The 144,179-nt window shown below is 40.1% G+C and overlaps 1 protein-coding gene across 12 annotated transcripts; it reads left to right on the top strand.

Annotated features, from left to right (window-relative positions):
• Nucleotides 1-5,906: 5,906 nt before the first annotated feature.
• Nucleotides 5,907-69,660, top strand: MED30 (mediator complex subunit 30). Of its 12 annotated transcripts, none has more exons than XM_082433264.1 (6): nucleotides 5,907-6,263; nucleotides 13,426-13,584; nucleotides 15,523-15,627; nucleotides 45,762-45,961; nucleotides 59,597-59,669; nucleotides 60,273-60,445. In XM_082433264.1, the coding sequence occupies exons 1-6, from the start codon at nucleotides 6,087-6,089 to the stop codon at nucleotides 60,285-60,287; spliced, it is 729 nt and encodes a 242-aa protein (XP_082289390.1). In that variant the 5' UTR covers nucleotides 5,907-6,086; the 3' UTR covers nucleotides 60,288-60,445. The 12 variants fall into 12 exon arrangements, 10 of the variants coding, with proteins under 10 accessions (XP_082289390.1, XP_082289385.1, XP_082289389.1 ...); XR_014255497.1 differs by lacking the exons at nucleotides 59,597-59,669; nucleotides 60,273-60,445 and adding exons at nucleotides 30,623-30,681; nucleotides 48,503-54,896 and having other exon boundaries at nucleotides 5,909-6,263; XM_082433259.1 differs by having other exon boundaries at nucleotides 59,597-69,660.
• The last annotated feature ends 74,519 nt before the right edge of the window (nucleotides 69,661-144,179 follow it).

A 144,179-nucleotide genomic window follows, 5' to 3' on the forward strand; every position in this document is an offset into this window, starting at 1 on the left:
GTGAGTGGGATGGGTTAAAGCAATCCACAGAGAGAGAAGAACTTGTATGAAAACTCAGAGGACAGAAAGTACTTGGTACCTTTGAAAAGCTTCAAGGACAATGTGACAATGCACAGTGCATGGGTGCAAGAGAGGCAAGAGCTGAGAAAAGGTAGAACATGGACAGAATATGCAGGACCCCACCAGACATGTCCAGGAGTCCAGATTTCATGCGCAAATTTGTGAGCAACTTGTGTAAAAAAAAAGCATGCCCTCTGAGGTCAAATAAAATACAGTAGAAAGATGGTACCTGAGGTTGTATGGTCCTGAAGCATAAGCTTCCTCCAATCACCCCTCCCAACACCACCAGTCTCTCAGTCTCTACCCGTCTTTGGGTTCACTTCTCCTCAAGCTCCCAACCATCCTGCTCCCTTTGACTATTGCCTGATTCACTCTTTCTTTCCCCTTCAAAGTCCTGAGAAACACTTTCTGATCATCCCACTTGATTACCTTCATCCTTGTTTGGGCAGAGCTTTGCATACAAAGCCAGCGATACATTGCTGGCTAGTTTATAAGTTGGTTGCCCTTGGGTCACATGCCCATCCCTAGTATTAGGATGGACGAGGAGGCATATGGTACAGAAATGGCTACCTAAGACTGCCACCTAAGTAGGAAGAGCAGTTTCCTTTAGAAAGGACCATGAGGATGGCAAGGTCCATGATTGATCTGCTCAAGACAGTGAGAAATAAGGTTGCTCAAGTAGAATAGAAGTAAACCAATGGGAGGCCTTGAGAAGTCAGAGAAACTGAGACTTTTTATGGAGATGATTGGCATCACAGGAAGGACATAAACAGAGACTAACACGATGAAAGAGGAGTTTCAGGAAGACAGAGGGTTTATCTTAATTCTCTACTTCTTTTGCAATTAGACCATACGTTGAGATTTAAAGGCCATAATATTGCCTTTCTTTTAACCTAGCAGATCAGATGTGATGAGAAATACGTACAGAAAAATCAAAGGGATGAAGGTAAAATATCAGCCTTATTCTTGGTAAAGCTAGATCATAGAATATGCTTTAGCTTTGCCTTTCTCTTGTATCATCTGCCAGTCCCAGGCAGGGTAGGGGCAGCGCCTGAGGGAGAGGAAGTGAGGACACTGCACTGTGGGAGGGTTAGCCTAAGGGAGAGAAAGAAGGTGGGGGGCAGGGGGGAGACTGATTGACTGATCCTAGACCCAGTCTCATCACACAATCACCTCTTTGACCTTGGGAAAGAGTGAATGAAAGTAGGAGCTGTTTCTCGTAATTGGTCCTTTCCGAAAATGTGGCCAGTGACAAGCAAGTACTTTCTTCCAACATTATTTCTATCCTGAAGATTTGTGATTTCTCACCCCTGATTTGTCTGTTTCATCCTCTGCCAATACACGAGATGCCTCCCTCCTCTGCTGCTGCACCATTACCTGTTACTCCTCTCTCAAAAATCTGCTCAAAATTCAGGCTGTACATGATGTCCCCCTAAGAGAAATGCCTTGACTTACCATACCTTTATTTTTTTGCCCCTCAGAATGTGTGTAAATATTTTTAAATGTAGGTATTTTTCACTTTACATCATCATCCTAACTAAACAAAATTGGTTGTAAGATGATTCTCGCTAAAGCAACTGACAAAGGGCTCTGTTGTTTAGATCAGAAGTTCTCAATAGGGTAAGGTGGGAGGTGGGGGAAAGAAATTATATCAAAATACAAATGGAAGTGAGAGGCCAAGGGAAGAAAGAGTAAGAGAGAGGGAAAAAAAGGTGTAATTTTAAATAGTTTTCCAGGCATCCCGTTAGATACTGAAGCACTAGATGTTATGCGTTTGGGGCAGGGTGAATGTAGTCAGTACTGGTATTTTTAAACAAGTATCCAATCTTCTAATGTATTAAGAAATCTGAAGACCATGCTTTAGACCATTAACAGCAATGCAGAAGGCTTTCCATCCAGTACTCTATGAAAAAGTTTGAAACAAAAAAACTTCAAGAGAAGTCGTAGTAGACAAGGGTACAGAAAATTCTGGCAGGTGAATTATTCACTTTATTCTGCCTCATTTACTACTCACCTTGAAGTATCAATGATCACAAAGCCCTTATAGCTAGTTTTTACTAATTTGTTCGATGACCATAAAACTTGAAAAGGAGGAGTAGAATATTTACTTCTAGCCCAAAAAAGGAACAACCAGCATCAGGACGTGTGGTTGTGAGACAATCAACCACAAACAATAGGCAAATTCATATACAGTTTGAGCCTTTTCATCCCAAAACATGTTTGTCTCTTTAAAGCCTCGTGCTCTCATTGACGGTGTTTACAAATATCTCCTGATCCTGGCTAAGTGTGCCTGAATAGCAGACTTTGGTTGGCGATAACTGTTACACTTAAGGAAAAAAGACATTAAGCGCTTAAATACCCAAAACAGTTGACCACGGCATACAAATTCTCTAAACCTGGGGGAGGAACCATTCTTTGGTGTGAAGTAGTGATTTAATTCATGCATTTCTTTTTTTTTTCCCCATACCCCCTCCCTCTTGAGTCTCCCTCCCACCCTCCCTATCCCACCCCTCTAGGTGATCACAAAGCACCGAGCTGATCTCCCTGTGCTATGTAGCTGCCTCCCACTAGCTATCTGTTTTACATTTGGGAGTGTATGTATGTCAATGCTACTCTCTCATTTCGTCCCAGCTTCCCCCCACACCCATGTCCTTAAGTCCATTCTCTACGCCTGCATCTTTATTCCTGTCTTGCCACTAGGTTCATCAGTACCATTTTTTTTTGTTTTTAGATTCCATATATATGTGTTAGCATACAGTATTTGTTTTTCTGTCTCTGACTTACTCTGTATGACAGACTCTAGGTCCATCCACCTCACTACAAATAACTCAATTTCATTTTTTTTTATGGCTAATATTCCATTGTATATATGTACCACATCTTGTTTATCCATTCGTATGTCGATGGGCATTTAGGTTGCTTCCATGACCTGGCTATTGTACATAGTGCTACAATGAACAATTGGGGTGCATGTGTCTTTTTGAATTATGGTTTTCTCTGGGTACATGCCTAGTAGTGGGATTGCTGGGTCATATGGTAATTCTATTTTTAGTTTTTTAAGGAACCTCCATACTGTGCTCCATAGCGTCTGTATCAATTTACATTCCCACCCACAGTGCAAGAGGGTTCCCTTTTCTCCACACCCTCTCCAGCATTTGTTGTTTGTAGATTTTCTGATGATGCCCATTCTAACTGGTGTGAGGTGATACCTCATTGTAGTTTTGATTTGCATTTCTCTAATTATTAGTGATGTTGAACAGTTTTTCATGTGCCTCTTGGCCATCTGTATGTCTTCTTTGGAGAAATGTCTATTTAGGTCTTCTGCCCATTTTTGGATTGGGTTGTTTCTTTTTTTTAATATTGAGCTGCATGAGCTGTTGATATATTTTGGAGCTTAATCCTTTGTCTGCTGATTCATTTGCAAATATTTTCTCCCATTCTGAGAGTTGTCTTTTCATCTTGTTTATAGTTTCCTTTGCTATGCAAAAGCTTTAAATTTCATTAGGTCCCATTTTTTTATTCCATTACTCTAGCAGATGGGTCAAAAAAGATCTTGCTGTGATTTATGTCAAAGAGTGTTCTTGCTATGTTTTCCTCTAAGAGTTTTACAGTGTCCAGTCTTACATTTAGGTCTTTAATCCATTTTGAGTTTATTTTTGTGTATGGTGTTAGGGAGTGTTCTAATTTCTTTCTTTTACATGTAGCTGTCCAGTTTTCCCAGCACCACTTATTGAAGAGACTGTCTTTTCTCCATTGTATATCCTTGCCTCCTTTGTCATAGATTAGTTGATCATAGGTGCATGGGTTTATCTCTGGGCTTTGTAACCTGTTCCATTGATCTATATTTCTGTTTTTGTGCCAGTACCATATTGTTTTGATTACTGTAGCTCTGTAGTACAGTCTGAAGTCTGGGAGCCTGATTCCTCCAGCTCCGTTTTTTTTCCCTCAAGATTGCTTTGGCTATTCAGAGTCTTTTGTGTCTCCATACAAATTTTAAGATTTTTTGTTCTAGTTCTGTAAAAAAAATGTCATTGGTAATTTCATAGGGATTGCACTGACTTGTGTTGTTTTAAGTCACTACGTTTGTGGTGATTTGTTAGAGCAGCAATAGGAAACTGATACCAGTCATAATTTCACTGAAACATGTTTTTCTTCAGTGTACCCTATCTTGGTAAATGGCATACACATCAGCTGTTTGTTCAAGGCAGAAACATGTGCCATCTTCTTCTTCTTCTCCTCACACTCCCAATCCAGTCAACATCAAGTTCTCCAGATTCTACTTACCAAGTACTTATTCAAAGTTACCCACTGTACTATTTCTCTAATACAGACCATCACCATCATTATCATCTTCCTTTGGGAGGGAACAAGGAGACAGTACATACTCACCATTCTCCATTTAGCAGCCACAATAAACCTTCTAAGCTGAATATTTCTGGCAATTATTCCTGTCTCCTGAAACTCTTCAATGCCTTGCTCTTTCACTCAGAATAAAGCCCAAACTGCTTGACATGTCTTAGAAGGTCCTCCAAGGTTTGCCTCTCTTCAGCCTTATTTCCTGACACACCCTGATGCTAAACTTCTGACCCTGGAAGCATCTGGAGGTACCCTTGCCCCATTATCCCCTCACAGAAGAGGCTCCAGTGTTCTGCACCCTCTGCCATTCACCATCAGGGCCCAACTTATTCCCTTCAGATTGTCCCTGATCCCCTAAATTGTTAGCACCTAGATATTAGGACCTTGAACTTTTGCTGCTAGACACTCATCACAATATTTAGTGGTCTGTCCCAGGAGAGCAGAGTTTTTGTCTGACTTGTCCACTACTCTATCTCCACTTCTAGCACCCATCACATAGTAGGTGCTCAGTAAATATTTGTCAAATGGCAATTGCTCACTAAACAGCTGTAAATCACTATGCTTAAAATCTCCAAAATGGCTCCTATGTCATTTTTAATAACATTTTCCTGTTAAGTCCTCACCAATGGAGTGTTCAGATACTATTTAAAACACAGTAATTTAGTGCCTATCACCAGTTTTCACATTCTGGACTTTCCCCCTCCTTTGGAAATGGACAGGAAGAGGTAGGAGAGAGAATAGCTTTATTCTAATTTTTCTTACATTTATAATGTCATAACATGTATTTATCGAGCACCTTCTATGTGCCAATCACTAAGCATTGAGAATACAGTAAGCGAATAAAACATAGTCTCTGTTTTTACAAAGTTTGCATTCTAGTGTGTGTGAATAAGGCGAGGAGAAGTCAGAATGTAAAGAAACTGAAAATTGTATACAACATAGTGCCGAAGTCAGAAAGGGGAAGGGGGTGGGGGGATAGTGTTATGTGAGACAGCAGTGTTAATTTTATACTTCCGGTGATCGGGAGAGCTTCCCGAATAAACCAACTTTTCAGCAGGGACCAACAACAAATGGGGAGTTGGTGTCAGGTCACAGTGAAGCATGAAGATCAAAAACTCAAATCGCAGGTTATCAGTTGCAAGCTGTATGCGACTAAACATGTCAAACTAGCCCCTCTGGGCCTGCCTTCTAGTTGTGAAAGGACAATACTACTACAAACTTCGTACGCTTGTTATAAAAAAAAAAAAATGATCAGCAAGGAAATTAAGACGACGTAAGCGTTCTATCAAGAATTCTAACTGGCTGAGACTGGGAAACGAAGTGGTGGGAAAGCCCACCGGCCTTCCACCACGCGCTCCGCCCCCTCTGGCTAGAGTACAGCCGGTGATTGGCTACTCAACCCGTCCGTCCCGCCCCGCCCGGGCGTCCAGTCCAATCCCGGCCGACCTTGCGCTGACACAGGTTCCCAGGGACCCCGCCGAGGGCGCAGTCCCCGTGACGTTTGATGACGTGTTACGTCACGGTGGCGGAAGTCGCGGCAGCTGTGTTTAAATCAGACCGCCCGAGTCTTAGAAGCTTCTGCTCGCGCCGAGGCCAGCGACCGCCGAGCGTCGGGCAGACGCCCTGACGCCTACTCTGCAGCCCTGCTGACCTGACGCCGCTGCCACGCCATGTCCACCCCTCCGTTGGCGGCGTCGGGGATGGCGCCCGGGCCCTTCGCCGGGCCCCAGGCCCAGCAGGCGGCCCGGGAGGTCAACACCGCATCGCTCTGCCGGATCGGGCAGGAGACGGTCCAGGACATCGTGTACCGCACCATGGAGATCTTCCAGCTCCTGAGGAACATGCAGGTGGGAAGGAAGGAGGGCTCCGCTCATGGCCGTGCGTGGAGAAAGCGGGATGTTTCTGCAAGGGAAGGGGCTGCTGGTTTGTTACGTGGGGCCCCTGGGCGTCGACGCGGCTGCCCTGGCCAAACCTCGAGTATGTGGTCGCCCCCATTTACATTCAGAAGCGTTCCCCAGTAATGTGTCTGTCCCCAAGATGTGGAGGTGATGTTTTCCATGGCGGATTTCTGGAAGATTGAAGCCACATTTTCTAGATTCGACCGGGTTTCTCAGGTTTCTAGGCGAACTCTTGTATCTTTCAAGGTAGAGGTGAGTCTCACTCCGCCATGCTCTTGGGATTATTTTAATCTCATATTTTCCCACAGAATACTTTTTGAGGGTCCAAGGTGTTGAATTCAGATTCTGCTAAGCATTTTGTTAAACTGCTTTATTTTGGTATAATTGACGTACAGTACAATGCATTTAAAGTTTTGACACATGTGTACTTGTGAAACCATCCATCACCCCACAAAGTTTCCTCGTGCCCATTTTAAATCTTTACTTCTGGCCTTCCATCCACAGCCAATCTCTGCTTTGCTTTCTGGCACCGTAAATTAGTTTGCATTTTATAGAGTTTCATATAACATACACTATGATTTTTGGTGCGGGCGGGTGGTGTGGCTCCTTTCACTCAGCATATATCAGTAGTTCCTTCCTCTTCATTGCTGAACAGTGTTCTACCGTATGAATATAACACAATTAGCATATCTGTTCATCTGTTGATGGACATTTGTGTTGTATCCACTTTGGAGCTATTATAAATAATACTGCTATGAGTGTTCAGCTACAAATGTTTGTGTGAACATGTGTTTCATTTCTCTTAAGTAGATAGATGCCTGGGAGTGGAATTGCTGGGTTATAAGGGAAATGTCTGTTTAACATTTTAAGAAACTTTTCCAAAGTGGCCTCACCATTTCACATTTTCATCAGCAGTGCTTGAGCCTTCTAGTTAGTCCTCATTCTTGCCAGCACTTGTTATTGTATGTCTTTTCTTTTTTTTCTGCATTGTATGTCTTTTTGTTTTGTCTCGCAGTCTGTGGCTTGTCTTTTCATTCTCTTCACATTGCCTTTTGAAGAACAGATATTTTAAATTTTGATGGAATCCAATTTATTTGTTCTTTTACAGATTTTTGCTTTTGGTGCCATATCTAAGAAATCTTTGTCTAACCCAAGGTGGCAAAGATTTCCTATGTTTTCTTCTGGAAGTTTTATAGTTCTAGGTTTTACATTGAGGTCTCTGATCCGCATGGAGTTAATTTTTTTATATAATGATAGATATGGATCTGAGTGGTTTTTTTTTTTTTTTGCATTTGGATATCCAATTATTCCAGCACCATTTTGCTAACCCATTTTTAATGCTTATCTTTACTACTATGTGATGTGGGTATCATTCTTGTTTTATGGATGAGGATTCTATGATTCTGAGAGGTGAAGTGACTTGTCCAAATCTAGTCAGTGTAGGGTAAATTTGAAACCAGGCCCTCAGACTCTTAGAACTTTAGAACTCTTATTTCAATTGGTGCACTAAAGAATGTTTTATTGCCTTTTTTTTTTTTTAATGGTTGAGTTTTTTTTTTTCCTCTTGATTCTAGAAGTAATACAGTTGTATGGAAATCTTTTAAGACCATGTCAGTAAAGCCAGTGTGAAATAAAATACAAAGGGAATCCAAGAGAAGATATGAAATCTTTGGCTATTGTTTTAAAATTAATAGATTAATATATAAGATGATTAAAGTATGGGTTAAATGATCTCAGAATTTAGCAAATATTTCTTTATTTTCAACCTGCTGTATTGGACTAGTAGAGCTAATAGCTTACATTTATGAAGTACTTTCCTTGGTCAGGTATACTGTTATAAGAACAGTTATAAGAAGTATTTTTATCCCGATTTTACAGTTAAGGAAACTGAGGCTTAAAATGAGAAGATTTTACCCAACATCACACATGACTGGTAGCTCGTCCTACTAACCTCTTTATGATACTAACTTGCTGTCAAACAATTTGTACTATTAACAGAGATATAATACACATCCATAACCAACAATGAAAGAACTGAACTCTTTCAAAAAAGTATTATTAATAACTAGATTACATGTGGACATATATTCAAAACCAATTTGTAAGGGACTACAATAGTTATTTCTTTGTGCTTCTTATATTGTGAATTCTGTGATTTAACTCCTCTAAGACCCTGTGGGCCATATCATAATTGGCTGGAAATGAAGCAACAATGTGCTCTTTCATTTATAAAAAGCTGAGAGAAGTGGTACAAACAAGACTACATATAAGCTATTTATTAATGCATTTTTTTAAGTATTCAAATTTTTAAAATTATCTTCTATATTATTAATCTAGAAGGATGAAGTGCCATAAATATCAACTGCTGAGGTTATATCTGAGCATTTGTTTTAGAGAAATGGTTCTTTATTAGTTGTCCTTTAGTCTCTTGAAAATCTAATGATAACTATAGACTCTCTTCTGAGAAAAATGCACATGTAAACATTTTGAATAAAATTTCAGGGGGTTAACAGATGTCTCCCCAAAGATCGCTAGATCCCAGATTAAGATTCCCTGCATAAGAATGTATTGCTTTGGTTCTATTTGTTATGCTTTAAATCTTAAAAGAAAATTGTTTTGAATATATAATACATTCAGAATTCAGAAATAAAAAAGGACATTACAGTGAACATTCCCCCTCCCATCACTATCTGCTAGCTAACTTCTCTCCACAGGTGATGATTATTATTGATTTTTATTACTATCCTAGTATATCCTTCCAGATAGTCTGTGCATATTTAAGCAAATGTATATGTATATTATTTCATTTCCTCCCTTTTTGCACAGATAATACTAGTATATTATACACATTTTGCACCTTGCTTTTTTCATTTGGTACCTTTTGGAGTTTATTCATATCTATATAGAAAATACTTCCTTTTCCTTTTAAGGTGTATAATATAGTAATCCACTGCATGGACATACGGTGCTTTATTTAGCCAGTCCTCTAGTGAAGGGCATTTAGATTGCTTTTAATCTCTGCTATACTGTAGTGAACACCTTCCTACATAAATGCTCAAGTATACCTGCAGGATAATTCTTAGACGTGGCTTTGTGCTTCTGTAATTAGATAAATTATGATGAATTGCACTCCATGGAAGTTGTACCAGCTTATGCTACCATTTCCTGACCAACAATCAGGCTGTGACTAACACAGCAAATTCTATTTCTGGATCTTTGATCATTTGATAGGTGAAAATCTACTTTACATTTCTCCTAGTCTTAATGAGTCCCAGCATCTCTTCATATTTTTATGAATCATTTCTGTTTCCTTTTCCATTAACTGCCTGTTCATATTAGTTGCCGATTTTTCTATCTTTTTTTTTTTTTTTTTGGTCTTTTTTACCCTCTCCCTCAACTTATAAGATTTGGCTATTTACATATTAGAAAAACCTGCTCTGTATGATATAACTTGCAAGTATTTTTTCCCCCAGTCTGTTGTTTACCTTTTGCCATACATATATTTTTTTTAAGGTAGCTGAATTTATCAGTCTTTTTAGGTTCAATGTCTAAGTTAGGAAGTCCTTCCCCACTCCAAAATCAGGAAAAATTCAGTTTTGTTTCAATTTTTATACCTCAACTTTGATCCATATGGAATTTATCCTAGTATGAAGTGTAAGGCATGGCCCCAACTTTACTTTTTCCAGAAGGTTGACTGAATAATTTGTTTTCCTCCCCCATTGATTTCAGATGCTACTTCATATAAACGAATCAATTTATGGATGCTCTATTCCACTTAGCTGCCTTCTTTTATGTAGTAATGGCAAACTTTCTTATATTTATTGAGGCTCTATAAAGTATTTACACTTATTTTTCAAAATTGCCCTGGCTATTCTTGCTTATCTTTCCACATGTACTTTAGAATCACCTTAATAGTTCTGAGAAAATCCTGTTAGTGCTTTTATTCGGTTGATTTAACCTAGAGAGACTTTATATTGGTATGATGTTGAGTCTTATTAACCAAGAACACAAAATATCCTTTTTTGTGTCTCTATGAAGTATTTTAAGTTTTCATATTTATCTTGACATTTTTTAAGTCAAATATTTTATCTGGATATTTTATCCTTATTGTTGCTGTTGTAAATGGGGTCTTTTTCCTTTCTCATTTTCTTTTGTTTTTATATATGAAAGCAGAGCTATGGTTTTCTGTGTATTAATTTTGTACCCATCTCTCTCTTGACTTCCTTTATTGATAGCAGCACTTTATATCATTTGTAAATAGTGACGATTATACCACAGCTTTTTAATATTTCAACATTTTTTTCTTCTCTGACTGCATTGGCCAGTACCTCCAGAACAGTGTTCACTGGTAGTATTAGTGGTCTTAGTAGACATCCTGTTCTGTTCCTGACTTTAGCGCAGATGCTTGTAATATTTCCACATTAATCATGGTGCTGACTTTTTCTTTTTTTTTCAAATTGAAGTTTAGGTTGCTTGTATTCTTTTTTTTTTATTATTTTTTTTATTTATGGCTGTGTTGGGTCTTCGTTTCTGTGCTAGGGCTCTCTCTAGCTGTGGCAAGCGGGGGCCACTCTTCATCGCGGTGCGCGGGCTTCTCACTATCGCGGCCTCTCTTGTTGCGGAGCACCGGCTCCAGACGCTCAGGCTCAGTAATTGTGGCTCATGGGCCTAGCCGTTCCGCGGCATGTGGGATCCTCCCAGACCGGGGCTCGAACCCGTGTCCCCTGCATTGGCAGGCAGATTCTCAACCACTGCACCACCAGGGAAGCCTGGTGCTGACTTTTTAACTGAGATAAATGTATTTTATCGTGTTGGGGAATTTTTATTAAGAGTTTTGTATTTGTTTTAAGAATGGATGTTGAATTTAGTTGAATGCCTTTTTAGTGTCTAGTGGTATGATCACATATTTATTTACAGATATTCAGTGTTCATTAGTGAGATGGTTATTGATGATCTTGTTAGCTAAACATCTACATTATATAGTATATCCCAAGAGCTCCTAGGCACTATTATAACTTATACTGTATAGTATAGGAAACTTGTCTCTCTCATGTTCACTGCTGTACCTCAGATTCTAGAACAGTGTCTGACACATGAAAAGTGTAAATTTTTTGAAGAATTAATTGCTTCCTTCTTTGAGAAGCTGATGCTCTATGTGAAAACTAATACCCAGACTTGCTAAGAGGGTGAATTTGAGGAGGGTGGTTCTTTGTATTTCGAAGGATTTTGTTTTCCTTTATGAAAGGATTTATCAAGAGTTCTTTTGCATAACACAGAATTCTTAGCGAATTTTAAGTGTCGATTTATGGAAAAAATAATTCATGAAAGTAAAATAATCCAGACTGTACTTTAAAACTTTCTGTGTGTGTGCACTATACTAAATACAGGGATATAAAGGTCAGTTGCTTCTAGTCTTTATTAAGTACAAAATATGGGCAAAGTACTCAACGTAGTCAGTACCATAATAAAGGTAGAGCCTGCTTCTGTATACAAGATGTAATCATTATACTTCTTATTACCACCCAAACAAGAAAGCAGTGACCCTTTGAAACTTTTCTCTTATTTGTTAATGTTTGTGAAAGTTCATAAATTGAAAGGTCATGAGAAATCCTACGTTGTATTGGGGGGTGAACTCTTAATGCTTTTCTCCTTTAAACTGTTTTCACTAATTCAGTCCTTGGTACTTTTATCACATTTCTTTGAGATATAATCCTCAGGATGTTTTAATTCTTGAGAATTTCCAAAAATCCTAATAAAACTCATTTCAAAGAATTTCAGAAGATCCATCTCCTTAACTTATAAACATAACATTACAGGAAATTTGGAAATGAGAGAAAAGAAGAAAATGAATTATTAAGCCTATCTTCCTATTACATCTTTTATCAACTGTTACACCTTTTAACAACTACGTATAGGCCTTTACAGTCTTTTTTTTTTTTTTTTTTTTTTTAGTGTTTATGGTTTTACCTACTTGTAATGATAGTGTGTCTTGTCTTTCTTCTCTGAACACTCTATCAGGCTTTTTTTTTTTTTTTTTTTTGCATTCCTGCCTCATCTGTTTAGAAAAGAAAAAAAGGATGAACTGAGGTTTAGAAAGACTGGACTGATCTTCTAGCTATTAGACAGTAGTCTGGGTCTTGGTTTTAAGTCACTTTATTCCCCAGGGTAAGTGTATGTATGAGTGCTTATAATGAAATTACCTCGTATACTAGAAAACATGGTACAAATTTTGTTAATTCTAATTTCAGGATGATTTCACAGCTCAAATTGTGGGAATAAAATACTGTAAAGGTGTACAGAGAAAGGAAGATTTTGTTTGTGAGTTTCAGCACTGCACAAAAGGTGCATTTAGTTCTAAATAAGTAGTAGTTTTTCCATTTATCTGTGATTTTTGTCATTTCAGTATATATTTTTGGCTTCTTTTGATAAAATTCCTGAATTAAAAATATATAAGCATCCAACACAGAGTTATGATCATAGCAGTTACTTGTAGTAATTTATTAATGATGTTCAAGTACAGATTGATTTGCACCTATCTCCTGCTATTGATTTCCTTTTAAAGTAAAACTTCTGGTGACAGCTTTATGTTTTAATGCATGCCTTGAGTATCTTAATTATCTTATCATATTTAAGGTATTTTGAGATTATTTTTGCAACAGTGGCAGCATACTCTTCTTCTGCTGCTGAAAAGTCCTGATCTTAATTTTTTTCTTTTCTTCTTCTTTTCCTTTAAATTGTATTTTGTTTTTAATTTCCTGGTTGAGTTCAGAAGCTTGCTGCCTTTATATAATAGTAAGTGATATTAAAATTGTGTATTCTTTTTAAAGTTATAATACAAAGCTGTGATATAATCAAAAGTTAGAGGTGGAAAGCATTTCAGCTGATCAGAGGGGCTTATCACAAAGTCTTTTCTAGAGCTGCTTTACAGTATGCCAAGGAGCTAATTAATAAATGAACATGTATTACTCTTAAATTCTTAAAATTGCACTTGATTAACTGTGAGGAACAGCTTGCTTTTATGCATTGCTTAAAGACTGTTTCTTTTTGCTAGCTTTACTGAAAGAAAATCTCGATTTTCATTACCTTATATTTTTGTCTTTTTGTTGAGAAGCTGCCAAACGGTGTCACTTACCATACTGGAACATATCAAGACCGGTTAGCAAAGCTACAGGATCATCTTCGCCAACTCTCTATTCTCTTCAGGAAGCTGAGATTGGTCTATGATAAATGCAATGAAAACTGCGGCGGGATGGATCCCATTCCAGTAGAGGCAAGTTTTAGTGGTAGAGGGAGGATGAGTCTAAGATAGTCTCAGGACATTTGTAATTTTTTTCCTTTCTCTCTTCTGTTTTCACCATATTTCCAGATTATGAAACACACTGGTTTTGCTTTTGACTAGAGAAGATGAAATTGTGATATATATATATGCATAGAATGATTACTGTCTTTTCATGTTAATAATTTCTAGTAGACTTTAACATCCAGGCTGATAGTAAATTTTTGTTGTTGGGAGGAGAGGGTTGTCTGTGGCAATTTTTATTATTGCTTCCAGTGTCTCATTTTAATTAAATCAGTGCATGATGTTTTAGTAGGCATATTAATAGTATTGTAGAATCCTTTTAAAGTGGTTTTCATGTAAATTCTTTATGGATAAAAGGTTATAACTATTTTTATCATTATTAAATTATCTTAGTGGAATCACTCTAGTTTTTAAATATTTTTTTAATTTAATCTTGGATCATAGATATATTTTAGTTAATTAGGTATATGATATTTTTATAGGTGCCCTTTTCCTGTTGACAAGTTATATCTCTGCCACCAAAGGTAGCTGGGAAGGTTTGGATGTTCTCTCATTACATATAAGGAACAGTTTCCTGTGATCAGTGCTTTCTTGTTTGAGTGATCAGCATGTAAAGAGTGAACAGTGAAAGAGTAAACTGCAATACAGCCTGAAAAGAAGTGGTCAGAGATGTGGAAGATGGGAAATGTGGTTGATATTGACAGATGCTGCAGAGAAGTCAAGGAAAATAAAGAATGAAAACTGTCCACCAGATTAATTGTTGGTATATTTGAGCAGAGCTTCTGTGAAAGGTAGCAACAAGAAGTCATATCACAGTGAGCTGAAGATTAATCAGGAAATAAGGAACTGAAGCCAGAAAGTGGATATCCATCTTTCAAGAAGCTTAGATTATTAAAAGCAAGGGAAGAAAGCAGTAGATGGAAGGAGGGATAGAGTTGAGGGTTTGGGATTTTTTCCTCCAAATGGGAGAACATGTTTAGATAAAAAAGGAAGAAAATGGTAGGGTGAGGTTGGGGGAAATAAATAATGAAGACAGGAGGGCAGAGGAATCAGGGCACAGGAATGGAGACTAAGTGTCTTCAGGAGGAAGGACCACTCTGCTTGCGTTAGGAGAGAGGAAAAGAAGAAAGTAGCTGTGAATGTGGGCAAGTTTATATTTGTCCCAAGAATTCATAGAAGTTTGGCCAGATTGACTCCTGATTGTACCAGTTATTTACCTCTGTCCTGTTCCTGCACTGGTAATAAAAGATGGAAGGACTAGATAATTCCTGAAGTCTCTGTTGCAAGAGGCTTCATCAAATAAACTTCATCACAAATCATACGTATTTAATTATAATCCTGCTAGAAGTTTCACTGCTATATAAATTTTCTTCTCTTACAAAAAAACTTTCTCCCAACTAAAAGACATCTAGAAATCTGCACAGATACTAGATAGCAAGTAAATCACATTTATATAATACACAACCATGAAGTTCCTTTCTTTTTAGTATAGATGAAGGAAAGCCTGTTCCATCTCAATGAACTATAAACTTCTTAAGGGTAGGACTTGTATCTTATTTGTCATTATTTTTGCAGTGTCTCCTCACCCACTATCTGCCAATTAAATATTTGCTGATTGACTGAGTAGGATATTACTTAATTAGGATATTACTTAATTATATGTGACAACTAATTTTGCTAAAAGAACTATTTTGCAAAAGAAACCTGAAAAGCTAATGTTAGAGTGCACTGAAATGACAGACTTCTAAGGCTTTTATTTTAGGCCGTCATTTGAATTAAAATGTATTTTTGTACTATTAAGAGAAAAGTATAAAAATTGATCTTAATCGGATGCATTATCTATACCAGTATAATTGGAAATTGTGTGTCATATGCTTGACTTTTTTAACTTTTGTCTGTCACTCCCAGCAACTTATTCCATACGTGGAAGAAGATGGCTCAAAGAATGATGACCGGGCCGGCCCACCTCGTTTTGCTAGTGAAGAGAGGCGAGAAATTGCTGAAGTCAATAAAGTGAGTTGCTAGTCTGTATGTTTTATATTTCCGAATTATTGATACAAATTACAAGGGAGTCTGTGTAACTCAAAAACATAATTTGAATTATAGAATTACCTGAAGTTGTTTTCTGTGACAAATTTAACCTACTTAGAGTACAACCCAGAACTAAAAGGTAAGCAGAAATGCCATTTGAATAGTCAGAAGAGAGATCACAGAATTCAGGCAATAAAGCTCTTAGAAAAGCCTCATAGGCACTCAGTCACAACCCATTTACTTTTTTCTTTTCTAGGCAGAATTGTAGCTCTCTAGCTTAGAGCATATTTGGAGCAGCAAATGATAAAAATTTACAAGTAGGAGAGGTGAATGTCTCAACAGCTGAATAAGAAATTGAGTTATCAAAGCACTACCCCATCCCACCCTCCACCCCCCAAAAGTTCCTAACTTGAATTTATTGCTGAGTACTTTTAGAAGTTCAGAAGATAATGTTCAGATAGTTCTCTAGAAACATAGGGAAAAAAAGAATGTTGTCAGTTCATTCTGTGGTGGAAACATGGCTTACCAAAACCTAACAAATAGCACAGTAAATAAAACTACCAATCTCGCTCCTTCACTTACAAATACACACTCCCACCTCCTGCCCCACTCCTGAAATTCTTAATGCTAGTTAATAGAATTCATCAGGGTATTAATTAATCCACCACAGCCACAGAGGGTTTTCTGAGGTAGAGGAGGATGACTCAGTTTACATATATAATATGTAATATCAGTAGATTAAATTGAAAAAAAAATTTATTTTTCTCAGATCTAAAAGACATTTGATAGACTTCAAATGCTGCTGATTCAACGAATGCTTAAAACTATTAACAAGATAGTCTTTTTAAAAAAAAAAACTTATTTCAGATAAATAGCCAACATTTTTCATAGAGATGAAATATAGGCATAAAATAGGGTGCCTTACACCACTGTGTTTAATACTATTTTAGAAGTTATAGCCAGTGAAACAGAAATAAACTTTAGGAAACAGGGGTTATAATATTATGTACAAATCTGTTAAGTTCCTTAAGCTTGTACATAACATTTTAACTCAAGCTTAAGCTCAAAGAAGCTCATTGATTAATGAGTCAATAAGTGTTTGAAAAAAGAGCTTAATACAAGATTGATACCATTTTTCTATAATGCCATAAAGAAATTAGAATATAAGATACTATTCACAATTGTAACAACTAATATTTAGTTAGGAATTATTTCCATGATATATGTAACTAAACTTATTAAGGTACATAAAAGAAGTTTTGAATAGTTGAAAGAACACATTAAGTTCTTATATGGGCAATAACTATTCTAAAAATGCCAGTCGTGATTATTTCATAGTTTAATACAGTAACAGTCCAAATCCAAATATGAATTCTCTTGAAACTGCACAAAAATAGTAAGATTTTAGTGCAATACCAATCAAAAAACAAATCCAAATAAAATCCAAATGGGAATTTTTTTCTTGAGAGTATACTAAAATACATACATAAAACAATTCCTATAAGAGTAATAAAATAAAGAACTCTTTGCTTCAAAAACTAGAACGTGATATGAAGCATACTGTAAAAACAATAATTAAGTGTGAAATACCAGCACAAAAATAGATTAGTAAAATAATAGCCAGAAAAAGTCTTCCTATTGTATATGAGAATTTAATATGACATAAGAGGGATTGTGTGGAAAATCAGTCTTTAAAAAGAGACACTTCTAGGGAAAATTAAGCTAGCTTTTACATTACACCATGTGTCAAAATGAATTTCAGAGTTGAAAATAAGACTTGCAAAACAAAATATTGGAAAATTAAAAGAAAAATTATATCAAAACTCAGGAAAAAAGAAAGATGGATAGATTTTTCTAAAATAACATTTAAAACAATTTTTAAGAGGTGAAATATAAATTAAGAAGAATAGTTCCAGCAAATTTGACAGTAATAAGTATAAACAATTTACAGTAGGAAATTAGGAGGGGATTAGGAGGGGATTGGGAACTTTTAATTTAGATCTTGAAGAATAAGTGGTGTTTGGTAGTACAGAGATATGAGACATTCATTTATTAAGTGTTACATGTTTCTGTTGATAATCTATATTAATTCACAATGGATGTGTTCTATTATTTTTCTCTGTAGTAAGGATATTATTTATAAAATACAATGAAATGTATATATAAATAAAACACAATTGTGATGGTAACTTTGATTTCAGAGTACCACATGTGACATACATATAGTTTGTTCTCTACCATAGAAGATATCATGATATTTGTGAGGGGATCAGCAGGAGGGTGGGGGGAAATTTGTGTAACTTCAGAAAGATGTAATTTTTCTAAAGGTAAGTTTCATTTCACTTTCCATTTCTCTAAGTTCCTCTTTTTTTCCTAATATGATGATTTAGTCATAAGCTATTCTTGATTTTTTTAAAGACCTATCATATAATCAGAGTATAGTAATACTTTGACAGTGTGTAATCAAAAAACTCTTACTAGCTATTGACGTAGAATTTTGTGGATTTTAAGTAAAGGATGTAATTGATACCAAGACTATGATGTATAAAAGTATTTCTTTCTCCACATGAGGATGTAGCTCTCTGTACAGTCTCTCTCTGTCCTGGACCCACCTACATACTTTGGACCCACCTACATACTTTCCTTCCCCCAGTCCTTTCAATGCCGTTGTCATAATTGGGGTTCAGTAAATATTCTGTGTTCATATTATTATGGCACATAAATACTGCTTATTGCTAAGCCACATAGTAAACTAGAATTACATTTCCTTGAATAATTATTTTGTTTTCCTAAAGTTAATAATTCTGTAATTTTGAAAAATTTTAGTTAGTTCTTTATACATCTGTGGCCGCACCTCAGTACTGTTTTCCGACTTTCCAGAATCAAATTATCAGACGACTTACAGGTTTATTCCACCCCCCCACCAGAGTCCTCCCATCTCGTCAGGTCTGGGTTGAATGCTCCCTAGGCCTGCTGTTCATCCATTGCCCTGGGGCTTTCCTTCACCTCTTCTGTTGGTTTCACTATTTCCTCAATCTCCTATCTTTCTCTTTCTTGGTTTATTTCTCCCTCAGTAAGGTCCATATGTCAGTGGCTTCTTCTAGGAGGAATGCAGGGACTTAAGTTTTTAGCCTTCACGTATCTGTCCAGTTGATCGTTTGGCTAGATATGAAATTCTATGTTGTAAATTAAGTTCCCTCAGAAATTGGAAGGTATTCTTCCATAATCTTCTCATACAGGGTTTGGCAAACTTTAAAGGACCAGATAGTAAATATTTTAGGCTTTGTGAGACATGTGGTCCTTGTTCTTTTTTTTTTTTTTTTTTAATTATTTCATTTATTTATTTTTGGCTGCGTTGGGTCTTCATTGCAAGCGGGGGCTACTCTTCCTTGCGGTGCACGGGCTTCTCATTGTGGTGGCTTCTCTTGTTGCGGAGCACGGGCTCTAGGCGCGTGGGCTCAGTAGTTGTGGCTCATGGACTCTAGAGCACAGGCTCAGTAGTTGTGGTGCACAGGCTTAGTTGCTCTGTGGCACATGGGATCTTTCCGGACCAGGGCTCGAACCCGTGTCCCCTGCGTTGGCAGGCGGATTCTTAACCACTGCATCACCAGGGAAGCCCATGGTCCTTGTTCTGATGTAAAAACCATCCTTAGCTCATGGGCCTTACAAAAACAGGTCACGTGCCATAGTTTGCCAACCCGTTATGCTTTGTTGTCTTTGCAGATGGAGGCTCTAAAAGATCTGGTGAGCATCTGATGCTTAAACATGAGCCATTTATATTTGGGAGGGAAGCACTAGAAAGCCTATCACAGGCTTTGTGAGTTGGCTTCATCATAGCGAGATTTGGAAGCAAGTTGGCTCTTCTCTTTGGGGGGACCCCCAACTATCATTTACTGAGGCTTTTTTTCTTGAGGGCTATTCCGTTTCTTCAGAGAAGAATCTTCCAGTGCCCTACATAGAGTATAGGCTCATGTCTTCTTGCCGTCTGCTGTGCTGGTGGCACTGAATCCCCAGCTGTTCTGGTTCAATTTCATAGGAAACAAACCTCTCGTTCCCTGAAACGTGGGACAGGACACGGGAGAGGGTACTCAGTCCCCTGTTGGTGAGGAGTGGAAGTGAGCACCTGGGGCTCTCGCTAGTCCCTGTAGCTGTTTCCCTCCCGTTTCTGTCCCCTGGGCCTCACGTGCTGACTTTGCGATGGCACCTGTCTCCAGTTCTCCGTGGAGGATCAGCCCATTCTCATTGGCATCCTTCCTGCATCCATCTGGGCTGTACAGTAGTTTCCTCCCATGTCATTTATTGCTCCCCTTCTACTTTTCATTCTTAAAATGTGCCACCTGACATCTACTGTTGTCTCCTTTCTGATCATTTTTCTCCACATGGAGTTATAGCTTTTTCATTCCTCTCCTGCCATTTTATTAGGGTTTGAGAAAAAAGAAAAGATAAACACATGTGTTTAGTCCGCAGTGTTTATCTGCAACAGGCTTATTTCAATGCACAAAGTAGTATTTCTGAACGTTCATCTATTTATGGAATAAAAGCCCATATTTTAAATTCTGTGTTCCCATTTATACTTCAGGCATTTGAGAACTCGTTTTGATTTTGAATAAACCATTTGAATCTGTTGAATTTGCTGTCGTACATACTTCTAACTTTGGGATAAAACTTGTTTTAGTTAACATGGTATTGAACTGAAGATTATTACAAAGAGGAAAGAATCCATTACATGTTTTAAATTAAACAGATTTAAAGCTTAGCCCTATATTTCCATGGGAATTTTTTTTTAAGAGAATTTAGAGAGAAAATATCTTCTCTTGAATGGCAGAGGAAGTATTCATTTGATTGGCCTCATGGCTCTTCCTGGGAATTGTTACTATAATTTGAGACAGTACTCAAGAATTAAGCAGTAAACAGAAACCAAAAAAAAAAAGAGGGAGAGGACTAAGATTTGGTTAACTCAAATTGAAATTCCCCTAAAAAAGGCAGAAGAGAATAAAGTTAACAGCTGAAAACCAAAGTGGTTTTGACCCAAAGAGGTTTTTGACTCATTCCTTAAATAAAATATTATAAATGTGAATTGACTATAATACATATTCTGACTGTTAACCAAGTTATCTTATGTATAATTAGTGGTACTAATGTATTTTATTTTTTCTTTTCCCCCACTTCTTCCAACTTTGTACCTCCCTTCTAGAATATAAGATTAAAATATAATTGAAAAATTTTAAAACACTGAGTAAACTCATGATCAATTGATATATATTTTTCTGCCTTAATGGCACACATACCTGAATGTTTCTGTGAAAAATATGTTTATTTTAAATAGCTACCTTCAGATGGTAAAATGTTGGCCTAATTACATAATCACACAGATGCTATTAAAAGTAGTTTAAATTAATTGAGTTAATTTTTCAACTACAGTTGACCCTGGAACAACACAGGTTTGAACTGTGCAGATCCACTCATATGCAGATTTTTTTCAATAAAATACTCCAGTACTACACAATATGCAGTTGACTGAATCTGCGGAAGCAGAACCATGGATACAGAGGGCAGACTGTGGGACTTGAGCATCCTCAGATTTTGGTACCACGGCAGGTCCTGGAACCAGTCCCCCACATTGTTTAATGGTCAGCTGAATATCACTGTGTACTTGAAATTGTACAGAACATATTGATGGTCAGTCTGGTTTCTAACAACATATATATCACTAATGTCTACCATAGTGGCATGAAACTTTGGGGCATGAAATTTGTAATCAGTATTTGATATAAATCATCAGATGCAGAATGGCCTAATTTTAATAGTCAAATTTTTAGCTTTTTAAAATACTTCATTTTCTTTTCATATGTCCTTGAATCCATAAGCCTTAATACCCAAGTAAAGGATGAACACTTGTTTGAGACTATATTTTAAGGATATCAGAATGAGTTCTATTTTGCTTAAAAGTATTCTGTTAATGGTAAAATGAAACTGAAAGAGATATGTGGGTAGTTTTTACAGAGTTGACATATAATTGAGTTCAAGCAGTTAGAAGTTAAAGCATTTTTGACCAATTGTCACAGCCTTTGTATGAATAGTAAATTACATGGTATGACTTAGCATAAACATATTTTTTTAAGTATCTACTCTACTTACACATTCACCTGTTAATGTAACAAATTAGGCACAGATGATGGATTTTGATAACAGCAGCTGTCAACCTCTGTTAAAATCAATCAGTGGCAAGACTGTATATATTAAATCCTGTATCATGTCATGAAAATTTATTTACAGTTTAACCACTAATAAGCATAACTGTCAGCTTTGCTGTTGATATTTTCATGATGTGTTTTGGCTCTAGGTATTTTACTTGTATACTAATTCTTTTAATTTAAAACTTTGTGGCCTCTTTGAGACAAACTGTCCAAATGCCTTATGACATATCATACTTTAAAAAAGTTTTACTATTCCCTAGAGTTGAATATTACCTTGAAAATATCCCACATTTTTTAGTTCTCTTACTTTATTTAAGAGTTAATGACGCTAAATTTTTTAAATGAGTACATCAGAATTTATATTTCCAAATGAGTATTCTTGAAAGTAGCATTTATTCCAGTGATGTAACCATTGTGGGAGCCATCTGTAACCTCTGTTTTGATATTGATTTGAAAGTCTGTTTTTAACCACTCAAGAATATAATTTCATTACTTCTAGTTACTCCTTAATTTATACTGAAATGTGATCACTAAGCTTCTTTCACCAGACTTGGCCTTTGAATGGTCTTCAGCTGTTTCAAAAACTTAAATACCTCCTCTTTCTCCTTTTCCATGGATACAGATTTGTCACTATTGAAGTTATTTAGGAGAACCTGTCACACACATTTGCATAGTTAACCTTTTTCACTGCAGTTTAAATCATATTTCTTCTTCTTCAAGAATTTTAATGGATCCCCATTATCTACTAACAAGACCAAATTTATCCTTCCTTCCACTTTTTGCTCACCACCAACTTTTCTAGACCCCAAACAAAAATATTTTCCTTGTTTGCTGACCCTACCAGTTGGGGTTCTACAGCACCTGATATTTTTCCCCTGCCATCTGCCTTAACCAGGTTATGGTCTAGTCGTTTGGGCAGTATATCTTCTTCCTACTTCATGCTGAGTTTCTTCAAGGCAACAGACCGTTTCTTACTCATTTTTCTTCCCTTACAATGCCTAACCCAGAGCCGGGCACATAATATACCCTCAGTAAATATTTATGGAACAAAATGTGTTACAGGCTAAGAATTCCATTCCAAAGAGAAGTTCTGAAATTTTTTAAAGTGACCATATTCAAGATATGTCAGAAGGTACCAATTCAAATAATTTTTTAAAAATCAACTCATATTCTTTCTCTTCCTTTTATTCTTATTAAGTTGCTCTTCTCTACTTTCCACCTGAAAAATGAGAATTGAGCAGGGAATCATGGTAGCTGAAGTCTCTCACAGCTTAGAGGAATGATGGCTTGGTGGAAAAGGGCAGCTGACTGAATCATTTTGAAGCCTTGAATTAGTTCCCTGAACTAAGCTTACTGGTTTTCATTACATGTGTCTGTGTAACTGATTTTCATCTTATGTATGGGTATAAAGAAATTAGAACTGGCAAGGGCCTAATAGATTATATAATCCAATTTCTTACAGAAGAAAACTGAGGATAAGGAATTTGTCTAAGATCAAATAGCAAGTTAGAGGCAAAGTCAGAACTGGAACTAAGGTTTTCGACCTCCCAATATACACCTTTATTCGTATATTCCTGTTTTGCTGCCACCCTTGATTGCTGGCAGAAGTTTCTTGGTCTCTAGGATGACAGAGACTTAACAGGCAGCTACCACATACTTACGACAACAGAACTTAGAAGATCGGGCGTGTGAAAACTGAACAAGGAGACTGAGTACCTGAAGTACTAATAGTATCTTTTTCCCCAAAACTATGTTAAAGTGAGCTTTATGGTACTGAATACTGTATGCTTACCCTGTGTACTCTACGGTCATATGTTTTAATCTGACTGTGTTGTGTTAATTCTCTTTTCAAATATGAATTAAATTTAATTAATATTGAAGTCTCTTTAAATTGCTTTTCTGTTTTCCGATAAGAATTTCTTCCTCCCTTTTAGCTTCTTACCTCCTGTTACCTCTCTAACTCTAGATAGAATATGAGCGATTTATTTAATCTTAGTTTGCTCTTTAATGAAATCAAAATTAAGATTTTTAGGTCTCTTTATAATGAACATGTACTACTTGATCTGGAGGTATTTTAATACAGTATCTTTAAAATTATCTAACTAAATATATTACTTTCAAATGTAATGTTTCCAAGAGGTTACTTAAAAGTAATGATTATTATAATAACTAGTAAAACACTTTGAAATTCTTTATGTTTATCTTGTTTTATCTACACAGACATTTACTACATAGGATTTGAAGAAAGGATGCTTAAAAAGAAGTTTACAAACTGTGGTCTAGTAGAAACCCAGATCTAGAGAGACAGAGACACCTGCCATGTGCATTCAGGGCATCCAGCAAATCTTAGTTATGAAGAAGATTATATCAGGGCTGTACCATCTTGTCTTCAGTTTTCAGCATTAGATTGCACTTCATGCTGAGAGCAAACAGTGACTTCTGCCACATGTTTGGAAGACCAATTACATCAGGCATTGCATTTTTATTATACTTTATATTCTATATTGACGGTTTATGTTCTGTGCCTACCAGTAACATTTGTTGAATGCTTACTTGTATGCCAGGCACAGTTCTAACACTTGACATGAATCAAATCTTTTGATCCTCATAAAAACTCTTATGAGGTAGGTTCAGTTATTTTCCCCATTTTTCTGTTGTGGAAACTGAGGGACAGAGAGCTTAAGTAATTTGGCCAACATCATATATTTAGTTAGTGCAGGAGCTGAGTATAAACCCAGAGAGTCTGGCTCTAGAGATTGTGCTCTTAACCATTATGCTACGCTGCCTCTTGGAAAATCTATGTACTTAGGTTTTATAACAAGTAAATATTTAGCTTATTTTCTTTGGTGGTAGAAGTGGAGGAGTAAAGGGAGGTGGGGGATGGAGCTGTAGGCCTCTGGGGGCTGAATTAGAATTCATCATGCCTTGCAGTGAATGTTTGTGACCAGAAAAGGATTGAGACCTTCTGCCTTTAAGGAAATTAGCTTAATTTCTGTCTGGATCATTAGAGTTCTAACTTATGACATTTTAGTCTTCTACCTTCATGGTATATATTTCATTAAACATTTTTGATAAATTCTTTTGTTTGTACAGAAACTCAAACAGAAGAATCAACAGCTGAAGCAAATTATGGATCAATTACGAAATCTCATCTGGGATATAAATGCCATGTTAGCAATGAGGAACTAAACTGATATTTAAATGTCCAGCATTACACATGTTATACCATTTTTTTCCCCTCAAGTATTTTTTCCCTTTAAAGAAGATTATTTATCTGCTTTTATTCTAGTCACTAGAATGAAAGGTTCTATTTTTTACACTGTGGTTTTACATGAAAGCATTCATTGGTGGTTTTTCTTTAAGCTTTTGATCCTGCGAAAGATTATGGTAGTAAACTTTGATGGGGTTTGTTTTTGGTTAATCTTCATGAATTAAATAATTGTTTTTTAAAAGCAAAGTAATTAAGTTTTGTAAATAAATTTCTAAATTTGATCAATGGTTGTTTTGTTCATTTCATTACCCTTTTAGGAGAAAATGAAAGGTTTAAACATTTTTGCAGATGAAAATATCAAGTTCAGTCCATCTGTGGTACAAATTAAACATATAAGTTACCATTTCAGCTCAATTTTTAAAATTTAGTTTGAGTCCCAAGGAAGTTAGAATGAGAAAACAGTTAACTTCTCTATTGTTGTAAGCAGATGAAAACTGAAATTGTTTTTATTGTGGTTCTTCAAGTGTTTGGCCTTAATTGGAATGATCTGTCCCTAAAAGGAGAGAAAAATGTGTTGAAATCCCAACTATGCGCTTATTTGCTACCTGCTTTAGGCCAAGAAGCAACCCCCTATCTGATTTTTCAGATATATCCTAAAGTAATCTTAAGCATGTTTTAGAAACAGTGAATTTTTAAGAGTTTAAATGAGATAGTTCTGTATGACCAGTGCTTCTGTAGACTGGTAGTTGGTCTACAGTAATAAGTCCTTTACAGGTCTGCCTACAGGAGCTGGTTTCTCAGATTATAAATAATGTATCCCCAAATAAGAGAGTTGGATCCTTCTCAGGAAAGATTTCTCCCAGCCTGATCCAGAAGCCCCTACCTACTGGCCTTGGTTCGAACTCAGTAAATACTGCTATTTGACTTTGTAGTATATGGATTCTCTGGAGGGTACCAGCTTCCTCTGGGGAGGGAACCTGGGTGGTTGAGGATAAGGGTACAGAAGATGCTTACTATTCATTGTATACCCTTTGGTACCTGTGGAATTTTCCAGCATGTGCAAATACTGCCTATTCATTTTAAGTTATACAGATTCCCACCTCTAACAAGTGGCAGAAGCACGACAAGACAAGCCAAACCACGGGGACATCTTTAGACTCTCTAACTGCACATTCATCAGAGCAAGTTCCCCTGAGCAAGCCCAGTGTTAGTCAAATGGGGAAATGACCCCGTGGTGGGAAGCACAGCAGTTATAAGGCAGAAGGTAATGGTATATGAAGCTATGACAAGAAGAATTAGGACCAATAATTCAATCTACCCCAGAAGTCTGCAGTATCTATTTTATTTAGCCTATCACCAGTTGGACATGGAGGGTTTTTTTTTTTTTTTTTTTTGTTTTGTTTTTTTTTTTTTTACAGGTTTTCACTGTATGTTCTTTGCATGGTAGATTGCTGATGACTACTGGGAATTTAGTGTTTTGGTACTGACAACTTGTAAAGCAGTTATAAAAAAATGTTTTAACCAAATGGAGTTTTTTGGTTTTGTTTTGTTTTAATCACACTCAACTCCTTAGATCATTCAAGGTGTCACAAACTCAACTCTTGAAAGGAATGTGGAAATTGTATCTTTGGGGGCTTGGTTCTATAGGGAATCTCAATGTGGAGAAATAATCGAGGCAGCTACTCTCATAGAGCAGTAGCCCCAAATTCTGGGAACCTCAAATTCTGTGTGTTCTTGAAGTCCTCAAAACTGATGCCGGTTTATACAGTCACTCACTAGTCTACTTGAGGCTTGTTATGAATGTGTTGGGGTTATAAAAACATAGACTCCACTAACAAAGTTTCAGCTTTTTGAGGGAGAGCATGCCGGGAGACTGAAGAGCCAGAAAGGCAATTCAATCACCATGTGTGGCCTTGGGCAAGTAAATCTCAGTTTTCTTGTCTGTAAAATGATTAGTTGATCTTATATTCTTTGTTAGAATTGTAGTTGCAAATGTTAGAAACCCAATTCCAAATGGCTTAAGCCAAAAAGGGAATTTATTAATTCATGTCCCAAGAAAGGATGCTTGAGAAGAGCTCACAGAAGCAGAGAAAAGCTGCAGAAACCAAGACTTCAAGAATTAGAACCAAGATTCAATACCCCAGGATTCTCTTTGCCCACCCCTAATTTCCGCTCTCTCTCTGCTCCATTCTCTCCTACTGTAGACCGGCTTTCTCCAAATGGTGGGAAAGATGGCCTCCCACCAGCTTACCTTTACATCTTTTCCACGCCCTGACTCCAGAGACTGGGCCCCTTCTCCTCCCACTCTGCGTTGAGAACTGGAGTGGACCCTGATCAGCACAGCTTGGGTCACGTAACCAACCTTTGAACCAACTGTGTGTACGTGTGGGTTCTATAATTAGATCAGCCAGGTTATAAGCCCATCTCTGTGGCTAGGAATTGGGTGTGAGAGTCATGGAAAAGTTACTGAGCAGGGAACAAATACTAGGGAAAAAAATACCAATCAGAAAAATTTGGAAGAAAAACGTACAACAATGGCAACCACAGTCCACTGATGTTCTTCCTTGGTTCTAATACTGTCTCAGATAACATCAGTTATTCAACTCTCAAACCCCAAGAAAAGTTTTAGAGAAAACTAAATGCATCATTGACTATCATGAGAAAATTGTTAATTTTAATTTTTTTCTCAATTTGTGGACTTCTGTGTTGACATTTTTCTTTGCAGCCTTTGTTTTTTTTTCTTTGAAGCTTTTTCAATTAATTGCAATGTGATCTTATCAGGTCTTGGTTAGCCTTACATGGGTTAAAGCAGAGATACGAAAGAGCTAAGAAAAAAATAAAATGAAAACTTCAGCATCCTGGTAATGAAATTATCTTTAAAATGATTTGGAAACCGAAGGCCCTCATCATTCAGACATTAGATCCCTTGGCACCATTACAAGACAAAATGTGTTAACTTGACATTTTGATGTAGTTCCAGTTTGAGTAATTCATTTTCTTACCTTAAATTCCCAAGGAAGTTTAAGCTAGAGAGAGCAGTCTTTCAGCCTTAAACTAAAATGTGTGCTTTGTCCTAAAGCTCAAAGACTTTGTTATCAAATTTGTCCAACATAACTGGATGCCTTAAAATTTTTTCTATTCCTTTAAAACATTTGTGGACCAAGGACTGATTTTTTTAAGCCTAAACTGAAAGATATTCCAGATGTATATATATTTTTAACATGGTAGCAGTCGTGAATTCTCTCATATCTTTTTTTTAACTTAAAGAAGTAGAGTTAATATATTTACGTTAATATCTTTAAGTTTATATTTTTACATAGGGTTGAATTGTACACTAATGCATTTACATCAGTAAATGTATGAATGCACTGATGATTCATGCATTTTTTTTTGAAAATTCTAGCTTGTTGTCAATATGTAATTTGCATTCCCAAAACTTACAAAGAAAATGTAAACCTGTATTTTCTCTGTACTTTGAGATCTTATTCTATGACACAGGATTACAAGATCACCAAGTGGCATGTCCTTGTTAGAACTACCTTAACCTGTTTTAACTTAATTCAGATGTCTTTTTGAGGCAGTACCTCTTCAAGGTTAGCGAGCACGGGAATCAACTTGGGTGCACTTTTAAAAATACAGATTTTGGACTTAGCACAAGTTTACTGAATCAGAATCTCTAAAGTAGGGTCTAAGAGTTTGCATATTTAAAAACAAGTTTTCCAGGTGATCTGTCACCAACACTGGAAAAATATTTTTCTATGCAGTTTAGTGATAGTCATGAGTATTTTAACATGAAAAACTGTATAAAAAGTAGCAGTATTGATACAAAATGAAAAGTTTTGTGCCATATTTAAAGTTCTAGCCTTTTAAGAATTTAAAAATAATACTTTATAGGAGCAGTTCTCAACCTTGGCTGAACATGAGAATCAACTGGGAAAATGTCAAAATCCCCTGTGAAGCCATGCCCCAGGCCAATTCAGTCAGAATGGCTGGGGTGGGATCCAGGCAGCAATGTGTTTTAAAGCTCCCCAGGTGATTCCAACGGTCGGCCAAGGTAAGAGCCACTGCTGTATGCAGATTTAAAAGCATGGAAAGAATCCTGAAGGACTGATTTTTCCAGTAATAGTTAAATATTCGGAGCAAAGAACTTCAAGAGGAGAAAGTCCTAAAACTCACCTACACACTAATGTAGTTTCGAAGGATAGCTGGCTGACTGTACGCTCTTGGGTGTCAGGGGTGTGGGTGTCATCAACCACAATCACACCGCTCAGGAGAAAACTGAAGCGAGAATGCCACCCGGTCAACAACTTTGAGAGGCAAAGGGGATTGATGCATTATCTTCCATCCTTAGAGATCATAATAATTTCAAGACATTTGAGAGGTTGAGTGAAGACAAAAGGAAGATGACATTTCTCCTTGTTCCCTGTTTCATGCTGTACATGGCCACATCTTGTTTTATTTATTTTTTTAATAAATTTATTTATTTATTTATCTTTTTATTTTTGGCTGCATTGGGGCTTCGTTGCTGCACACGGGCTTTCTCTAGTTGTGGCAGCTTCTCTTGATGCGGAGCACGGGCTCTAGGCACGCGGACTTCAGTAGTTGTGGCTCACAGGCTCTGGAGCACAGGCTCAGCAGTTGTGGCGCACGGGCTTAGTTGCTCCGCGGCACGTGGGATCTTCCCGGACCAGGGCTCGAACCCGTGTCCCCTGCATTGGCAGGCGGATTCTTAACCACTGTGCCACCAGGGAAGTTCCAGCCACGTCTTGTTTTAGACTGATAAAATAACTAAGCTGGATTTATGATTTACTCATCTAACAGCCATCTGTTGATCACCTACAGACTCTGGGCACCAGGCTAGGAGGTGGATATACCAAGTTGGAAAGGACCTTTTGCTCAAAGGTTATGGAATATAAGCTAGAAGACAGCTGTCCCTATACACAAACTCTAGGCTTCTCGAAAGGGGACTTCTTCACATTTACAAATTGGATGCTCACCAACCAACCCAAAGAACCAATGGCCTGCTTTTATTCCATGGGGACTTAGATTATCTTGGTGCCTGTAGAGCAGATTACAGAGCTCAAGCTAGAGGCCTCCTTCCCAGAGGTTCCACACAAAAAAATTATCTCTGTGGTTAGAAAGTTACTGCTACGTATGCCCAGACCTGTAACAATCTAAAGACACAAAAAGGCAATGCTATAAAAATGTTCAAGTCCAGAAATGAGAATGTAGCACAGCTTTAATTGCAATAAGGTGAGGGAAATAGTTTTCAAAACAGCTTTGGGAGGGGGAAGAAAAGTCATTTGTGAAAGCTCAGTACCCAAAATCTACAGATGGCATCACTAACAAATAAATCAATTAAAGAATGCAAGGTGTGAATGGAAACATAAATGTGAATTAAAACCATACAAACTTGAAGTTATGTATGAAGTATTTTAACCACTGACACTAAAATTTTAAATTGAATTCTCTGATGAAACAGAAAACTGGTATAATTGCCTGAGTAAAGGGTGGTTTGAGAATTACAGCTGGTGGGGAAAAAATAAATGTGTTTCTGTGTTTTGAATAGACAGTAAAAGCAAGACGGATGAACGAAAAGGGCTTGCCAAGGTGCCAGCAATGGTCCAGGTGAGAAATAACTAAAGCATGAAACAGAGTTGTAGCGAGTGTATTTCCTTGCTCGTCTTGATGGATTCCTACATGTTGCTTGTTCTTGCCAATCCATGCAAGGTTGTAGCAATGCAGTTTGTTGGCCTAGTGAGGTCAGAGAGTTTGGGGCATTTCCTGGAGCTGCTAGCTTCTGTTTTGAGGATGTATTTTCTCCTGAGCCTTTGAAGGATTTTTGTATAAGTACTGGGTTATTTACTTGTTTACAAGACTCTGTATTTGTGGGGGAGGAGGATGGGCATAGATAGGAAAGGGTCTTCTGCTTCTCGATGGTGAGAGAAATATCTCGGCTCTTAGAGAATTCTCACTCTATGAGACTGAGTCCTGAATAGTGGGCGAGGGTGTGAACCCTAAAGACAAACTCCCTACGTCCCAGCTCTGCTGCTTACCAGCTGTTCCCTTGGGCAAATTTTTCAGCTTGCTTATGACTTGGTTTTCCCCTCTGTAAAAGGGACACATAGTATGTTATGTGGATTATATTTTTAGATAGCTCTGAAAACTGAAAAGTTTATATTTACAAAAGCTATATACTGGACTTCCCTGGTGGCACAGTGGTTAAGAATCCGCCTGCCCTGGTCTGGGAAGATCCCACATGCCACGAAGCAACTAAGCCCGTACACCACAGCTACTGAGCCTGCGCTCTAGAGCCCACGAGCCACAACTACTGAAGCCCATGCGCCACAACTACTGAAGCCCATGCGTCTAGACCCTGTGCTCCGCAACAAGAGAAGCCACCACAATGAGAAGCCCTCGTACCGCAAAGAAGAGTAGCCCCTGCTCGCCGCAACTAGAGAAAACCCTGCATGCAGCAACAAAGACCCAATGCAGCCAAAAATAAAAATAAAATAAATAAAATTTTTTAAAAAACTGGTGCTGAGATTTGCAGCAACATGTATGCAACTAGCAATTATCATACTAAGTGAAATAAGTCAGAAAGAGAAAGACAAATACCATTAAAAAAAAAAGCTATATACTTAAAATCTACCACTGCCTCACCTAACAATCAACTTGGTCGTTTACAAGGATGGAGAAGGTAAAGAAATACATAGATGTCAGATGCCATTATCTCTACTTGGAATTCAGTCTAAAATCAAGCGTGAAGAATAAACTCATCACCACTTGTTAGCCCCTCTCTACAGCCAATGCTTACTCCAGCCTCCAATAAGCGGCACTCAAGTTTCCTCACACTCACAGCGGAAACTCAAAACTCAACTAGATGCACTGCCATTTCCATTTCTCTGTCTGCAAAGCCCTAACTCCTCACCCTACCCCGAGCTTTTTTTGATCCCATCTTCTTGCTTCTATCAAGTCTGTCCTGTCAGTCTCCAACTTCTGGCTATGTTTTATTCTAAACGCTAACCTGCCTGAGACAGACCCGGGTAGCTGATGGCCGCCCTTCAGAAGGCTCTGCTCCCAGCCTTTCCATGTCACACGCTGGCGAATCCAGCACTGGCTTAGCCTCTTCCTCAACCTGGATGCCCTGTCCTCCCTTCCTTCTGTCTGGTTAAATCCTTAACAATCCTTCAAGCCTCCTGTGAACCCACGGCTGGCCCTCACATCTTTCCACACTGATTTCCACCATCTCTGAACTCTGCAGACTCCTGGGTCAATCACACCCTACCTTCTGCTCTTATGTTCCAGCTTCATGTGTGTGCTTTGTCTGCCCAGGTAGATGGAAAGCTCCCTGGGATTCAGATTAATTTTCCCTCTTCCTCCACCCAGCACAATGCTATAACCATCACAGATATTCAATTAATAGTGTTCAAGCTTGTTTGAATCAAAATTCATTTTAGTTCGTAAATTTCTACTGATTAGGAAATGGATCTTTTTACTTTGTACGTTACCTTAAGCAGTTATTTCTTTTTTTTTTCACTATACTTGATGCAAGAAACAATACTTTTGAGGTCAAAATATTTACATATTAATGATTAAGTTTATACATTAATGAATGCATTATTAATAATGATTGGCACCCATAAAATTAAAGATAAACCAAAAATCTTAGAATAAGCTTCTATACTACAATATCAAGAGAAGTTCAAACTCATTTATGGAGTGCCATCTATGAACAGACAGTACAGAGGGTGATACTTTCTATACATTAAGTCACTAAGTCATTAAAACAATCATATGAATCATTCCCTTTTTACAGGGGCTAGAAAGGGGGTGAGGACTGAAAGCAAAGAATATATTTTCCTTGGAGAATTAATCATAGAGGATGAACAAAAATGACAGATTTTGTGTGCAAGGCCCTGTTCTACATGTAATAACTCATTTAACCTGCACAAACTTCGTGAAATAGGAACTATTAATTCTCCCGCTTTACAGATCAGGAAATGGAAGCCCAGGGAAGTTAAAACACTTGCCCCAGGCCACACAGCTAGAAAGTAGCTGAAATGGATTCAAATCTCAGTCTGGCTCCAATGTCCTCATTCTTAACCAGTACACAGACTAGAAGATTCAAAAACATGGGTAGAACATAGACAGATGTGCATGGCATGAAAATCTGAATGCCCCTGGAAGATCTAGACCTTGAGCTCCTCTTAGCAATCAGTTGACCCCTCACAGACACACACACACACAATGTGATAATATTGGTACAGCCCTTAGCGTGGGCCTGGTCCATACAAGCGCTTGGTAAATGTCAGGCACTCCTGCCATGGCCACCACTGTTTTCCCTTCAGGTGCCGTGGAAGGACCAGCACCACTTCAGAACTATGACTCCCTAGAACGTGAGACTGGAATCTTGCTTGCTTTCACAGAAGAAGATGCGGTACCCTTTATCTTATTTTCTCATTCTGCAGTGTTATAAAGGACTATTTGAACAGGCAGGTCATGGAAAGGAAAAAGAAAGTAATATTTGAAAAAACAGAGCTAACGTCGTCTTCCTTTTTTATTTCCTGCCCCTAGATATCTTTTGCACTTTCTTTCATCTATTTTCCTTGTCTCTAGTTACATACTTGTTCAGAAGCCACCAGGCATTTCACCATAAGGAGAATCCAAATGCATCCAGCAAATCAGAGCAATACTTCGGCTGAGCACAGCACTCCACTCTATGAGGCCTGTTAGCTAAAATTCAGTAAGACCTGTGCTCCAAGGGCTCTTGGCAGAGTCCGAAATGCTCTTACAAGCCACAGTTGGTTACAGAGCACAAAAGCTGGGCGAGAGGGGGTTTTACTTCTGGGGTGGGGGGCGGGGCGGATTGCCTTCTTCAGCCAGGGCAGTGCTTTCTGGAGGAAACTCCTGAAGAAATAGCAGCATCTCAGAGGATATGAACAACTGACCTGTGATGGGGCTTGTCGGCCACACGTCATTCAAGATGAATGCATCATTTTGAACATCAACAAGAAGGGACTCTTCCTGGCACATAATAGGCACCCAATAAGTATTTCTTGAATAAATGACTCATAAGGTTATAAAGAATTTATGAAAATAATACACAACAGTTATTAACTTCTGTGCCCTGTGGTTTATAACCACTGCCTCACCTAATCCTTATAGACACTACTATGAGGTAGGTTTTATTAAAACCCTCATTTTACAAATGAGGAAACTAAGGTGAAATAGCTTGCCCGGGAGACATTCAGATAATCTTAGATTGAAACATATGCTCCTGGGACTTCCCTGGTGGCGCAGTGGTTAAGAATCCACCTGCCAGTGCAGGGGACATGGGTTCGAGCCCTGGTCCGGGAAGATTCCCACATGCTGCGGAGCAACTAAGCCCGTGGGCCACAACTACTGAGCCTGCGCTCTAGAGCCCGTGAGCCACGACTACTGAGCCTGCGTGCCACAACTACTGAAGCCTGCGCACCTAGAGCCCGTGCTCCGCAACAAGAGAAGCCACCACAATGAGAAGCCTGTGCACTGCAACGAAGAGTAGCCCCCGCTCACTGCAACTAGAGAAAGCCTGTGTGCAGCAATGAAGATCCAACGCAGCCAAAAATAAATAAATAAAATAAATTAATTTTTTAAAAAAACAACATATGCTCCTAAGAATCATGCTTCATTGCCACTCTTGAAGGAGCAGCTTTGCCTGACTATGTTCCAGAATGTTCTGGAATGTAAATACAGAACTTTCTCAACTTCTGTTGGGGTTATGTCCCAGATAAGCCCATCACAAGTTGAAAATATTGTAAGTCAAAAAGGCACTTAATACACCTAACCTTCCGAACATCATAGCTTAGCTCAGCCTACCTTAAACTTGCTCGGAACCGTTCCATTAGCCTAAAGTTAGACAAAACAGGCTAATACAAAGCCTATTTTATAGCAAAGTGTTGAATATCTCATGTGATTTACTGAATACTGTACTAAAAGTGACAGAATGGTTGTAAGTGTATCGGTTGTTTACCTCGTGACTGCGCGGTTGACTAGGAGCTGGGGCTCACCGCCACTGCCCAGCATCACAAGAGAGTATCGTACCACATATCCCTGGCCTGGGGAAGAGATCAAAATTCAAAGTACAGTTTCTCCTGAATGCCTATCACGTTCCATCATAAAGTCGAAAAGTTGTAAGTCAGGGACCGTCTGTACTGAGCATCTGCCTCCAGTTCACACTACTCATGAAAGCTGCATCCTGACCAATGTTTCGGTTCTGAATCTGGTGAGATGTCACAACCATATGACCTCAGTCTGCAAGGCAAATGTGGGTATGGGGACCAGGGCTGCCTTCCTTGGCAGCTGGTCCAATTCAGCACCAGCCTATGCCAGATCAGCCTGCAAACACTTTTACCAAAGACATGGGTCTCTGCATCTTGCAGTACAGTGTACTGCAAAAAAGTAGGTAAGAGGAGCATAAAAGAAGCTGTCCACTCCAGCACTCTTGAAAATTTCCAGGGAGGAAGGGCCATTTTGCACACTTCCTTGAGAAGGAAGGAAGACACAGGGGTACTTTAGTCAGGCAGTTCAAGAGCCGAGCCTTGGGCGCTTTCTGGCCCTTTGGAATTGGAAGAGACCAATGCCTTTTGAATTCCACTTGAAGATACAGAGGAGGCTGCAAGAGCCATTGTTGGCCTGACAATGGAAGATGATTTTCATAGACAAGTTGATTGCTTTCTAAGAAGCAGACAAATAAAGCCAATTTCAGCAACCACCAAAGAGTCTGTGAGAGCAGCCACTTCTCATATGACAAAGAGACGAGAAACAAAAGAGAGGAAGCTTTACCAGCGAACGCATTTCCTCCATCTGGGAGGAAGATGGGTTTCACAGTGTTTTCATAGTAGATCAATGAGCATCCTGTCCAAGGTTCTGGTAAAGTCTGTAGCCTGCTGAAGCTTATACAAACTTGGAAAATGTTACCAGGAAAATCTGATATGATGAGGCTTAAACCAGTCTAGCCAGTTGTAGAAAGAGTTCTTAAATGGAGAGCTATTGTTAAGTACCCAGACTGTTTTCTGAGCCTTTGAACTCTACTGTGATAATCTCCCTTCCTTCCCAGAGAAGGGAGAAATAGTCCGCTCCCCAACTAAGCAGTAAAAAAGATGTTAGGAGAAAAAAAATCACGTAAGTGTGGATATGCATATTTATACATAAATGATATTTACAAAGTAATAATATAAAGGAATGTAAAGCAAAAAAAATCATTGTACTGTTCACTCTATACCTTAGAAGGTTCATAAAATAGCTGTAGCAATATTCATATTCAGCCAAAAGCAGTGCATCACACTTCCAATTTTTCTTTACACTTAACTAAAATGTGCTGAGTATCTATTCTGAGATGGCATTTTGTCAGGTGACTTATGTAGATCAAATTATTTAGTTACCCCCAATTCTCTTAGGTGGTGCTGACCTCACTTTTTAGATGAGAAAGTTTAGGTTCAGAGAGATCACATAACTTGTGTATCACTTCGGATGCTTTGAACCGCAAGCAACAGAATACCTAACAACGGCTTAAACAAAAACACTTCAAGTTATCCCCGAGAACAAGGAGTCTGGAAGTCTGGGTCCCAGGGTCGGATCATTAAATTAACAATGATATCAAGGACCCTGGCTCTATCCATCCTTCCTCTCCTCCATCTTTGACCTGTTGGCTTACAGTCTTTAGGCCTGTGATAGCTGTTGTAGTTCCAGACACCACATGTTTACACCACCAGACCACAAGCAAGATAGAGGGGAGCTGGGACTTCTTTGGCTACAGCACCCTTTTTCATCAGGGAAGAACATTTTACCCTGAACTCCCTAACACACTTCTCCTTAAATCTAATTTGGCAGGAATGAATGGCATGACCACCTGTAGCCATAAGGGATACTGGGCAAGTGGGTATATAGCATTTTAGTCATTGGCATTGGATACTGGCTTTGCCAGGAAGGAAGCAGAGAAGAAGAATAATTGGGCCAACATACACAGTGTCTGCACACTTATAAAGATTAGAGGTTGATAGAGCTGACTCTCACTTCAAGAAGCATGTACCGTTTACCCCACAGTATGCAGAAGCATAAGGAAGGAAAACCCTTCCTCAGATGGGAGCAGCCCACAACTTTTAATACCAGTGCTCTATTCTTAAAGGAAAAAATGAAAGGCTACCAAGAAGACTGATGGTGCTGTGGAACTGAGATTCCTTCTCCAGAGCATGGCTGATCCGACTCCCTGTCCTGAGTGTCACTTGAGTTTGAAGTCTGTAGGGAGCCAAGCAGACCTCTGCTTGAGAAGGCCTTGCCAGAGTTGAACCCACACTCCTGGGGTCTGAGAACGGGTGGGGATCTGAGAAGGGCATCTCATAGCTGGCTTGATTCAGACTTTTCACTAGGTCAAGGCACTTGCCAGGCTTTTATTTTTACTATTATTTTTAAATTTTTATTTATTTGATATGTTATTGCTACCTCAACTTTCTTTCTGATTCCATTTGCATGCACTATCTTTCTCCATTCCTTCACTTTCAGTCTGTGTGCGTCTTTAGATCTGAAGTAACCTGTGGACAGTATATAGATGGGTCTTGCATCCACTCGGTCACCCTATATCTCTTCATTGAAACATTTAATCCATTTACATTTAAAGTAATTGATAGGTATGTACTTACTGCCATTATGTTAACTGTTTTCTGGTTGTTTTTGTGGTTCTTCTCTGTTCTTTTCTTCTTCTCTTGTTCTCTTCCCTTGTGATTTGATGACTTTCTTAAGTGTTATGTTTGTATTCCTTTCTCTCTTATTTTTTGTGCATCTGTTACAGGTATTGGTTTGTGTTACCATGATTCGTATATAACAACCTATATATAGCAGTCTATTTTAAGTTGATGGTCACTTCAACTCAAGCACATTCTAAAAGCATTACATTTTAATCCCTCTCCAATGTGTTGTGGTTTTGGTGTCATATTTTACGTATTTTTATTTTTTGTATCAATTATTTTAGATATAGATCATTACTTTTGTTTTTTAAATTTCATACTAGCTTTATAGCTGGTTGATCCACTACCTTTACTATATGTTTGCCTCTACCAGTGAGATTTTTTTCATTCATAATTATCTTGTTTCCAGTAATGGCCTTTTCTGTTTAAAAAAGGCCCTTTAAGATTTCCTGTGAGGGGCTTCCCTGGTGGCGCAGTGGTTGAGAACCTGCCTGCCAATGCAGGGGACACGGGTTCGAGCCCTGGTCTGGGAAGATCCCACATGCCGCGGAGCAACTAGGCCCGTGAGCCACAATTACTGAGCCTGCGCATCTGGAGCCTGTGCTCCGCAACAAGAGAGGCCACGATAGTGAGAGGCCCGCGCACCGCGATGAAGAGTGGCCCCCGCTTGCCACAACTAGAGAAAGCCCTCGCACAGAAACGAAGACCCAACACAGCCATAAATAAATAAATAAATAAATAAATAAATAAATAAATAAATAATAAATAAATAAATAAATAAATATTAAAAAAAAAAAAGATTTCCTGTGAGGCCAACTTAGTGTTGATGAACTCATTTAGCTTTTGCTTCTCTGGGAAATACTTTATATCTCCTTCAATTCTGAATGATATCCTTGCTGGGTAGAATATTCTTGGCTGTAAGTTTTTTCCATTCATTACCTTCAATATATCATACCACTACCTTCTAGCCTGCAAACTTTGCAGAAAAATTAGCTGATAGTCTTATGGGAGTTTCCTTTCATGTACCTATTTGTTTTCCTCTTGGTGCTTTTAAGATTCTCTCTTTATCTTTAATTTTTTCCATTTTAATTACAATATGCCTTGGTTTGGGTCTCTTTGGGTTCATCTTGTTTGGGAATCTATGCTTCCTGGACTTGGATATGTTTTCTTTGCCAGGTTAGGGAAGTTTTCAGCCATTATTTCTTCAAATAGGCTTTCTGTCCTTTTCTCTCTTTCTCCTCATTCTGGAACCCTTATAATGTGAGTGTTAGTATGCTTGATGTTGTCATTAGAGGTCCCTTCAATTATTCTTTTTAAATTTTTTTTTTTGCTATCCCAATTGGGTAATTTCTACTACTCTGTCTTCCAGATCACTAATCCATTCTTCTGCATCCCCTAATCTGCTGCTGATTCCCTCTAGTGCATTTTTCATTTGTTACTGTATTCTTCAATTTTTTTAAAAAATATTTTCTATCTCTTTGCTGAAGTTTTCACTAAGTTCATTCATTCTTCTCCCAAGTTTGGTGAACATGTTTATGATTATTACTTTGAATTCTTTATCTGGTATTGCTTATCTCCATTTAGTTTAGTTCTTTTTCTGAGGTTTTGACTTGCTTTTTCTTTAGAGGGTATTCCTGTCTCCTCATTTTGCCTAACTCTCTGTGTTTGTTTCTATGCATTAGTTATTTCAGCTAAGTCTCCCAGTCTTGAAAGAATGGCCTCATGTAGAAGGTGTCCTGTGGGGCCCAGTAGTGCAATCTCCCCTGGTCAACAGAGCCAGGGGCTCTAGGGGTATCCCCTGTGTGGGCTGCATGAATGCTTTCATTGTGGTTGGGCCACAACTGCTGCAGACACTCTGGTGGGCAGGGCTGGTCCCTGGCCCAGCTGTCCGTGAGGTCTGGCTATGGCTGCTGTGGGCGGCACTGGTGAGCAGCGCTGAACCCCCTAGAGTGGGAGCTGCTTTGGAGGGGTGCCAGTGCTGTCTAAGGCTGCCCACCAGTTGTGATGTGGCAGGGGGACACTTTGGAGGAATGCCAGCTGGGGCAAGTCCCCAGGTGAGCGACAGGATAGGGCAAGCAGTGCTAGCAAGGTAGATGGGGAGAGTCAGAAATGATATCCACCAGCACTGGGCCAGCTAGGTAGAAGGAGAGCAAAAGAAATGTGACCTGCCAGTGTCTCCATACCCAGAGAAAGTTCCAATAGATCCTGGTCCCTCTAGCACATGTCCTAAAATTAGTCAATGACTCTCCTTCTTGTATGAGCCAAGTGCTTTTCAAGCTGCTGCCTCTGCACTGGGACTCAGGGAGAGTAAGTTTGTGTGCAACCCCCTTAAAAACAGAGTCTCAGTTTCCCACACCCCTCCAGCTCTCCCAGACATAAGCCCCACTGGTTTTCAAACCCAGATATTATGAGTGTTCATCTTCCCAGTGCAGGTTTCCCAAGCTGGGGAGCCTGACGTGGAGCTCAGACCCCTTGCCCCTCAGTGGGGACCTCTGTGGTTGTGATATCTCTCCTGCTTGTGGGTTGCCAAACCGGGGGTGTGGGTTCTGATTAGACCACATCTCTGCCCCTCCTACCCATCTCAATGGGGCCTTTTCTTTATATCCTTAGGTATAGAAAATCTGTTCTGCTAGTCTTCAGGTTGTTCTCAGAGACAGTTGTTCTATATGTAGTTGTAGTTTTGGTTGTGTCTGCAGGAGGAGGTGAGCTCAGGATTTTCCTACTCCATCATCTTGATCTGACCTTGTCAGGCTTTTAAATGTCTTTCTCTCGTGTGCCCACTGTGATGTACAGAGCTTCTCCAGCTCCATTCTGCTACTGGGTTTGTTGACTTCTCCCTGAGTGGTCCATATGTGTGCTCATACCATACCACATACACATTTTCTTGTACATTATTAGCGAATTCTATCAGTTGCATATTGAAAATTATATACAATAATTATTGAATAGTTTGGAGTTATTTGTAACACACTGACTGTGTGAACCCCCAAGAGCTCCAAGAAACAAAGCATTGTGTATAGACTTTTTGTGTATATAAACAACAGACACACACAGACACAATCCTACCTGGGTACTCAATGCAGAAATAAAGAGAGAAGGCATAATCCTTATTCACAAAAGTTTACAGATAAGAAGCAAAAAGGAGAAATATACACAGCAAATGCAGAAACAGATTTGGGTTTAAATTCTGGCTCTACCACTTACTTGCCCTTTGACATCAGGCACATTGAATCATCTCACTGTGCCTCAATTTCTCACTTGAGAACTAGGACAGTAATACCTTCCCTGTATAATTGGTGGGGGATTTGGAAAAAAAAAAAAAAAAAGCAGGTGAAACACTAGCACAATGCTTAACACCCATAAACACTCAAAACACTCTATTCTTGTTCAATCGGAAGAGAGATTTATTGTCTCACTATCAAGCTTGGTTTTCTTGGCCCCAAAAGCCAGTTCCAATCCTTAAAAGACTGTTTAGGAACCCTGAAGTGGTACATATAAAAGAGCGACATCAGGCAGAACCCCTCATTACAGTGGATGTCCCTGGTCCTCCCAAGTCCAATGTGACCTCTATAGGCAATCGATTTATCATGTCTGCAGTCATCTTTAGTAAAGCAGATTTCAGAGTCAGCTTTTGTTTATGATCCCTACTTTCAGGCACACAGACAGGCAGGGAACTGCCCTTTGGGTTTGGTCCCTAGGCAAAAGAACTCTCTCTACCCATTCCAATTACTCCCTTCCTGAGGAAGAACACTGTGGAACTGGTTAACCAAACACCAGGACAATTTTTCTCATGTTTGGAACTCTCCATCTCCATTTGCGCTGGTGCTAACTAGGGTATGACTTTTCAACCCCTTGGAATGTAAGTTTTGAGGCTTTGATTTGTGTTCAAGGGAAAGGGGCAAAAGGAGTCAACTTGCTTTGACCCTCGGCTGACATTCTCAAAGTGGTCCATGGACCAGCATGACTGCCTCACCTGGAAGCTTGTTAGAAACACAGACTCTCCGGCCTCGCCCCACAGCCTGTGGAACCAGAATCTGCATTTTAACAAGATCCAAAGGTGATTCACATGGACATTTTGGGAAGCACAGCCCCAGGTGTGTAAACTGGCTTCATTAAGGTAAAGAAACCTTGCACCTAGTCCAACCTAGCTATCTGGAACACTACAGTGGGAGTTCATATAAATTTCTATGTGGTTAAACTATATTAATTATATATATATATATATATATATATATATATATATTTTACATTTATATATATATATTTTACATTTATATATATATATTTTACATTTATATATATAATTATATATTTAGATATATAGTTACATTTATATCTAATTCCTGTACGTATTGATAGCATTAACTGTTCCGTGCACTTACATTTTCCTCTGGGACTGCTTTGTGAAGGGCTGCCTGTGGTCAGCTAGAGCCAGCTGGCACAGGCTCATGAGAGCCAATTCTTCATGTCCCTTCCCAACTTCCCATTCAGTGATGACATGTTGGTAGCAAGAAACTGGCCATGATGGGAGTATTTGCACCACAGAAATAGGGAGACACTACAAGTCATAGTATTTTTTCCTCCCAGAGAACTGGCTTACAGGACAACATATGGACCTGGTCTAAATCAGGGATGCTCTCTCACTGGCATGATACTGTCACATTCAAGCATCTCAATCCTATTGTCCTTTCCAACACGGTCTCATTCTTTTTGCAGCAGATTAAGTGCATTTCTTTTTACTCTATCTTCAGTAGAAATGGAGAATAATCAGTTACCACCTAGCATTCTCTCATTGAAATGCTATTGCCCTACAATTTTAATTTTTATAAAAATGATCTGGAGTATCTGTTAAAATTTTTTCATGGCTTCATTCCCTGGATTTTTATTTAGCAGATTCGCAATCACACCTGGGATTCTGAATTTCAAAATACACTCCAAGGGCTTCCCTGGTGGCGCAGTGGTTGAGAGTCTGCCTGCCAACGCAGGAGACACGGGTTCGAGCCCTGGTCTGGGAAGATCCCACATGCCGCGGAGCGGCTAGGCCCGTGAGCCACGACTACTGAGCCTGCGCGTCTGGAGCCCGTGCTCCGCAACAAGAGAGGCCGCGACAGTGAGAGGCCTGCGCACCGCGATGAAGAGTGGACCCCGCTCGCTGGAACTGGAGAAAGCCCTCGCACAGAAACGAAGACCCAACACACCAAAAAATAAATTAATTAATTAATTAAAAGGAAAGGAGTGGTGAAATTGATAAATGAAGATTAGTGTTACTATACGTATACAAATACATATTATATACATGTATCAAAAAGACCGAACATATAGCAAGGGAGGTCTACGGAACACTGTAATATTTAAAAAAAAAAAAAAAAAAAAACACTCCAAGCGATTTTAATGGAGGTGATCTTTAGACAAAGCCTTGAAAATGATCAATTCTGAGGCACATCCCCAGGGAAGCAGCTCACTGCATTCACCTGGGGGTTTCGAGCTCTCCCACCCTCTACCACTGCTCACTCCCAATGCCTGGTGTCTCCCTAGAGAAAGAAAACTCTATCAATCAAACACCTCAACTCTGAACTCAGTTACATAACACCAAATTGCAAAGCTTATAGTAGCCACCTGTTCACATAGCAACGGATGGTTAGCGTGTTTTCCAAACCCTTGGATTCACCATCAGAAAATTGAGACCCCGTAAGAAAACTGCAGGTTTCCGGCTTTCCAAGGGATATCATCTCCAACTGAAACCAGAGATGTATTCTCAGAGCCTTTGGCTCAGGTCTCCCAAGCACGTCATTATTATCCTAATGGATTTGGGAAATTACATGTTCTCTAATAATAACCCATGAAAGGAATGCACAAATAGATATAGAGAGAAGTGACTTGCCACGGCCCTTTTAAGCAGTTAGTGACTGTGTAAGCTCAGCTGTTATTAGCTGATAGAATCAGATTTAGTCTACTGGGCCTCACTGAATAAAAATCAGAGAATTTCCCATTAAAATGTATATTCCAGGCTCTTGAAAAAGTCAGAAGGTCTGACAATGCTGGGCCCACATTTCTGTGCGGCCACCGTCCAGAGCGGGGCAGTGATGGCTGTGTTTGAAAGCGGCACAAATTCTCCAGGTCGCAGTATAGTTCCTATCACGCCTGCTTTCCTTGTTTCCCATACTGGCCTTGTCCATGGAAGCATGTGAGTTTGCAACCTCTACTAAGCTTTACTTCTGTCCCTGCTTCTCTTTCCCTCTTCCTTCCCAGCTCCTCTCAGCATAAAATCCTTGGAAATTCTCCTTCTTTCTGTTGCAAACTGGCCTAAACCAATCTCATGCTTCACAATTATTGGATTCTTTTTGGTATCAACAACTAAAGGTCAGAGGTAGGTGAAGTCTGTAACAGAATGTGCATGAATCGACTGGGATCCCATTAAAATACTGATTTTGATTCAGTAGGTCTGGGGTGGGCCCGATTCTGTATTTCTAACAAACTCCTAGGTGATAACCATGCTGCTGGTTGCACTCACTATTTTGAGTGGCAAACATGTAAGTTTCTGCCCCCAAGACTTTGCTCCCAGGTTCTATCAGAAACAGGCCTCAAACAAAAGTCTGCAAAGGAACAAAAGAGGCGTACAACCTGCTCTATAAACTGGATGAACTCCCAAAACTTTGCCCTCTTAATTGTTCTGACCATGCCCTTGCATAAACCAAAGTGACAGTGTTCTGGAAGCAGAGATTCTGTTAATTTTAGAGGATGAATCAGGCAATCGCAGAATCAACTGCCAGATAAAGGGCAGTTTCAGAATCAAGCTTCAGGCACCACTGGGAAGAGTACAGACTGCTGAGTTCCCTGGATTGCAGTGCTCTATGCAAATACAAGAGGGGTTTTTATAATAAGAGATTTCTAGAATCCACATATTTTGAACACCAGTAATCTCAACGTTAACCTATTATAACAATATGCTAACATCTGAAGCTCTGCAGCCAATTGGAGATAAAAAAAGCTGAGCATTTACAGCAACCATCGCTGCAGGGAACCAGCCCTGCGATGTGTATCCCAATTAGGGCAATTAGCAGCACCTATTTTCATCATACTGTCTTTGGTAATATATCTTAAATTACAGACCACATAGCACACTCTTAGTAAGAAATAGGTGCTCTAAAGTAGGAGGAATTAATTCTGCATTTGAGAGAGACCACTGTGAGGGGGGTAGGGGAGAATGACCCCTTCCAGCGAGACGCAGACCCTTCCTCTGCCTCCTCCTAAGCAAGCCCTGGGGGTTCCCTCAGCCAAAGCCCTGGTACCCTCCACACACCCATTTTTCCGATTTACTTCTCTCTGGGCCTTTTTCCCACCGTGTGTTCAGCACAAGGTACTCTCATGTCACCTCATGAAAAACAGAAACGGAAAATAAGAGGCAGAAGCAAACCTAGAGATGGCCGACGCCAGTGGGTTTTCAATCTTAGCCTTGAAAAGCCCTTTGCAGACCTAATATTGCCCTGCAGTGCAAACACATAGTTCATGCAAGAAAAAGCTGTTCTCCACGGTGGCGGCGGGGCAGGAGATGAATGTGGATGTAAGGAAAACTGAAACACAACCTTTTCCCATTCTCCCTGTCCCCTGAGACCTTCGTCCTTGAAGGGCTTCCAAAGGACACCGTTTAATAACACTAACCTGATCTGAAGGCACTCTTCCATCGCCCGTTTTGCAGATTAGGAGGCTGAGTTGTTGAAGGCGTAAGCAATTTGCCCAAGTTCACAGGGTGAGATGGGGCAGAACCTTACCTCTCCTTCGGCCGCAGGTCAGGTTCCGGGACCAGGACGTAAGCAAGCGCGAAGCTGCACGCTCCGGTCAGGAGGTGGGTGAGGCACACTGGCGCTCAGTGGGATGACGTGAGGCGAGTCCTGGCCTGCTTGTCCATCTCCCTACCCCTCTCCCAGCCAGGGAGTTCATCCCTTTATCTCTAGGTAATGGCTCAGTTTTTTTTCTGGGTTTCAGGTCCATCTCCCCAGTTCCGGAAGAAAACGTCTCTCTCTGCAGTCCCTGGTGTCACCTGAAAACCAAAATAAGGATTCTTCACTCTCACCGATGCCATCCAGCACTGTAAAACGTACTGCCAGCAAGACATACTGCAGCTTGTCATGGCCAAGACGACACGGCTGCTCCCCAAAGATGGAGCGTTTTCTGACTTTCCTCCTGTGAGTCAGTGCTCTTCTTATCTGCCTCAGATGCACCCCATTAGCTGATATTGTATCAACCTGTTCATCCATTTCCCTAAAGCTTCCATTGTTCTCTTGGTCTCCACCTCCCACTCCATCTTTACATCTTCCCAACCTTTATGGTGGCCCATAAGGGCCTCATTCGTACCAAAGCAGGTTTTCCTGATGCACATATTTATATTGAAGTGTTAACTGCAGTAGTGCTTATAATCAAGGATAAGTTATCCCCATGATAAGATGGTAAAGCACTTCAGGAAATAATTCATGTTTATATTCTGTACATTGTGGGTATTGTCCCCCTCAGGATTTTCTGTGGCTCTTCTTCACTCTATTCTCTTTCCATCCTCCCCCTCCTTCCTCCCCTTTCACGCCTCCCCTCCCTTGCCCCTTCCTCCACCCACTTTCCTTCTGGGCCAGGGGTTGTAAGAAGGTGTGTTTATTAGCCTTTGTATCATCTGTAAAGTACTAGCATTGACTCCGCCTACATTCCACTCACCATCATGCCGCCATATTATTTGCCAAAATCAAGTGTGTCTACAGCCTATTCTTGGGATACAATAACAATAATGACAGGATGAAGATTAATGATGGTAATAAGGGAAAAGAAGAAACAAACAACAAGAGAGAAATCTTAAAAGAAGAAGAAAAGAAAAAAGGGAAGGAAGGAATTAAAGAAAGAAAAATAACTAAACTATAAGCTGATATCACTAATAATATGAATAACTGGCATTAAGGAACTCTTTTTATCACACACTACTCTGTGTGTGTGTGTGTATTTACACTGAGCTCTTACAAGTACTCTATTATTTTCCCTTATTTTATGCATGGGGAAATCTAGGTACATCCAAGCCCAACCAGTAAATACAGAGCCAGGGTTCAGTGCCAAGGTCTAAATATGGGCAGTTCGATTCCAGAGTCTGGGCTCTGTAGACCCAGTGCCTGTGTTTCAGGACTGAGAATGATGATAGTATAAGAGTCCAGGTATCAGGACTGTACACGTTGGTGGCTCGGAGATTCAAAGGTCCAAAGGTGTCATAATACGAAGTGTTTCTCCATATCAAGGCCACAGTATTGGGAGGATTCTGAACTGTTAAAAGCAAAGCTATTCCTAATCAACAATCCAGAGACCACGGTTTTACAAGTAGAGCAACAAGAAGGAAAAGGCCAGAGCAAAGCTTGTGTTAACCTCCCGAGATCATTATATCAATAGTTTGCTACATACCTGCCTATTTTAGGAGGAGGCTCAAGCCAATTTGTTTTCTTTTGAAAATCACTTAATAAGCTTTGGAGGTTGTTTCATCAAAACTGCTGTCTTAACTGTTGTATTTCAGTCACTTGTTACTCACCTGTGGATTATCCACTTTGTGGGCCATTTCTGGGAAGTTTTTAATACTGGTGTGACTTTCCCAGGCCAACCACTGGGCTACTGCCTCCTTTATCTATTGCCCTGCCATCGACACTAGTTAATTTTTATATGACTTTTTCAGACATTAGTCAAACAAACCCCTGCTTATTTTGCATTTTTTATGTACAATTTCTCCTCCTTTTCTATCCCCACAGCAGAGAGGGGTTGATGGACAGCTATCCTATCGTGCTTGAAAGCAGACCTCTATTGTGTAGGAATTATATTCACTTAAAATTTGAAGGAATGTAAACACACCTCTCCTACAGGGTACCCTCCTCTTTATTGTCTCCTTTTCTGCACTAATGAACTGTTCCTTTTGGAATGTTTAGGAACCAAACATTCTGGCCTTCATCTTGGATGAAATGATACTATTAAAACATAAATGAGAAGTGAGACTTTTTCTCTCAGAAAACAAGTCAAGCTTCCCCTCCATCAAAGTCCTGCCTGCTCTGCTTCCTGCATCTGTCTGATCTTATCTCCTGCATTTTCCTTCTTGCTCTCTCTGCTCTGACTACCCCAGCCCCTGTCCACATCCCTCACGTGTCTGCCCCAGGGCTTTTGCACTTGCCTTTCCATCTCCTGGAATTCTCTTTCCCCAGATACCTGCTTGCTCATTCCCATCATTCTCTGATCAAAGATCATCCATCAGAAAGCCCTTCCCTGCCAGCCCAATTTATGACAGCTATCTCCAAACATTTCCTATGTCTTACCCTGCTTACTTTTTCTCTACACCATAGCCTGGTATTTTATTATGTATTTCTTTACTTGTTTGTTGTCTGTCTTCTCTAGAATATAAGACCCATGAGCTTTGTCCACATTAAAACAAAAGAAAACAACAACGAAACACTATCATTTCCTTAGCACCTAGAACTCCACTTGGCATGTAGCAGTATTTGTTGCATGAATGAATGCTGAGCTATGGTAGGGGAGGGGCACATGCATTTGTGGGAAAGACACCAAATCTCCAGAAATATATATTAGAAGTTTCTGGATCCAGCCCTTTTCCAAGGAGGCAAACTGTTTAATTGCACATAAGAGTTTCTTTTCACCTCTTCAGCACACCAGTTCTGCAGCTCCTGATATTAAGAGTCCTGATTTCCCCTTCTATTCTTCAGCTGCCATCTTTTTCCAGAGGGATTGTTCCCATTTATCCTTGACAAAAGAAGACTTTTGCTGAATGCACTGTGGTTCTCACAAGCTAAGTGACTGCCTGGGGCATCGCCCCTGAAGATCAGGAACCAGTTCCCACTTTCTACCTCCCAACACGCCTGGGCCAATCTCCCTCACTTGGGGCTTCTCCCTTGGGCTCCCTGTGCATTGAACAGGATACTGGCAATTCAGACTAGTCCAGAATGGATACAAAAGCAATATATTTAGCGTCTCATTGCAACCACAGTGCCAACTTAAGAATTTAATTTACTCTCTTAAGTTTGGAATCTAATGTGAGCATTTGAGCAGTACTTGGGACACAGAGCTACAACTTTTTCACATCTCTCTCTCTGCTTTAATTCTGCTTTGCACCACAGTTGCCTACGTTATAGTCGAGTTTGGGAGCAGGCTTTGGAGTCTGACAGTACTGTGTGCAAATTTCAATTCTGACAATACTATTTGCATTCCACAGAAACTACTATGAACCCCTCTCAGGAAGGGGATAAATCAACATTTATTGATCAGTTACCTGGTTCTGGGTCAAGCACCTTTGACTCCTCACAATTCTAAGAGGTAGGTAGCATACTTGACCAAGTTTTACATGTGTAACGAAATCACCTGCTCTACCTTTGTTTAAAGGAGCCAGACCATGTCCCACTTGTATCACTGTCAAGCCTCAAAACTGGCTACAAACTGAGGAAGAGTGGGCCTTCCATCCTGCAACCTTTTTTTCATAGGAGGACACTGTGGAATGAAGGACAAAGGCTTTCTGAGGGTCTCCTACCTTCTTGGGGGGCATGTCCTTAGGAAAAGTTGATCTAACCTGACCCCTCAATGTTCTCAACTGTTCAAGAAGGCTTTGGACCAAAGTCTCCAAAATATTCATAAATGAATAAATTAGTAACACTTATTCTCCTACATTCAATGGTTCTGTAATCAACAGCCAACTTCCCATGGGTTCAGTTTCTGTAACCTCTCTAGGCTTCGTTTGCAGGGCTCTGTTGACCCATTTCCTCCAACACAGAAGTCCTCATTCAAAGCTGTGACACTTCACTTCAAGCAGATAATATCCAGTCATCTGGTCACCCAACTGCCTCCTTAGATAAAGTGTAATTTCATCTCTCACGTTCTTGCTGATCTTTTGAATACTACCACAACTACTATGACTAAAGACGGCTAACACTCTTTGGGTCACACATCCTTCTAATCATCTACCACTTAATTAATAACTCCTTTAATCCTCACAACAACCCCATGAAGCAGTGACTATTATTAATACCCAGCAGACGAAGGAGAAGGAATCGTCATCCCAAATCATTCGAGCTCTTCTCTTGCTGAAGTTTCTCAGCAAGCTTTGGCTGCTGGCCTCGGCATCTGTGAGGGCCTTTGAAATTAGCAAGGGAAGGGGTGGGGGGAGGAGGGGCTGCCCAGGTTCACAGGGAAAATATGTGGGAAGGCCTCTTCCTAGGTTCCCTGCAAAAAGAGGCTGCCCAGCTGCTGCTCAGGGCTCATACGTCCTTTCGGCACTGACAGAGCCAGCGGCTGTTTCTCCCTGGCCCTGTGTAAATATAAATCTGCCGCAGAACACTGCCGGCCTCCTTTCTGCTACACTGGAATCTTCTCTCCCTGGTGAGATGCCTTAAAGACTCTGAAATGTCCTTCTGTTCTGGAATGGCAACAAAAGAGGCTGTTGCTTCGATTTTCTTGTTCTCCTTTTCCCCAAACACTCTGGGGGAACTGGATGCATCGGCCCACCTGGGGGTGGGGACGGGGATGCCTCGAGTAGACATTAGGATGTGCTGGAGATACTGATGGCAGAGGCGGTAGCTTTCTAGAAGTCAACAAAGGTGAGAAGATGCACCGAGAGGGAGCTGTTCTCAGCCTTGCTCTTTAACCAGCTCTGTCAGCTTATCACTTGCGGATGAATTTTCAGGCTCAGGTGACAGAAAAGGGGCTGGCTGTCGCCATCCATTCACAGAGCCCTGGGGACCTAGTCTTAAGCGAGCTTTGCCTAATGAGGCTTCAAGACAACCTACCCTTTATGCTTACTTCCTCAGGACAGTACAGGTTGCTACTTTCCTGCCAGTGAAGGCAACTCTCACCGTTACATTATTTTTGCAAAAAGAAGGGCCAGAAATTTTTCGACAGTGATGTAAATTTCACCTTTAGCTCTGTTCAAGGGGATTGATTTTTCTTTCTTTAACAAATGTTTTCAGTGGTTTGGAAGTTTCTTAATCTCAGCAGTTTCCAAGTCAAGCTGAGAAGAGTTCCCATGTTTGGTCACTGCACTCAACGATTGTAAATATGCACCCTGCTTAATAAAGCCGTGGGTCTGCTCCTCACAAGCGGCACAGATGTCAAACTTGGGCGAAGAAAGTCTTTTCCTGCTAACTCACACTGCGGTGCCAGAGCTGCTTTATCTTATCTCCTGAGAAATCAAGGAACAGCAGCAACTCCTAGCTCTTTAGATTTAAGTACCTCTTCTTTTGATCTTCCCTAGATTCTTGCTAGAGGTTGATATCTACTAAAACTTCAGTGTACCAGAGGAGGCTGCTATTTAAAGGAATTCTCACAAACACTTCAAAAAACAAAGGAATTCTCCCTAATGCCAAAAAATCTCTTCATAATTTATCTGCTTTGTTAGTTTGGATTTAGTTCAATGAATCTTTGACATTCATAGGGATATAATCAGAGATCTTCAAGAATTTCCAAATGCAAAAAGGTCATTATAACATATTCTTTGCTTCCTGCCCCAATAAAATTCAGCAAAGTATGACTGAACAGTTTGACATCTTCAGATGCTTGTTTTTTAAAAATACAGCATATTCCACTTTTTAATTTATCCTGGACTTCTTTGCTGTGGATAAGAACCAGTCATCAGTTGCATAGATCTATTCAATACCTTTTTAAAAACTTTTATCCATGCTCTTTATTTTTAATGAACTTTGATTTTTATCAAAGCAATACATAAACACCGTTAAAAGCCAAATAGTAAAAAAGGGCTTATAAGAGAAAGTATCTATTCTGTTTCCCAAGAGCAACTACTTTTGACTCGCTTAGCTGTTTTTTCTAGAATATACCTCCTTAATTTCATAACGCACAGATTTTATTTTTTCATGTTATCAATTTGACGCACTGACTACTTATATTCCAGCAGATAAAGGTTACCACCCCTCCTCACAGACACTAACACACAAAGTCTCACTCATACGCCTGTCCTTTAAAAATATTTCTATCCACATATTTTGGTTAAGTCAGACTGTGTGTTTATATTTTATGACTATGTGAATATTGTTCTCTGCTCAGCAAATTTTCCTTTCTTTTTATTTTTCCTGGAGTTTATGTTGTCTTTTTTTTTTACTTGATTAATTTTCTTATGTGCCAATCAGTACCTCTTCCCTACAGCTCTGACAGATTACTCTACCACCCCTTCCCCAACACACACACACACACACACACACACACACACACACACACACAATTCTCCACGTTGTCAAATGCATCTGATAATCTATCAGCTCCAACTCTTTCCTGGAGCCCTCATCTTCCTGCCCAAATCTGAGCAGTTGCCTTCTAGGCCAGGTCTCTCACTGTTCTGGGACTTCTCTTCATCTCATTTTATACTCAATGGCCTGTTTCTTGGTTTCATGTCTTGAGCTTTCTTGGTTTACTACCTTGTTTAGCAAGAGCACATCTTCCAGTACTTTTCTAAGTAATAGGGCCTAGGAGGTAAGATTTTTGAGTCCTTGCATATCTGAAAACATTTTTAATGCTACTCTCTCACTTGATCAAGACCTGGGAGGATGGGACTTCCCTGGCGGTCCAGGGGTTAAGACTTCACCTTCCAATGCAGGGGGTGTGGGTTCAATCCCTGGTTGGGGAGCTAAGATCCCACATGCCTCGAGGCCAAAAAACCAAAACATAAAACAGAAGCAATACTGTAACAAATTCAATAGACTTTAAAAATGGTCCACATCAAAAAAAAAAAAAAAAAGACATCTTTTAAAAAAAAAGACCTGGGAGGATTTGGAATTTGAAGGTGAAGACAAGCTTCCTTGGAATGTTTGGAATGTCCCTTTGTTGTCTTCTGAGCCCACTTCATTCTGATTTTAGGATCTTCTCTGTATATCTGGTATCTGAAATTTTATCATACTGTATTTGGTGTGGGTTTTCTTTTATTCACTGCGTTGGGCATTGCCCATGAGCCATTTCAATCTGGAAACTGATGTTACTCAGTTCTGGGCAATTTTTTTGTATTACTTCTTCATTTACTCGCTTTTCTTCTGGAATTTCTATGTGTTGAATTTTTTAAATGTAATATTGGATTTCTAATTTTCTTATATTTTTTTCTTGAATTTTCTTCTCATTGTCCTTTTATTCTGTCTTCTAGACTATTTTCTCAACTTTATTTTCAAAACTTTGAATTGAATTTTTAATTTTAGAAATCATTTTTTTTTTAATTGATTGTTCCTGTTCGCAGGGCAGGGAGGCAATATATCCTTGTATCTCCCTGAGGTAAATGTGTGTGTGTATTTGTGTGTATTTTCTTCAGCATTTCTTTTTCCACTCATGATGTGGCATCACTCTCATCCCAGTTCCTTTCTTCCGTTTGTTATTTTGGCCTCAGTCTTTCATGTTGAAGATTTTCCTCAAATGTTAGGCAATATTTGGAGGAGGCACTAAAATTTCAATTTTGTGTAAGTAGGTGGGGCTTGTTGACTGGCAGTCTTTACCATAGGGTGATTGAGCAGTGAATTGAGTGAAAACATTTCAGGGTCTTTGTGTACCAATTATCTGTAAGTCTTTTCTCTGTAGCTGTTCAGTTTCTTTACTGGCAAATCCTTGCATCTCTTACTTGGCTGTATGCTTGTCTGTGGAGATCTAGGACTGGGTCTCTCAGTTCTGCAGGCTTTCACTTAGCTCCCCTGCCCCAATTTCAGCCTCACCTACATTCACTTTTTCTGCTATGCTTGGTTCCACTTTGTGGTTCAGTTCTGTTTTGCTTCGTTCTGTTCCTATGGTTAAGTTTTTCCAAGGAATAAACTTCTGTTTGTGGGTGTGTGTGTGTGTGTGTGCACGCGTATGCTGGGGCAGGTGGAGGAGAAAACACCTGGTTTTAAGGACTGGGAAAGAAACCTAGGAATCCAGATGCATAGTAAAACATTTTCTATCAACCCACCTGCTTTCAGTCCTATGCCTCTCTCCTGCTTCCCAGGATACTGGGTGTCTAACTCATGCAGTTAGACATCTGCGGGCGCACACCACATAACTTCCTCTGCTTTGCTCAGTCAGTCACTCCTCCTTAAGCCACTCCCATTTTTCAAAAATCTGTTACCATCTTTTGCCTCCTATTGTCTCTTCTTTTGTTCTCTTGGTTCTTATTAGTTTCCACTTTGTAAATTCCCTTCCTCGGTTTCAGTGACATTTAAAACAGGAAAGAAGATACACACTTATATGTAATCTTCCACATTTAACTTGAAGTCCTCTTGACTTTCTCTACGTTGCCATTTTCAATCCAGCAAATGGATACATTTCAGGACTTCTTGTTTCCAACAAAGAAATCAAGTCATGATTCTATCTTAAGAGCTGCTGTTCTTCTACAACAAAACTTCACCGTGATGTGCTTGCTGCTCTGCCAGTTAAGTTCACTCAGCAGGTAATTCAAACTTTGCAGGAAAACATTTAAATGTGTGCTTCAGCAAAAGGGCAGATCATCATCTCAGGAATCTTTCGGGGTTTTGTGAGTGGTGAACACCTCCATGGTGAAGCCCCAGATACAAGTCTATAGGCCCAATTCAGATGTGGAGGAGCACAAACACTATAATACTTGTTTTCTCTAACAAGCGAGACAGCATTTGATGACGTGTGTGAAATACACTGAGCCTCTGACACACCAGTGTGTGTGGAGGCGAGGCAAGCTTGTTAAGGGCTTATAATACACACACACACACACACAAACACACACATTTGTCCTAGGACCTAATAAGTAAAAGGTACACAGAAATCTGGTTTTGGTTCCCAAAACTTCTGAGAGGGAGGTTCCCTTTAAAAGACAAGGCACTTGGGCTTCCCTGGTGGCACAGTGCTTGAGAGTCTGCCTGCCAATGCAGGGGACATGGGTTCGAGCCCTGGTCTGGGAAGATCCCACATGCCGCGGAGCAACTAGGCCCGTGAGCCACAATTACTGAGCCTGCGCGTCTGGAGCCTGTGCTCCGCAACAAGAGAGGCCGCGATAGTGAGAGGCCCACGCACCACGATGAAGATTGGCCCCCGCTCGCCGCAACTAGAGAAAGCCCTTGCACAAAAACGAAGACCCAACACAGCCATAAATAAACAAATAAATAAATAAAAATTAAATAATGTATTTAAAAAAAGAAAAAAAAAAGGCAAGGCACTTATTATCTACCCTGGGCCTGTCAGTTCTGTCTCTGTGGCTCATAACCTTGCCTCTAGACATCTTTCCTGATTGCTGTTCACCTGGAAGGTGTCCTTGCCAAATGGGACCACATTGGCTTTCTACACCCTTCTTCCTAGGCCAAATCAGGATGCAGCTGCAATCAATGACAGGCTGCTTCCAACTTCTGATGCGGTGCAGGCTTCCAGACGATGGGGCGCTTCAAAAACCAAGTGCCACGAAGAATATTTAGAGCCCTTAGGGGAGGATAAAGCCCTCAACACCGCTCCACCATCAGAGCACTCCCACCCCTTCCAGCTCTTTCTCCGGCTGCATTCCAGGACCATGGAGACACCTGGAGCCAAGGGCAGCTGGGGAGCGGTGGCAGAGGACTGCGAACAGGAGCCTATGGCTGTCAACGGGGTTCCCAGAGAAGGCACCTTGACGGCTGCTTCAGAGGGTCATATTCCTCCTGCAACGACTCTTGTCTGTTTATTCTAATGCACATTCTTCCGTCTTTCAGAAAGGAATTGGGATCACTCTTTTTATTTGCAGTTACCAAAGTGGGAGACAATGGATGGACATGGTCCAGTGTTGAAGTTGAGAAGAACTTTCAACTGGGCACCAAGAGTTGAGACAGAATCTCCTGGAAGCCAGGAGCTGGGGAAGAAAGACAGGGAGGGACCTTGTCATCCGCTCAAATGGCCAAAATCAGGTGTGTTTTATAGAAAACCATCATAACATGCTTTACTGATGAGGTGTTTTTCTCTGTCTGCAGTCTTGGTGACAGAGGTCTTTTTTTTTTTTTTTTTTTTTACAATCGTTTTAGTTGCCAGCCATTTAAATGGGATGATACATTATTTCACCACTGCATTACCGATTCAGACTGGGTCAACAACAGCTTGATGAGGCACCTGAGTTTACATGCAGACCACAGCACCCTGAACTCTCTGTGCTTTGAACGTGATGAGGAACCTGCTCCTTTGTTTATCGACATTAGGTGAAGCACCAAGGGTTCCATTTCAAACCATGTTTAGTAGCTCCTGAGACAGACTGGAAATTAACTGGTCAATTAGACATACAGCCTGGATGTACGTCCAATGGACAATGAATACATTTTGATACTATATCTGCTTAGCAGATTATCTACAAATTGCTTTATGCATTGGATGGCTCCAAATTGTTATACGGACATCTGTTTTTCTTGGCCACAAACATGCCATTTACAATGACAATTTTATCATTAACTGAAATCATGGCTTCACCTACCTTATTATTCTGTAAATTTCTAACTTTCTCATAAATATCTGGCACACAGTGTGTGTGTGTGAGTGAGAGAGAGAGACAGAGAGAGAGAGAGAGATTTCTGGGGTGAAGGATTTCTGATGAAATGTGTCCCATTCGTTCACCCAAAAGAATGCAGTTGTCCTTGCTGTACGTATGTATACTTTGCCTAAATTCCTGTCCTCATCTGCGTGCCTAGGTTCTGACAATTTAAAGCTAATTCAAGAAGTTCTCCTGGTGAAGCTATCATGTGTTTGTGTAACAGTCTTGAGATACCAGAGAAGATCATCAGATAAACCCATATTAACAGATAATTCTGGGGCTTCCCTGGTGGCGCAGTGGTTGAAAATCTGCCTGCTAATGCAGGGGACACGGGTTCAAGCCCTGGTCTGGGAAGATTCCACATGCCACGGAGCAAGTAGGCCCGTGACCCACAACTACTGAGCCTGCGCGTCTAGAGCCTGTGCTCCGCAACAAGAGAGGCCACGATAGTGAGAGGTCCGCGCACCGCGATGAAGAGCGGCCCCCACTTGCCGCAACTGGAGAAAGCCCTCGCACAGAAAGGAAGACCCAACACAGCCAAAAATAAATAAATAAATAAATAAAATTTAAAAAAAAAATAGATAATTCTGCAAAATATCTGCTCACTACTCCTCAAAACTGTCAAGGTCATCAAAAACACAGTCTGAGAAGCTGTCAAAGTCTAAAAGAGCCTAAGGAGACATGATAACTAAATGAAATGTGTTATTCTGGATGGGATGCTGAGAAAGAAAAAGGGTATCAGGCAAAAACTCAAGAAATACAAATAAATTATGGAGATTTAGTGAATAATAATACGGCCATATTGGTTCATTAGCTATGAAAAGTGTATCATACTATGTAAATGTATCAAACCAATGTAAGATGTTAACAGCAGGGGAAACTGGGGTCAGGGTATAAAGGAACTCTCCGGTCTTATCCTTGCAACTTTTCTTTAAAAGTATTCTAAAATAAACACTTATTTAAAAACAAATTTTTAAAGAGAGCTCATAAAGAGGGATTTCCCAATTCCTTCTGAGAGAGACACTCATCTCTAGGTGAAAACTGTAACTCTCTAATTTAATTTTTGTGCTGTTGTTGAGAGTACACACCTGGCCTTAAATCACTTTGAAGAAGTTAATTGCCCTGAAGCTCTTCCTCCTTATCTGTAGAATGGGAGGAACGATGTCTACCTCACAGACACCTCCAGAGAATCTATGAGACAAGGTTTAAAAATGCTACCACAGTGCCTGCAAATAGAAAGTGTTCACAAAAATGTCACAGGACCCTATGGGGCCTTCCCGGGACAGACCCCTCCCCTATATCCTCTGCTGTAGCTCCTGTCTGAAGTACCCAGGTAACAGCATCTGATGCACATATCCTGGGTTGGTTTACAGATGCTAAAACCACCACCAGTGGAAGAAATTAACTACTTGATGATCATGAGCAATAGCCCCCAGACCTACTGGCGCCTAAGGATAGATAATGTTAACCCCATGACACGGCCCTGTTACCTCACCATCAACCAGCCAGAGAATTGCGCACGAGCTGATCACGTACCCTGTGACCCCGTTCCCTCACCTGGCCTTTATAAATGCTTTGCTGAAACCCATCAGAGATTGGGGGCTTTTTGAGCACTAGCCATCCTGGACTCCTTGCTTGGCGCCCTGCACTTTCCTTCACCACGTCCCTGTGTCAGTAGATTGGCTGTACTGCATGGGCAAGCGGACCCAAGTTTGGTTCCATAACAGAAACAGTAGCCGTTATTACAAATAATAATAAAAGAAGGTTGGATTTTCCTATTGTGCAGCCACAAGCTTCCAGTTGAAGATCTTAAAAAATAGCACTCAGTTTTCTTGCCAACAGAGCTTCAGGGTTACAAGAAGCTGTTGCAAGGATGAGCCCATATGTAAATGAGGATGGCAGGAGGGATTCTGTGAAGGGAGGGCAGTTGTTGAAGGCAGACGCCTCTGCTAACTGAAATAGAGGAAATGGCTTAGAAGCTGCGTACAGATTAGTCACAGGTTATTACTTGACTTAAATTCACTGACACATTTCAGTGGCAGGTCAGGGTGGTAGAAGCAGAAGGCAAAGGTAAGAAGTGGGTAAATAAAGCCGCCCTTGTCTGTTCTTCCTCAAGCATGTCCCTCTCTGCAATGGTCTACTCACCATGCCATGGCCATCTACATGCTTGTAACTGTGATGGGTCATTGATTTTCACATTCAGTTTGATGCTTGCCTGATGGTTTGTAATTTGGAAATCTATTCTACTCAGAAGGAAGCTACAAATGACTGTCAAACATAACAAATCTTGAACTCTACCCAGAAAACAACAGCCTCTGAAATGGATGACCTGATGGTCAAAGGCATTTTGTCTTCTGTTTCCAAAGCTCCAAGAAACATCAACTCTTTTAAAGGAAGAGTGGATATATCTTTCATTTTCCTAATCCACTGACAAACATAAGTTCTTCTTGAAAACCTCTGTCTGCCTTTTCTAAAAGTCTTAGGAAGGACAAAATTATTTTAATGTATCTATCACAAAATGATTACTCATCTGGGTTAGTACCTCACATCTGATGGCTGGCTTACTGCACATCCAAATGGTCTGCTGTATCAATAACATACAAAAACAAGTTGTTAGAATCAATATTTCAAAGAGTAAGTCAAAGCCAGTGGGCATCTAACAATCTACTGCCCCCCATTTTTCTATCGTTAACTAGTTGAGAGGCTCAGTAATTGGCCACTTCAAGATGATGCTGTCACCTGGGTTCACAAAACCTAGTCAGGAATAGCATCACATTGATTGATCTTTAGTTCAAGTTCATTCTAGTAAAAGCATCCCAGGAATACAAGTGACCTTTACAGATAGGCTAGGAAGAAACTGGTATGTTTCCTAGCTGAGGAAAAAGATACTAAAAATCCACAAAACTGGTGCAAATCAATACTATTCCTTTTGAGTAAATTAGAGGGTGGCCAATTCTATAAGAACACAAGCACAGTAGTCATAAAAGACAGAGTCAACTTATCAGTTAGGGTGAGCTAGATGGCTCATAGGTGAGAACCCATTCTTAACCAGCACCCATTCTAACAGAAACCACCATCTCATAAAAAGACTCCCAAGCTCCAAACAGTGTCCAATTATTTCAAGTCATCATCCATTCAAGAAAATTCCATTAAAGGGAAAGAGTCTATGATACTCATCGGGTGTTTTATCAAAAACTATAAAGGGAAAAGAGGAATTGATTTGTAGAAGGGAGATTTTCAAAGACATTTTAGAAACATACCCATCACATGAGGTGAAATACACCTCATGCGGTTGCTGCCTAGAAAGGATGACCCTCTTTTTCCCTTGAACTCTCTCTAGGTCACCTTCTCCTCTTGCTATGGGAAAGGAATCAGATGGGAGGAAAGGAGTAATAACTGCCAGGTTATCCTCAGTAAGTACCAGACTCACAGTTCCCTATAGCCTGGGCACCACAGCTACATTCTCTACCTCTCTGTACCTCCATTTATTCCACCTTAAATGGACATCATAAAGAGTATGTAAATTCTGGTTTGTGGCAAGGATTACCTGTGTTAATGTATGCAAAGCCATTCAATAAACATTTACTATCATTATCATTACTTCCTAAACTGGAGTAGATAATGAGGTTGCCCCATGCAGTTCTAGCCTTATGATGAAGACAGAAAGTATCATTTAGATAGTGAGACACTGGGGACAAGGGAGAGCTCTCCTCCAAAATATCAGCTTTGCAGCAGGAGTCATTCAAGATTAACCTGGCTAGATAGCATATCCCAATGCCCTGAACAAAGCAACGGACTCAGGGATACACACTCCATCTAAGTTCCTCCAGTGAGGGGCCAACCAGCAAGCTCAGAGGCTTCACCTGTCTTGCCCACTGCTGTGTCTCCTACCACTTATTTGAGGAATGTTAAATGAATCTTGGGACTGAGGAAGAAAGAAGCACTCCCTTTCCATTGGGGTTGCTAAACTGGAATATAAGTATTGAGCTACTGGTGGCCATTTTCTTGCCATGAAGGGAGAACCTGCTTGAAAATAAATCCAAACCAGAGGACAAAAGAGCCATATGAAAACGTTGTTGAAGCCATATTAGCACCTGGATACAGCTGTGCCTGAAGGAAACTTACTCTTTGTACTTTTTAGTTACAAGTGACAATAAAATCAATCTCTTTCTCTCTCTATTGCTCTTGTTATGATTGTTCTTTTAAAATCAGTTTGAGTAGAGTTTCTGAACTTGAAACTCAGAGTCCTAACTTTTACTGTCTCTGTGCTTGGGTCCACTCAAACACTGTGGATTAGATTGAACTGAGAAGCTAAGCAGAGTTCATAATCACAGTGGAGATGGGATAGGTGGTAGAAGAGGCGGGTGAGGTCTTTAGAGCCCTGCTTCAGCTAGAGTCGCGAATGTCTACTTCCTCTGGTCTCAACAGGAGCCACAAATAGAGGGAAGCTCACTCCCTACAGCTTCTGTCACAGAGTCCCTGTGGCCAGGATACCTTCTAGACAGTCAAATCCTACTCCCAATTTTTACAGAGAAAGAAGGACCCCAAGTAACCTTGCTCAACTTTACCTGGCCAGACAGTCTTTGCACCACACATTTTTATTCTAATCCCTGCAAGGTGGCCATATTTGGAAACACATAGGTCTGTTTCAAAATGACACCTTGTTGAAAACCTTTATTATTTTTTGTTTGTTTCTTAAGCCGAGGTGCTGCTTTAGAACTGGCCTCAGTCCCTTCCACTTTAGAGGAAAACCTCTCTGGAATTGCTAAAGCTAAGGACAACATCTTGCTTGCATTTTAATTCCTGTTTGGCAGAGTACCAGGAAGCAAGCAAGAGCCTCCTTTAATCAATTCCTGCAGTGGCCAAGCCAGACATATTTCATCTTCTGATTGGGCCCTTAGGGCTGAATTTACAAAGAATGCACCCTAAGCCATTAAGCCAATAAATGAACCTATTTTCAAAAGGACCATTTAAGTAGTTAGTTCAGTTACTCACAGGGAATTGAAAGGTGTGAAATCACTAGTTTAGGAATGGAGGAGCTGCAGACCAGAGCTCATCTGGCATTCGTACTGAGCTGTCACAGCTCCAGCAGCCTCTCAGAACAGTCACCCTGAGCAGTCGCAACTAAAGACACAAAAAGATGCCCATAAGGCATCTGTCTCAATAGCAATGTATCTAAGTAGACGCTGAAGCTGAAGATCCTGCAGCTGTCATCACATGGAATTTCAATGGAAAGTGAGTGGTAGTTAATTTCTGCAAGAAAGATGAGAATTAAAAGGTTTGGTTCCACCCTGCTAATGTAAAAACAGATTACAGTCTTCTATTCTTCATGAGAAAATCTTTCTGACCTTACGCTTATTATAATTAAATCCATATTAATTATGAGTCAATTAATAAACTGAACTCGATGTCCTGTCTTCTCTCTTGCATTGTTAGGAAAGTCAGGATGTCTTCACTTGGCTTTCTCTTGGCTCACATTTCAAATCTGCCTCCTAAGGATCTTGGGTGCCTGGAGTTTTCTTTCATGGATGTCCCCTTGCCCTATACAAGAGTCGTGTTTAATGTTCATATTTCTCATGCAGAAATCATTCACATTAATTTATACTTCTCACCAGTATTCTCCAAAATGTATTCCATAGAAACTAGTCTTACAGATGCCCTGAAAAAAAAGAGTGGGGATTCCATGGTCAAGTAACTTTGAGAAACATTACATGCTACATTCTCCCCTCCATGCCTGGCATAGCATGCTAATGACTCAGAGAAGTTTAGCAGAAAAAAAAAAAACCCTGTTTAACTGAGTCTCACCCAGTATTTCAAAAATCAACTTTGTCAATAGATACTTTCCTTCATGGACCTTTATTAAGAGTCCACAAAGATCACGGTCTGAAGATCCAGGTTTGGTTGGATCTAGTTTGAGAGACAGGTGCTAAAGCTTCCTTTATGCCCAGAGCTGAGGAAAAACAATTTAAAAGTGTATTAATGGTATGTCAGCATTTGTGCTTCAGGCAAGACTACTTTGGTTTCATTAAGACCTTCAACTTGATTCAGAGGTGTGTCAGGATTGAAAATGACTGGCCTTCGTGGTTTCCTGGCCTAAAGTATAAGACCTTGGCCGAGACATTTGTAAATGTGTATTTTGATTTACTAGAAAATACAGTTTTAGAAAATAGTGCTGGCTATACAAATAATAATGCAGTTCATAAAAGTTCTTATCATTGATTTCATAGTTCCTCTAGGCAGGGTCTGTGGTGGGCTTCTTGGGAAGCCGAAGTCTAACCGTGCTCCCCACCTTCCAGCTCAGCCAGCGTCCCCATCCTTATCCTCCGCAGTCACCAGTCTGTGGTTTGGGTTCTGAGGGAGAAGCAAGGAGGCAACAGGCAAAAGATGGGAGGGCAAGAAAAGGAAGGCACTGAAGGAGAAGTGAGAACAATGCAGGAGTAGATTAAAGTGACAGGAAATTAAATTAAACAATTAATCAGTTAATTAATTAATTAATGATGCCAAGTAATACCTCACAGGGGGAAGAACTACATTTGGCTCCTTACGGTATTTTTGATGCTAAAAACTTAAGGTCTTTGCATATATGTTATATACATACATACATATATATATATATATATATATATATATATATATACATATATAATTTATTTTATTTTAAAATATCTTTTATGTCTAAAAGATGCCTGTCCCATTTGGGTGTGAATGTTAGTGTCCTCATCTGGTCACTGAGATCACAAAGCTTACTCAGTGAGTCAACAGTCCAAGGTGACAAAGGGAGCCACCAGAAAGGGTGAGTCTCCCAAGTCCTCCTTCTGACCCAATATGCTAAAATTCTATTGTTACATGCAAAATAAAGTTACACATATGGCTTTAAAGTGCATTCTTATTTATGAGTGTGTGAAATATTTGATGTGTATCTGTTTCCAATACGCCCTCCCTTCCTCCTGCTTCTCATTCTCCACCCCACACTCTTAAGCGATTATGTGTTTCTGAAAGAAATAACAGGTGCGTACCTGTACAATACCTTCAACGTCGGAGGGCATTTTATATAACAGCAAAAACTGTCATACAGAGCAGAGGAAATTCAATCTACTACTTGTTGTTCTGTCTACAAATGTCAAACAACTGAACACCTGGCTTGACTGATTTTCTAGACTGTGCTGATTAAGAGGATTGGCGGTTTCTGTGTAATCAACGAGCCACCTAGTTCTTCTCTTGCCTAAATGTAGCTTTGTGTTCAGCAACAAACTCTATTTTCATGGATTAGGACATCCATGTTTGAAAATACTCCCCACTCAGAATATGTTACTCCATCGTGGCAAGAGGCGTCTGTGTGTTTGGTAAACAGATTTTGGGGCTTGAGAGTCTTCGCACAACATCGTGGAAAAGACAAAGGTCAAACAGATGTGCCCTCTGCGTTAAGAACTGTAGAAAGAAGAAGATCCTGACACGCAACTACCTTGAACAAGCGAACGATCATCAGAGGGCTTCGCGGGGATGTGGCATTTGACTTGAGCCTAGATGTGTGCAAAGGATTTGAATCAGGTGAGAGGAAGGGAACAGTGTAAGCAAAATCAGAGAAGAGGCAACACCATGGTCTGTTTGGCTGAAACGTGCGGCAGATAAGACAATGTGTTCAGAAAGTTAGGTTGGGGCCGGCTCGAGGAGTCTTGGCTGTTTGGCTCTGGAGGCTGAACCTCGTGAGGTGCCCATGGAGGATTTCAATTTCTCACACGTCTCTGAGGGGCATGGAGGAGAGTGGCTAAGAGCGGGGGGCTCAAACCCCAGTGCCACTGCTTGCGGGGATGATTCCTTAACCTCTCAAAGTCTAAGTTGTTTCATCCGAGAAACTAAGGAAAACAATAGTCCCTTGCCCCTAGGGCTGATGTGAGAATTAGGTGAGTTTATTCATTATGCACAAATACTTATTGAGCACCTATACTATATGCCAGACACTCTTCCAAGTGCTGGTGATACCACTGTGACAAAGAGAGACAAAGCCCCTCAGGGACTTACATTCTAATGGGGGAAAACAGACAGTACACCAGATAAATTAAGCATGTAAATCATGTTAAGTGCTATGAAAAAAGTCAATCAATCAAGAAAGGAAGATTTGAGTAACAGATTGGTAAAATGTCCAGAGAAGACTTCATTGAGAAGGTCACTTTTGAGTACAGACCAGAAGGAAGTAGGTCTGTAGCCAGAGATATCTGTTGTCAAAACATTCTAGGTGGAGGGGAGGGAGCACATGTAAAGGTCCTGAGGCAAAAGTGTGCCTGAGATGTCTGAGGAAAGATGAGGGGGTCCAGTATGTCCAGAGCAGAGTGAGGGATGAGTTCATGCAGGTTACAGTAGGGTAGGTAGGAGCCTGGGTGGGAGAACCATGTAGGACCTTTGAAGTTCATAAGAAGGATTCTGGCTTTTATTCTAAGTGATATGGAAAGCTTTTGAAAAGTTTCATAAGCAGGTGACACAATCTCATGACTTAAAGGATCCTTTGGCTGCTGGATAATGCATATAAAGTGGTTAGACAGGTCTTGGATAGGGTATGGCCTCAATAAATGTTAGCTTTATTCTTATTATTTTTCGTAGTTCTGGTGTTATAGGGTCTAGGGAATACCAGGATCCACAGGACAAATCCTTTTCTCGGCCCTATTTTATGAGAAGGGCTGGCATGACTGACAAATGGGTTGCCCACATCAATAACAGAATCCGACAGACCTGGCTGCTGGGCACAGCTTCCTTGGTGATGGTAGTCCCTGGATTTGCAGGGCGAGGTGATCATACATGTAAATATCAGGCTATTGTCAAGCTGCCATGTGCAGACCCAGTTAAAGTGTGTAGGTGGGAATTGGCCAGGAAAACACTTTTCTAGAAGTGCCAGAAGCTCTTGGATGCTACACTGGGTTACTCCCAAGCCAGCTGATGGCAGCCTGCCATCACCAAGTAACCATCACCAAGCAGCCATCAACAGCTGAAAGCCCAAGAGTTACCTAGGGGTTGGGAGGGGGCAGCCTCTAGAATATGCTGGGAGCCTATTTTTCCTCCCTGTTCTCAGAAACTAATGATCGTATAATGAGTTAATAATAATAACAACTTTAAGGTACGTCCTGTCCACCAAGACAGTCACTTCCATACACAGCCAAGTGTGTAAACTGGAAGTGAAAATTGGTAAAACTTTTCTGAAAGGTAATTTGGGTAATAGGTATCAAAAGTCTTCACAAAATTCATACCCCTTTACCCAGTAATTGCAAGTATGGACAGAAATGTAGTGAAGTGATCTACGCATGTAAAAAGTAACCTAAAATATCTACTCTGGTTCTCCACCACTTAAAACAAAAGGGCTAGATTTTGTGTTTTTCAAGACGGTTTCAAATGCTTATTCATCATGAATATAACATTCAGTGTCGTCAAGTAGCCAATGAGTGGTATGAACAGGAAGGAGATGTGGCTCTGGGATGGGGTCACCAGAGAAGCCATCATGGGCAGGGAGGATCTGAGCTGGGGCCTGCAGATAAGTGCCCAGCCGCTAAATCACCAGCTGTCCTCTCACTTGCTTGCAAGGCTCCTGGCCTGCCTTTTCCAGGAGAGTCCCACATCTTTCTTTTCCTCTCGTTCCATAATTAGAGTTGCTGGGTCATATTTGGGAAACCAGGTTTAGGGAATGAAAGCCTTTTTCCTATATGAGTACTTTCCAAAATGCATCCTACACAATGTCAACAGATGTTAAAGGATACAATAGATGCTACTGGAAAGAATTCCACAGTCAATTACTTGGGGTCATGTGGTTGAAGTTACACAAGCATCCTGGCTGCAGAGCAGCTCAGAACTTTTATTATGCACCAAGAAACTCCAAGAATCAGGCATCGTGGGCCTCCCGTGTTCCAGACGCATTTGACTGCAGAGTTCTTTCCTGGCACCCATTAACATTCTGCAAACCACGTGTCCTGAGGAATGCAATGTTAGAAACGTCTAGATTAGCCAGAATATTGGACCTTGCCAAAGTAGAAAAAAACCTCTCCAGACCATCCTTTGTTACTATGATTTCAGGAATTGGTGCCCTTTCATCAGCTCTGGTCAGAGAGGATTCATTGGTCAATGAAGAACCCAAACCTACAAAGAACTGTGATGGTACAAGGAACCAACAGATATGAAGAGCCCTCACACTCGAGATCTTAAACCCTGTCTATAAACAACACATGTGCCAGTTGCCAGAAGACTTACATGTTTAGATGACAAGACTTCCGTGCTGTCAGTCAAGAGAAGCCTGGAGAATTCTCAAGAGAGTTTTTAAAAAAATACCCAGGCAGATGGGCACCTGGAACAAAATCCCACATTCTATTCTCACCCTGAACGATGTCTTGAGGCAAAGGGCCACATATGTAAGAGGACTGCAGGGTTCACCTTGTATTGTCAACAGTAAATATGTCAATCACAATGAGAAAGTGCCTGACAAACTGTGATTCACATTTGCATCAAATCCAAAATAGCTGCCTACAGCTTGCCTTTGGATTAGTGTCAGTCTCAGGGACCACAAGGAGAAGCATCTCCCAATCACGTAGTCACTTTCCCTTGATTTAACATCTTGGGGATAGTGCATTTGGCAGTCATGACATTGGAAACTTGAGCCTCGGGTTCGGCTTCCCATATCAGGGCATCACATGGCAGGACACTCCACCCAAGGAAAATGACAAGACAAAATGAGAATAGTGTAAGCCAGCCCAGCCAGCCCCTTCCCCAACTATGAACAAGCAAAGCTGCACAGACAGGCCCTGCCTACTGGCACACTATCAGATTTCTGCAGAGTTAGTACCCATAAGCCTTGCTGACTACCCAAGGCCAACTGAGAGGATCTGAATTTGCAGCTAGAGTGACAGCAGTCTTTCAAGTAAAACTTAAACTTCCATAAGAAGGTAAGCCCAGTCGACACTGTCAGGTACACAATAAGCTCTCAACACGTTGTTAGTCATTATCACAACTCAGTGGAGAATGTATATTTTTTTTCCTATTTGGAAGACTGTAAAGTCAGGACACCTGATACTTTCTCCAAAACAGAAATTCTATTTCTGAGCCAAGAGTCAAATGGAAGATTTTTCTTTCCAAATATTTTCTCTGCTTCTCTGCTTCTCTGCTTCTCCCTCTTCCCCCAAGTACAATCTTCACAAACAGATACGATTCTCATGGATTTATGAATATGGCCAAAATCATCAAAATATATACATTAAAAATGTGAAGTTTTTTGCATATCAATAAAAAATAAAATAAAATAAAATAAAATTTGACTCATCTCTCATACAAAAATGATTCTCTGTGGACAAAACAACTATGCTGGCATATTCCTTTTTCTGTCCAAAATGCATTTATAAACCATATGAAGTAGATAAGAAAGGGGTTATACATATGGAAAGTTTCATGCTATTGCTGCATTTGGCCTTCCTGGTCCTCTGATTCCTGTCAACCTTTTACAAAGAGTCATTTCAAGGACTTTCATAAGCATCTCCGATGAAGTATTTGCTTCAGTAGGGTTTTCTTGGGGGTCCTTTTCCAGAAAGCTAGTTCATTCCATCCCAAAGAAAAAGTCCATCCCATTAAGATAAAGGGATACAGTAAACAGAAGTCATCCATGGCCAGAGGGGCTTGGTCATCCAGGGTGGGATCTGGCAGCGAAGCCTTGTCCCTGGGGCAAGTGGAGACTGAAGAGACAGCCCCTGTGCCAAGGAGGACCCCAGAGAAGGCTGGAAAATAAATGCTGTGTCATGGGGATCGAGTCCAGCATCACAAAGAGAACCAGAAGAAAATGAGGAGGCACATGGAATCCAAAACAGGAAGACAAAGCTAAGTCATATAAGGTAATACACGGTGAGTGCAGTGGCTGGAGAGTTGGAAGGCTGGGGGAGGCCAATGCTGAAGAAGAAAGAAACAGCACAGGCAAAAGGAGAGTGCAAATCTGTCTCAGGACAGATTATGAGAGCAAAACCTGTGTACTGGCTAGATCCGGGTGGAAGTGGGAAGTATTCTGTAACACTTCTCCACAATGTGGAGAAAAGAGAAAAGCCACTCAAGATCAAGAGGTCACAGAAACTGGGCTGAGACCCTGACCTAGAAAGGAGAGACTGGCCGCCCAAATCAGGATTACACTCAGGTCCTAAGCTTGCAACCAGTCATAATGCTTGACTTAACTATTTAGTAAGACGGGTAATGTTTAATTTATAGCATACAATCCATTATTCACAAAGAAATAACTCTTACTTGAGAGTAGGTTTTCAGTCCCTTTTGGGAATTTCCAGTTCAAGAGACTGAAATAGGGCAAATGAGCTTGGGCTCTGCCCACTTGTGGAGGCTGGAACATGGTCCACAATGAGGCCACCTGAGGCCTCTCTGCACTTCTTAGCCAGATGGCTTCGAAAAGTCACTTTTATCTCTTAGGTCTCTGTGTTTTTAAATCTGAAATGCATAAACAATCATTAATCAAATGAGATAATGTATGTGAATGCTTTGGAAATATCTAATGAAGTAGAACCACATAAAGAATGTAGGGAGACTTTGCTGGGGAACTTTAAATTCTTATCCATTGTATGGATTAAACTGTGTTCCCTGCTCAAATTCATACGTTGAAGGCCCAACCCTGAAGGTGACTGTGTTTGGAGATGGGGCTGTTAGGAGGTAAATAAAGTTAAATGCTGTCATAAGAGCAGGGTCCTAATCCAAAGGGATTGGTGGCCTTATAAAAAGAAAGACAGTAATCTTTTTCTCTCCCTCTTCTTACAAGAAGGAGAACATATACATGCATTGAGAAAAAGCCATGGGAGGGCAGAGCAAGAAGTAACCCAGGAAGAGAGTCCTTATCAGAACCCAGACATGCTGGTACCCTGATCTTGGGCTTTCAGCCTCAGGAACTGTGAGAAAATAAATGTCCGTTGTTTAAGCCCCCCAGTCTATGGTATTTTATGTCAGCCTGAGCTAAGACATCCATGTATGTTAATACCATTATCCATGCTTCTATTTATATATTTCCAGTTGAGATAGGGCATTCAGAAATGAAAGCTGGCAGAAACATGAGAATAAAACTACCCTTGTCATAAAAATCCTCGGTGGGAACAAAACTGGATTTTTGAGACGTGAGAAAGAAGATGAAATGCATAGAAAAAAATTTTTTTAAAGAAAAGGTCTCCAGTGACACAGTGACCCCTGGATAGAACCCAGTGTAAGACTTCTAAGATGCAAAGTGAGGCTGGAAAGAAGGCAAGTGCCATCAGGAAGAAACTGTGTGTAAAGCTATAGAGTTTAGTGAACAACCTCTTTTATATCAGTGCCAATTCAAGAAAAATTAAAATTGATATGCTTTATATTTTCTCATTCAAAATAAAAATAACTCTTTAGAGACTCATGTTAAAAAACTATATTCCTGGGCTTCCCTGGTGGCGCAGTGGTTGGGAGTCTGCCTGCTAATGCAGGGGACACGGGTTCGCGCCCTGGTCTGGGAGGATCCCACATGCCACGGAGCAGGTAGGCTCGTGAGCCACAACTGCTGAGCCTGCGCGTCTGGAGCCTGTGCTCCGCAACAAGAGAGGCCACAATAGTGAGAGGCCCGCGCACCGCGATGAAGAGTGGCCCCCGCTTGCCGCAACTACAGGAAGACTTGGAACAGAAACGAAGACCCAACATAGTAATCAATCAATCAATAAATAAATCTTAAAAAAAAAAAAAAACTATATTCCTAAATCTAAGACTATTTTACTGAGTATAAAATTATAAGTGAAAATATTGGTCAGCGTGTTTAACTCATTCTTTGAGAAATAGGCCAAGAGCTCTGAAACTACAGAAAATTTCTTATAATGATAGTCTGCATTTTTCTTTTCTTAATTCTCCCCTAAAATTATAGGTTACCTTCATCTCCACATATACAATAGCATGAGACAACTACTGTTTTCATGGACCATTTTTGCTAGGAAAGATTCTGGGGGGCACTTATTATTATTATTATTATTATTATTTACTGAGGTAAAACATATATAACATATAATTAACCATTTTAAAGTGTATGATTTGACAATAAATACTGGAGAGGGTGTGGAGAAAAGGGAACCCTCCTTCACTGTCGGTGGGAATGTAAATTGATACAGCCACTATGGAGAACAGTATGAAGGTTCCTTAAAAAACTAAAAATAGAACTACCATATGACCCAGCAATCCCACTACTGGGCATATATCCTGAGAAAACCATAATTCAAAAAGAGTCATGTACCACAATGTTCACTGCAGCTCTATTTACAATAGCCAGGACATGGAAGCAACCTAAGTGTCCATCAACAGATGAATGGATAAAGAAGATTTATGGCACATATATACAATGGAATATTACTCAGCCATAAAAAGAAACGAAATTGAGTTATTTGTAGTGAGGTGGATGGACCTAGAGTCTGTCATACAGAGTGAAGTAAGTCAGAAAGAGAAAAACAAATATCGTATGCTAACACATATACATGGAATCTAAAAAAAAAAATGGTTCTGATGAACCTAGGGGCAGGACAGGAATAAAGACAGAGATGTAGAGAATGGACTTGAGGACACAGGGAGGGGGAAGGGTAAGCTGGGACAAAGTGAGGAAGTGGCATGGACATATATACACTACCAAATGTAAAATAGATAGCAAGTGGGAAGCAGCCGCATAGCACAGGGAGATCAGCTCGGTGCTTTGTGACCTCCTAGAGGGGTGGGATAGGGAGGGTGGGAGGGAGGGAGACACAAGAGGGAGGGGATATGGGGATATACATATACGTATAGCTGATTCACTTTGTTATACAGCAGCAACTAACACAAAAATGTAAAGCAATTATACTCCAATAAAGATGGTAAAAAAAAATAAAGTGTATGATTTGATAAATAAATAAATTTTTAAAAAATTATAAGGGCTTCCCTGGTGGCACAGTGGTTAAGAATCCACCTGCCAATGCAGGGGACACGGGTTTGATCCCTGGTCCAAGAAGATCCCACGTACCACGGAGCAACTAAGCCCGTGCACCACAACTACTGAGCCTGCGCTCTATAGAGCCCACGAGCCACAACTACTTAGGGCTCAGGGGAATCCTCCTTCCCCCGAGCCTCTGGGGCAAACACCAATCAGCTTTTTTTAATTATGACAATTTTTTGGAGCAGTTTTAGGTTCACAGCAAAACTGCGGGAAAGGTATAGCAATTTCCCATCTATCCCCTGCTCCCACAGGTGCTTAGCTTCCTCCACTATCAACATCCCCCACCAGAGGGGTACCTTTGTTACAAGGTGAACCTACATGGACACATCATAATCACCCAGAGTCCACAGTTTACAGGTCACTCTTGGTGTCACACATTCTATGGATCTGGACAAACATAATGACATGGATCCGCCACTATGGCATCATACAGAGTATCTGCACTGGCCTAAAAATCCCCTGTGCTCTACCTATTCACCCCTCCCCCTTCTCCACCCCCCGGCCGCCACTGATCTTTTTACTGTCTCCATAGTTTCGCCTTTTCCAGAATATCACATAATTGGAATCATAGAGTAAATAGCCTTTTCGGATTGGCTTCTTTCACTTGGTAATACCCATTTCAGTTTCTTCCATCTTTTCAGGGCTTGATAACTCATTTCTTTTTAGTGTTGAGTAATACGTCACTGTCTGGATGTACCAGACAATTTATTTATGCATTCACTGTTTATTTGTGCATTCACTGGGGAAGTATTTTAACTTCTCTATAGGTAGCTGACTCAGTAGCTTAAGAGGATAAGTGAAACATCACTTTGGAGGTCATTACCCACTTCCACCCTCTTTTTTATTTATTTATTTATTTATTTATTTATTTATTTTTGGCTGTGTTGGGTCTTCGTTTCTGTGCGAGGGCTTTCTCTAGTTGCGACAAGCGGGGGCAACTCTTCATCGCGGTGCGCGGGCCTCTCACTATCGTGGCCTCTCTTGTTGCGGAGCATGGACTCCAGACACGCAGGCTCAGTAGTTGTGGCTCACGGGCTTAGTTGCTCCACGGCATGTGGGATCTTCCCAGACCAGGGCTCGAACCTGTGTCCCCTGCATTAGCAGGCAGATTCTCAACCACTGCGCCACCAGGGAAACCCCCACCCTCTTTCTTAATCCATGATACTAATTCACTGGTTCATTCACTGATCCATTTTTTCAGTAAATACTTATTGTTCACATTAGTTCCACAGAACTACATGGAACTCATAGTATAAAGGAGAAGGGAGATGACCAACAGCTAATTATATAATTAATTTTGTTTAAATACTATTATGATAATGGCTACAAAAGAAGTATCAATTATTCTGAGAGTGCAAAATAGGATAAGCTCATCTAGCCTAAGATGGCTCAGAAAAGTCTTTCCTGAAAACATACTGTTGTAGCTGGGAATGTGAGGTCTTAGAAGGTGGTAGGAGGAGAAGGAAAAGACAGCAGGGCATCCCAGGGAAAGGGCTCAGATGTGGGAGGGGACAGGGGAATGTGGGAAGCCAGGAAAAAACCGATGTGTCCAGTGTATGGAAAACAACTGGGAGTTTGACACAGGAAAAACCTGGTGCTGGAGGCAAAGACCAGATAACTTATGACCTTGTGAGCTTTGGCAAGAAACTTACACCTTAAGAACAAAGGGAAGCCACTAAGAGTTTTAAGCTGGGAGTAGGATAATCATGGGGTAATCTTCCCCTGCTTCCTATAGCATCTCCTAAGCTATCAAAGCTTTGCTCTTCAAAGCATCATAATCTTGGTTAGAGAAAAATGGAAAGTGTTATCTGGCATTTGATGATGTCATGTGATTGCCAATTTGGGGCTTTGGTTGTTCTTTTCTGAACACAGTTAAATATTTAAAGGCAACGCACTGAACAGCTATCAACTCTGATCAGAGAAGAGTAATTAGTTAATGGCTGCAAAGTGTTTTGCGGATGGAAAGCAAAATGGAAAATATTATTAAAATGACCCTGCATGAGTAGTGGCAGGTGATGGAGCCTCAAGGCAAGCTTTTCTTCTGTGGTGTTCTCCCCATATCAGGTCATTTAGTCCTGCTTGTTGCTATAGATAAACACAGACCATTCTGGGGGAAGAGAACAACAGCATGAGTAAGGGTTTATTTGCTTCACTTTAATTTCAGATGAATGTTGTCCCATGGAGGAGTCAGCATGGGTACTCATACACAGTCATTAGATACCATGTAACTGACCTGCCTTCCTAATGCAGTCATTTTCTGGACAGTACAGAGCAGTAGGGCCAGGAAACCCTCAAACCACCACTAACTATGTGAACTTAGGCAAGTGGCCTTAACATATTTTAGTTAACTGGACTTAATTAATTAAGCCAAGCCCTAGATTCCCCAAAAAGGGAGATTCACTCGCTCATTCATTCATTCATTCATTAAAGTACACATTCAATAATTTGATAGCTATTTGCTGAATGCCAGGTTCTACCTGGAGATACAGCAGTAAGCAAGATAGGGTTGGTCCTCAAGAGGGAAAGATACACAAACAGTAGGTTAAGTCATACTGAAGAAGTAATGTAGTTCCTATAAGAGCACACAGATAATACTAATACATTTTTTAAAATATTTTTCATTTTGAATTAATTATAGTCTCCCAGTAAGTTTCAAAAATAGTACATGAGAAGTCTGGTGCACCCTTCATCCAGCTCCCACCAATGGTAGCATCCTATATGAATATGGTACAATATCAAAGTGACGACACTGACACTAGTACCATCCATGGAATTTATTCAGATCGCACCAATTTTTGCATGCTTTCATTTGTATATGTGTGTGTATGTATAGTTTTATGCAATTTTATCACATGTACACATTGTGTAACAACCACCACAATCAAGATACAGAATTGTTCTATCACTACAAAAGAACGTTCTCATGCTATCCTTTAGAATAATACAACTTCAAAAAAAAAATTATATGTGAAGCCAACTCCAAAGACACATAGAAGAAAAATAAAAGTCTTTGCCTTCAAAGAACCCACAGTTGAGTTGTCTGAATGACTGGGCATTTTAAAACTTTTAATTAGTTATATTGGTACTAAAGTTGATGTTCCTGAGTCTCAGATGAGGCCACTACAAGAAACATTTGCTCATGTTTATCCAGCAAATCTCTTCCATCTCTATGGCCCTGCCCATTACTGAACTCAGGAATGGACTCAGCCAGTTCTCAGTGTGAGGCATTTTGTTCTCTAGACAATCAGATTCTTAGTGAAGGTCATGGAAAAGTCACTGAGGAGAGATGGGACATTGAACTCTTTAGCCAGAGGTTCACGTTCTCAGTCTCACTCCTAAGCACCACCAAATTATAAATTCTTCTCTGGCAGGGACTGCACCATAGACATATTCATACCCTCAATGACCAATAAACACAGTGTACGCCAATAGGGAGACAGCCCATGTAGCTTTGCTGCTCTCTCTTACCCTGGCAGTGATTCTCAACCAGAACTGTAGAGTCAACCTTTTACATGCAGCCAAAGGGGTCATACGGGATGGGGTGATACAGGAAGGAACTTTGCTATAAATCTACTTTTTGCCAGGAGCAGCAAAGAATCCATTATATTACCTTCTTGGGTTTTACGTTGTCTTAAAGTATATATTATTATTCCTATTTTATTGATGAAGGTATAGGTGGCTCAGGTCAAGTAAATTCCCAAAGCGTACGCATCTCCTGAGCAGTTCAGTTCCATCAGAACCCATATCTCAGACAGCAGAGCCCTGCTCTTCCACAGGAAGGCAATTCCAGGAGAAGGACACTTCCTGCCCAGCAGCAACTCATTGTCCAGTGCCTGAAATTCTACACCTGGCACTCCATTCCTTTTGGTTCACTCCATGAAAAGGCATAGTGAGACTCAATGCATTTTGCCTTTAGCAGTCATTTTTACCCCCATTTTTACAAGCTTCTTTGCTAAACACTGCTAAAGAGCAGATCTGGAAAGTGAAAAATAACTAACAGATAGATCAAAGACAGATGAGCAGAGTACAGAAACTCTGCCTATGTCCGAGAGTGACCACTCTACAAATTCAGATCAGGAAGAACTGACACAGAAGTATTGATCCCTCTTACAAAGGTCTACTCTGATTTTGACTGGCTTATCATGGACCACTTAGTAATCAATTATCCTTTCACCTGGAACTTTTATGCACAACTGAGTATGATAAGTTGACTGCAAAAATGGCTCCAATTCTCCATCCCTTTGTGATTCCATGCCCTTTACAGGTGGTCTTGAAGCTCTTCCCATCCCCTTGAATGTGGGTTGCCCTTGTGATACGCTTCAGCCAAGAGAACACACAAAAGATAAACACCTGCCAGTTCCAAGCCTATGCCTCTACAGGCTGTGAGCGCTTCCCTTTGCTCCCTTAGACCTTGCCTCCCCTGGCAAACAATCGTGGATTAGTCTGGGGGAGGATGAGAGGCCACATGGAGCAAAGCCAAGGCTACCTCAGACATCTAGCCCCAGACACCTTGCCAGCTGACCACAAGCACTGAGTGAGCCCAGCTGAGCTCAGCCAAGCTTGACCCAGATTTGCACTGCCACCACACTAACCCGTAGATGCGTGAGCAAAACGAAATGTTTATTAATACATGCCGCCGAGGTTTGTAGTTGTTTTTAATGCAGCATTACTACGGCAATAGATAACTGATATAGCAAGAACGGTAATCCCTTTCCTATGTTGGGACTCTAATTTTCTCTGCCTAGATACAGAGTCTAGAGCTTTATCTGAGTAATACTAGATTTTCACCTTGTGAGAGCGAGCAACGCCCCTCTGGTAGAAAGACAGTGATGTGTTTTGCTCCTGTGTACAATACAGCCCACAAATCTCTTGCAGGCTGCTCTTTGGCAGGGCTAGAAGCAGGTTGTTGGCATCATCCATCAACCTGAAAGAAGTTAAATCGAAAACTAGCTCCTGGGCCCGACAACTTCCCAGCCAATTCCCGGCAAGAGTAAGAGCTGACTAGGGAACTTCGGCACTAGGTTTCTAGTTTCATAGGCCAGAGCCACAATATTTCCACATGCAGATATCTGTTACAAATATTTACGGGTGGGGGAGATAATCTCTCAGCACAGACTGAATTGTGATACTCCCCACCATCAGTAGATGTCATGTAACTCCATAGTTTCTCTGACCCTGATAGATTTTTTTTTTTTTGTAAAAACATGCTTCATACAGAATATTGATCTTTCTAAATTCCTTTTCAAGGGCTGAAATTTTCTCCAAGAGACAAGGAAAGAATGCATTAGGATGATCTATTAACAAGCATTTCACCAACTAATTCTCATTCATACTTTATGGCTAAATGTAGCAAATCAACCAGCCCTGTGTACTCTAGTTACTGATTCCAAACACAGAGCCATCAGTAACTTCGATGACTACTTGCTTTCATTACCCATCCTCACAATAATCCAATAAAAAGCTTTCATTTCAAGGCAAGCCACAAATACAACTCAACAACTCAATACTGCCACTGCTGCACATCAGCTGACTCAAACTCGCCTTTAACCAATCAATATAAAGACTGAGCTCTCTCCCTCCAGTGAAAACAGAGGCCAAGGACTCAGAATCAGCAAATCAGTCCGGGCTTGAACAAAGCTAAGAGGGCTTATTTGTACGTGGGCTCTTAAAGAAGCCAGCATTCCCGCCACCCAAAGTCTGCCCACTCCAGGGCTCAAATTGCTCCACATAGGCTGCACTTAAAGAAAAATGCAGATCAATGGGCCTGGTTGGCATCTATGAAAATTTGGTACACTAGATTATAGACACCTAGATCCAGCTTAAATTTTACATCCAGCTACATGCATTAGACCTACTCAGAAGAGTCCAGAAACGGGGACCCCTGCACTCATAATCTGTGTTCTCATTTTTTAGAAACAGTAGTTGTAATGTGCTAATCTTAAAAATTAAACTGAAAAAATTTTTAATTAATTTCAATAGAATAATATTCAACACAGCAGTTAGGTTCTGTTTAGGCTAAGTTGTGATCGAGAAAACAGCTATGTCACACCTCCCATCTCCTACTAAGCTCAGGGAACGCATTCGCTGAGTTGTTGTTGGGCAAAACAGCCCACCCTATCTGAATTGTGAAATCTTTTTTGTTCCGAGTGCATATAGTTTGTCTGGTGTTGCGTAATGCACACACAGTGCAACTCCACTGAGATGGTGGGGCAGTGATTTCCCCTACCAGGCTATGAGCCCCTTAAGGTCAGGGACCACATCTTCCTATTTCACTGCTGTATATTCAGTGCAGCGAGGGGCAGTGTCTGCCATATAACAGGCATGCAATGTGGACTTGCTGAATAAACACGTAAGTGAATATGTGAATGAATTAATGCAACACCAGACTAACTAGCCCATCAAGGATCATGGTCATAATACTCACTCTTCTCGGGCACAGAGCTTGAGGCTCTCCATATTTATGGCAGCTTCTTTGACCATTCAGCCTGCAGAGACCTCTCTCACTACAACAGATTCATTGGCACCTTGCCCAGATCTCTTTACAAGGCTGGTGCACCCGTCCTCCAGCTTCTGCAAGTGTCAGTCTCTAAGGGCACATAGCTGCACCGTCCTATAGAAAATTGTCCTTGGCTGACAAGAGCTGCCTCACCTGTAGACGTCTGGGAGGTTACATAACTCCTCCCTGGGAGAGGCAGACAGCCAATGACAGAATGATTCAAGGATACAAAAGTCTGGTCCCCTTGCCTCAAGGTGGAGCAATTCTGTGCTGTCATTCAGTCACCACAGCTCCCTGTGGGAACAGGATTAGACTCAATCTTAGCTGAACCCTCATCTTTGCTTGGCTTCGTCCCTTGTCCTATCCTGCATCCTCACTTCTCTATAGGTTTCTCCTGAGAGCACTTCTTTAATAAATTAATTACACAAGAATCCCATTTTCAGCTCTGGATGGTAATAAAAGCCCCATCCTCAGAGGTAGATAGATTACTGAGAGCCTTGGCATCTGCAGCTGTGTACTATCATTTTTCACCTAGAATGAATTGGGCTGTGATATGGGTAGAAGGGCATGCACAGGTTTCTGGGTAATATCCCTGGCATCTTAGAGGTACTGAGGAAGTAGTAATCATAAGGACTATAGAATTGGGCAGCTGTGTTGTAAAGAGAGAAAATGCAGATTTAGGTGGATTAATCATCTGTTTAAAGCAAGGTGTGAATGTCAGAAAGCTTCTTTGGTGGTGTTTAAAAAGACCCCCATTTCCTGTCTCTGGAGGGCCAATTATGCCGGAAATTGAGCCCAGAACCTAATTGTAAGAGTTGGAAAACTTCAGAGGAGACTGAGTATCAGCCTTGACAAGGTGTCCTAAACCAAAGTCAGGACACTGACGGGGAAAATGTGAGACCTTGATCCTGAGAGTAAGCCTGGGAGGTGAAATACACAGCTGGATAGGGATAACTTGTCAATAGAGGGACACCTCCCATGACACAAGACTTAACATCTTGCTAAGAGCCTGAGCACTGTTTCTGATATAGGGCAGGGATGGCCCTCAGAACCTTGGGAAAAGTAATGTATATATTAAATGCAGAAGAGATGCCAGAATTTCAGTGGCAAAGTATAAAGGAAAGGATCAAAAAGCTCAGAGAAGTGAGCATGCAAGAATGTATCTACTCTATATGACCAGGACTCCATCAGCTGACTATGTTCCTCTGGAGGGCTCAGAGAATAATTCGTTTTTTTCCAAGGCTCTGATGATGGGGAGAGCAGCATTGTTGAGAAGCTCATTAGTGTCTGTCTTCTGTAGATCAGGACTGACAGCAGGACATGCTGTTAGAGAACTGGGCTCCCTCGAAGCAATGGGGATGATAACGGTACAGAATGACAGAGGCCAGGTGGCAGCACTTAACCATCAGAAGGAAGATGGGCATAACTGCCTTAATTGGTACGCAGGTTGATTCCTGCCAGGAGGTTCACAGGAACGCAGGGATCTAGAGATATGGCTAAAAGAACATGTGTTATTAAGGGCAAAATAGATGGACAACCAGCAAGGATGTTGCTTTATATAGATAATCAAACTAAATCAAGGATGGATAAGCAGAAGGCTGAGGTCGGCTGCCTCAAAGAAAAATCACAATCCTTTGCCCAGTTTCCAGAGCAGAGCCAGTTCTCAAACCTAGACTGCAGCAATTGAAGGAGAAGGACCCTATAACACCACACCAAGAGTATACAGTCCTTCCCAATGTGATCTAGAGTTATTTCCTTGAGTAATAATATACTGTGGAAAGGAAAATATCCGTATCTTTTGAGGGTTGTTGGTCTGAGTTCAAGTTGATACTGATACCTGGAGACCCAGAGCACTATCGTGGTCCACATAACAGTGCAGGGTTTCCCAGGGAACCGAGAATAAGTGAACTCTTGGCACAGGGCAGTTTCACAATGTGTCCACTGGAAACCTGGAACCACATAGTGCTATTTACCTGGTTCTCAAATGTATAATCAGAATAGACATATTGAGCAGTTGGCAGAAACCTCTCAGCCAAGATAGCAGTTAAAAAACAATATCAAATCCCAGGGCAAGGGCAGAAAGAGCTACAATGCTTTGTGTCCAACCAGTCGAATATACCTGGTCCAGGAACCAAGGAATGTAGCATGAATGGTCTTGTTCTCCATCACTCCCAATGATCTAGTTAGGAATTTGTGCTTCTCATCCCTGTAACTTTAGTTTGTGTGGTTATAGAGGTCCCACTTCCCAGAGAGGGGATGTTTTCCATCAGGGAAACATCAAGAATCTCACTAAACTTAAAACTATTGCTCCTGCCCACTTTGGGCTCCTCGTTCCAATAGACCAACAGAAACAGAAAGGATTTGCTATGTGACAGAAAGAGCTGACCCTGATTATCATGAAGAGACAGAGCTGCAGCTACATAATAAGAGCAGGTAAGAATATGTTTATCACTCAGAGGATAAACTGGGCACCTCTTGGTACTACCATGCTCAATTTTAGTTGTAAATAGGCAAGGACAGCAACCATAGCTAGATAAGGGTCTGAGAACCCAAGGCTTAGAACCCCCAAGCACGTATATCTAGGTCACCCTACCAGGCGCCATCTTGACCAGCAGAGATGCTAGGTGAGAGGGAGGGGAATCTAGAAAGGGCAGTGGAGGAGAGATGATGTGTGCCAGTTATGATCTTGGGATATTACCTTCACTAACTCTCAGTCTTATAAGTTTCCCTAGAAACTATGATCAGTCAGAAACCTAGAGGAGCTTTGCATGAGTGGCATAAACATAACGTGAGAATCAAGTGGATCTGAACAATGCAAGCAGGGGACTGGTGAAGACGATGGGGGTCCCACTTACATCCCTTTCATAGGGGCAGTGCACTCATCTCCCAGAAACTGTGAATGATGGCTATTGATAATTCCTAGCTATATCCTTCTCTGGAGAACTGCCATTGGTCAATGGGAGCCACCTTGCACAGGAATGTCTGGAAAGTTATACACCTCACCTTGGGTGATGGTCCACCGTAAATGACTGACTGATGCCTCAAGGTGGAATAATTCTGGGGTACCATTCATGCTTCAGAGCTCTCCATGAGATCAGATGGGGCTAGACTTCCCCTGAAACCATATCTTTCCTTAGCTTCTTCCTCTGCTTTATCTCGCTTCTCCCACTTCCTTACAGGTTTCTTTAAGAGAATAGCCTCAATAACGCACGTACACAAGAATCCCCAGCTCAGACATGGCCTCCAGGGAATTGGACCTAGGCTACTCACTTCTCTATTCCTGTAGTTCTTATTACCACTCGTCATGAACATCCATTGCTAAGACTTTTTGTACAGTTGCCCTGCCCTCCTATACAAAATGAGCTAAGTCTTTGCTCCAGTGCCCTTAGTGTCTGAATTTCCCTCTACCTTAACACTGTTCCTTTTACACTGAAATGAGAGGCTTGTTTATTACCAGTATTCCTACTACACCTGAATTTTAGATTCAAGACAACTTTGTATTTTTCATATAAGCAAGGGTATGAAATGATGAAAGGACATTTTGAGGAGAACAATGTCTCTCACACTAAATATTATGACTGACCCGCCTGTAACCAAATACTGTGAAATGCCTACATTTTAATCAAACCAGTATTTTGGCATCACACGAGTACAGACACACACACACACACACAATTGAAACCATGGGTTACTTGATAGTGTTCAAGTATAAACAGACTCATTTTACTCTCTTATGTTAAACCGTCTTCTGTTTGCAAATAGAAGCTGGGGGACATCCTGCAGTGTGTTCTTGTATTCAAGCAATAAAGCACGACCTTGGAACCATCAGATATGTTAGAAAAATATTTGATTTTAGACCCTGTCTTGTGGAACAATGGCTGTATTAGTCAGGGAAGGCTAACTGCTGTCACAAATATCCTCAAATCATAATAACTGTTTGTTTCCCATTCACATCACAGGCGGAGGATCGTGTGTGGAAGATTTTTATGGGCCATTGAGGGAAACAGCATCCCTCCCTTCTGCCCACACTATGGCACGTGGCTCCACCTAAATGAGAAGGGTCTGGGAAATGTCATTTAATACTGGGGTCAGAAGGAAAGGGAGAAACAAAGATGCTGGTGAGTGCCACTGCCTCTGCCAGTGTGAGATTTCCACTCAACCATCATGCTCCTTAGTGCCTCCAGGACATTCACATGGGCAGCTGTAGCAAGGAAGCTGATTCTCCCTTCTTCTCCAAAATACACACTGTCTTTACCAGTGGCAGTGCTAAGCAGCGGAGACAAACAGGTCTCAGCAACAGGTGTTTCTAACACTCACCATTCTGGAATCAAAATAGTACCAGTTAACTGTTTAGACTCTCAAACTTTGGCAGTACATTACTTTTTATGGTGCTTTGATCATAATACAGGCATACCTCGCTTTATTGCCCTTCACTTTTTTGCGCTTCACAAATAGAGTTTTTTACAAATTGAAGATGTGAGGCAACCCTGCGCTATCAGATGATGGTTAGCATTTTTTAGTAATAAAGCACTTTTTAATTAAGGTATGTATATTGTTTTTAGACATACCACTATTGCACACTTCATCACAGACTACAGCAGAGTATAAACATAACTTTTATATGTACTGGGAAGCCAAAAAAATTCATGTAACTCACTTTATTGTGATGTTCACTTCATTGCCGGGGTCTGGAACCAGACCCACAAAATCTCCGAGGTGTGCCTGTCGTTGTTCATAGTGATAAACACAATTCACAACTGTCACACTGAAAATACCTCTGCTATTCTCAACACCTCTGGCTCAACACAGTTTGATACGAAATAAGTTTCTTTTGCTTGAGAACAGTCTGATTTAACTAAACTGTCATTTCTTTTTCTCTGGCCAGGCCTTTACATACACCCTTCATAACCATGTCTGCCATCACCAGAAGGTAAGGCTGACACGCTGCATTTAGCTCAGGAAATACCCTGACAATGCATGCCCCGCCTCCTCCTTCACTGGATCCCCTCTGTCTGTCTCTAATTTGGTTCTATACCTTCTACCCATCTCATTGCCTGTCCACACTAGGATGGACAGCTCAGTCGTCAATTATGTACCTGGCCCGGACCCTTCAGCCTTTGTGTGTTAACAGAATGGAAACTGTGTGTGAAACTCTCAAGAATATATTCAGCTTATTTACTGAATGTCTAACATATGCCAAAATATAATGATAAACAAAAGGGTCATAGTCCTACCATCACAGAATTCACAGCCTATGAGGGAAGAAACACCGCTGCCTCAAAAATGTAAGCACACAAGTGAAAGCTTTGTAAGTTATGATAAAGACTATAAGAGAAACGCACAATGGAACATCATTTGGAAATGCCCAGAGGCTAGGAAAAGCTTGGCATGTCTGAGGAACCAAACCCAGAGGAGTATGGTTGGAGCATAATGTGCAAGGGTGAGGGGAAAGGGGTATTTCATGTGGGTGGAGGGATAAGCAGGGGCCAGTTCTCACATGGCATTTCCAGACATAGTTGGGAGTCTATAACCACTAAGTGTCTAGTTACATCCCAACTATTACCACCTGGGAGCGTGGAAAATGGCTGACATGGGGCGTGCATGTCACACACACACACTCACACACACACACACACTCACACACACACACACTCAAACATCCATTTGTCATCATTACCACCATGACTCTGGCTCCCCTGGCCAGCAAGTCCCTTCCACCACTGCATTCAGCACCTACTGACTGAAGACAAGACTCACTCAAGGGCCCCACTGAGATCACTGTAGTATATCCAATACTTCTGGCAACACTAGAGAAAATTCTGGAGAAAATTCACGAGCTGTTCGTCAATGCTCAATACTCCAGAGCAGGCTGTTCAGAATTCAGTTAGCTAACAGTTAGGTGAGGCTGCCATGCTGTTGATCGAGCATCTTGGGGATAAAGAGTTGGACAAAGCCTTTCCCATGGAGTCGATACAGTGAAAGTCTGGGGACAAGTTTTGGGGACGAGCCCAAATACTCTATCAGCAGCCCATGAGTACAGCACATAACTACCAGGGGCCCACCTAGCCTATCAGTGACAGGACAGCCCTATGCCAATTCTCAGCCCAAGTTCAATTCTGATCACAGCAAACGGTGGTTTATGTCTCGGTGGGACCTAGAGGGGACAATCTTGCCTGTAAGACTGTAAGGCTTTACAAGTCTCTCATCTGATTGAAGCAGACAACTGGCCTGCCCTCTGCTGCAGAGACCAGTTCCCATGAGAACAACTGCAGCAAATTAAGCATGGGGATACACTCCTTTCTGGTTATCCTCACCCTTGTTCTGGCCTCCCCAACCTGCAAAGCATATCTTGAAATAAATATCCATAATATTTACTCTTCATATCAGGGCCTTCACTACTATTTGCAAGAAATTTTTGACATTTGCTTATGAATTTGCGTATGTGTTTACTGATGTCCCTCCCAGTAGAGCCTTTGACATTGTTATTGCTGTAGAGGCTTGCTTCTTCAAATAGACTGAAAAATCCCAGTTGACTGCCTCAGTTATTAACCTCAGAATGGCTACTCGGGGCTAGAGCCGTATCATTCTTCCTCTAACACGATCACTGTGTGTATTCTATCATTTCTCCATACTGTGTCAAAAAGAAAAATACTTTAAAATGCCTTTGTGATAGACACCTCTAGAGCGGGTCCCAATGATCCCCACCCCCTGAAGTTCGTGCCCTTGTGTAATGCCCTCCCTTTAAGTGTTGCCTGGGCTTTTTGTCTCACTTCTAATGAAGAGAATATGAGTTTAGATTCTAAAAAGTTTAATTTCTTAAAAGACTGTGGCTACCATCTGGGTGTTCATCTACTCTCTCTCACTTGCTTTAAGAAAAGCTGGCTGCCACGTAGTGAGCGGATTTATGGAGAGGCCCAAGTGGTAAAGAACAGACGGGGAATTCCAGCCAACAACCAGTGAGAAGCTGAGGTCCTCAGTCCAACAACCCGTGAGGCACTGAATCCTGCCAAGAGCCACATGAATGAGCTTAGAAGCAGATTATCCTCCAATCCAGGCTGCGGGTGATTCTTCAGCTCCAGCCCACAGTTTCCCTGAAAACTCACGAGAGACCCTGAGCCAGACATACCCACCATTCTACTTCTGACCAATGGGGACTATGAGACAACAACTGTTTATGGGGTTTTTTTAACTTTTTATTTTGAAATAATTATATATTCATAGGAAATTGCAGGAATAGTACAGAGAGGTCTCCTGTACACTTCACCCAGTTTCCCCCAATGGTTATATCTTACATAACTATAGCACAACATCAAAACCGAAAACAAAACCAGGTACCATACTGTGTAGAGTTCTATGCCATCTTACCCACTGTGTATGTGGTATCACCACCACAGCAATCAAGATGCAGAACTGCTCTATCACCACAAAGATATACCTCATGCCACCACTTTACAGTCACATCCAGCTTGCACACCATCCCTAACCCCTGGCAACCACTAATCTGTTCTCCATCTCTATAATTTTGTTATTTCAAAAATGTTGTATGATTCAAATCATATACTATATGATCTTTTCAAGTTGGATTTTTCATTCCTCACAGTGTCCTTCATATCCATATGTTTTCTGTTAAGCCATTAAATTTTGTAATTTGTTACACAGCAATAGGTAACTAATACAATCACTCTTGTGGGAAAAATTAAATCCTGATTAGGGTACGAGCTGAAAACAGATTTCCCATTTGGGTATAGGAACATGAACACTTACTAAATGGCTCTTATAAATGTCCATCATACCTCAGAAAAGAAATTTACAATAACCTCAAACTCCTATTTCTATTCACACAATGGATGAGTCAGAGGAGTTTGTAACTGCATAAGTATAAACCAGCTATTCTCAAAATGTGTTTCACTAAACAACAGTGCCATGAGAGATATCTCCTCAGAGAACACCCCCATTAAGTTAAGCACAGAGAACAAATTAAGACACATTGGTGGTTATGGTTGGTTCCTAAAAGTGCATAAGAATATCTTTAGGTTCTTGGGGGGAAATGAATACCCTAATATCCTGGAGCCCCACATCTAGAACTTCTATTTCTGTAGTTGAAAGTAGTAAGACCTGGGATTTTTCATTTTTAACAAACTTTTGAGGTGATTCTGAGGCGACCATACTTGGAGAAATAACCACTGTATAGGATTTTTCCCTCCCCTTGTTTTTTTCCAGTCTCAGAACACTTCCCCATTTCATTCCAGCCTTGATAGCTTAACTTGCTCTCTCAGTAGTGTTCACTGATTAATAGAGAACAAATGGGATTAAGAGTCACACAGATATAAGACATACTCTCGGCTCTGCCACTCCTACCTGTGCAACCTGGAGATGGTTACTTAAGCTATCGCAGCCTCAGCTGCACATTCATCTCACGCAGTTGGTGTGAGGCTTTCAAAATACTGTATGAATTACGCTGGTACGTGGTAGGAGCACTATAAATCCTAGTTGTTTTTGGTCCCATTCCCTCTTTCCTCCTGTTTAAATACAGATCTTCCTGAATTTACAATGGGGTGACATCCAGATAAACCCATCGCTAGTTGAAAGTACCGTAAGTCGAAAGCGCAACCAAACGTCATAGCTTCGCCTCACCTACCTTAGACCTGCTCAGAACACTTACATTAGCCTACAGTTGGGCAAAATCATCTAACACAAAGCCCATTTTATGATAAAGTGTTGAATATCTCATGTAACTTATTGAATACTGTACCGAAAGTGAAAAAACAGAGTGGTTGTGTGGGTACAGAACGGTTGCCAGTGTACTGGTTGTGATCGTGACGCTGCCCGGCATCATGAGAGGGTATCGTGCTGCATGTTGCTAGCCCGGGAAAAGATCAAAATTCAAAACTGGAAGTATGGTTTCTACTGAATGCATATCACTTTCACACCATCATAACATTGGGAAACCATTAAGTCGAAACGTCGTTAAGTTGGGGACCATCCGTATTTGGAAGCCTAGCTGCTCCAGCTTACGGTTCCCCAGCAAACTTGTCTCTTTTTTCAGCTGCCGGCAGCCTCTTGCTCTGCCATTGTGTCTGGGACGTTGATGAGCAGAATGGATTTTGTTATTGCTTTTACCAGTGTTCACGCAGTAGCTCCATGGCATGACATTCCTCCACATAAATCATTATTTGTGGGCCAACTGCCAATAAAAATAACCACAAAGTATCTAGAGCCTGATTTTGTTTTCTAATATATTCTTCCCCTTTGTAAAACATTATTAAAACATTTTAACAATTTTGGGGACCAGTTACCTCTTTACAAGAGTCTCTGTTTGGCAATGAAAGAATGAACATTAAATGTTTTTACATAAGTGGCTGGGGGAAAAATAGCAATAGCTATGTTAAGAAAAACAGTTATTTAATTATGAGCATTTTATGGTGTTGTTAAGGTATCAGAACCCCGCAGCTTGCTTCACTAACACTGCTTTTCTAAATGTAGCTTGTGCTGGTTTCCTTCCATTTTCGACATTTCGTTTCCTGGGCAATTTAAAAACAGCAGGCCAGTTTGGGGATAAACATTAAAATACAAATACTTAAGCTCTAGTGATTTTGCAAAGCGGCCACACAAAAGCACTTGCAGTTTTAAGCATATTTTTAAAAACACATATTGTTTGGGGACTGCTGTGCCATAATATCTTACCCTGAATAGGCTGTTGATTCCCGGCAACACATTTAATGTCAATGCCTTTATTACTGTGCATGAAATTCGGGCAACGGACCTGGCCCAGATTCAGAGGAAGGGAAAGCTGACAAGCTCCTGTCTTGCTGATGAGCTGATTCCCTTTAATGGAGAACCTGGGTTTGTAAAACAGAGACTTGCCACTTGCTGGGGCTTCCATGAGACCTCCTCCTCTGATGAAAGGCAGTTGTTAAGAGCTGTGTGTTAAAGCAATTATACTCCAATAAAGATGTTTTAAAAAAAAAAAAAAAAGAGCTGCTCGTGTCACTGTGGTTATTCCTTTTGCCAGTACAGTTATGGCCAAGTGTACTAATAAGCAGGTCTCATATATGCTTGCAGTTTACAAAAGGTTTCCCCTTCATGGACCAGCTCAAACCCCACAACAGCTCCGTGGGGATGAATGTTGCTACTTCATGTAGATGTGGAAGCTGAGGCTCAGATGAGTGCAGTTACATGTGCAGAGCTCCTGACTGGCAGAAGTAGAACTTGAACTCAGAGGCCTGACCCCGTTGTAGCAGTCTGCTTATTTTGCCTAGTAAATATTTCTCCAAAATGTCAAAATGATTACACAATTCAGGCAAACAAGGGCTCATGTGGTAGCAACAAGTCAGACAGTTTAGTTTTTTGGGAGCATGCAGTTGGTTTTAAAGGTTCATATACGTGTTTCCTCCACTGAATCTCTCTGTACCTTCAAACCCAGTGCCTCACCTGTGGACCTTTCCCCAGTACTACTAGGTAGGACCTTCCTCTTTTATGCTATGAACAAATAGTTACAAAGTACTTTGGTGCTTGGCATTGTGCTAAGCACTGAAGACTAAGTAGTAAGAAAGGAAGACATGGTCTTGAGTTTTAGGAGGATACTGTCAAGTGGGATGGGACAGGTATTAAATTGTAAACTGCAAAAATATATTTTTAAATTACAATGATGATAAAGGCTACAAAAGATAAAAACATGGGGTTAGGGGATGTACAATAAAGATTCCTAAACTAGGTGGAGAAAGAGAAGGGAGGAAAAGCACGGGAGTTAAAAAGCCAAAAATGGGTTTCTCTGAGAAAATAATATTGTTCTTATTCTTTGGATTATAGGCAGTGGTTTATGTGTTCTTTCCCTCATTATTTTATATGGGACCTTGATGACAGGAACCATATTTGATCTATATTTCTTCCATCTCTGAGCTTATAGCAGAGGTTTAATGATATCTGTAGCGATACTGTTGTGCCCACTGAACCAGTGAGTCAACTACCTTCTGCCTAAACCTCAAGGTAAAAGCTAGATAATGCCAAGTTTCCAGCTAATTGTTACCTGATGTGCTAAGGAGATTAAATAACCCAAAAGATTTCTTGCAAGTATTTCTTCAATCACTGCCTCTAGTAATATTACTATTACCATTAACAATCTTATGTCATATTTATGTATCATTGAATATGTGTTAAAGCATATAGCATGTTCATCCATCATTTCCTTATGTCAACAGGGTTTTCTACATTTACATAATATTAACTAGTATTAATCATTAGCATTAATTAATAGTTAATATTTATAGAGCACTTATTTTGTGCTACACCCTCTTTTGAGCCCTTCATAAATATTTCCTAATTTTATCCTTACAGTATTCTGATGAGAGGGGAATTATTATTCCTATATTTTACAGAGAAGGAAACTGGCACAACAAAAGGTTAAATAACTAGTTCAAAGACCCAGTAAAGGATGATGCCACAATTTAAACTAGTCCATCTATGTGTGAAGCCTGCAACCTTAGGCACTACTCTAAAGCACATTTTCTCATGATTTGTCTAGTCTGGAGCCTACCTAGTTCAGTGGTCTTCCTTATTCAATACTGATTACTGCCAAATTTTACCACTTCATCTAAAAAAGTCACTCTGTAGATGTACCACATGAGTCAGCACATCTCAACATCATAACCTAAGAGGACTAGCAGGGGAAGTTGGCATTGCCCAGAACCTACAAATGAGGAAACACAACGACTATATTCATCATATCCCACCAGTTAACCATTTGGACTGAATTGACCATTAACAGAATGGTTGACTAGTTGGCTGGCTGACTGAATAGGCTTCATGGACAACCAGAGGGCTTGAGATGTTTCCACTGGTCAGCCTATCCCAGGGAATTCAAAGCTATTCTCATATGACTCAAACCTTCAGCAATTATTGATAAGCACAAGGAGAAATTTCCATTATCTTTTCAGTTCCATTGATTTTTTTTTTTTCTTCACATTAGAGAAACCCTATGCAGACAGACTCAAATCTTTGGATCCAGCTCAGCTGCTCCCCATAATGGTACATGTGTCTGATCTCTAATGGATTTAAGCCCATGAGGATCACACAGACGTTCACTACCCTCCCTCTCTTTTATATACCTCACCTAGCTCAGTACCAGATTTTCCAAGACAAGAAATATCAAAACAAAGAAATCTTTGGTCCATTCATTCATCTCCTTTGAGGACCATCAGTGTTCACTCCTTTTAATATCATTTAAACATTAACAGACTCCTTTAATTTTTACTTTATGCACATGCATATCAAATTCTTTTTATTTCTTAAAACTGTACTCAGTCTGCAAAAATATATCTTGCTCAGACTTTAACTTTCTAGGCTTTTCCTAGTTTCCTTCATTCCTGCTGCTCAACTCTACATCTTTGGAGCAGCCTGCTTCTCAAGCTATGAATGCTAGAAAATACTTTGGCCAGGATGTCAAGAGTCTGGGGCTCTAGTTTGGTTCTGATCATAAGCAAGCTACGTGATTACATCCCTCCCAAGTCCTCATCTTTTTCATCTGTAAAATGAGGTATGAGTAGGTAACTAGATCATCATAATGGACCTTGCTAGCTGTAACATTTTTTTTTCTGTTTCTATCTTTCTGATTTTAGTTAAGTGCTGGGGTAACTTAAGGTCAGAGTAGGTGGAGGAAGACCTGGGGACAAGGTGGATGGATATTTCCTTGTGTGACTGGACCAAATTGTATTAAAGGGTCAAGAGAGAGAAACTGTCATCCTAGCTCACAGAGTCTGAGAAAACAGATCTCCCATCCCTCTAGGATCCTTTAAATGACAGAAAACTGGTAGCAAGGATAAACTGGAATTCAGCTTTTGCCATGGCCACACTTGACCTGGTTGGCCTATTCTATTCAAGCAGCTGTGTCTTTTTTTTTTTTTTTTAACATCTTTATTGGAGTATAATTGCTTTACAATGTTGTGTTTCTCCTGTATAACAAAGTGAATCAGCTATACGTATACATATATCCCCATATCCCCTCCCTCTTGCATCTCCCTCCCACCCTCCCTATCCCACCCCTCTAGGTGGTCACTAAGTACTGAGCTGATCTCCCTGTGCTATGAGGCTGCTTCCCACTAGCTATCTATTTTACATTTGGTAGTGTATATATGTCCATGCCACTTCCTCACTTCGTCGCAGCTTACCCTTCCCCCTCCCCGTGTCCTCAGGTCCATACTCTATGTCTGCGTTTTTATTCCTGTCCTGCCCCTAGGTTCATCAGAACCATTTATTTTAAGATTCCATATATATGTGTTAGCATACGGTATTTGTTTTTCTCTCTCTGACTTACTTTACTCTGTATGATGGACTCTAGGTCCATTCACCTCACTACAAATAACTCAATTTTGTTTCTTTTTATGGCTGAGTAATATTCCATTGTATATATGTGCCACACCTTCTTTATCCATTCATCTGTTGATGGACACTTAGGTTGCTTCCATGTCCTGGCTATTGTAAATAGCACTGCAATGAACACTGTGGTACATGTCTCTTTTTGTTTTTTTTTGTTTTTTTTTTTTTTTTAACATCTTTATTGAAGTATAATTGCCTTACAATGGTGTGTTAGCTTCTGCTTTATAACAAAGTGAATCAGTTATACATATACAATATGTTCCCATTTCTCTTCCCTCTTGCATCTCCCTCCCTCCCACCCTCCCCATCCCATCCCTCTAGATGGTCACAAAGCACCGAGCTGATCTCCCTGTGCTATGCGGCTGCTTCCCACTAGTTATCTATTTTACATTTGGTAGTGTATATATGTCCATGACACTCTCTTACCCTGTCACATCTCACCCCACCCCCTCCCCATATCCTCAAGTCCATTCTCTAGTAGGTCTGTGTCTTTATTCCCGTCTTGCCACTAGGTTCTTCATGGCCTTTTTTTTTTTTTTTTTTTTTTTTTCCCCTTAGATTCCGTATATATGTGTTAGCATACTGTATTTGTTTTTCTCTTTCTGACTTACTTCACTCTGTATGACAGACTCTAACTCCATCCACCTCATTACAAATACCTCCATTTCATTTCTTTTTATGGCTGAGTAATATTCCATTGTATATATGTGCCACATCTTCTTTATCCATTCATCTGTCGATGGACATTTAGATTGCTTCCATGTCCTGGCTATTGTAAATAGAGCTGCAATGAACATTTTGGTACATGACTCTTTTTGACCTATGGTTTTCTCAGGGTATATGCCCAGTAGTGGGATTGCTGGGTCATACGACAGTTCTATTTTTAGTTTTTTAAGGAAACTCCATAGTGTTCTCCATAGTGCCTGTATCAATTTGCATTCCCATCAACAGTGCAAGAGGGTTCCCTTTTCTCCACACCCTCTCCAGCATTTATTGTTTATAGATTTCTGATGATGGTCATTCTGATTGGTGTGAGGTGATACCTCACTGTGGTTTTCATTTGCATTTCTCTAATGATTAGTGATGTTGAGCATCTTTTCATGTGTCTGTTGGCCATCTGTATATTTTCTTTGCAGAAATGTCTATTTAGGACTTCCACCCATTTTTGGATTGGGTTGTTTCTTTTTTTGATATTGAACTGCATGAGCTACTTGTATATTCTGGAGATTAATCCTCTGTCAGTTGCTTTGTTTGCAAATATTTTCTCCCATTCTGAGGGTTGTCTTTTCGTTTTGTTTATGGTTTCCTTTGCTGTGCAAAAGCTTTTAAGTTTCATTAGGTCCCATTTGTTTATTTTTATTTCCATTTCTCTAGGAGGTGGGTTAAAAAGGATCTTGCTATGATTTATGTCACAGAGTGTTCTACCTATGTTTTCCTCTAAGAGTATTATAGTGTCTTGCCTTACATTTAGGTTTTTAATCCATTTTGAATTTTTGTTTTTTTTAACATTTTATTGGAGTATAATTGCTTTACAATGGTGTGTTAGTTTCTGCTTTATAACAAAGTGAATCAGCTATACATATATATATATCCCCATATCTCCTCCCTCTTGCATCTCCCTCCCACCCTCCCTATCCCACCCTTCTAGGTGGTCACAAAGCACCAAGCTGCTCTCCCAGTGCTATGCAGCTGCTTCCCACTAGCTATTTTACACTTGGTAGTATATATAAAAGTCCATGCCACCCTCTCACTTCGTCCCAACTTACCCTTCCCCTTGCCCGTGTCCTCAAGTCCATTCTCTACGTCTGCATCTTTATTCCTGTCCAGCCCTAGGTTCTTCATAACCATTTTTGGTTTTTTTTTTAGATTCCATATATATGTGTTAGCATATGGTATCTGTTTTTCTCTTTCTGACTTACTTCACTCTATATGACAGACTCTAGGTCCATCCACCTCACTACAAATAAATCAATTTCATTTCTTTTTATGGCTGAGTAATATTCCATTGTATATATGTGCCACATCTTCTTTATCCATTCATCTGTTGATGGACACTTCGGTTGCTTCCATGTCCTGGCTATTGTAAATAGAGTTGCAATGAACACTGTGGTACATGACTCTTTCTGAATCATTGTTTTCTCGGGGTATATGCCCAGTAGTGGGATTGCTGGGTTGTATGGTAGTTCTATTTTTAGTTTTTTAAGGACCCTCCATAGTGTTCTCCATAGTGGCTGTTATCAATTTACATTCCCACCAACAGTGCAAGAGAGTTCCCTTTTCTCCACAACCTCTCCAGCAATTATTGCTTGTAGATTTTTTGATGATGGCCATTCTGACTGATGTGATGTGATACCTCATGGTAGTTTTGATTTGCATTTCTCTAATGATTAGTGATGTTGAGCATCCTTTCATGTGTTTGTTGGCAATCTGTATATCTTCTTTGGAGAAATGTTTATTTAGGTCTTCTGCCCATTTTTGGATTGGGTTGTTTGTTTTTTTGATATTGAGCTGCTTGTATATTTTGAAGATTAATCCTTTGTCAGTTGCTTCGTTTGCAAATATTTTCTCCCATTCTGAGGGTTGTCTTTTCGTCTTGTTTATGGTTTCCTTTGCTGTGCAAAAGCTTTTAAGTTTCATTAGGTCCCATTTGCTTATTTTTGTTTTTATTTCCATTTCTCTAGGAGGTAGGTCAAAAAGGATCTTTCTGTGATTTATGTCATAGAGTGTTCTGCCTATGTTTTCCTCTAAGAGTTTTATAGTGTCTGGCCTTACATTTAGGTCTTTAATCCATTTTGAGTTTATTTTTGTGTATGGTGTTAGGGAGTGTTCTAATTTCATTCTTTTACATGTAGCTGTCCAGTTTTCCCAGAACCACTTATTGAAGAGGCTGTCTTCTCCACTGTATATTCTTGCCTCCTTTATCAAAGATAAGGTGACCATATGTGCGTGGGTTTATCTCTGGGCTTTCTATCCTGTTCCATTGATCTATATTTCTGTTCTTGTGCCAGTACCATATTGTCTTGATTACTGTAGCTTTGTAGCACAGTATAGTGAAGTCAGGGAGCCTGACTCCTCCAGTTCCATTTTCTTTCTCAAGATTGCTTTGGCTATTCAGGGTCTTTTGTGTGTCCATAAAAATTGTAAAATTTTTGTTCTGTGAAAAATGCCATTGGCAGATTGATAGGGATTGCACTGAATCTATAGATTGCTTTGGGTAGTATAGTCATTTTCACAATGTTGATTCTTCCAACCCAAGAACATGGTATATCTCTCCATCTCTTTGTATCGTCTTTAATTTCTTTCATCAGTGTCTTATAGTTTTCTGCATACAGGTCTTTTGTCTCCTTAGGAAGGTTTATTCCTAGGTATTTTATTCTTTTTGTTGAAATGGTAAATGGGAGTGTTTCCTTAATTTCTCTTTCAGATTTTTCGTCGTTAGTGTATAGGAATGCAAGAGATTTCTGTGCATTAATTTTGTATCCTGCTACTTTACCAAATTCGTTGATTAGCTCTAGCACTTTTCTGGTAGCATCTTTAGGATTCTCTATGTGTAGTATCATGTTATCTGCAAACAGTGACAGTTTTACTTCTTCTTTTCCGATTTGGATTCCTTTTATTTCCTTTACTTCTCTGATTGCAGTGGCTAAAACTTCCAAAACTATGTTGAATAACAGTGGTGAGAGTGGGCAACCTTTTCTTGTTTCTGATCTTAGAGGAAATGGTTTCAGTTTTTCACCGTTGAGAACAATGTTGGCTGTGGGTATGTCATACACGGCCTTTATTATCTTGAGGTAGATTCCCTCTCTGCCCACTTTCTGGAGAGTTTTTATCATAAATGGGTGTTGAATTTTGTTGCAAGCTTTTTCTACATCTAGTGATATGATCATATGGTTTTTATCCTTCAGTTTGTTAATATGGTGTATCACACTGATTGATTTGCATATATTGAAGAATCCTTGCATTCCTGGGATTAATCCCACTTGATCCTGGTGTATGATCCTTTTAATGTGCTGTTGGATTCTCTTTGCTAGTATTTTGTTGAGGATTTTTGCATTTATGGTTATCAGTGATATTGACCTGTAGTTTTCTTTCTTTGTGACATCTTTGGTTTTGGTATCAGGGTGATGGTGGCCTTGTGGAATGAGTTTGGGAGTGTTCCTCCCTCTGCTAAATTTTGGAAGAGTTTGAGAAGGACAGGTGTTAGCTCTTCTCTAAATGTTTGATAGAATTCACCTGTGAGGCCATCTGGTCCTGGGCTTTTGTTTGTTGCAAGAGTTTTAATCACAGTTTCAATTTCAGTGCTTGTGATTGGTCTGTTTATATTTTCTATTTCTTTCTGGTTCAGTCTTGGAAGGCTGTACTTCTCTAAGAATGTGTCCATTTCTTACAGGTTGTCCATTTTATTGGCATATAGTTGCTTGTAGTAGTCTCTCATGATCCTTTATATTTCTTCAGTGTCAGTTGTTACTTCTTTTTCATTTCTAATTCTGTTGATTTGAGTCTTCTCCCTTTTTTCTCTTGATGAGTCTAATGGTTTATCAATTTTATCTTCTCAAAGAACCAGCTTTTAGTTTTACTGATCTTTGCTACTGTTTCCTTCATTTCTTTTTCATTTATTTCTGATCTGATCTTTATGATTTCTTTCCTTCTGCTAACTTTGGGGGGTTTTTTTGTTCTTCTTTCTCTAACTGCTTCAGGTGTAAGGTTAGGTTGTTTGAGATTTTTCTTGTTTGTTGCGGTAGGACTGTATTGCTATAAATTTCCCTCTTAGAACTGCTTTTGCTGCATCCCAAAGGTTTTGGGTCGTCGTGTTTCATTGGTGGGTGGGGCTGGATCTTGTCCTTTTGGTGGGCAGGGCTATGTCCAGTGGCGTGTTTTGGAGTGTCTGTGAACTTAGTATTACTCTAGGCAGCCCCTCCGCTAAAGGGTGGGGTTGTGTTCCTGTCTTGCTAGTTGTTTGGCATGGGGCATCCAGCACTGGAGCTTGCTGGCTGTTGGGTGGGGCTGGGCCTTAGTGTTGAGAAGAAGATCTCTGGGAGAGGTTTCGCTGATTGATATTACGTGGGGCTGGGAGGTTTCTGGTGGTCCAATGTCCTGGACTGGGCCCTCCCACCTTGGAGGCTCAGGCTCGACACCCGGCCGGAGCACCAAGACCCTGCCAGCCACACAGCTCAGAAGAAAAGGAAGAAAAAAAAAGAAAAAAAAAAAACAGACAGAGCCCTAGTACAAATGGTAAAAGCAAACCTAAACAGACCAAATCACACAAAGAAGCATACACATACACACTCATGAAAAGAGAAAAAGGAAAAAAAAAAAAAAAATCAAGTGACTGTGTCTTACCCAATTGACTGTCGACTAAGAACAGACGGAGGCAGAATTATGCATGTCTCTGGATTTGGGTGGTTCCCCCTGATATTAATGACTTGTCAGTGGATTTGTCCCTGAGCCCAGAGCTGGCACTGTGTATAGTATAAGAAACTAAAAGGACTGGTTTCATTTATTTAATATTTTTTAAACTTTACATATCTCCTGGCACAGCTGTAACCCTTGCAGGATTGAAGGCAACCCTTGATACGACCCCTAGAGACTCCTTGGCTGTTAGCTGTGACACGCTTCTCACTTCCTTCCATTACTGACTCTCCAAAAAACCCTATTCTGGAACTCAGGGACAGCACATCAAAACAGGCACTGATATTTACACTTCCTGCTGTAACCATAAGCATGTATTACAGCAGCTGGATCCATTCTTTCCAAGTCTTCCCAGTAATCTGAACCAGGGGAGAAAGTACGGCTTTGGAGCTGACAGCCAAAGTCCTCTGACCACTAGTCTATACCCTCAATTAATTTCTTGACACTTCTTGAATTTTAAGTTGTTGGAGTTTTTAATTAAATATTGAAGAATTTTTGTGGCATGACATAATTTACATTATCACGTTACATTATTTTTAAGCACTTTCCCTAGTATGCAAAATCCTCTGAGACATGCCACCAAACAAAAGAACTAGGATTTTCCATAAATTAAATTTTAAGAAAAGATACTTGTAATTTTAGTTAGCATTTCTCCTTCTGAAAGATTCCAGAGAAAAATCTTTCCTTAGCATTTTTATTAACATTTAACAGTTCAACATATTTGAGGAATTTCTTTCTTTATATAAACATGTACTAAGCTACTGAACACATTTTAATACACTATCTTATTTAATCTTTATAAAAATTCTGTAGCACAGTAATTCCCCTTGAAGAGCTGAGAAAACTGAGACCCAGTTAGTATAACAATTTGTGTAAGGTCACAGACAGAGAAATTGGCAAAGCTAGGAATCAAATTGACTTCAATTCAGAACTCTTTCTCAAACTCTAGCCCTTTGCTTCTTTCTATTAGACTGATTAACACCTTTAAATGTCACTTCTACGAGGCTTTCTCTTTGATTGGTTGGTTAGATTTGCTCTATACTCAGACTTTTTCTGAGTTTAAGAGAAGGACCAATGACTTCACAAATTTCCTTCCAGTCTTATGATCCTATGCTATTAACCCCCATCCTCCCTCCTTTCCTTCCTTCCTTCCACTACATTTATTGAATACCTATTATGTGCTACACGCCAAGTATAAAAATATGAAAATACACTGCACCCACCTTGGAGTACCTTAAATATACTCTTTCAGTTCTATGATTTTCTCTGGCATTTATCCATGTATCCACTCATTCATTAAATGAGCAAATATTTTTTGAGCATCTATTAATGTATTATTCTAAGCCCTAGAGATTCAGCAAATAATTCGAGCTTTGTCCCTGAACTCATGGAGCTTATGCTCTGGTGTCTCCATCTAGGTCTCTATTTTCTCTTTCCTCTCTACATGCTTATTCTATAAGCGTTTTGTTCAGTCATAAGAGATCTATCTGTAGGCTCATGAGTTTAAGGTGCATATTTTTAAGTGGGAATTGAGTTTATGAGATGTTCTGTCAGCCACTCATTACCACTTATTTGACAGTAGCTATAGAAAACATGTTACCTAAAGATATTTTCACTTGTTTTATTTCTTTTCATCTTCGTTTACTTTTATTTAACCTTTTATATGCGCAGCTCACACCTCCTCAACCTGTCTGTAAGGTCCCTGAGTCACTCCATGGTGACTCTACATACAGTATAGGCTATAAAAATATTTATGGAATAAATTCCCAGTCCATTTCTTTGTTCATTGTTGTTGCTATGTGTCTATAAACATGAAATAGCAACCTTAAAGCCTTGTTAGAACAGGTTAGCCACGTTAGTCTAGTAACCATGAATAATACACACATCCCAAGCAAGTTCTCCACCCTAGGCAGCAGACACTACCAGTGACTACAACTTCTTGATAAATACATCAAGTGCGCCACCAGAAATCATACAACTCCCCAAAGTGGATTTTAGACTTTTCTTCCTTCTCAATAAAAACACTGTAGAGCTACATATAGAGAAGGGGCAGTAGAACAAAAGTTGCCACACTTGTATTCACCTGTGCCTTGGTTTCCTTATTTTGGATACATTCTTAATAGTAAAAGATGCTCTACCTGCATCTCTTGGGATAATTTTAACTATCCAATGAGATAACATGTTAAAGTGTTTCATAAACAATAAACAGTATTTATATTGAGAACAAAGTTTAAATCATATATTATGCTACAGACAAAAATTAATTTTTATTCCTTTATTTTTCATTTTGGGCCTTCAGTTTACCAGGTTTGTGATCCATCCTCTCATCTCTGATAACTGTATTACATCCAGATGTTCGTGCTTAATAACAGTTTAATTATCAACTATCTTCAGATACTAGTAATGTTTAATCACTGGGTATCAAGACTTTCCCAAGTAGGGGAAATACTGTAGAACAGAATAGGTGACACTATCCTTCTTGCAACATATAGAGAGGTGCCTGATTCACCTAATTACTCCTAAGGCCAACCTTGTTAGAAGATCAAACTTTGGAATGCTGCAGAACATTCATTCAATTTACTGATGTTTGAAAGGGAATGCACAAAACAGTTCATGGGTTTTGTTTTGTTTGTTTGTTTGTTTGTTTTTGCACTCTGATACCTATGCTAGATATTGATACAATTCTAAACATCTTACGTGGATGAATTAAATCTTCACTACAATCCTGGGAAAGAGACATCCTCATTTTATGGATGAGAAAACTGATGCACAGGGAAGCCAGGTGCACTGTCCAGTGGCACTCTACCAGCAAGAATAGGGAACCTAGGCAGTCTGACCTCTAAGCCTACCCAGTTAGCTACCATGCCATACTGAGAACCACTGCCATGGTGGCTATAGAGGTGATTCAAAAGCTCTGAATTCCCCATGAGGAAAACCAAGATCCCTTACTGTGTAGACTAAAGGGAACCTGACCAGTCACATTTGGTTTCAATTTTTTTCTTCCAGCTCCACCTCTTCAAGCCTCTTATGTCCTCTCGTGCCTTCCTTCTGTGTGCACTGTGTACCCTCTGCAATTATACTCTCACCTTCACCTAAAGCTTATTCATTTTTCAGGAGTTAGTTTAAGGCTCACTTCCTATAGACAAATGTAGATGCTTCCCATCACAACCCTACAGGTACATTTATCTTCACATACTGTAATCATCCCTCTTTCTGTCTGTCCATCAGTCCTTCAGGTTGGGATGAGCCTTTTCATCTCCATTTCACCAGTGTCTAGCATGCTGTCTGGCCCATGTGGAAAGACTCGTATGAGCCCATCAACTCTGAGTGGAGACAGAAGAAACAGAGTTTCTATTAATGAAAACTACATCCAGAATCAGATTCACTGACAAATTTATTTCCACCATTTGAAGCAGAATTCTGAAAAAAAAGAATTCTGGAAAGCATTAAACTTTTTTTTTTCTTTTGTGGTTTTCCAAATCAGAAAACTATCTGGGAGGCATATTAAATGATTTTAAAGTTAAGAAATGAGAAACATTACTCATTTCTTGTAATCAACACTCTGCCATGTGCAACCACAACAAGCTTTAGGAGTGCGTGTTTCCTGTTTTCCCCCCTATTCCACCTCTCCCACTCACAAAGGGTGTCTTTTTCCAGCCCAGGTACTAGAACATTTGTGATGCAGAATCTGGGCTTTGGCTGAAGAGGGGCAGGCTCAGAAAGAGAAGGCAGGAGGAAGGATTAAGCCAAAGCAACTAAATTGATCCGCACAATAAAGAGCAAGGCTAAAGGGAGAAGGCCACAAAGAGGAAACTACGTAGCCTGGACTGGGATAGAGAATATGGAGAGCTGCCCTGGGAAGGAACAGCTGTGGGATGAAGGAATTGGAAGCTATGAGGAATAAGATATGACATGGATATTCTTTCATTTTTATGAGACATATGAGTAAAAACATTTTTTTTTTCTCATTTGTGATTACTCAGCTGGAGTTCTTAACTCTGACTCCTGGAAGAAACAGCCACTTAGGTCTCCAGGATATTTAGCATTCTGAACATCATTTAATTCCAGAATTTTGGCTATGACTGCATGGGTGTTTGCAAAAATGCTCAGAAGACAAATTTAAAAAGTTTCCGTTTTTAATTTCACTTAAGGTCAATGTCTAGGAGTGAGATAAATTCACATTTTTTCAACTTAATTCAGTAATGTCTTAGTATTCCTTGTAGAGGGCACTCCAGGAAGTTGACTCTGTTCTACCCTTTAACCTAGCTTTGCTTAGGGCTAGAGACATTACAGATTGAGAGAGATTTGTGCCATTCACTATGGGGCAGTATATTCAAAATTTTCCATATCCTGTATCCCTTTGAGAATCCAATAGAAAGTACGGACATTCCTCAGAAAAAAATAAATGCAATAAGGAAATACAAATAAAATTTTGCTTATGCTTGAAATAGACTCAGGAATATCCTGAAGTCTTTCCATGGACCTTCCAGGTATCTATCCATAGACCCAAGTTACCATGGGCCACTACATGAACCCAAATGGGAACAGTTATAACCTGCTGCCCCAGATGAGTTCATTTGCCCACCAAGTTTAACCATGTTAGGACATTTCATCTTACTTCCTGTCTCAAATAAGCAACAACTAGAACCCAATTAACTCTGGGAAAATCTGGACATTTGCTTAACCCTAGTGTGATTCTGCTATCTAGAAATCCTAAATGTGATCCTTTCACTTGTGACTAGAGACCACCAAACCACTCAGTGATTTAACAAAGACTAATGTTGGTCTCGATCATTTCCAAAACTAGTGAAAGTCAGTGTCCTGCACTGGACATTGTTTAATAATTGATATACAGTTTGGAGTTGTAGTTCTGTGAGAAACAGGTGAGGTCTATAGGTAAGAAGGGTCACCCGTGAAAGAAGAGGTGATTTGAGGAGGTCAGAGATAACAGGCTTCTTCAAATTTCCTGGACAAAAGCCCTCAAGGGTATCCATGCTACTATGCCAGGTACCATCTGTAATTGATGAGTGGTTTTCAAAACCATCCCCAGCTGAAGCATTTTGCAGTAATCCACTCTGGCAATACTTGCTTGCTGCCAGTAAGTCCCATAATTCAGACAGTCCACCCGAGTCATCCCTTAAGGAGTGTAAGTAAAGGCTTCTTCTCCCTCTCCACCCCTCCCTCTCAATCATCTCTCTCTCTCAGGAACAGGCCAGCACTACTGAAGGCCAGTTAAATTCATCTCCAGATCTGACTGCCAAATGAAACGTTAAAATTCCCTCGACCCCTCCGAAGAAACTTTGGACAATCAAATAACATAACAATTCCAACCAGATGTCAAATACTTTTAGAGTACAATTTCTCATATCTTTTTACTTTCCTCTAATCATGTTTTTATGGGGAACATTTATAAAAATAAAATATTATGCTCTTAAGAATTATATGACACTGCTGTTTTTTACTTAAGCGAAGCATATCTTTCTTTTCCAATTAGATATTAGGAGCAGAAAAATTATTCAATGCACAAACAGCACTTAACACACTACTAGGCAGAAGTAACACCTCAATACTCTATTATGTTATATAATTACATTTATATCACATACTAAAACAAGGTTTGAGGGAGAAACAAAAGTATGTTGAGTCTCCGCTTTGCACTAGATGCGGGACCAGAGCTGAGGACTGGGTTTTCCTCTCGAGAGACAGGAACTGAATATCTTCTGAAGCAAAAATGGCAACCTTATATCAAATAACCCAATCATTTTTACAAAAAGAAATAGAAGAGGCAAAAATTTTAAAAAGCGTGTGAGAGAGAACAAAAAAAAAAAATCAATGTTCAGAATAAAGACTACTGAGAATAAAAGCAATCCAACTGAAAACAAAGGGTCCAACTTTTCCATGTAACATCAGAAGGTGGTTAAATCTCATTGAGGATAATTTTCCATATTAACCCACACTATGAGTGTATGTGTGAGTTAGGACCCAACACCTGTGAGTATTTTACTCCTTCCATGTTGAAAGAAATACATTTTCTTTTGCTCCTACCCTTCAACAGAACAACACCCAGAATGTATTTTGACATCCTAAGAGAGAGAATTGCAAACACCACCTTGCAATGGACATCTGTCATTTTTGTGGGTTGTGTGGTGTCTGAAACCCACTCCTTCTTGAAGAATCCCTCCCTCTGTGGCAAAGCAGGACTTGTGTGTCACTCTAGAGACTGAAAATTCCTGATACTCATTTTTACGAGCCTAACTGGTGCCTACGTAAAAGCCCATGACTTGGGCTCTCTCAGTCTGATTCCTGCAGCCCGGACTTTGAAATTGAAAGTGAAGCTAAAACGCAAAGGTCCTGGAGACAAGTCCCTGGCAGTGGTGGCCGTGGTAAAAAGACCATCTGGGAGCAGCAGCAGCAGCCACTGTGCTGATGGTGGTGAGAGTGTCCAGCACCAGCCACAGCAGCAGAGCAAACTACGACGTCCAGCAGCACATCATGGAGGCGGCAGTTCTGTCCACAAGGGCTGAGCTCCATGGAGTGATCTGGAGCACTGTTACTGGCTCTGAAGCCTTCTGGCCCGAATCTCTTGCAATCTAGGCCACTCTCGAGCTATTCACTAAATATCTTCCTCATTGTCTTTGGCGATTTATTAAAACAAGTTGCCGGACTTGATACAGCACTGCAACCTTACCTCGTATCTTTTTGCATCATTAAAAGACAATTTTTTAATTGGATATAAAAACCTACACAAAAGTCACAAGAGGAGTTCAAAATATTCCTGAATACCCTTCAGCTAGTTTCCCTACGTTAATATTATTAGACACTGCTTTATCCTTCTGTGTGTGTGTGTTTTTCCTAAACTGTTTAATAGTAAATTGTAGACATGATATCTTTTCCCTAAAATGTCATTGTGTATTTAATAAAAAGAAATTCTCTTACATAATCACAGCACAATTTTCAAAATCATCAAATGAATACAAATACAATACTATTATCTAATTTGCAGACTTTATTCAGAATTTGCCAAGTGTCTCCATGATGTCCTTTATAGCAGAAGAAAATTCAGGATCATTCTGGAACTATTTAGTACATTTTAAATAAATTTACCTCCTGCCTAAATCAGCCAGAGTTGTTTTCTGCTGCTTGCGACAGATAACCCAAATTGATAAAAACACTTGGAACCAGGAATGAGGTTCTACAAGTAACAGACTTTAAAATGTGCAATTGCCCATGTGGGAAAGGGTAGAGGCAGAGGGAAGAGAGGACCTGGGATGCTGGGCTGGGAAGCTGTTGAGCTATTTACGCTGAACTCTTGAGACCATCTACATGCCTAAGGAGGCTGTTGTGTGAATGGAAAGCACAGGAATCGTTCCGAAGGTTGCAAGCTAGTGATTTCTTACAGTTATCAGTAGGATCCTATGAGAAAAAGACACGAGGAAAAATGGCCCTTCTTTCTCTAGACGTGTAATGCCTGGGACTCTACCAGCCCTTTTGTGACCAGAGAGGGACAAGTCTGAAAGGAAGGACAAGCCTCTGAGGATGCCATGGCATAGATGCAGAAACAGTGGATCCTTCAGAACATGGCTGAGTTTATCCTACCTCTGGACTTTTAGCTTTGTGAGATACATTTTCTTATTACTTAAGCAAGTTTCTGTCAGTTTTCTATTACATGCAGCTGAAAACACCCTAAAGATAAACATACTCAGTTAAATGACTCCAGCTCCGCGTTGACATTTTGTTTGATGGGTTAGCTGTTCTCATAAATATAAAACTAGAGGAGGTGTCATTATCCTCTACTATATCATAAAGCTAGCTTCCTAGATGCTTCCAACATGGCATCTCTTTCTTCAGAGCATCAGAGAGGGTGGAATAAAATGTTGAAACCACCAACGATATGCAAAATACCACTGGTGAAAACAACAACATGAAAAAGCCTCTTAAAACGACCTTCTCAGTGTTCTTACATAACAGAGACAAAATATCCCATCAACGTTTATTAAAGACTTAATAGTACTAAGTTAGTAAATAATGCTAAGTAAGTCCTTTGTATGAGTTAATTCATTAATCTACACAATAGGCTACACAACAGTAATCAGTCTCATTTTGTAGATGAGGATCCAGGATTAGAGAGATTAATCAATTTCATCAAGATCACAGAGATCTTAAACAATGGAATCAAGCTTTAAACCAAGGTAGTCCAGCTCCACAGCTGGCTTACTATCTTTTTGACAATTAAGCCAAAGTGATGACTCTCCCAAGGGAAAATTAGCTTAACAGGTCAATTTGAACTGAAAGATAGGTGTTTGTGTTGAGGGAGGGGGTATGGAGAAGGTATTATTTCAAAACCCGAGATGAGATGCCCTCAGAGAGGCGAGGGGGCGTCAGTGTGGAGGAAGGGCGCTGCTCCATCTCCACCAGGGCTGACTGCCTATCCGACTCCAGGGTGGCCACTGCCACCCCACCGCCTCCACAGATGAAAGTGGCTGGCACAGAGGGACCATGAGGGGAACTGTAACAGTTTCAGAGGAATTGTTATGTTTAACAAAAACCTCTCAGAGAGCAGCTAGGGCTAATGGCCTCATTTTCTGGAAAATGAATCCGAGACACTTGCTCAATTATATCCCTGACCCACTCTCTTGGGCTTCAGAGGATAAGATAGGCTTGTGAGCTGCCCGAAGGTGGGGAAATGCCTGCTTATTTTAACAAAGTTCATGACCCACTCTCGGCTCTGCAAAGGCCCCTATCCCTACTTTATCTGCTCACTGGCAGCTTGATACACCGCCAGGCCTGGATAATTCTTCGCAGAGAAGCACAGAGGTACGTTTCTATCATTCCATCTCTTAAAACATCACTTATCTGAGTTTTACACGTCCTGACTCAAAAGGACGCGTATGTGGTAGTGGGGGCTGGAGCAGCAGGAGGCATTTAATTATATAGTTTGAGTGGCTGGCTTCTATCCTATTGCAACAGTATGTAGACATTACCTCTCCAGCATCATCCTAAAAACAACCACCAGCGCATCTTCGCAGGATTACTCAATAGTGACCCATTTCTGTAATTAGCCAATCAGCATCAGGGGAAAAAAATAATAAAAGCTACCATTTGTGATCTAATTACATTTTGCCTGGCACTGAACTTAGTGCCTTGTATACATTATATTAATTAATTCCCACAACAAGACTCTGATATGAGTAGTCATCCCCAGAAAACAAGTGGAAACCAAGGCTCTGAGAAGTTAAGTAACCTTTCCACAGCAAGTAAGTAGTTATCACCAGTGATGTCAATGTTGGAGAAGAGACCCAAGCTCCTCCTCATTAACCAAGATACCACTTCACCCACTTCTTAATATAATTGACCAAAAGGGAATAATACTACAAACAATTACTATTCCATAATTAGCCTCCTTTCCAGTAGGATCAAATGCTAGAAAGAGTGGCATGGTATTATAGGTGCTTGGGAGAAATATTAATCAGGAAGCTGGATTAGGGCACTTAATCAACTTGCAGCACTTGACTTTCTTCTCGCAGACATCTCTCTGCTTGGTTTTCACAACACCACTCACTCCTGATTTTCCTCCAGCCTCAACTTTGCTCCTTCTTAATTTCCATTTCTGGTCCCTCCTCCTCTGCTAACCCTTAACTCCGTCGTCCACCCTCTTTTCTGTTCGAATTCCTTTTCTAGGTGATCTCATCCTCTTCTATGGCTTAAAATAACACTTTTGTACTGATGACTCATAAATCTCTATCCCTAGTTCTTAACACCCCCTGGGCTCTAGTTTTATATATCCCACTGCCTACTTGACATCATCTCTTAGCTGTCTAATAGACATCTCAAACTTAGTATGTCCAAAATAAAATTCTTGATTTACCCCTAGCTGTCTTCCTTATCACAGTTAATGATATCACTACCACCAAGTTTCTTGGGCCAAAAAACTTGAAACAACATTCATTTTCCTACTTTTCCTCATGTTTCTCAAACAATCTCTCTGCAAATCTTGCCAACTCTTATCTCCAAAATATTTTCAAGATCCCACCACTTAACACCAACTCCATTGTTACAGCTCTAATCCAAGTGACCAGTGTCTCACACCTTGGCTGCAGTGGGCTGTTTCCACTCATTTCTTGCCAGAGTTCATTCTCCAAACAGCCAGCCAGGGTGATCTTCTTAAAGCATAAAACAGATCAAATTGATCTATTGCTTAAAAGTCTCCAGTGGTTCCACTGGGCTTAGAGGAAAACACCAACTCCTCAACATGACTAACAAAGCTGTACAAGATACATCCCTGGCCAATCTTTCGGACATGACCACATACCTCTCTACTCACCATTCTCCTCATTCCCAGGCCTTCTTTCTATTCTTCCAACACACTGAGCCCATTCACACCACTGGCATTTTGAACATGCTGTTCCTTCTACATAGAATGTTCTTTCATCAGATCTTCTATGATTACCCCTTTACCCTCATTTGAGTCTTGGCTCTAATGTCACTGCCTTAGAATGATTTTCACTGGCCATTTTAGCTAAAATATTGCAATATCTTCCTCCATTCACTCCTCCAAGTTACACTACATCCCATCACCCAGGTTTATTATTTAAAATGCACTTGCATTATGTCATAAGTATTATTTTGTGTTCACCATTTGTTGTTTGTCTCTACCTCCTAGAATATAAGCTACAAGATGAGATCCCTGTCTGAATGTGTCCCTCTCAATGAAGTGCTGAGCTCTCTTGTGATACAAGGGAGGTCAAGCTTCTATAGAGACTGGATGAATTATTCCACAATGATATCCACTCATGATCAAGCACTCCATTAACACTTAGTAACCAAGAAACATTCAGATTAAAGTAATGGTTTCTAAAATTTCTTGACTCAGAATAATATGTTGTGGTTAGAGAACACAGATATTTTAGCTACTTAAATAGACTTTCAATTTTAAATTAACAAATCAACACTTTTACCCATCATCTTTTATCAATTTGAATGTGTTTTCCATTCAAAATGGGACAAAATCATTTGATGACAATAAAATTTCAGGGACCTACAAAACTGAGGACCAGATCTCTCTTATTCTGGTCAATACAAAATAAGTGCCTAGAATTGGAGTAACAGCGTATCAGAAAACTAAGGTACGTGGCATAGGATGAGTGGTCAGGTGACAGGCAGCAAAGAGTCTTTAGTTTGCAGCTAAAAAGATAACAATTTATGCACAGATAATCTATTTTGTGAAAATGTCACCCGTGGTAATTTGAAAGGAAGGTGATAAACTTTGTGAACTTGTAGCTTTACAGGAAGTGATTGGGAAACAGAACTTTTCTAGCAGATGACGACTGTTGTTGGCCGCCTTTGAAAAGGTACTACAATAAAAAGAATGGGCTAAGGACACAATTAACTGATTTGTAAGCAAGTATGGAAGGTAACAGAGATGGTCCAGAGAATTTGGAAAGCAGAAGAGGCAATTGTTTCTTATCAGCAATTGATGAAAGACTAGAAGATTAAAACACAGCCTTGTGTCAAAGAATAAATCAAGGGTATGGTTTTCACACCCACTGTCAAACTTCTGAATGAGTTAAGATGGCACTTAGCCTTTCATTTGGACAAAATAGCCCAAACAAAAAGAGCCTGAAGTTGTGGCTCTTCCAATGAAGCTTGGTTGGTTTAATATAACTGCAGTAAAGATGAAACAGAGAGAGGGATGTCTCAATAAAGAGCTGTGTATGTGGCTATTAGCAGGAGGAACTAACCAGAATCAACAATAAAAAAAAAAAAAGTTGATTAAATTTTTTAGAAAGTTGTACAGCCAAAGAAAACTATGAGCCTTCCAAAAATGTTTGTGACAGTTTTTTGTAGTCTAAAGACAGAAACTTTAACAATAGTTGGGCTTGTGAGCTTCTGAGAGCATTTTCAGGCTAAGCTTCTCATCCTTGAAGGGGGGCACATTCTGTAGTGCACTTTTCAGATGGAGCAAAGGCAAATAATAGAAAAAGAAAGACCTCTAAAGGGCAGATCCAAGGGCTACATGGAACAACTGATTGGAAAACCCTTTCCCAGGAGCCCAGTCAGAACCTAGTCATGAAGCATTCCTTATCTCCAGGGGATTAGGACCTGCAGTTAGATTTCAGGATTGATATGGACCAGCGACTTCCCCTTTCCAAATGGGAGTGCTGTAGACACCCGGCCACTATTCTACCATTCTGTACTATGTGTTTCGGGGAAGAGATAATCTATTTTTTCAGTTGGTTTGAAGATCAAAAGGAGCCATATCCAGACCATCAGGCACCACCCAGACATCACAAGCTTGGACTCTGATGCCCTGACTGGATAGGACTTTTGGATTGTCTCCTCAGAGACAGACAAAGTGAGTTGAATATTGATACCGTAAGTGGTATCCTTAGTGCTGCTCACCAAACATTTCTAATTCTCTCACCCCAATTACATGGGAGGATTATAATTCCTTGCTCCCTTTTGGGTGGGTGGGACATGTGACTAGATCTGGCCAATAAGTTGTGAGCAGAACTGTCATCTTTTACTTCCATGTTATAGCATTTATTTCCTAGTGTGAAACCTTCCACAGGTCTTTTCTATATGGCACAGTGATCAGCACTGATTGTGATGCTTGCTTCATTTTGGGAACCTGAGCAGCTACGATAAGCAGAGCTTCCCTGCTGATTCACAAAAGCCAATTGGCTACATAGTACTGTTTCAAGCCACTAAAATTTTGGAGTTTATAAGGCAATAACTAAGCCTCCGGTAAACTCCTTTCTTTGACATCCTTTTAAAAATTCTTAGTTTATCATCTTATAACAATGGAGTAATACTCTATGCACTGTTTTATGACCTACTTATAAAAGTCTCATGCATTCTTCTGTATCATTTATATACATACTTTGCAACATTATCACTTGTGGGTGTGCAATAGTCCACAGTAGGGATGTTATGTAATTTTTACTAAATCCCATAGTGTTAAACTTAACTGAGCTGTTTTGAGTTTTTAGTATGATAAATAACAATATAATGTATATTTTTATAGCTAAATCTTAATAGTAGCTTCATATGATTTTTAATTCTTATAATTAAAATTTGGGCATCAAAGCATATACAAAATTTTAAATATTTTAGGATTTATTAATTTATCCATTTATTCAAGTTGAATTTTAGGCATTACAGATTGAGTAGTAATCAAGATACACAGCACCTTCACGGAGCATATTACCCAACTGCTTCCAGAGAAAGTCAACTGATATCCTCCGATACACCCTACTGCCAACAAATTATGAGCGCCCACTTTCCCACACCCTTAGCCACATTGAGGATGAGCATAGAAACATCTTACTACCATCCATAATATCTATTCAGAGTGTCCTGCCCCTATTTGAAGATGAGGAGAATGATAGTAACCTCATGTCACGGTCTAAAAATATGCTTATTTTCAGAAGAGTGTGCATCAGAAACTAAAATGAGTAGTCAATCTTCTCTATGAACTTGGAAAAGGGGGCAAATCTCACATGTTCATAGTGCTTTGTTTAATCCACTTTATAGCACTCCTTCCATTGTACAAGTTGTCTACTCATGTCTGTTTCCCTCATTAGATTATCAAGTCCTTGATAAAGAACAAGGAACAATGTTTAAGGAAGTATTAAGGTAGCGAATTACTCAAGCCAAGCCTTCAGGAGATAAAGGGTAAATCACATCCATGCTTATACTCTCCAACTTCACTTTGTCAGTAAAAACAGGCAATGAATGCCCATGTTTTTCCTCTGTTCCTATCATTCCACTTCACTGAAAGGCAAGTTATTTATGCAGATAAAGGCAGCAACTGTTGTGCAGTTGAAAGAGCCTGACCACTGGCCATCTTTTGCAAACTCATAAAAAGAGTTGGATAAATAGCTGAAGGTTGGCATTATTTATGTAGATATAAAATTTCTACTCACATTATAAGAAACAACAAAGAAAAAGAAGTAAAGAGCTACAGATTGTTTTTCCATACCAATTCCACATGTACATGCAGTGGCAACGCACAGTGATGACACAGAACAGAATCTGGTATGCCGAATCCATGGCAGTTAAAATCCAAACCAAAAACTCCTGCCCTCAAAATTCACTGGCAAATTTTTATGATGAAGATTTAGGCAGGATTATTTTTTAACCTTTTCAAGGGAAACTTTTGGGAAGAGCCTAAAAGGAATATGATTCCAATGCTTTATAAGAAAAAATATTATTTTTCAATAAGATATAAAATATTTACTATCTGCCAGTGATGGTGTTCTGAGTGATATGTAGATATTACTGTGAAAATATAATGTTTAAGGATGCATTTCATCCTACCTAAACCATAATTTGAGCAGTATATCAAAACCTTAAAAAAATCCAACCCCAGTGGAGTACAAATTGACTATTTCTGAAAATAAATGTGTGCATATCCTTAATGTTATTAGTTTCCTGTGGCTTTTCTCAAATATTCTCTTTTAGATTTTCCCACCAAACTAGTAAATTTTGATCAAACATCAGGAAGTGGTATGCAATATAAAGATATGAAAAAGGAAACATGATACACTTACTGCCATATTTATTTAATTTGCCAGAATGATTTTCTTTCCTTTTGGGTTTCTTGCTGGGCCCTTGAGGAATACTCTGTCTTTCTGTAGAGTGGGAGTGCAGTGTATAAATCTTCCCAAAACCTGGCTTACACTTTAGCCTCTTACTAATAGAAAAAATTTTCTCCAGAAGGCATTCAACCTTCTAACATCGATGCTCTCACCTCACTGACCCAACCTCATCCCACCAGCTTCTCCACAGTGGCCTCTGCTCCACACCAAGCCACCTCCACCACTTTTGTCGACTCTTGTCTAACCTAGTTGTTTCTCTTTCCCTTCTATTCTGCTTAGTTCCTCTCCCCTTGCATTTGTCTCTTTTGTTTGTCTTCTGGAATGTCTTCTCTCTACCGTTTATGATTCCAAGCTCTGTATTTCCTTTAAGTCCAGCTCCACACCCCACTCCACCTTTCAACCTTCCTTTCACCTTGATCAATGTTGGATATTCTCCAAAGCCCCATAGATCAGACTCATCCAGTGATCCCACACTTGCCTACATGATGATCTAGCCTTTTAGGTAGATATATATATCTGACTTACCCAACTGCTATCAGTAGAAAAATTATTAGACTAGGAACTAGGGTTCTGTGGCTCACCATACAATTCTTCGAGTATTACATTACACAAATCACCTAACAATTGTTTCTTAATGCGAAAGAGACAGTGTTGAATTAGAATAATGTCATCTTCACACCTAGCATTCTATGAATCTCCTTAGATTCACAGAATTGTCTTTTGTTTCCCTTGTATCTCCCATAACACCTACTACAGAGCTGGACAAATAGTACTTTAATAAATGTAATTCAATAAATTCAATAAGCAACTGCTGGTAGATTGATAAATGAGTGGGTGGGTGGGTGGACGGACGGATGGATGGACAGATTCAGCTCTATGATCTTATCAACTTTATAATCCCTCATTTCTCTGAACCAGCTAAAGTAAAAATTATCAAATATTTAATATTCTCTTTCTATACTGATCACATATGCCACTAATGAATATTATTCTCAATCTTCTTTTGTTTGCTTCCCAAATATGCTCTAATAAAAGAAAACTCTGTGCCTCCCTTCAGAAAAGCCCTCTGGAATCTACCTGCTCCAATGAATATATCAAGTTGCTTTTACAACTTTAATTACTCAAAAAGAAAAGATTCAATTCAACACTGAGAAATGTTATGATTTTTAAAAAATGAGTGGTTCTTATGAGATGAGATTATGTTGCATAACCAAGACCTGAAATTTGATTCTCATCTATGGTAACTCTGGATGTTTCAATTTTGTAAAATCATTTTCATCAACAATTTGACAGAGAAAAGCAAAAGAAAATGATTTTGTGCCTTCTAACAGCTGTAGATTTGTGAGCAGAGAGTAAATGACAGGAGTATATTTGGATCAAAGTGTGAAGATGTACTTAACTCTCTTCCAACACTCATTCTCAGCGCCATTTTTAAGACATAAGAATTAATTCCCATGTATGCAAACCAATTCAGATTTCCATGTGATTTACTGCTTTACATTTCCAGGCAAAAACTGCCTGTAGGAAGCCTGTATGGGAGGAACCTACAGGAAAGTTGAATGTAGGAATCCTTTCTGGAAGATCAGGATCTCTTGCAAAAAGACTGAAATATTGCCTTCCCGGGAGTCTCTTCTTTGTTGGTCTTTAGCCTCCATCATCACTCTGCCCTCTAGTTTTCAGATTCCTTTCTACAATATCAATAGAGCACACATGGCACACTAAAGGTAGTTACGACCTAAACCCTTAATCCCAAATATCCAACCTTTGAGACAGTTCTCTTTCTCACTTATACAACACTCCATCCTATTTCAGGCATAATTAAAATATCTCTGTCTACTCCAAAATCAAGATATTTCATGATGATGGAAGTGCGGACCATGTATTCTGGGCTTTTACAGGGTGTTCCAATTTTAAATACTGTATATGACTTCTGTCCAGTTACATAACTACTTATCAAGTCATATTCAATTTTTAGTTTTAGTCATATGGTCACCACAGCTGTGGGTTATAAAATGATGCTAGTGATGATCCTGCCAATACAATTCTTAAACTTGTATTCATTCAACAAACATCTACTGGTTAGACATTTATTTACTCAGCAGACATTTATTGAGTGCCAGGTATTGTGCAATGATTTGAGATACAATGATGAATAAAATACAATATCAGCCTTCTAGAACAGAGGTCAGCAAACTTTTCCTGAAAAGGGCCAAGAGTAAATATTTTAGGCTTGTGGGCCATATAGTTCCTATCATAAGTGGGAAAGAGCCATTGAAAATATGTAAGTGAATGAATCTGGCTGTGTTCCAATAAAACTTTATTGACTAAAACAGGTGGCAGACCAGATTTGGCCCATGGGCCATAGTCTGCTGACCCCTGCTCTAGTTGTTTATAGCGTCTAGACCAGTACCATCCAATAGGAAAAAGATGCAAGGCACAAATGTGAGTCATATATATATACTTTTAAATTTTCTACTAGGCACGTTTTAAAAAGTAAAAAGCATCAGGTGAATTTCACTTTACTAATGTATTTATCTGACCTGATATATCCAAAATATTATCATTTCAGCATGCAACCAGCATTACAAATTAGTAATTAAATATTTCGCATTTTTTGTACTATGTCTTTAAAATATGGTATTTTACACACATGGCGTATCTCAATTCATCCTAGCTACATTTCAAGTGTTTCATACCACGGGTAATTAGCGACCACCATGTTGGATAGCCAGATCTAGATAGATGAATAAACAGGTAGTTGATAGGGATAAGCACGAGGTACTTAGTACTTGTTATCCCTAACAAGAAGGAGGAAAAGCCAACCTCATCTCCTTAGCGGTTGTGGCTGATGGCCGGGGAGGGTTTGTCAAAGGACAGGCATACCGGAGGATGAACAGGAGCTCCTTAGTTGAAGACAGGGAGGAGGAGGGAAGGAGGATTCTGGACAGAGGAAAGATATGCATAAAAACCTGGAGACAGGGAAAGGTGCAGCTTCCTCAAAGAATGTATAGTAGCTCAGTATGCACAGAGCCCGGCGGGAAGGGTGCTGACCCCCACTAAGGCAGTGGGAGTGGAGTGAGGTGAATTAGTTGTGAGAGAAATTAATGAGACAGAATTGACGGAACCTGGAGATTGATCGGACACGGGATGAAGAAGAAGGATGAGGAAAGGATGATGTTGAGGGTTCTAGCTCATACAAAATGCAAAGACAGAGCCATCATTTGTCAAGATGGGACACTCAGGAGCAGGGGCAGATTTGCGGAAAGATGAAGAGTTTAGCCTTCGACACTCTGAGCTTTGAGGCTTCAGGGAGACATGCACAAAGATAATGGGAGACACACACAAGCAGCCCCCATGCACAGAATATGCCTTCACACTCAGGAAAGCACTTCACGTCAGTAGCTGCCCTCATTTTGTGATCAACAGTCTCTCTCTCTCTTCCCTCCAATAAAGATTTTTTTCTAGTGGCTCTGCCACCACACGAAGGGGTTGAAATCCTGTCTGCCAGGAACACTGACTCTCTCCTCTCCTCTTTACCTAATTAGCTCCTGTTCATTTCCAGGTCTCAATTAAAATGTCACTTCCCAGAGAGACTTCTCAGATGCCCCCAGAAGAGGTCAGACCCCCTTGTGAATACTCCCTGTATCTTTTTCCCTCAGTGGCAATTTCCACACTTGTAATTTTACATCTATTTGTGTAATTAGTTGATTAATGACTTTCTGCCTGAAGGTAATATTCAGCAAGAACTGTGTCTATTCTTACTCCACACTCTAACACTAGCCTCTGACTTCCCTGGCACATGGTAGAGAGATGCTCGGTAAATATTTGTTGAATGAGTGAATATGATATTAAAAGTCCTCACTGAAATCCAAAATTAACTGGAAAGGATTATAAATCTTAGCATGAATCAGTGTGGTGGATTCCAATTATTTTTCTATAATTTAACTGAATTTTTTTTTCAATTCCTCATTCACAGCTGAGGTGGCAGAAATTTAATCACAGTCATTTCCCACCATTGCTAAAGGCATTCCCTGCCCAGGAAGCCTTTTCCGACTGAAGGGGGTTATGTCAGGAGTCCTATTCCTTCCTTTCAGGGCACAGGCTTTTAGAAACTAGAGCCAGAAAGACTGACCCGTCCCTCAGTTTTCTGCCCTGTAATATCCTTCTCCTTAGGCAATGTGTGGACCAAACTTTAGCTGCATGAATGGAGGTATGTGGCAGAAGAGAGGGATTAAAAAATAAAAGCGAGGGAGGGGCAGAAATGGGTCAATAGTTTAAAAATGTTATCCAATCACATTAGTTTATTTAAAAATTAAGAGATCACATAAATTAGGAGTTTGGGATTAACATACACACACTACTATATATAAAATAAAAAACAAGGACCTACTGTATATCACAGGTAACGCTACTCAATAATCTATAATAACCTATATGGGAAAAGAATCTGAAAAAGAAAGGATATATGTATATGTATAACTGAATCCCTTTGCTGTGCACCTGAAACTAACACAACACTGTAAATCCACTAGACTCCACTATAAAATTAAATTAAAATAAAAATTTTTTTAAAATTAAGAGATCGGGCTTCCCTGGTGGCACAGTGGTTAAGAATCCACCTGCCAATGCAGGGGACACGGGTTCAATCCCTGGTCTGGGAAGATCCCACATGCTGTGGAGCAACTCAGCCCGTGCGCCACAGCTACTGAGCCTGCGCTCCAGAGCCCGCGAGTCACAACTACTGAGCTCACGTGTCACAACTACTGAAGCCCGCGCGCCTAGAGCCTGTGCTCCGCAACGAGAAGCCTCCGCAACAAGAGAAGCCACCGCAATGAGAAGCCCGTGCACCACAACGAAGAGTAGCCCCCACTCGCCGCAACTAGAGAAAGCCCGTTTGCAGCAACGAAGACCCAACACAGCCAAAAATAAATAAATAAATACATACATACATAAATAAATTTATGTATGTATTTATTTATTTTTTAAAAAATTAAGAGATCACAAATAACTATGAATGAATGGATTTCAGATCAGAGATTTCCACTGCAGGACAGAATATATACAGCAGCAAGAAACATGAAGAAGAAAACAAAGCTTTTCCCGGGGAGTCTAACTAGTGAGCAGAACAGAACCACATCTTCACTTTTGTGTCCCCCGTGGCATGCAGCACAGCCCAGGATGGAGTAAGCCCTCAGCTCATAGTTCCTGAATTAAACAGCAGTCTAAACTTCTCCCTCATAATTACTCATTAAGTGCCTGTTGGGTTGCCACCTCCAGCTCCGGATCACAAGTTGCATGAAGGCATGGATACTGAACCAGTGATGCTGTGCCCTTCTTACTTCCTGCTGCATCTCTAGCACCCACCACAATGCCTGGTGCAAAAGAAGTGTTGGGTAAATATTTATGCAATAAATAAATATGTTGAATAAGAACAGGGCAGGTGAGAATGTGCAAAGCCAAAATCCCCCTATCTTTCAAGCTCTAGCTCAAATTTTAAGCCTTTATCATAGTAGCACTTCCTCCTAGACAGAAGTTTTCGCTCCTACCTCTGACTTCCTCAAGTATCTTGTTTATCCCTCCTGAAGCATTTATTAAGTAGCAGTACACATAGTGGTTAAGGGTGCAAGCCCTGGAACCAGAATGCTGTTGTTTAAATAGAAGCTCAGGCATTTACAAGCTATAGTACTTAGGAAAATGACTTAAGGTTCCTGAGTTCTGCTTCTCATCTACAAAATGAAGAAAACTATACTACCAGTTTATTAAGGGTTGGTATAGGACTAATGAAGTAATACATGAAAAACTCTTAGTTCAATACCCAACACATAGTAAGCATTCAAAATTATCTATTATATTTATCACTCTACTTTTATGATGATAGTTTTTAAAACTGCTACGTTTATTGAATACATAATATATTCTGAACATGGTAGAAAGCATTTTATATGGGTTTTTACAATGAGGCCATAAGTGATCCTATGCAGCATTACTTTACCTACCATTATGAAGCTGAGGCTCAAAGGGTTACACAAACTGTCCAAGGTCACATAACTAGTAATAGATTTGCTGTCATTTGAGCCCAGCCAATAAAGCAGCAGCCCTGCTCACTGTCTTCATGAATGTACACATCTTAAGTCTTACACTAGGTTATAAATTCCATTGAGGGCAAGGATTTGATCTGATTTATTTCTGTATCCCCCAAAGCATCTAGCTTAATGCCTTATATGCCAACGATCGGTAAATATTTATTAAATGACTGAACACAGAGCGAAGGGATCCCAAAGTCAAATTTTATCAATGTCATCATTTTGTCCCAGCACTAGCTCTGCAGAAGTTGCTCCCATGCATTCTGAATAGAGGGAATCCTTTCCATGTTTAAGCAGCACCTACACTAACATACACATTAAACAGAGCAGTGTTCCCCTAAAAGAAATGCCATGTAAATAAGTCCTTTGTACAACCAAGTCTCACTACATGTTGGCTTGATTCATCAAATATGTAGTATCCAAAAAAGTTTGCTTTAAACCATGTCAGCCAACATAGTGACACATTTCATTAGTGCCCTCTATACACATCTGAAATTTTAAAAAGCATTTATATGTTCTGTACGACTTTGTTTGTACTAGACAAGCTGCCTTTGACAAGGGCTGAGGAATGGCAAGAGCAACAGCAATGATGATACGGTCTTGCTCAGAAAACACCAACAGCAAAAACCATCACACAAAATAATGCATGGAGAATTTGTGGCCCTGCAGACCCAAAACAGGAGCAGGTAGGCAGTGAGTCGCCAGCTCGGGAGAGGAAATGACCTAAATGGGAAAGAGTCTTAAGTGTTTACAGGATCTTAAAAATGCTAGAGCAGCAGTTCTCAAAGTTTGGTCTGTTGACTATCAGCATCGGCATCACCTGGGAACTAACTCCACAGTAATGCAAACTCTCAGGCCCCAGCCCAGCCTTCACACTCAGAAACTCTGGTGTGGGGCTTTAAGAAGGCTTCATGATGATTCTGATGAACGCTAGGGTTTGAGAACCACCAATACAGGGCATAGAGATTCACACCCTTCTTTTCCAGAAATGAATTCTGAGGCCATAATTTTTCCAAGATCACACTACTGGTTAGTAAAGACCAGAACGTCTACCTCCTGGTTCACAGGAAGGAGGGTTGGGAGAGGTGAAGGCAGATGCAAAGGGACTTTATGTCCTTGGAGCCTAAGTTCCATTTATATCTGAAGATTGTGAAACAATTTAGCAGGGGTCTCTGGGCGAAGACTGCAAAGACAGGTTCTGACAACCATTGGATTAATGGCTGGAAGCACTGGAGTAAACAGAGTTAAGCCAGTGTTCTTTACTGTAGAACATTTAACATGACGATATGTAATTTCATCTTCCAGAGGATGATAAGAGTATGTAGTAATTGCCAAAATTGTTTTACCACAACCTCTATACTAAGTTATAAAAAAAAGTGTGAAATGCCAATCTACATTATGTCAAAACGGTAAACAATATTTGTTATATAACTGATTGGTTCATTTTTTAAATGCAATCAAATCAGTCAGACTCAAAGGTGCTTAACTTGTAGCCCATAGGTCCCTAGATGCTCTCTGGTTCCCAGGAAATTATAAGCAATTCCCTGAAATTATAAGCAACATTTTTATGAGTATGTGCAAATATGATACTTTTCTGGAGGATTTCCAGAGATTTTTATTAAATTTACTAAGGGATCTATGGCTTTTTCAATCACTTGATATGTTAGCTTCATGAGTACACAGCCAATGAAATTTGAGCATTTCCTTTAGCTTAGATTCTCAAGATTTCTCACTTCCGCTACTACAAAATTCTCCTGATTGCTAATTCTACTTCCCTTCCAGTCTTTCTGGTCCACAATTTAATTTTCTTAAACTTCAAACCTATTAACATTCATGCTTAAAAACCACTGCCTACCAATTCGAGTATAAACATTTCAGGCATCCACAATAAGGCTCTTTTTTCCTGGCCTCATCGCTCACTCTCTCATGTATCCCACAGTCAGACAACTTGTTTTTCCCAGACACACTCACCTTGACCACCTCTGTATTTGGAACTACCAACCTCTATTTCCTTCTCAGACACTTTTTACACCCTTCTCTAAAGCTGTCTCTTCCAAGAAGTCTCCTTGATTCACCAAACATTCAGATTTTCTCCTCCAATCATGTCTCCAAGGCAAATACATGTCAATCTGTTATGATATTAATCATACTTGGAATATAAATAATCACTACTGGTATGTTTACCACCCCTCCTGTGCTTGAGCACATAACTGTTTTTACTCTTGTCTTTAATTTGTCTGTGGATGTTTTTGCTGGGTCACCCCACTCCGGGCTATCACCAGGAAAGCAATATTGACCTGTCATATGTTTTATCCTGAAATGATCAGATTTTTGTCAGGAAAAAAAAGCTCCTTTCAGTTCAGAAACAAATTCTTATCCATTTAGAAACCAAGAGAAATTTAGATTTTTTTGTATGATTTTGTTTGTATTAGAAGAGGTTGCCTTGGGGCTTCCCTGGTGGTGCAGTGGTTGAGAATCTGCCTGCCAATGCAGGGGACACGGGTTCGAGCCCTGGTCTGGTTGCTGCGGAGCAACTGGGCCCGTGAGCCACAACGACTGAGCCTGCGCGTCTGGAGCCTGTGCTCCGCAACAAGAGAGGCCACGATAGTGAGAGGCCCGCGCGCCGCAACGAGGAGTGGCCCCCGCTCGCCGCAACTAGAGAAAGCCCTCGCACAGAAACGAAGACCCAACACAGCCAAAAATAAATAAATAAATTTATAAAAAAAAAAAAAAGAAGAGGTTGCCTTTAACAAGGGCTGGGGAATGGCAAAAGCAATGGGAATGATGTAGATTCAGAAGCATCCATCTATCCAGCAGGTACAAGCAGAAGCTTCTGTGCAAGCTTATTCCTGAGATAAAAGAATATAATTAAGGAAGATCAATAAAACAACAAAGATTTTCTCTTGCTCTTTGTTCATCTTTCTCCTAATGTTGAAGAACTATCACATATATTTTCAGAAGTCATGAATCAAAAATAATCATTTTGGGTTTTAATACATTAATCGACCTTCAGTATTCATCATTCCCTATTCCCACTTTCTTTCTCCTTCAGTAGAAATGCCTTTATTGGAAATAAAAGGATAAAACAAGACATTGGGGGTAGAGAACAGGAGGCCAAAAAGACTTAGTTGCATGGACAGAAAATTCTAAAATCAAAATTCCAGCCAAAGTTGGAATTGCACAGGAAGAAGTGCAGAGGATTAGAATCCTATCTATAGACTTATTGGCAGGGCCAAGTCTGAAGAAAGAAAGTATGCCCCTCCACACACACAAACCTCAACCCAGAACTCTAAGCAGGCTGCTTCAGCCAGAGACATAGGGTTAAAATCACAGCAGAGTTTGGGTTGGAACAGAGCAGTGGGCAGCCACGACCATGGAAACAGCATAGAAAGAGCTCAGAGTCATCTCTGTCTATGTATGTTAGGGGTGTGGAGCATCCCAACTGGGAGACTAAAATCCTCTGTGATCTAGGATTCCCTTTTATTCATTCCAATCAGGAAAGAAGACTGTAAATAAACCCATTGGCTCTGGGTTTACTGACACAACCAAAATACAGAACTAGGCACAGAACTTTGAGTTTCCACATTGAAAAAAATCTATCATATCCATTAATTTATACACTTATAAAAGATAATCTGGGCTTAATATTTCCCTTTCCTGTCTCTCCCTTCTCTAGTTGGCTAGCGACAGATACCAATTGGCACAGACGGATTGAGAAATGCAAACAGCATGATAGCTAAGTAAATACAGGAGTTTAACCACCACCCCTCCAAGTGTTTATGCTTAAGCATCCCAACTACCATTCCAGAGTTCAAAAATTAACTCTTCTTTTTCTCAATACATTTTACTTCTTCCTGATATATACTTCCCCAGCAAATTCAGCTTATGTACAAGTGAAAACGGCAATCTACCAAGGATTACCTAACTGGGTCCTACCTAATCTCCTTTCAGTATTTTCTGTCTGACTTTGAGCAAGTCTTTCCCCTACCCACCTGTCTTGGTTACTCTCTCTATAAAGTGGGAATGTCTTGCTCTTCTCATTAAGTCTAGTGTCTGCTCTAAGGCATGTGATGCTATAATTCAATAAATATTAAATGATGCTAACAATTTGCATCATATCCTTCAAAAGCACCTTGAGTGCTTAGGATGACTCCAATAAGTAAACTAAAATAAATTTGATTCCCTAGAACTGCTTAATAGAAGAGTAACTGAGATGCTCTCAAGTTAATTACTACCAATCGGTGGGTGCAAGAGATGATTCACTTTTTTCAACTTCAATTTGAGGGACTGATTTTACGGCTCCTCGGGTCTCTTTCACTGTTGAAATCCCACAAAATAAATTAATAATCAAAAAAAGAAAAATCTGCTGTTGCTTAAGCCTGGGTTACTGTTCCTTCCATCCTTTTTTGTTTTTCCAAAATCAGTGTTGCCATCGTGATACACATCCCTCACATTCTGTTCTGATCACAAATCTAGGTGCACAGTTTTCCTTTTATAATACAAATATGTGTGCGTAGTGATATGCATTACCATTGCCTTTTACTGTGCTGCACACTACCCCAGAACACTGAAAAACTACACATGCAAATATCAAAACAGAAGACCTACTTGAAATATATTCTTATTTTCAGTTGAGTTTATCTACTTAATAAGCCATTTGATCCAGCAGATCCTTCCGTTACAGTGTCTGAAATTTGGCTAACTTGCTGCCTTAGGAACCCCTATAAAAGTTGTGATATTGCAAAAATAATATTATAATTTTATTTTATAATAATATAGAAAATACGTTCTACACCATACAATGGCAGACTCAGTAATACAGAGTAATGCCTCATTTATCCAGGATGGTTGGGTAATGAGGTAGTCCACTGTGATTTGTCCTGAGAACTGAGGCTTATTCCCTTTGTACACCAAAAGGTTGTGTTTGAACTACTTTTTGATGGAAAGATTTCCCAAATGTATTACACAATTTCTGGCTTTACTAAATATATACATATTGTTAATGATGAAGTCAGCACATGGCTATCAGCCATCACACTGCGCAACATCACAGTCAGATGGAGGCCTGGGAGGGGAAGGCTTGCTTGCTCCTCTGTTAAATGTTCTCAGCTGGTTCTGCTTTCAAAGTCATGTGTATGAAAGGCTTTATATTTCCTTTCTCACTATTAGTTGCCCTTTTATCATTTTCAATGTTCTTGCTCCAAGCAATTTTCATTCCTTTAAATTCCTGTTTTTAATTTGTAGAAAGCTCCATAACAAAGCCCTGCTAGGAGTCATTGCAATTTCTGCATATAAGCTAAAGGGGGCACAAATAGGAATCAGTAAGAATGAATGAGGACCCCTGGGTGGTCAAGAAGTAGATGCTCCAACTGCCTGCTTCTTTACCAGGACCCAGAGAGTGAGGTTGCTGAGAACTGTCCACAAGGGCAAGTACTCTTGATTCTGCCTCATATTTTTATCTCATTATTTCACCCTGATGGTGTCTCTTTAACTAGATTATATAAAGTCCATAAGGGCAGGAAACATATTGCATCGTTCATCTGGTTTGTCACACTACTTACTATAGTGCTGAGTACATAAAATGTTTTCTCGTGATTTGTCTGTGCTTTCCCCCAGAAACCTGGAAAAATCCACATTTAAATGTTACTACAATATAATACTTAAAATTTCTGTCATTTCGCATTAATTTTGCCAAACTTTCCCTCCAACAGAGTTGACTGACTTGCCCTAGACATTGCTGTAAATAAAGATTTCTTGTTTAATTTGTGGCATCGTAATTAGAAACCAACCTCCATATTAGTTACTCTCTTTTCCTGATTCACAATTTTTTCACAGAGAATTTTTTTCTGTTTGTGTAATTTGTAAGCAAAATTTCCAGCTCTGTGCTGACGCCCAACTGTAGCCTTTATTTTCACATCTGCATGTCCAGTAACTCATTAACATTTCTTAAGCTGTGCCTGCATCAAACTTTTCTTGGCTTGTCAAAGGATCTTTCCTTTGATCATGGCAGTGAAAAGAACTGTAAGGGCTTCCCTGGTGGCGCAGTGGGTGAGAATCTGCCTGCCAATGCAGGGGACACGGGTTCAAGCCCTGGTCTGGGAAGATCCCACATGCCGCGGAGCAACTAGGAGCCACAACTACTGAGCCTGCGCGTCTGGAGCCTGTGCTCCGCAACAAGAGAGGCCGCAACAATGAGAGGCCCGCGCACCGCGATGAAGAGTGGCCCCCGCTTGCCGCAACTAGAGAAAGCCCTCGCACAGAAACGAAGACCCAACACAGCCCAAAAAATAAATAAATTAAAAAAAAAAACTGTGAGCGGAGACTGCTCCTAGAAACGACATGCAAAGGCATCTCTGGCCCATTTAGATATTTATTCAGAAATTTTCATTTAATGTCCTATGTTATTTCAATTCTTTTCACCCTGCAAAAGTCACTTCAGGAAATCATCTTTCCTTATGATATCAATTTTCTCAGGATCAAGTTCTTGATTGGCCCAGGATGTAAAAGTCCATACTCTCTTGGCCACACTGCAAACATGTCTTGCCTCTGTCTATAATGTTTCGGTTGCTTCTGAAATCATTCTCTAAACCTGTAATGTGTCCATGCCACTTGTGTGTAGACACTTGGAAAGTGCGGTCACTAATCTAAATACAAAATTCTAACACCAAACATTGGTTATCATTCTGCACCTGCAGAGGGACTTGTAGAGTGACACAGCCTTATATATGCTACCTGACACCAAATCCTCCTGGGGACAGTAAGGTCTGCTCAGATTCTAATCCTACTGCAAGAATTCACTGAGTATCTCCTTTAACATGCCCTTCTTTTCTTAAAGCTAACTTTTTAAAACACCATCTCATTTAGCTGTGAGAAAGCAGGTGCAAAAGCCACTTCTGTGCTCATTGCAAACATTTATTTTTCTTCCTGACACCCCTGAAAATCCAGAACGACTGCAGCCTATCCTGATCCTTAAGCCGTATTCTCTGTAAGCAGAACATGGGACTGACACAATATAGTCTCATGGCTAGCTGGATATATTTTACAGTAAAATCTGTGTATTGAAGCATGAATAAAAATATATACATACATCTTACAGAGAAATAATAAAATGCTCATGTACTCACCAAAGACTTGAGATATCCAGCATTACAACCCCCTTAGTTCCCTGTGAACCCACCCCAATCATATTTTCCTTCCTCCCCTCCAGAGGTGACCACCATTCTGGGTGGTCTTACAGACATCTATAGAACACTCGATGCAACAACAGCAAAATACATTCTTATCAACTGCACATGGAACATTCTCCAGGACAGACCATATGTTAGGCCATAAAACAAGTCTCAGTAAATTTAAAAGTACTAAAATCATACGATATGTTCTTAGACCACAGTGGAATAAAAGTAAAAATAAATAACAGAAGCAATTTTGGGAAATTCACATATATGCAGAAATTAAACAGTACAAAACTAAATAACCAACGGATCAAATAAAAACAAATCACAAGGGAGATTAGAAAGAGATTAATAAAAGTGAGAACAAAACATACTAAAATTTATGGGATGCAGATAAAGCAGTGATTAAAGTGAAATTTACAACTATAAATACCTATATTTAAAAAGAAGACCTCAAATTAATAACCTAAACTTCCACCTTAAAAATATAAAACAATAAAGCCAACTAACCCAAAGTTAGTAAAAGGAAAATAATAATAATAATGATGATGATGATAATAATAAAGAATAGAGTGTTAATAAATGAAACCAAAAATTAAAAATAGAGAAAAATCAATAAAACAAAAGTTGGATCTTTGAAAAGATCCACAAAACTAACAAAATTTTAGCTAGACTGACTAAAGAAAAAAGTAACACTAAAACTACTAAAATCAAGAAAGAAAGGACATCACTACCAACCTTACAAAATTAAAAGAATTATAAGGAAATTCTGTGAATAACTGTGTGCCAACAAATTAGATAACCTAGATAAAATAAAGGCCTAGAAAGACACAAACTATCAAAATTGACTCAAAAGAAAAAGTCTAATAGAGCTAAAAGAAGTAAAAGGATTGAATTAGTAATCAAAAAATTCCCAAAAAGAAAAGCCCAGGGCCAAGATGATTTTGCTGGTGAATACTACCAAATGTTTACAGCAGAATTATTAAGAATCCCTCACAAATTTTTCCCAAAAATAGGAGGAAAGGAACACTTCTCGAGTCATTACCTGAGGCCAGTATTACCCTGATGCCAAAACCAGACAAAGAAATCACTAAAAAAGAAAACTATAAATCAACATACCTTATGAATATAGATGCAAAAAGTATCAACAAAATAGTGGCAAACTGAATCCAGCAACATGAAAAAGGATTTATCCCAGGAATGCATAGTTGGTTCAACACATAAAAATCAATCAATCAAAGGAATACACCAAATTAATAGAATAAAAGACCAAAAAAAAAAAATCATCTCCATACATGTAGAAAAAGCATTTGACAAAATCCAATATTATTATCATCTAGGATAAAGACACCCAACAGTAATAGAAGGCAACTTCCTCAACGTGATAAAGGGCATCTATGAAAAACCCATAGCTAACATTATATTTAACAGTGAAACAGTGATTACTTTCACTCTAAGATCAGGAACAAGACAAAGATGCCTATTCAACATAATACTAAAGGTTCTAGCCAGGAAAGTTAGGCAAGAAAAGTTTTTAAGGATGGCATCATCTTGCATGCAGAAAATCCTAATTCACTAAAAAAAAGCTATTAGAGTTAATGAAACTAGTTCGGCGAGATTGCAGGATACAAGATCAACATACAAAAATCAACTGCATTCTTCACACTAGCAATAAACAAGCCAAAAATGAAATTAAGAATGCAATTTCATTTATAATAGCATGAGAAGAATGACATTCTTAGAAATAAAATTAACAAATAAGTACAAGACTTGTACACTAAAAACTACAAAACTTCATCAAAATAATTTAAAGAATACCTAAATACAAAGGAAGACACCTGTGTTCATGAAAGACAATATTTTAAGACAGCAATTCTTCCCAAATTATCCACCAGTTCAATGGACTCTCTATCAAAATTTCAGCCACGCTTTTCTACAGAGAGTAACAAACTTGCCCTAATATTCCCATAGAAATGAAAATGACTAAGCAAAGGCAAAATAATCTTGAAAAAGAAGAACAAAGTTAAAGGACTCTCACTTCTCATTCTCAAGACTGGTGCTGGCAAAAGGATAAGACAAACTGAACAATGGAATCGAATTTTGACAAATAGACCCATTTATGGTCAGTTTATTTTCAACAAAGGTACCAAGAAAATTCAATGGGGGAAAATAGTCTCTGCAATGAATGGTGCTGAGACAACTGGATGAAAAGAATGAAGTTGGACCACTATGTCATACCATATACAAAAATTAACTTAAAAATTGAAATACCTAAATATAAAGGCTAAAACTCTAAAACTCGTAGGATAAAAACAGGTATAAATCTTTGAGATTTGGATTAGGCAACGGTTCTTAGATACGACACCAAAAGCACAGGCAACAAAATAAAAATTAAAGAGGTTGGACGGTGGAGCGAGTGAGGGTTGGGTGTATCTTCAAACTGAGGAGGTGCCCACCACCCATACTGGTGGCTCCTCGGGAGTCGAAGGGCCCGCCATCCCTCTTGCTCCTGTGGCAGGGCTCCTCCCGGCTTCCCTGAGGTTCCCTGCCCGGGGTGGCGGCGGCCTTGACTGCGAGAGCGCTGGCGCCCACCCACATGGAGCAAGGGACCGCTACCACACGTACACCGAGCTCCCGGCCATCTTGCAGCGCTTCAAGCAGAACCCTAAGGAGCTCAGGATTACCTGGATCCTGCGGGTGTGTGACCGGAGGGGCCCGACCCTGTCCCTGAATTCCGGGGAACCGGAGCCGCTGGGTGAGCTGACCAGCGACGCTCCCTTCAACTCCCGCTGCCAGGCCCTGAGGAGCGGCTGCAGGACGCGGCTTACCTGGCGGCCGCCGGCCTGGCGCCAGGGCTGGGAGTCCTTTCGACTTCGGGGCCACGGAGCCGCCCTTCCGCTCCTGCAGCACGCTGGGGGAGGGCGCCCAGCACGCAGCTAGTGCGCAAGCCGGGCGTGCTACCCTGTATCTACAGTGAGACGCCCTCGCCCTCCTCGACCTCCTCGCCCTCCTCGACCTCCTCGCCCTCCTCGACCTCCTCGCCCTCCTCGACCTCCTCGCCCTCCTCGCCCTCCTCGCCCTCCTCGCTCCGCGCTCGCTGGAGCACGTGACCTTCACGCGGCGCCTGCAGCGGCACCGGCTGGTGGCCACGCCCTCTGAGCTGCCGTTCTCTTGGGTCAGCCTGCTGGTGAAGGGCCTGATGGCGCAGGAGGCGGTGATGGAGACCCGTGGCGTCGCCGACGTCCGTCTGCTCTGGCTGCTCTGGTGCCAGAGCCAGCACGGCCGCGACAAGTTCTCGCTGAGACCCAGCCCGACGTGAAAGGACCTCACGGGCTGGCTCCCGAGATGCCCGAGAACAGGATGACCAAGCAGCCCACCAGGGGCCTCCTGGGGCTGAGCATCAGTGAGACTGCGCTGCAGCCGCAGCCGTGCTGCCCACGGGTTCCGGAAGGAACTGCCGCCGTGACCTCCTCCTTCAACGAGGCCTGCGGGGAGGGGCAGCCGGGGCACCGTGACTACGCCTCCCCTCACTCCACCCCCCGCGACTGTCCATTGGCACTGGGTGGAGATGGGGGCTCTTAATTTTAGGGGAGACCACAGGGTAGAGAGCTGGGGACATTGTAGGGGAGATGCAGTGCCTCTGCCAGTGCCCCCCCCCGTCCCCGATCACCCCCAGGATGGACTGAAGGACTGCCCACCCGCTCTCCAGTCTGGAGTAGGCAGGCTGCCCCTTGGCTGCGTGTTTGAGGAGCGTGGACAGAAGAGGCCCATTGGCACGATGGGTGGGCCCAGCGGTGCACCCACTCTCTGCCACACGGGCCCCAAGGCACTGGAGCCAAGCAGGGAGACCCCATGGCCCACGACGTGGAAGCATCCTGAAATTTGTACCCTTTGGCTTAAGGGATTTTTTGATGTAATATTTTTACTCAATGCTTTATTTTAAGCATATACAACACTTTGGTTTTAGGGTTGCTCATTTCCCCTTTTGTAACAGTTTTCCTCTTCGGATTTTTTTTTTTTTTTTTTCAGTGTCTTTACGTTTTAAAGTGTACTTTCCTGGGGAAGGGGCGGGCAGTGTCTTCCGGTTTCTCTAGCTGCATAAAGTGGTCTCCAGCCGGTGTCTTTATACCACATCTGGGTTAAGGGTGTTGGGGCCAAGCATCACAGCTTTGTGAGGAGGGACAGAGGCCTAGCAGGCGGTGCTGGATACACCAACTCACATTAAATAGTGTGCACATCCAAAAAAAAAAAAAATGTAAGTTGAACTTGATCAAAATTAAAAACTACTTTTATGTTGCAAATGATACCATCAGTAATGCAAAGGGGAAACCTATAGAATGGTAGATATTACTTTTTAAGTCATATATCTCTTGTAGGTCTGTATCCAGAATATTATAAAGAACTCTTCCAACTTAATAATAAAAAAGACAACCAAACTTAATAATGAGCAAAGGATTTGAATATTTTCATAACAAGATATACAATGGGCCAATAGGCACATGAAAAGATGTTCAACACAATACTCACTGGAGAAATGCAAAACCACAATGAGATACCACTTCACACTCACTCTGGCAATGATAAAAAAGACAGGAAGTAACAGGTGTTGGTGAGAATATAGAGAAATTGGGACCCTCATGAATTGCTGGTGGGAATGTAAAATGGTAGAGCTGCTTTGAAAAACAGTTTAGCAATTCCTCAAAAAGTTAAACATGGAATTACCATAAGACCCAGCAAGTCTACTCCTAGGTACATACCCAAGATAGTTGGGTATATGTAAGTTTAAACATATACACCCTTATACACCCTTGGATATATACAGATATAAGCATATGTCCGTACAAAAACTTGTTTATGAATGTTCATAAAACCATTATTCACAGTAGCCAAAAGGTTGAAATAACCCAAATGTCTATCAACTGATGAATGAAAAACAAAAGGTAGTATAGCCATACATGGAATATTATTTGAACATGAAAAAGATTAAGGACTGATACTTGCTACAGCATAGATGAAGCTTGAAAACATTATGCAAAGCGAAAAAAACCAGTCTCAAAAGGCCACATATTGTATGATTCCATTTATGTGTAACGTCCCGAATAGGCGAACCCTTAGTGAGAGAAAGTAGGTTAGTGGTTGCCAGGGGCTGAGGGGAGGGAAACGTGGGGCATCACTGCCAGTAGCTGCAGGGTTTCTTTCTGGGGTAATGGAAATGTTCTGGAATGAGTGATGATGGTTGCACATATTTGTGACTACACTGAAGAAAACTTTAGTGAATCGTCCACTTTAAAATGGTGGACTTTGTGGTATGTGAATTATATTTCAATTTTAAAAATCAACCTTTGGCTTATTGATCCTATTATGTGTGTGTTTTCTGTTTCATTAATTACCACTCCAATCTTCATTCTGCTGTTTTTTTTCTAATTCCTTAAGTTAGAAACCTAGTTCGTTATGTCTGAGCCCTCATTATTATTTTTCCTTCCAGAGCATTTTATTGATTTGATTTACATTTACATTTTCATTGGATTATAGTTGATTTACAATATTGTGTTAGTTTCAGGTGTATAGCAAAGTGATTCAGTTATATATTTTTCAGATTATTTTCCATTATAGGTTATTACAAGATGTCAAATATAGTTCCCTGTGCTACACAGTAAATCCTTGTTGCTTATCTCTTTTATGTATAGTAGTTTGTATCTGTTAATCCCATACTCCAAATTTATCCCCTCCCCCTCCCTTTCTCTTTTGGTAACTGTAAGTTTGTTTTCTGTGTCTGTGAGTCTGTTTCTGTTGTGTATGTAGATTCATTTGAATTACTTTTTAGATTCCACATATAAGTGATACATAATATTTGTCTTTCTCTATACTTCACTTAGTATAATGTTCTCTAGGTCCATCCATGTTGCTGCAAATGGCAATATTTCATTCTTTTCTTTGGCTGTTCTTAAGCCAATCATCTGTGGATGGGAACTTGGGTTGTTTCCATTTCCAGCTATTATAAATAGTGCTGCTATGAACATTGGGGTGCATGTATCTTTTGAATTAGATTCTGTCTTTTCCAGATATATGCCCAGGAGTGGGATTGCCAGATCATACGGTAGCTCTATTTTTAGTTTTTTAAGTAACCTCTATACTGTTTTCCATAGTGGCTGCACCAATTTACATTTCCACCAACAGTGTAGGAGGGTTCCTTTTTCACCACACCCTTTCCAGCATGTATTATTTGTAGACTTTTTGATGTTGGCCATTCTGACCAGTGTGAGATAATACCTCACTGTGGTTTTGATTTGCATTTCTCTAATAATTAGTGTTGTTGAGTATCTTTTCATGTGCCTGTTGGCCACCTATATGTCTTCTTTGGAGAAATGTCCATTTAGGTCTTCTGCCCATTTTTTGATTGGGTGTTTTTTTTTTTTTTATATTGAGTTGTATGAACTGTTTGTATATTTTGGATATTAATCCCTTGTTGGTCATGTCATTTGCAAATATTTTCTCCAATTCCACAGGTTGTCTTTTATTTTTGTTGATGGTTTCCTTTGCTGTGCAAAAGCTTTTAAGTTTGATTAGGTCCCATTTGTTTATTTTTGCTTTTATTTCTTTTGCCTTGGGAGACTGATCTAAGAAAATATTGATACGATTTATGTCTGAGAATGTCTTGCCTATGTTCTCTTCTAGGAGTTTTATCGTGTCATGTTTTGTATTTAGGTCTTTAAACCATTTTGAGTTTCTGTATATGGTGTGAGGGAATGTTCTAATTTCATTGATTTACATGTAGCTGTCGGCTTTCCCAGCACCACTTGTTGAAGAGACTGCCTTTTCTCCATTGTATATTCTTGCCTCCTTTCTCATAGATTAATTGACAATAGCTGTATGGGTTTATTTCTGGATCCCTCATTGTTTTTAATGTTAATATTTAAGGTGATATTTTTTCCTATAAATACTGTTTTAAGCTGCTAGTACACATCTTGATAATTAGTATTTTAATTATTATGCAGTTTTGAGTACATTCTAATTTTCATCATTATTTATTCTTGTTACCTGTGTTGTTTTAAAAATGTGTTTTTAAACTTCCGAGCTTATAGCTATTTTCTCATTATTACTACTTATGCTAAATTTTTAACCTAATTGCAATTTTGTCAGAGAATGCAGTTTGCACAATACTATTTTAGTCAGCTACTTGATAAGATGAGAAGCTTTAAAATCTCAATGGCTTGACACACACACAAAAAGTTTCTCACATCAAGCTACTGGTCAGTGGACTCTCCTGAGTGGCTCTCCTCCAAGTAACAACTCAGGGATCCAGGCAACATCTAGTAGCTTTGCCACCCAGGGCCTCACTGGATACCCTGCTACACTGAGTTGGCTGATGAATAAAGAGAGAGTGGGTAGAGGTCATATAGGATATGTTCAGGGGTCAGGGCTGAAAATAGCATAATCACTTTCACCTACTTTTCTTTGACCAGAGCTAATTCCATACTCCCATCTAGGTACAAGGAGATTGTAAAACGTAGTTTAGCTGTGGACCCAGGAAGAGGAAGCATACTTAGCGAACATTTAGCTAATCTTTGCCACAGATGCCCATCCTTGGAAATCTGTTGAAACTAATTTTGTGGCTTAGCCATGGAAAATTTCATCAATCTTTTATGTTTAATTCGAAATAATACATATTCTGCAGTTGTTGGATACAGTGTTCTATACCCGTTCTATCAGGTTTCATTCAATCTTCAACACCCTTACTGATTTTTTTTTTTTATGTGCTTGTTCTGACAACTGAGAGAAAATATTAAAATTTCAGACTTTGTGAAATTGCCACTTTCTTCTTGTAGTCCTATTGATTTTTTTGCATATATTTGAGGCTGTTGGGTGTGTACAAGTTTAGAATTATTACATCCTGGTAAACTGAATAATTTATCATTGCTTAATGGTCATCTTTATCTCCAGTAATACTTTTTTCTTAAAATGTATTTTGTCAGACATTAATATAATTGTATCAGCTAGGTGAAATCATATATATTTTCAACCAATACTGTAAGTTTATTAAGATTCTTTTACACTTGATGTACCATTGTTATATCAATAATAATAATTGGGGGAATTTTAAATTTTATAAGGTGAAAATTTTTAATTTTCATTAAAATATTTTATTCAAGAGCATCTGATATTGCTATAAGTCTCTAAAAACCTCTAATAATTATGAATTGCTAAGCAACACACAATCATGTTCGTGTCTTGAATGATACCTAAATATGCTGACAATTTTTTTTTTATTGAAGTACAGTTGATTTACAACATTGTGTTAATTTCAGGTATACAGCAAAGTGATTCATTTATGTATGTACATATATATTCTTTTTCATAGTCTTTTCCATTATAGGTTATTACAAGATATTGAATATAGTTCCCTGTGCTATGCAGTAGGATCTTGTTGTTCATCTATTTCATACATAGGAGTTTGTATCTGCTAATCCCAACTCCTAATTTATCCCTCCCCCACCCCCTTTCCCTTTTGGTAACCATAAGTCTGTTTTCTATTTCTGAGTCTATTTCCGTTTTGTAAATAAATTCAGTTGTATCATATTTTAGATTCCACATATAAGTGATATCATATGATATTTGTCTTTGTCTGACTTACTTCACTTAGTATGATAATCTCTAGGCCCATCCATGTTGCTGCAAATGAATGCTGACTTAATTAACATCACAAGAAGAACCTTCTTAACTAATCAGCTGATGTGATAAAGTATTTTAGAAATTAGAATTACATAGGTATAAAACTAGGTTTAAATGTTTTCTTTGTAATATTTTAAATGTGCTTTGATATAGACATCAAAGTAAGCCACTGATTTTTTTTAATCTTTTTATTTATTTTTTAAAAATTTTTTTCATTTTTGGCTGTGTTGGGTCTTCGTTGTTGCATGCAGGCTTTCTCTAGTTGCGGCGAGCAGGGGCTACACTTCCTTTTGGTGAGCGGGCTTCTCATTGCGGTGGCTTCTCTTGTTGTGGAGCACAGGCTCTAGGTGCGCGGGCTTCAGTAGTTGTGGCACATGGGCTCAGTAGTTGTGGCTCGCGGGGTCTAGAGCGCAGGCTCAGTAGTTGTAGTGCACGGGCTTAGTTGCTCCGCAAGCCACTGATTTTTAACCAATACTTACTTTGGACTTATACTTACTCTGCAAAATATAAACCTTGATCAATACTTCAATCTAACAGTTGATTATTTTGTTACTTTTCTCTTCATTGCCTGATCTGGTTGACCTGTGTTGTCTGTGCAATTTCAAGTATGGTGCCATAACAAAAAAAATACTTCTCTCATATGGTTCATTGAAGTATGCAAAGCACTTTTAGGCATATCAGCAGGTGCTCAATAATTATTTTTGGAACTGAATTATCCTACTTCTTCCTGATTGCCAAATAGGAGTTTAATAAAGACACGATGAAGAATTTTCTGTGGGTGGCATTGAACACCCTGAAAGCTGAGTTTGTTCCCAATCTCTACATTGCATGTCTCCAGCCCCATGCACTTGTAATGTCTCCACCACTCTCAGTCTTTATTATGTGCTAAGAATGCAGCCATGAAAGACTGCTCACTTCTATGAAGTACATCTAAGGCAAGGACACTAAATTCCATCTTTACTTTTGAATACAGATTTCTATGAAAAGACCAATCCATTTTTAAAAGCTGAATGAATAACTTGAAAGTAACTTACAGTTGATTAATATTTAGGGACCAAAAAAAAAAACCCAACACAAGAATATTTCCCAGTTTATTGAATGTTAATTTGATTAGGACTTGACTGAATTTTCATTCACTCAGTTCTTACCCTTCTTGGTTCTTAACCAGTCAATGGAATGTCACTGGCCATGTTGAACTCCACAATTCTGCCACCCGTATTACAATGATCTATTTCTACGGCAAGACTGCTAGCTTGAGATAGTCTTTTTCCTGCTGAGCCATTTGCAGTGATGGATGATACAAAGAACAGTAACACTTTCCAATTTGGCGTCTTTTAGGCATTAACTGGGTCTTTTATTCCACATCCTTCAGCCCTACCTTTATTCTTCTTTGAGCTTATTGACTTCTAGACAAGAAAATGACACATTTCCTTAAGGAATCCCCCTTAGCTAGGAGTTGATGTCATTTTTTTTTTTTAAAGAACTTTTTAGAAAAGACAGACTCTTCTTCAATCTGATGTTCTTCCATTGGAAACAAGGTGGAAATTCTGTTAAAATATGTGAACAAGTATTTCTTTACCTAATAATAGAATATATTGAGTAGAGGGAACCACCTGAAATTTGAAATAGGGCAAATAGAGCATTTTATAAAAATTAAAAGTAAAAATTTACAACATTTGTAGTAACTTTGTATCAATGATTGTTGCTGTTTGCCAAATATTTTTATTTTTACTTTCCCATACACATGGCAGAATTGTACTTCTTAGCTCCCTTATACTTGGGTGAGGCCATGCATCTAGTTCTGCCCAGTGGATTTTCTGGGGATGTGAGTGTATCACTTCTGAGCTAGATCATGCAATGTGAGAGCCTCAAGAGCGCTCGTCCCTCTGGCTGGTGATGGTGACTATCTTTTCAATCTGATTTCCTGAGTTCCTACCTTGAGGATTTGCAATAGACAGGTAACATGACCAAGAAATAATCTTTTGCTACCTTAAACAACTGAGATTTGGGGGTTGTTACTGAAGCATAGGCTAGTTTTATACTTATTGGATAAGACGTTATAGAACTTGCTACTGCCAATAGCTAAAAATTACAAATAGGCTCTGAAAACTGTTTAGATTAATTTAGAAATGAACCATCTTTTAAGAATTTCTAATTTTTTGAGGTTCTTAATAAGAAAGGACAACCTCATCTTCTCATAAAATGCTACTTAGTGTTGATGAACAGAACTGTATGTTGGACACTCCAGATGTGGGTCCACTAGGGACACTTGTAATTTCTGAGAAGTAATGTAGATAAGAAGCATGGATTTAGGAGCATGTGTTTTATATCTAACTATTCCGTGTTAGATCTTGTTCTCTAACCTCTTGAAGCCTCAGTTTCCTCATCTGTAAAATGGAGGTAATAATAATAGTGCCCCGTGTGGCAATTATAAGGAAAGCACCAGTGTGAACGATACAGCCCCATTATAAAAAGGAGTAAATATTTGCTCCAGGGCTGGACTTAGAGGAAGGGCTTGATAAATAGTAGTTCTTCTCTTGTTTTGAAGGGATAACAGCACAAATCTAAACCATCTTACCAATACCGCAGGGCTGTTATACCACTTGACCACCTTCCTTGCTTCCCTTTTCTGTTCTCCCTGATTCTTTCTGATCCTGCTTCATTTTTCAAGGGAAAAATCAGCCTGAGTAGCAATCATCCCATGGCCTCTGTACGCAATAAGTCATTGTTAAGAAGAGCATGGTGATAATAACAACATCTCTGTCTCATGTAGTGAGCCGTTGCTTTGTGTACCTGGTCCTTGCTCTGGACACTTTCCATACATTTTTCTCCTTACAACGACCCAGTGAGGTAGGCATTTTAGCTCTCAGTTTGCAAACAAGAAGGTTGAAGGTAGATATCTGCTTATAGTCATGCAGCTGTTAATTGATACAGCCAGAATTGGGTCCAGAATGATCTGAAGATCGGCCTCTTAAATGCCAAGTAAGGGAAGCATATATCCAGGTTTGCCTTGAACTGTCTCTATTTATGTCTAGTATCCTGGCACTCCATCTGCTTTAGCATGTGCCTCACGTTTTTCATTTTTATAAAAGTATTATTATTAATAATTGTATTAAAACATTCTGAACTTTCTAGGCTTCTACTTTTACTTTTAGCTTCTGCCATGGTTTCAGCTAGTCTGTATGTGAAATGCACATGCCATAAAAAGACTTCTCAATTTAATACTTGCTTGTATTCGAAACCAACCAGAGATGACCTTTCTTTCGTCTCTTGATCCTGTCTAGATGCAGTATAATAATACCTCTCTTGGAAGGAAATAGAGTGATCTTGTACACTAGGCTTTGGGAAGCAAACTCCTTCAGTCTTTGGTGGCGTTAGTGACAGAAGTGTTCAATACCACTGCCCCTTCCAAGCTAATGAGCACATGTGCAAATGGTGCCATGGCCAGTGCTACAGGCTGCAAGATGCATGAAGCCACCGGAGTACCAGGGCATAGAGGCAGGGGAAACTTGGAAACTGTAGGCTTGGTGTATGTAAAATGTATGGGAAATAGAGACTGAGAATCCTTCTATGGAGTATGTAGAGAATAATTTGTACTACAGCAGTTTTATCATTTATTATATGCTCTAAATCTACAACTTTTTATTTATATTATTTTTTGGTAACTTTTTAAAAATTTTAAGATAACTCTTTAGCAGCAGTGAATTCTAGGGGAAAGAAATCACATGTTTAATAAAAATTTAAGTACTGAATTTCTTAAGAAAGTTGATGAACACATAACTTGCACAAAATGTTTGCCGGCATTTGACATCTAACTTGGGAGCCATAATGATATCTGTGACCATGTGAAACTATAAAGTGCTAATCTACTGGAAAAACATCAGCATTGATTTCAAAAGCTAACAGTTACTTTTTGTAGATTTTGCAGAAAGTAATGATGTAAAGAAACATCACTAAATTTATCTTTAAAATATTGAAGAAAGAAGTGACCAAATAAAAGGATGAATCCTCCTGCTGTGTATAATATTTAAATTTGAAATTCTATAATGTAGCTTGGAATGTTTCAACTTGTGGTGAGACTCTCGATGGAACTCTTACGTTTATTGGATAAATTTATATTCTGAACTGCAATGGAGTGAAAGTAACAATGCCTATGATTTTGCAGCATCTGAGTTTGGAGAAACATTCAAAAGAATCATAGAGACAACTTAATTGAAGAACTTTGATTAAAATATTTTTCAAAGAAAGATATTCTGAATGGAGGCAAAAAAGAGCATTCACGAAAATATTTGGGCTGACGTATTTACACATTTTGATTTTTAAAACAGAAAGTGTGTGTCCTTTGGTGCTTAACACCTTGTCAGGTAAATAAACAGTAGCTGTTATTATTTACAGCCTACATAGGAAATGTGAACACGTATGAGATCAGATCTTAAATACAAGTTCCACACCTCCCCCCACCCCATCAACATACAGACTCCTTTATTCCAGGAAGTTCTCTGCACTATCCAGAATTTAAGTGATTACCTTAGTTTCAGAGTCTCTGTTAGTTCCTGACTCATTCTATTTCAAATGGGTTTAGAATTCTCAGTTTGAGGATCTGAAACTCAGAGTGTGAAAGAGAAAAGGATATAGGTATGTATGGAATTTGTCTGCCTGGAAGACAGAATACGAGCCCTTTATACAACAAGATAGAGGCTAATCCAAGTCCTCGTGGATTCTTCCAGAACCCAAGGAGCCCCACAGCCATCCTTTTAATTAAAGGGATAAATCCTAACAGCATCCAATGGCCTACTACCACAATTATCACGTCTCTTAGATACATCAGATATAGAAACACCCCGCTGCTCTATCATTGTTCTATGCCTGGAGATTGCAAATAGGTTTCGTTTTAAGTGCCAACTTGGATCAATCGGCAGTGGTTGCCTGGAGTGCTGGGTGCAGAAAAAGTCTCAGGCCAAGTGCAGGCTCAGCAGGAAAATTAAGCGTTGTGAATGATTAACAATGTCTGCTACAGACAAGGGGTGAGGGGAGCATTCCCACACTTGCTACATGTTTGCTGACCCTGCAATAAAGTATTAAGGGATTTTCTGGAAGACAGTAGAATGGGCTGATGGCATCCCAGTGACTTTCACTGCTTTGTACCTAATGATACTCTTCTTTGCACCCTTCTCATGGAGAACTGATTTCAAATAAAAGGTAATGACTGAGATTACAGACAGATTTTCTCATTTGGATCTTTCATTTTTATGTGCATTCGCATTCAGCAGTGAAATTATAACATGTATTTGGTATCTGTTGTAAGCATCTGGGGGTGGTTTATATTAAATAAATTCAAGAAATAGAGCTCTCTACTGGACAGTGATTCCGTCAAAGATGTTCAACATAGCTCACTGAACTCATCTCATCAGTGGTATGTTCACGCAGCTAAAGGTAAATGTTTAAACATTTAGTTAATGCACCATATGTCTTAAATGTTTTAGTTCCATCTGACATTTTTTTAAATCCATTTTAGTGGAAACCTGCCAAGTAAATTTACTTCTCTGGAAGATGATTATTCCATTCATCTGAAACTCAATCCTCCTGGACCTCCCAAACACAATGAGCTCTTAATTTGTAGGCTTCCAAATCCAAAGGCAGTGCTGTCTTCATGTCCTGCTTCCTGAGGTCTAGGAAGGTGCCAGGCCAGGTGGCCCCATGTGATAGGGTCTGTATCCTGAGGGCCACACAGCTTGGTGTAGGCAAATAAGGCTTTGAGAGGAACTGATCGTCAACCATGGGGGCTCATTGGAGTGATAAAAAAAAAGGACAAAATAGAGGACTAATAAGATAAAAGGGACAAAATCAGAGAGATTAAAGAAGTAGAGAGAGGGAAAAACGAGAACAAAGGACAAAGGCAAATAAAGAACATTTACAACAGGATTTATTTTTTAAGGCCACACCCTCCTATGGATGAAAAACAATACAGAGGCTAAAAATAACAGCCATATAACTCTGAGGTTTAGGCACAGGAGTTAGAAACACAGACTTTGATCCAGATAAATTAAAGTCTTGGCTCTGCTAACTGCTAACTATGACCAAATTATTTAATCTCTTGATCAAACAATTTGATCTCTCTGAGCCTAATTTCCTTACAGAATTGATTAAAGTATTAAACAAGTACAGTGGATGAGTATAAAAACTCAGATTTGAAAAAAAAAGAAGTACCTTTTTTTGAATTGGCAAATCCAACTTAATGTATAAACTGCCAGTCTGTCTATAGCAAAAGATATATTTTATCACATTCTAGTACACTCCATTCTTATTCAGTGATTTTTATAAATCCAAATTAAAGTATAACTTTCTCAGTCTTTATCCCATTCAAATCTTAGACCCTTTGGGTAAGAATTAATTCTTTCTAAGCTTCCCCTTACTGCACCTCACCTTCTATCTGAGGGTGAATAAGTTTGTGGAGAGGAGTATTATATCATGTCCTAGCTTCTAACCCTTGCTGGTTTGCAGTTGAGGCATCTCATTATGCGTGACCTTTGGCGGCTGGCCTCTTTCCTTGCTCATCTGATCTGGCAAAGTTGGATCCACCAAGCCCTGGGCATCCTGATCCGGCATCCATTCAAATAGAGCTGGTCCTGCCTGATCTTTGTGATGTCTTGCTGGCACTGTCAGCCAATGCCTCTGTCAAAAGATCCTTGCCTTCTTCAGCTTCTTTCTCCTGACTTCAGACATTTTCCTGTCCACCAGTCCTTTCTTCAATTCTGTAGCCCCCTTGAGAGTCTGAAGAACTCTTAGCTACTTCATTCATACCATACTAGAGCACATAAGACCCTGGGAGGCTACCTGCTGCTCCCCGCCCATGCCCAGCCCTCGGTCACTGCTTCTCCACCCTTACTCTCCCATATTGGACACTGGATGTTGCCAATAATGGGATTTCTCTGAGAGAATGTCAATCTCTGCAATCTCTCCCCAGGCAGTGAAGTAGGGACTCTGGACTAATCACAAACCCTACACCACTCTCTTTACCTATTGAGGAACAGTGTACAGAGGTACCCGAGAGAAAGCAGAAAAGGATGAGCAGGGGAAGCAACTTTAAAGTTGATTTCTTGAAATCGAAATCTTTGAAAGAACCAAAACCTTTCTTGGAAAGGGAAGGATGATGCTAGCAGCTGCAAGCCACGTCATTAGTTCAGTGATTTGGACAGGCTGTGTCTTAGGGAAGGAAACTAGATTCCAAAGTCAGGCTGGAAAGACAACCCGTGATTTGGGTTAAGTTTCAGGTTATGGCATGGAGGCTGATCTCTCTCACTCTCTGGTGGCCCCTGTTCAGCCAGTGCTGCCTTTTGGCTTCCTGAGACCAGAGACAAAACAGTAACTGAGGCTGGGAGGTGATGGAGATTGGGGTCAGAGTGGCACGCTTCACTGTCTCTAGATTTTAACCAAAAAACTTGCTTAACACCCTCTAGTAATTTAAGGTCATTTCAAGGCTTATCTCTGTTTCCCCCAAAAGTTCTGCCTGCTATTGCTGTTTGAACTCGGTGGAGAAAAGGGGGATCAAAACAGAACCTAGAAAGACCTTAGCTCCCACTTTCTTTGAAGGGAGGGGCAAGATAAAGGCAAAGATACTTTGTGGGGAGGGGTTGAGTGTGGAAAGATTTACTAACAAGAGAGTACAGCAGCGAGAGTATTTTGAAAATATTTAATCAATGTATTGTCTTTTCTTTTAAACCCTTAATTATTGCTCATTTCCCTGTCACCCTTGAGACGTTCAGTATTTCAGGGGGAAGGTAGACTCTCCTAGATCAAATAAGTCATTACTTGGCTTTGAGCTTTAAAATATAGATTTGTTGTTGTTCATGGCAGGACAATAAGCTAAAGACAAGTGCCTTTACTTTTCAGAATCTAGGGTTTTGATGAGGTGTTTTCTTTGAACTCCAAAAGCTGAGCTTTTATAAATCAAGAGCCAGAGCTAGAAAGACCGGAGCCCAGGGTTTTAGCGTAAGCCTTGAGGTGGGAAAGGGAGAGGACTGGACTGAAGGGCCGTTTCTGTCACTGGAGTTGAAGTGGAAAATGAGCAGATCGAGCCTGAGAATGGGAGAAGAAAAGTCGGAGGACCAATATAAGTGAACTCATTTCCCTGGCCGTCTGAGGTTAATGTTGGGGGGAATATAAAGCCTTTAGTTGGAGTCAAGGGATACAAAGTAACATTCTTATTCCCTGCCTCCCCAGAGCTCATGGTTTTACAGATGACCTGAGTTCATAAGGCAGCAAGACCAACATGGCGTCTAGATGTTGGAGGAGAAACGACCTAGGAAAGCACGAGGTGAAAGTGCTTGAGAGACGATTCTCCCAGCCTCTGCCCACAACCCCGCCCCCACCCCATTTCCAAGGTCTGTGGGGGAATCTGACATTCCCAGGAGACCTAGTGATGGGACAGGAGTCTCCGCCAGCCCCTAAGGACCAGCAGCCCCAGGGATAGCTAAGGTGAGACCCAGGTCCACCATGGGGGAAATCACCAGGCCCTAACTGTGACATACAAACAAGTTACTCCACTGCAGACACTTCAGCAGTGCATACAGCACAAACCTCCTCCCAGGAGAAGACCAGAAGGACCTCCTGCCCCAACACCTCAAGAAGAAGTAAGTGTCGCTGTTGGTGGGAATGTAAGTTAGTGCAGCCACGTGGAAAACAGTATGGAGCTTCCTCAGAAAACTAAAAATAGAGTTACTATATGATCCAGCAATCCCACTCCTGGGCATATACCCAGACAAAACTATAATTTAAAAAGATACATGCAGCCCTATGTTCATAGCAGTACTATTCACAATTAGCAAGACATGGAAACAACCTAAATGTTCATTGAGAGATGAATGGATAAAGAAGATGTGGTACATATATACAATGGAATACTACTCAGCCATAAAAAAGAATGAAATAATGCCATTTGCAGCAACATGGATGCAACTAGAGATTATCATACTAAGTGAAGTAAGTCAGAAAGAGAAAGACAAATACCATATGATACCACTTATATGTGGAATCTTAAATATGACACAAATGAACCTATCTATGAAACAGAAACAGAATCACAAACATAGAGAACAGACTGGTGGTTACCAAGGGAGTGGGAGGGATGGAGTTGGAGGTTGGGGCTAGCAGAAGTAAGTTTTTATATATAGAATGGATAAACAACAAGATCCTATTGTATAGCACAGAGAATTATATTTAGTATCCTATGAGAAACCATAATGGGAAATAATATTAAAAAAAAGAATGTATACGGACTTCCCTGGTGGTCCAGTGGTAAAGAATCCGCCTTCCAATGCAGGGGACATGGGTTCGATCCCTGGTCAGGGAACTAAGATCCCACATGCTGCGGGGCAACTAAGCCCACATGCCACACTACTGAGCTCCTGCATCTCAACTAGAGAGCCTGCATGACACAAACTACAGAGCCCAAGCACGCTGGAACCCGCGCGCCACAACTAGAGAAGAGAAAACCCACCGCCACAACTAGAGAGAAGCCCTCGCATGCCGCAACAAAAGATCCCACATACCTCAGCGAAAATCCCGCGTCCCACAACAAAGACCCGACGCAGACAAAAATAAATAAATAATAAATCTTTAAAAAAACGATTAGAACATATCACATGACTCAGTTTAGAAACTGGATTAAATCAAAATAAACATTTAAAAACAAAGAATGTATATATATGTATAACTGAATCACTTTGCTGAACAGCAGTAATTAACACAACATTGTAAATCAGCTCTACTTCAAAAAAAACCCCTCAGGTTTAAAAAAAAAAGTGTCTGTCTGCTGCTAGACGCCATCTTGGGGAAGCAGAATGGAGAGTGTAAGTATCCAAACAGTTTGTTTTAAACCAGAAAGCGGAGAAAACTTTAATTGGCAAGATCAAGTGTTCTTCCCATCATTAGGGTAGGCAAGCAAGTAAAGTCATAGAAAGTAAATTGAATTATGGAAAATAAAGGATTTGGGGGGAAGGGTTGGTTTTTATGTCTGCTCAGGCTGCCACAACAGAATACCATCGACTAGGTGGCTTAAACAACAGAAGCTGCTTTCTTAAAGTTCTGGAGGCTCGAAGATCAAGGTACCAACAGGGCTGGTTTCTAGTGAGACCTCTCTCCTTGGCTTGTAGACGGTGCCTTCTCACTGTGTCCTCACATGGGCTTTTCTCTGTGTGAGCAGAGAGAGAACTCTGGTGTCTCTTCTTCTTCTTGTAAGGACACCAGTCCTATCAGATTAAGGCCCCACCCTTATGACCTCATTCAGCCAATTACCTCCTTAAAAGCTCCATCTCCAAATACAGTTCTATTGGAAGTTAGGGCCTCAACATGTGGATTTGGAGGAAGGGGGGAGGGTACAACTCAGTCTATAACAGCATATAAACTAAAGTTGTGGCATAAAAATGCTGTCTGTATCATACAAATAAAGACCTAAGTTCAGCCCCTAGACTTAATATAAGTGCTTAACAAGAGGGAACTGTAATAATAATATTATTACTGTACTATATTAACAAAATTAGCTAATCTGTAATATGTGCCAGGCATTGTTTTAGCTGCTTTACACCTTACTATTGCATTTAATACAACAATTCTTACAAGATCTATACTAGTCTTCTCTGACTTTACTCCTATCCACTCTCCTGGAAAAATAGCCTCTTCACCCCATACCTGCGCTCAGCCACTGGTAATCCACAGCAGGTGTCTTCCTTGGAACACTAGTTTAATTGGAGACTGCAGTGTTTCAGCTCTCCCCCCCCACCCCGCCCCACCGACTTTCTTTAGCTGCTATGGTGACATCTTCAGTCGCTCCTGACACTAAAACTGCCAATCATGTCATTGGTACCCCCTGAAGACATCACGGCAACTGCTTTTGTCTGACAGAGGCTCTGCTGCAGATGCTGCTACCGCTGAATATAAATATGGAGCAACAAGGTCACTGAAGCAGCCACCGCAGATGACCACAGCCAGACATGTTCCTGTCGCCACCAATGTTACTGTAGCTACGCTTGTTCAAACAATGCCACTTTGTCATCACCTAAGCCAGTGTCCCTTCGGATCAGATCACTGCTGGGGGTTTCTTCACTGAGTCCTACTGCGCTATGCCCAGAATCACCTGTCCCTCCCAACCTT

This window comes from Balaenoptera physalus (genome assembly GCF_965194825.1).
Source record: "Balaenoptera physalus genome assembly, chromosome: 17".
Lineage (NCBI taxonomy): Eukaryota > Metazoa > Chordata > Mammalia > Artiodactyla > Balaenopteridae > Balaenoptera > Balaenoptera physalus.

What these genes read in the sequence shown, in the direction of transcription:
- MED30 (XM_082433259.1), top strand. Translation starts at nt 6,087, where the DNA reads ATGTCCACCCCTCCGTTGGCGGCGTCGGGGATGGCGCCCGGGCCCTTC. An exon ending in AAATTGCTGAAGTCAATAAA is followed by an intron (nt 15,628 to 45,761) that starts GTGAGTTGCTAG and finishes TCTGGGTTTCAG; the next exon opens with GTCCATCTCCCCAGTTCCGG. An exon ending in CGTTTTCTGACTTTCCTCCT is followed by an intron (nt 45,962 to 59,596) that starts GTGAGTCAGTGC and finishes AACTCTCTCTAG; the next exon opens with GTCACCTTCTCCTCTTGCTA.